The 144,179-nt window shown below is 38.2% G+C and overlaps 1 protein-coding gene and 1 long non-coding RNA gene across 4 annotated transcripts; one reads left to right on the plus strand and one right to left on the minus strand.

The window, feature by feature from the left end:
- Positions 1-7,305: 7,305 nt before the first annotated feature.
- LOC110195429 (uncharacterized) lies at positions 7,306-22,549 on the minus strand. The gene is made up of 3 exons (XR_002320898.2): positions 22,091-22,549; positions 21,835-21,904; positions 7,306-7,728 (listed from the first exon to the last, which is right to left on the minus strand). It is a non-coding gene; the product is annotated as an uncharacterized LOC110195429 (long non-coding RNA).
- A 22,365-nt stretch (positions 22,550-44,914) lies between these two features.
- Positions 44,915-109,654, plus strand: MTDH (metadherin). Of its 3 annotated transcripts, none has more exons than XM_020968932.2 (13): positions 44,915-45,630; positions 66,646-66,774; positions 81,592-81,676; positions 82,401-82,577; positions 84,313-84,378; positions 85,583-85,825; positions 87,071-87,166; positions 87,642-87,737; positions 94,162-94,283; positions 102,453-102,572; positions 104,254-104,394; positions 106,857-107,013; positions 107,888-109,654. In XM_020968932.2, the coding sequence occupies exons 1-13, from the start codon at positions 45,244-45,246 to the stop codon at positions 107,956-107,958; spliced, it is 1,890 nt and encodes a 629-aa protein (XP_020824591.1). In that variant the 5' UTR covers positions 44,915-45,243; the 3' UTR covers positions 107,959-109,654. The 3 variants fall into 3 exon arrangements, with proteins under 3 accessions (XP_020824591.1, XP_020824598.1, XP_078009797.1); XM_020968939.2 differs by having other exon boundaries at positions 85,583-85,660; XM_078153671.1 differs by lacking the exon at positions 82,401-82,577.
- The last annotated feature ends 34,525 nt before the right edge of the window (positions 109,655-144,179 follow it).

Consider the following 144,179-nt stretch of genomic DNA (forward strand, 5'->3'; position numbering starts at 1 on the left):
AGATGGAGACAATAAGCCAAGTGAGTGAGAAAAATCCCTGAGGGCCAGGGTACTCTTCATGACATGAGACTGTCTTTGATGCAAGGGGCTGTATTTTTTCTCTACAGATTATCTAGCTGCATATTAGTAATTGGAACACAAATTCTCATCTCCCCTCACCCACCCCACCCACAAAACCCATATAATTAAAATAAGAAAGGATGTAATAATATGTCTAATTGTTCCAGTGATATAAAAGGAAGTGTGTCATAGGGTCTATTCCTAACATGGAGCCTACTTAGACAAAGGCAATACCAAAAAAAAAAAATTGTTGAGTCTTTTAAGTAATGGAAGGGGGAGTATAATGTCCTCAGACAGGCAAAAAGACATTTTATTCCAAAGGGAGTATGGTTTTGAATTGGAAAAGCTGAACAATGGAAACAGTATACTATTTAGATCCCCTGGTGTATAAAGACTGGTACTTTTCAAAAATAATCAGAAGATATTGGCAATGACCCAATTGGCCCTTGTGTGAGACCATGGTGGGGGGGAGGGGGGAAGAGGAAGTATCCACTGCACAATAGCTACCAGTATCATCCGGTTTTATTCATCATTACAGTACCTGTGATGAGGACGGTTATAGTTAGTGCATGAGATTCTGAAATTATATTGCTATCAACTCTGATGCTTCCCTGAATGAGAAGAAAGGAAAATACATGATGAAGATCAAGATAAATAAGAGGAATTTTCAAAAACATAAAGAAGTAAGTTGAGAATGATTCATGACAGAGGGCTTAGAAAATAGGGTGTAGAGTCATCAGTAGGCCTATTTAAGGACAAGATTATCTTGTTGACTTTCTAAATTCTAAGAATGCTAGCTTTATCATCCTGTTTGAGTTTAATGGCTGAGCCACTAAGGGTATGACTTGGATATATAGCTGTGAGATCAAAAACAGTTCTCTTCGAGACATGTATTCAGTCTAGAGAGGGAAACAATGCCTCACTGTAGCAAGAGACTGGCCTGATTCTTTTCCCTCATCAGGCTCTAAAGAAAAAGAAACGTGTTCAGGAGTATTCCACAGAGGCTGTAGATTAAGTATTTTATTGAAGAAAGGTGGTTTTTAAATCTTAGAATCTTCCCAAGGAAGGTAAAAGCAGAGCAAATATTCAACCTCACCTCCCCCTTAGGTAAGGTTTATAAGCAGGGAGTTATCTTGTCACAAGCATTGATTGCATTTCACTTGAGTCACATAGTAATAAATGCTTCTATGAAGGTTGGAAATAAAAAGGAAGAACAGAGAAATTTCCAGAAATGAAGATTCTATTTTCATGCAAATACCCTTAGTAATAAACACACAAAGAGAGAATCTGTCATAGCAGTGCTATGTTTTTTAAATAGCACTGGAGAATTTTAAGAGAGTCTTAAATATAAAAGCTCTTTATGGTAAAGAAGTGGCACAACATTTTGAAAAAAAAATCCAATAAAAATTGTCAGATTTGGGGAAATCAGTATATAAGTTCTTCTTAATCCAAAGTGGGGACAAAACAATGAACATTGGAGAAACAAGGAGGCATGTGAAGGCAAGTAAATCAGGGACCCCAAGATCATTGTGCAATTTTCCTTTTTACCGTCAGAAGAGAGAGTAGCAAGAAAAGAGAATTAATCATTTATCAATTATTTTCTTTATTTGAAAGTAACATAGAAGCATTTTGCATGCAAGCGGAATAGTCAGTGTTGAGCTGCAAGAAGAAAGAGATGGATGATAGAGGGAGAGATAGAGAAATGGAAAGAGCTGTGTGGAGGCAGAGGAAAGAAATGAAATGGTGAAAGGGAGAGAGATGTGAGAGACACAGACAAACACAGAGACAAGACAGAGAGACAGAGAGAGAGATTATTTAGTAAGTGATTACTACACATCCGCCAGCCCTTTTTACTAAGCCCTAGGGAATTTACATTTTAATAGGGGATGGAAGACAACCAGGGGAAGCTAGAATTAGGGAAGACAACTGGAAAACTATGTGGTACAGTGGATAGAGCACCAGGGCTGGAGTCAGGAAAACATCTTCCTGAGTTCAAATGTGGCCTCAGATACTCACTAGCTGTGTGACCCTGGGCAAATCACTTAACCCTCTTTGCTTCAGTTTTCTCTTCTGTAAAATGAGCTGGAGAAGAAAATTGCAAACCACTCCAGTGTCTTTGCCAAGAAAACCCCAAATGTGGTCATGAAGAGTCGTTCACAACTAAAATAACTGAACAACAGTGGAAGATAACACATCATAAAGAAAAGTTAGAAAAGAGGGCCACATTTGTGGATTAGGAAGTAGAAACATGGAGAGTGAGCTTAGAGTGAAGTAGGAGTGAGGGTTCTCATAAAATATTAGAATGTAATTTCTATGCCTGTAGTCTTTATTTCTATCACTGACAATTATTCATTGATCATTTATTGACATGTAGTTCTATATGGGACTCTGTCCAAAGAAACTTAGATGTTGAATAGTGTATGTATGTGTGTGTGTGTACACACATACACACACATATATACATACATACTCATATATACTTATGTGTATGTATATATGTGTTTATTCTTTCAAATAACTTTTACACAAGATATATGTAAATACCAATGCTCCATTTTAGAGATGGGGAAATAGAGGTAGTGAAAAAAGTTGTTAGTTACCCACATTGGTCAGCCAGAAAGGAGGATCCATTTAGAACATTATTCCAAATAAACAGTTACATATTCTTTTCACTAGAATGCAAAATGAAATCTTTAATGAAAATCTATGAATAATAATTCTAAAAAATCTTCCAGTAACAAATTATATTGTCAAAAATTTTGTCACCAGAGGTTGAAATAATATAGGAGGCATGGAGATACATCCTAAGATATCAGATAACTAGGAGACATATAGTTTAGATAAGTTCTAATCTTTGCCCTCATGGAGGTTATACTCTATTTGGGAGATGTGACATAGAGAAAAATATCTACAATAGAAGATAATACACAGACTATATATTATCAGAAGTTTTGTTTTGGTTTTTAAGTTCTATAGAGGTCTGAGGAGAGAAGAATCATTACTGATTCTGAGTAGGATAGCAAGGGAGTCAGGTGGCTCAGCTGTGTGACCCTGGGCAGGTCACTTAACCTCTTTTTCCCTTAATTCACTGAAGAAGGAAATGGCAAACCACTTCACTCCAGTATCTTTGCCAAGAAAACCCCACGAACAGTATTGGCATGCTGTGGTCCATGTGGTCATGAAGAGATGGACACAACTGAATGAACAATAACAAGATTAGCAAGGACTTCATGGAGGAGGTGATATTCCAGTTGAATTTTAAAGAGTGAGTAAAAAAGAAGAAAACATACTGAGCATACAGAACAGGATAATCAAAAGTATGTGGGAAAGTGCAGAGAGTGTTTCATTGTTCAGTTGTGTCCAACTCTTCGTGACCCCGTTTGGGGTTTTCTTGGCAAAGATGTTGGAGTGGTTTGCCATTTCCTTCTCCAGCTCATTTTACAGATGAGGAAACTGAGGCAAACAGGGTTAAATGACTTGACCAGAGTCACACAGCCAGTAAGTGTCTTATGCCAGATTTAAACTCAGGTCTTCCTGACTCCAGGCCCAGTGTTCTATCCCCTGTGCCACCTAGCCGCTCTAGAGATGTCCCATAAGCAGGTGAAAATGTGGGCTTGAAGCCCAGAGGAGGGTCAGGAGAAATAAATTTATGGAGTCATCTTCATAGATGCAATAGGTAAGATGATAGGATTGAATGAGATTGCCAAGAAAATCTAGAGAAATAGAATGAGAGCTTAAGAAGTCTTCTAGGATATCTACCTTAATATCTTGACAGTAAGATGAGACACAAGCAAGTCAAACAGAGGAGAAATAGTGGGGGGAGAACAAGGAAAATATAACCTCTATGAATCAAGGAAAGAGAGTATCAAGGAAAGAGTGGCTAAGTGTGTTAGACATGCAAAAAGTTAAGGATGAGCTCTGTAAATAAGACCTTGGATGTGATCGTTGGTGACAATTTGAAAGAACAGTTTAAGCAGCATAGTGAGGACAAAAGTCAGACAGCAAGGAATTGAGAATAAAGTTATTAGTGATAAAGGAGAGGCAAGGAGTCTAAAGAGCTTGATGAAAGAAATGGGACAGTACCTGAATGAATATGTCAAAAGGAGACTTTTATAGGATTGAAGAGACCTAAGCATTTTTAAGGCAGATGAGTAGGAGCCTGTAGAGAAAAGATTAAAGATACAGACAGTTCTTGCTTTGCATAAATGGATCTTTCTGCAGGCCTCTGCACATATATGGACAGGAGAGGATGGGAGATACATGGCTGCCTGGGGACAGAGGGAAGGGGGTTGGACACCCCAGTGGGTGGGCAAAGTAGGGTAAAGGTATCTTCTCTCTCAGCAAGGGGAGGGGATGTCTCAAGCCAAGCCCCCAATCCCATGGAGGTGGACTTTCTGCAAGACCACTCTGCTGCTTTTACTTGGAGGGTTTTTTTTTCAGGGTGTGGGTTTTTCAGGGGGGTTTTTTTGTTATTATTATTATATTTTTGGTGAAGCAGAGGGAGGGCACAGGGCATACAGCAGAGGGGCTGGAGTGGAGAGAGAGAGAGAGAGCACAGTACTGTAAAATACAATTAACGTAGGTGTTTTTTTGGAATGTAGATTGCTTTCAGAATTTTTTACTTTTTGAGTAATGCAAATTAATGTAAAGCAAGACTGTCTGTATATGAAAGAAAGAAGATAACTGATAAAGCAAGGTCCTGTAAAAAACAGAAGTGTCTGAGATAAAAGTCATAAGTTGAATGACCAAATTTATCAAGGAAAAGAGATAAATATTTCTCTGGGATAGAAGAGGAATTAGAATGTGGGTGACAATGCTGACAAGTTTTTTGAGGAGTACAGAAGAGGCTTTTCAGAATCTCTTGTCAGGGGGCTGGACCTTGATCTTCTTAGTCAATCCAGTCTGGGCGGGTGTTTAAGGAAAGAAGAAAATGTCTGGAATTGTCAGAGGAATGAGAAAAGGAGTTAGCAAGAGTAGAACAAAAGAACTCCAGCGTCATGAGAAGGCCAGGCAGAAGTGGCTCACAATAAATTTGGAGTCAGTGAAATCACCTTAAAAATTTTGTGACCTTTCTCCAAGCCTATTGTCAGGAATGGAGAATTCAGGGTGGGGTAAACTGGAGATTAGCATGAAAGTCTGGTAAAGTCAGGGTGGAGAGGAAATCGTGGGTGGTAATTAGCATATCCTTAAAGTGACAGACCAAGAGGTCAAGGCTAGGTAAGTGAAGCCAGAGGGGGAAAGTTAAACTAGAAAAGGATTCTTAACCTGGGGCACATAAACTTGGTTTTAAAAAAATATTTTGATAACTGAATTTCAATATAATTGGTTTCCTTTGAAATCTTATCTACTATATTTTATGCATTGAAAAATGTCATTCTGAGAAGGGATCTTACCCAGTTTTCAGAGGCCCATGATACAAAAAAGGCATCTCAAACTCAAGACGTCCAACTTTGAACTCATTAAGTTTCCCAAAAGATCTACCTTTCTTCTAAACTTCCCTATTTCCATTGGAGACACTACCATTCTTCCAGTGTCTCAGGCTTATAAATAGCATTATATGTGACTCCTCACCCTATCTCACGCTGGTTGATATCCAATCAATTTCTACATTTTGTCATTTCTGTCTATTACACAGCATCATTCCCATCCAATCCCTTCTCCCTACTCATACAGCTATTTCTGTGGCTCAGGGCCTCATCACCTTTCCCTTAGACTATTTCAGTGGCTTCCAAATTGATTTCCCTTCCTGCAGTCTCTCCCACTCCAATCCACCCTCCACTTAATTTTTTTAAGTGCAGATTTGACCCATGACTCGCCTTTACTCAATAAACCCCATGGGTTGCTTGTTGCCTCTAGGATAAAATGTAAACTCCGTTGCTTGGCTTTTAAAACTCTTTACAACCTGCCTCCAACCTATCTTTCTAACTTCATTATAAATTATGCCCCTTCCTACAACCCAATCAAATTTGTCTTCTCTCTGTCTCTAAGACATGACACTCCTTTTTCTGTTTCTATGCCTGTGCGCTGTGGATCCATCCTCCATGCCTGGAATGTGCACTCGCCTTACCTTTACTTCATATAATTTCTCTGTGACACACCCTCCAGATGTAACTCAATCTGTACCTTATACTCCAAGTCTTTCTTTATGCCTCTAAGTGCTAGTGTTCCCCTTCCTATCTATATTTAACTACATTATATGTATTTTTGTATTTATTCTATCCCCGATGGGTTATTCACCCAACTACTTACTCTGCTGTAGCATATTAAGTTCCCAGAGGGCAGAATATCAATTTAGTCCTCGGATTCTAGGGATAACCCAAGTGTTTTTGTTTCTAATGCTTGTTGTCCTTCGTTCTTGAAGAGGACCAAAATAACATCACCATGTCACTCACAAGCCCCCATCCAGTGTGCCTCCCAGGATCAATCAACCTGTAGAATTCTATTAGATTCTAGAAAAGGGTATTTATTGAGAAAATGTTGAAAGAATATGAGCTTTCAAGGTTCCTTTTGGTTTTCTCAGGTCATAGATTTTAAATAGACTATTCAGTAAAAGCACAACAGATTCTTATAATCTTTCAGGAGGAAGTGAATAACGATGTAGTCTTTTATAGCAAACGGTCTGTGAAAGCCTGCTTCTTTTCTTTTCATATTTTCTTTAATGATATACTCAATGTATACATATATCATGATCATAAATAATTTCATATTTTTCCATAGATGAAATGAATCCTGTTATAATGGAAAGATCAGAGGACTTAGATCAAAGAGCTTACTGTTTTTGTTTAGTTATTTTCACTTGTATCCAACTCTGTGACGTATTTTGGGTTTTCTTGGCAAAGGCACGGAAGTGGTTTGCCATTTCCTTCTCCAGATCATTGTACAGATGAGGAAACGAGGTAAACAGGGTTGGGTGATTTGCCCAGGGTCACACAGCTAATACGTATTTGAGGCTAGATTTGAATTCTGGCCTTCCTGATACCAGGTACAGCAATGAATCTATCCACTACAATGAATCCTGGTATATAAACTTCAATTATTTTCATGGTTGTCTGTTTATTCTCCCTTTCAACACTACCCGAGGAGACACCAAAATGTCTCATAAATGATTTTTATTTTACTCATTAGGAGTAAAACAATAATAATAATAATAATAATAATAACAAATTTTTATAACACTTAGGGAAAAAAAAGGAAATGTTACAAGAACAAAACATTCCCCTGACCTAGGGGCACATTCTCCCTTTATATATATACACACATAAGGTCCCTGGGAAGGTGGGCTCAAACTTAAAACAAAATGGGAGTAAAGCCAGTTTATAGAGAACCTATGCAGCCAAAGGGGTACCCCACTGCCTCCTGACCCTAGAAGTCCTTTTCTCCTTTTGTGGAATCCTTATGAGGTTCTCTTTAGATGTAAATCTCCATTGGCCTCAGTGAATTGGTGCCTTTCTAGATTCCATAGCCAGCATTTCTCTCTGTCACAAAGGGTCACAGGCTATGAAACTAATGCTATCTTCATGGAACAGTCTTTCCCCCTCCACCTGTATGTACTTCCTCTATTGTCAGTCATTTCCACTTTAGGAAACTTCTCTGATGGCTCTGATGGACCTTTCAAACTCACCAGTTACTTGGGCACTCCCATTTCAGTATACTCAGTTCACCTAAGATCTGGAAAGAATAAAAGCAAGTGAAAAAAATGTGTGATCAGCTGGGTAGGGAAAAATAGCCGGCTCCCCCATCCTGTGACCCAAAGCCATTTTTCTCCCTCAAGAACTTCCAAAGAAGGGGCAGCTAGGTGGCGCAGTGGATAGAGCACCAGCCCTGGATTCAGGAGGACCTGAGTTCAAATCTGGCCTCAGACACATAACACTTACTAGCTGTGTGACCCTGGGCAAGTCACTTAACCCCATTGCCTAAACCCCACCCCCCCAAAAAAAAGAACTTCCAAAGAAGAGAGTGAAAGATCAGCTGGGTTCTAGCCCAGACTCTCCTGAGCCATCAGCATGTCTGGCTCCAAAGCCAATTAAAGGTTTTTCATTACTACAGGGTACCAGTCCTTAGTCATTCATGTCTGGAAAGTGGATACTCAAAGTTCCACATGCTGGATTGGAAACAAACAAGGAAAATATGACACATGATCTATATAACCAAAAATAAAAGGCAAGTACAAAGACATGACTGGGCCTTCATTGGTCCAGTCCCTCTATTATGCTTATGTATGCTCATGTTGTCTCTGCTGACAATATTTCCTAGAAAGTAGGGATTATTTTATCCTTTATATCCCCAGCACTTAGCACAGTAGCACATAGTAGGCACTTAATAAATGCTCACTGATATACTGATTGATTCTACTGAGAACTAGAGAATAAATATGACTCCTTCCTCTCCTTCACCCTACATAATCAATCAATACTATGTGTCCCAAATCCAAGCCCTCTTCTCCACTCACATCACCACTACCCAAGTTCAGGCTTTCATTATCCCTCACCTGTATATCTCAATAGCTTCCTCATTTTCCTCCTACCTCTACTGTCTCACATCTCCATTCCAAATGTGATAATATAATCTCAAGCGAGACAGTATTTGTAAAAAGTACTTAGCACAACAGCTGGCACTATATAAATGCTTATTCCCTTCCCCTTCCCTTTTCCCATCCTGCACATAGTTGCCAAGGTAATATTCAGCTAGGCAGTTAGATGGCACAGTGGATAGAGCTCTGGGCCTGGAGTCAGAAAGACGGGGATTCAAATCCAGTCTCAGACATTTCCTAACTATGTAACCTTGAGCAAGTCACTGAAGTCTCTTTGCCTTAGTTTCCTCAGCTACAAAATGAGGATAATAACAGCATCTACTTCCCAGCATTGTTGTGAGGATCAAATGAGGTAATATTTGTGAAATGCTTTGCAAATCTTAAAGTTCTAAATAAATGCTAGCTATTATTATTACTGTCAAAGAGTTTAAATTCTACTGGGGAAAGGGGGAATTGGCAATATGTACACAGATAAGTAAGCCTAAAATATATAGAAAATAAATACAAAATAAAGTCTTGGGGGAGAGGGAGGGTAAGGTGGTAAGGATGAGGAGAATAAGGAAAGGCCTTTGTAGGAGGTGGCAGTGGATTGGAGCCTTGAAGGGAAGGAAGGGTTCTAAGAGGCAAGAGCATTCCAGGCTACGGAAACACATGGAGATATAAATGGAATGATATGAATGAGGAAAAGCAAGTAGGCCAGTTTGACTGGATTGTAGAGTGTTTAGGGGAGGGGAGGAGGAATAACCATAAAAATTAGTTTAGAAAGTTAGCTTAAGGCTTTTAAATGCCAGAGGAATTTGCATTTTATCCTACAGGCAAAAAGGAGCCATGGAGGCTTATTGAGGTGGGAGGAAAGAAGATGATGACATGATCAGACCTGTGCTTTAGGAATATCACTTTGGAAGCAGCATGGAGGGTGAAAAGACCCAAGGCAAGGAGAACTAATGGGAAGCTAGTGCAATAGTCCAGGTAAAAGGTGATGGGGATCAGAACTATGGACAGAGTCCACAGATGATTTAGAGGTAGAATCTACAAGTCTTGGCAACTGATTGGCTCTGGGAGAATAAGTGAAAGTGAAGTCAAGGATGACCCTGAGGTTAGGTGCCTGGCTGACTGGAAAGATGGTGGTGTCCTTGACAGAAATCAGGAAGCTAGGTGGAATTAGGAGTTCAGAGGGAAACATTTTGAGTTCAGTTGTGGATGTGTTATATTTGAAATGCTCAATAGACATGCAGGCCGAAAGTTACAATGAGCATTTGAAGATACAATAATGGAACTTTAGGGGATGAGATAGATAATATAGATTACTCCCTTTCACACCTTCTATATTCCAACCTAACCATCCTACTTGTGGATGCTCATCTATTACATTTCATCTGTTGTCTCCATGTCTTTTTCCAGGTTATTTGGCATGCCTATAATGCACTCCCTCCTCAACTCCTCTTCTTAGTATCCCTACCTTCTGTCAACTTCAAAATATCAATAACAATACTTCTACCTCAAGACCTGGGAATTCTAAATACATAGCTACAACTTTGCAAAGATTACTGAATCTTAGTTAATGTATTTTCTGGGAAATTGGAGAGTACATTGGAATGATTTTTATCTTCTTTCATGGGAAACAAGCAAGAATATAGTCACTCAGTTGGTGCTGTGCTGAAGTGTTTACCTGGCAGTAAGGCAATTTTGTTAATGACACTGGCATGAGGAACACACGTAATAATCATTGTAAATGATCTTACTATAATTTAAGTTTTTGTGGAAAAAAAAAGGGGGGGAACAGCTAGGTGGAGCAGTGGATACAGCACCAACCCTGGAGTCAGGAAGACCTGAGTTTAAATCCGGCCTCAGACACATAAAACTCACTAGCTGTGTGACGCTGGGCAACTCACTTAACCCCATTACCCAGCCAAAAAAAAAATACTGTTCTTTTAGGAGAACTAGGGCTGTATAAGCCTTTATGTCAAAAGACAGAATTCTGGGAAAAGAGAAGTATTGATGATTGATTTGGGTTTTTTTTAACCTGATTCTATTAATAGACTCGGAGGAAAACCTCTCATACATTGAGTATACCCTCTCTGGAGCATATAAGAGAACAAAAACAAGAATCAGATGAAATGGAAAGTTATCAGTTGGTTAAGAACTGAACTAGTGGAAGGAGAAATTAGCAATCACCACTGAGATAGATCACTGGGGTGTGTGAGGTGTTCAGGGAGGAGCAGTACCTCTGGTGTGAGGGCTGCTTATCCCCCTTTGGTATCCACCTGATTCACCCAACTCTCACCAGTGGCTCCAAGAAGCTGTAAGATTCAACCACACCCCAGGAAAACTCAAGACAGATTAAAGGTAACCAATGAGCCTTACCCCTGTTGGTGAGTCAGGGGGATGTCTATCCCAAGGTTGGGAAGACTTCTCTTGGTAGAATGGGCAGATGAGAACAATTTGTTCCAACAGCCATGAAGGTGGCTGAAACAGGCACTGTGGAGTGCTTAGAGCTTGGCCAGACATCCAAGACACCAAGGTTTTCCACTGTATCTTGGACCATTGCCAGTCATCTTGACTTGTGATTTGTCACTAGGCTCAGATGACTCTGGAGGAGAGAGAGTGAGGCTGATGACCTTGTGCAGCTCTGCCTCACTTATATCTAATCCACTTGCAAGTCAAGGCATCACCCTTGTGATATCATTAGTCCTCTTCAAGAATGAAGGACAAACATTCCCCAATTGATAAATGGTCAAAAGATATGAACAGCAGTTCTCAGATGAAGAAATTAAAGCTATCTATAGTTACATTTTAAAAATGGTCTAGATCACTATTGATTAGAGAAACTCACATCTAAACAACTCTGGGGTACCACATCACACCTATCAGATTGGCCAACATGACAAAAGAGGAAAATGATAAATGCTAGAGAAGATGTGGGAAAATTGGAACATTAATGCATTGTTAATGGGGTTGTGAAATGACCCAACCATTTTGGAGAGCAACTTGGAACTATGCCCAAAGGGCTATAAAAATGTGCATACCACTTCTAGGTCTGTATCCCAAAGAGATCCCTAAAAATGGGAAAAGGACCCACATGTATAAAAATATTTGTAGCAGCTCTTTTTGTGGTACAAAGAATTGGAAATTGAGAGGGTGTCCATCAATTGGGGAATGGCTGAACAAGTTGCGGTATATGAATGTAATGGCATATAAATGTGCTATAAGAAATGATGAGCAGGCAGACTTCAGAAAAACCTAGAAAGACTTGTATGGTCTGATGCTGAGCAAAGTGAGCAGAACCAGGAGAATGTTGTACACAGTATCAGCCATGTTGACTAATATTGATAGACTTAACCCTTCTCAGCAATGCAAGGATCTAAGACATCTCCAAAGACCTCATGATGGAAAATGCTATCCACATCCAAAGAAAGACCTATGGAGTTTGAATGCAGATCGAAGCATACTAGTTGCTATTTTTTTCTTCTGTTGTGTATTGTTTCCTCTTTCTGATGGTTCCCCCTATTGGTTCTAATTCTTACTTATAACATCACTAATGTGAAACGAATGTATATGTAGAGCCTGTATCAGATTGCATGCCATCTTGGAAAGGGAGGGAGGGAGGGAGAGAAAATTTAAAACTCAAAAGCTTATTGGAAGCGATTGTTGACAAATCAAAATAAACTAATAAAGTCTTTAAAAAAAGAATGAAGGACAAAGAACAAATAGAGATGTTGAATCCATGGATGCAGATGAGGTCATCAATACAGCATAGAGAAGGAAGAGGAAAGAAAAGGACCTAGGACAGAGTCCCAGGGGTACTTCCACACAGAGGGAGTGAGACCTGGATGATGATCCCACTAAGACTGAGAAAGTAGTCAAAGTAAGAAGTAGTGTCACAAAAAGACAGGGAGGACAGCGCCCCTAAACCTCTAAACCTCAACGCTATCTGCAATAGTGTAGATAATGCATTACTTAAATTTTGTATCTTCCCCATTCCCCTTAACCATCAGCTCCAACCTCACATACAGACCTCTAACAAGGTTATCAGCTAGGCTGAACTGGCCTGTAACGTATGGATTACAGCCAGACAGAACAGGCTAGAGACAAGAGAGTCAGGAATTAAACAGAAGTTTAATTTCAAAGTGAGGGAAATGGGCTGTGTGGTTTGCTCAATTCCCACAATTAACCACTTGCTGTTTTAATCCACTCAATTCCCTCACTATCACAGTGACCTTCTTAAAAAGCTAATCTGACCATGTCACTCCCCCTTTCAATAAATTCCAGCGGCTCCCTAATTGCCTCCAAGATCAAATATAAAATCCTGTTTGGCTTTGAAAGACTATGGAACTTCTAGTCTTAGAAAGGCACCTGGAAGGTAAACTGATTCGCAGAAGGTCACTAGCCAGTGAGTGTCAAAGGTGGGACTTCAATCCCATCTTTCACTCCACGATGACTCTCAAATTTGCAGATGAGGTAAAGCAAGTAAAACTAGCTAGCAGAGTAATTCACATTACCTCCTATAATCAAAAGGCTATTTAAAAAGCCAAATTCCATTTTTTAATCTGATTAAAAGCTACCAGAAGCAAAAGTAAATCAATATCGAGTCTTGAGTTTTAAAATAACTGCCAAATCCACTATTCGAACAACTAAAGTACTTAGCTAATTCACTGTGTCTTTATGCTCTTTTGAAGACTCAGCATAATTTAATACATGTAGGGGGGAAAAAAACACCAAAAAGTTTCTACCTCATTTTTCACAAAATACAAAAGAAGGGAAAGTATATCATTCATTCCTTGGGCATACTCAAGACCAAAATATTATACATATATACATATATAGATAAATATATATATACATATATATATATATATATATATATAATAGGTTATCAAAATGTCATGAAGTAGAATCAATCCTAGATTATAAATGCCTTCATAAAACTTATTTGCTTGATTGGTTCTTCTAACATCCTTTTCTATAAAGTTCCTGTAAACCATCAGCCTCGAATTTATTTTCTCTTGCTTCTTACTGCATGATTTTCATTGTAATTTCATGGAGAAATATTAATCAATTTTAAATTACCACAAAATAAATTTTCTCTTCCTTAGAACTATCACAAAGAAAGAGCAGAAGTCTCAAAAGAACTGAACAGGCTAGACCCCTTTACCTCCTGAAGCAGTGCATTCCACTTACGGACAATTCTAAGTGTTTAGAAGTTTTTGAGATGAAATCTGCCTCTCTTGGGTTTCTACCCACTACTCTTAGTGTAGTCATCTAGGGCCAAAACAAGAAGTACAAACTCTAGCATATGACAGTCTTCCAAGCTTTAGACCTCTACTTTAAGTCAGCTGGAGCAGGAGACTGAACAATGAGGGCCAAGTCCTTAAATGGTGTCCAGATATGCCTTCTTGGGTTCTACAGAGCAAGTCAAATATTCTCTTCCTGCTGCCACTCTAACCATGAAGCTTTAGGGAGCCAGTTTGGGGCCATAAGTGATTGAGAGACTGGTTCTGTGGGATAATGAAAAGTTTTATAATTGGCTTCAGAGCTGGTAGAGGCAACAGCTTATTTGCCCACGGGGCTTTCGTGTTTCTATACCTTTTTTCTTTTGTTCTTGGTATTTATTGAAGCCTGGTTTTAGATGAATAAGTACATCAAGATAAGAGATAGAATGAAACAGTATATACCCTTGTGAGCACTGAAAGGTCACAAGAGCCACTAAAAGTGCAGTAATTGAAGTCAGTGGCAAATTTTGACAGTAGCTACAGCAGTTGAATCCAATGAAGAGCTAACCCTGAGGGGCAACCTACTTGACTCAACCCAGTGATGAACTGGTACAACATTTGAGATAAATTGTGCTGTAAACAAGTAAGCCATTCAAGCATCTGCTGTGCCACGCCCAGAAAAAAAAATTGGTTGGAACTTCATGAAGGGACAAAAGAACTATAAAATACACAAACTGGGGTGTGGGGAGAAGGCAATGTTTTCTACCAACTACTTCAAGCTTTAGACCTCTCTCTCAGGACAGCTAGGTGGCGCAGTAGATAGAGCACCAGCCCTGAAGTCAGGAGGACCCGAGTCCAAATCTGGCCTCAGACCAAACACTTGACACTTACTAGCTGTGTGACCCTGGGCAAGTCACTTAACCCCAATTGCCAAAAAAAAAAGAATCTAGACCCCTCTCTCCCCAGGAAGAGTGAGCCCCCTGATAGGGAGGGAAATTTGCATATCTGTTCTTGCTATATGTTTTCAGTTACTATCCCTTTGGTTTTTTTTAAAGGATAACTGGTATCAGCTGGATGACTAATACTAGGGAGATATGAACTGGTTAATAGATATTTGGAGGAGCCATTAGATGGGGAGTCTCATGAGCAATGGTATTGGAATACCTAACTCCTCAGGGTAACCACCAGAACTCTAAGGAGAAAAGAAGTCATTCACCCTCTGAGGCCCAACATACCAGTTTAAGTGAGATTTGGGATAATGAGCTGAGAATATGTAGGAGAGGGCAACCTAATTCCCCTATAGCCTAAAAGAGTATAATAAGTTTAGATGTCACAAAATTGTCAATATAATGATATAAATTGTTAATACCAAATGTACTATGGACTGCCACTCCCTTAAATATTCCTTGTAATGTCAGGGTTTCAGTAATGTCCTTGCATTCCTACTCTCTTTTTTTTTTTTTAGGCAATTGGGGTTAACTGACTTGTCCAGGGCCACACAGCTATTAAGTGTCAAGTGTTTGGTCTGAGACAGGATTTGAACTCAGGTCCTCCTGACTTCAGGGCAGGCGCTCGACGCTCTATCTACTGCCCCACCTAGCTGCCCCTGCGTTCCTGCTCTTAAGATATTTATTTTTGATTAGGTTGAGCTGAACCACACCCTGAGTCCCACATCCCAGATGTTGCCTTGTGGGAGATCCAAGCTGGATCTAGGACTTTGATATCCTTGCCCCTTTCCATCAGAATTCATGGCACGAAGGGCAAAACAGCCAGAATGAAGTGGCTTTCCTTGCCCAGATTGCCAGAGGCCACTGGGGTGGTGACCAGGCCTTGCTGCTTCATACTGTCTCCTCCACCTCTCCTCCTAAAACTGCAAAAACTTTTTCATGGGTCTCTTTGGTTGGGAAATCCACTGGACATCCCACAGGGTGGCAGATTTGCTACCCTGTTATCTCAATTAAATAATCTTTATTCCTGAACTCATAGTTTTGATTTATTTCAGGACTTGACAGATGATTCTTTATCTAACTCAGCATCCAGTTCCTTGCCAGACTACTGAATCCTGAACTCTGACTCTTACCTCATTAGTACCCTAACCCCCAACCTTTTGGTAATTTCTGGTTTTCACCCTGATTTTGCTCCAGACACCAACTGTGGCCTTTGACCTTTTCAGCTCCAGTATCTTTCTACTAGGTTCCTGACCTTGACTTGTTGAAACCTCAATTTCGTGGAAATGCAAACCACCCTATTCCCCAACCAAATGAGGACTCATTTAACATCATGGACTCTTCTCAGTCACAGACCTACATATATGAGGCTTGTCTTTGACTCTCACTCAGGGACAAAATGAGGGTTGGGGTAGACCATGGTATTGGGAGAGTACTAAGGTACAATATAGGTATGAAGTATGGAAATGCTTCCACACATTATTGAAAGTAAACAGGGCTAGTTATAAGTAAAAATGTGAACTTGGCAATACACCTTCAGTGTACCAAACCAGAACACTCATTCATAGTCTGATAGAATGACAATACCTTATTATGAATGAGTTTCAGTCATGGTTGCCTAGGTAGAAAGTACCACAATTTGCTTCTTAGCTCCTGGGGGGAAGCATGACAAAGGTCACAAATGCCTTACGGGGAGTGCTACCTACTCTATCCAGCTCCTGGGATGATTTTTCAGCGACTCAGACTAGCAACCAGGAAGATAATTGGAGTTAGAAGGAATTTCTCACCATACTTCAAATATGAGTTTAGACTGAGTCTAAGTGTCAGAAGAGGAGTTAAATTCAAGAGACCAATTTGCCCTAAACCTAAGGGATTCTACTGGTTGGCTAGCTATGACTCTAGGGTTAAGCCACTACAAATCTAGATAGCTCCTGAGGCTATATGCTAAAAGAACTGAAACCTCTTCCTCAAGAGAACAGAAAAGTCATTTGAAAGTTGGAATATAGCTCACTGGAGATGCCAGGAGAGGAGATACCTTTAGACTGCAGCTCAGTGGAGATGCCAGCTTGTGAAACAACAGTATCACCAGAGGCCTTTGATGGCTTTTCAGGGAAGAGAGACATTTCAGAAGCATTCTGATCCTTTTTAATTTATCTTGATATTTCATTTTTCTGATTTCCTGTAATCCTAGTAGAATTATACTAGCCAAATATTTTCCTTGTATACATTCCTCTACCACTGTTGGTATAGTAATCTGTAGGAGATTGTACTCCTGTGTGTATATGGAGGGAACTTTCTTGTCGTTTATTTTACTATACAGTTTAGCTAAATGTATTTTGTTTGAACCAATGTGTCATCTAGATAGATTAATAAAAGAGACAGATCGGGGCTTGTGAACTCTGATTTTGAATGAATATTGACACAGTGTATCTGGAAGATGTGGTGACTTTCAAATGCTGACTTGTGAGTATGTCCCAAGTGCCACACTTATGCTCATAACATTTAGAGCTAGAAGAGCCCATAGAGATCATAGAGTCTAATTCTGGAATTTTCTAGATGAGAAGCCCACAAGGACAAAATAACCTGTCAATGGTCATACAGGTAGTAAGTAAAAGAATAAATATTTGAACCCAAGTCTCTAAACCCAGGACTTCTAAATCAAGACTCTACAGTTTAAAATTTCAATTATAACTGAAGAATGAAAACCTATCAGTCTTATTTTTAATAATATTTTATTTTTTCAAATTACATGTAAAGGTAATTTTCAACATTGATTTTTTAAAAAAGTTTGAGTTCCAAATTTTCTTCTACCCTCCCTTCCTAAGATGGTAAGCAATTTGATACAGGTTATATATGAGCAATCACGTAAAACCTATTTCCTTATTAATCATATTGTGCAATAAGAAACAGACAATAAGGAAAAAAAATAATAAAGAAAGTGAAAATACTATAGTATGCTTCAATCTGCATTCAGATACCATCAGCGCTTTCCCTGGATGTGAATAGCATTTGTCCTCATGAGTCCTTCAGAATTGTCTTGGATCATTGTATTGCTGACAGTAGCTAAGTCATTCAGAGTTGATCATCATATAATGCTGCGGTTATTGTGTACAATGTTCTCTTGGTTCTTCTCACTTCACTCTGAATCAGTTCACCTAAGTCCTTCCAGGTTTCTGATATCTGCCTGCTTGTCATTTCTTATGTAGTATTCCATTACATTTATATATTGCAGCTTGTTTAGCCATTCCCCAATTGATGGGTATCCCCTCAATTTCCAATTCTTTGCCACCACGAAAAGAGCTGCTATAAATATTTTCGTAAAACTGAATCCTTTTCCCTTTTTTATTTTTTAATCTCTTTGGGATACAGACCTCCTAGTGGTATGCTGGATCAAAGGTTATGCACAGTTTGATTACCCTTTGGGCGTCAAAGGGTATCAAAGTTTGATGCAACAGTACATTAGTATCTCAATTTTCCCATATTCCCTCCAATATTTGTCATTTCCTTTTTCTGTCATATTAGCCAATCAACCTATCAGCCTTCTTAAAGGATTCAAGAGGCATCAACAAACAGAAGGCCTAACATTTTTTGAAGAGGGTAGAGGCCTTGAATCACAAATTAGATAAAGCAGTCTGAAGAAAAGCCTGATTTAGTTCTTTTGAATGACCAACCCCTCTACAAAAGTCCTTCTTTTTATGCCCCTCGGTGGAACAGAGATGACCCTACAATCTAGGGCTTAGATCTTCAAATGCCTAGAGGCTGGAAAAGATAGAAGGAAGTTTTACAATCTCTATTAAAACAAAAGAAAGGGAGGCTTCAGGTGTGTAACTTTCTGCCTATTCCTTTCTTACCCATGCTGCTTGAGTGGGTGTTGCTTGCTATATTTGAGGTAAGGACGTGTGAATAAAAGTGAATATTAATTGAAGTTGAAAAGAGAAAATGAGCTAAAACTCTGCTCCACTTTCCTACCTCCAGCTTTAACTTTCCTTTTTTTTTTTGTAAATTTGCAAGTGTGAATGATTCTTCAAGTAGCACAAAATAAGATACTTTCTTGTTCTAGAGTGACTGTTACATAACACATACAGTCAGCTCTGCTATAACAACTTATACATTCCCAAAAAGCATATCACTAAGAAAAAATCAAACTATAAAAATCACAAGGCTCATAGGAAAAATTGGTTTAGGGGAACAATGCTCAAAAATTGCATTAGTGACATTAAAAAAAAGGAACCTATTAAAGACAGCAGCACAGTTTTATAATGTTAAATGGTTAAGAAATACATGACGTTTAACTTGCACCCTGGTTCCTACTAGCTGGCCTGGAGGATAGAACTTCAAGGAGCTGAAACATGGTTGAAGGTGGTGGAAGGCGGGGAGGGCTAGATTAATCCTCATCAGCCCACAGGTCCCACTGCACCAAAAGATATGCAATACATATAGTATTTTACTGCGAAAAACATCTGAAGTTTGTTTATGGAAATAGGCATTGGAAGGGCTGCAGCTTATGTTGTTGTGAAGTAGTACAGTCTTCTATGTTCTCTCATAGTTTTTCAGAGAAGAAATCACGCATAAACAAACTCAAAATTCAAGTTATGTTCAAAATGTTCCCTAACATATCAAATTCACTTTTTTCCTTAACAAATGCACTTTTTTGAAACAAGTGTTATGGCAGAACTTATTGTACAGGAGAGGATGTTTGTAAATAGAAAGGGAAGCATAAAGGAAAAAGAGGTTTGGGATGGTAAATAGCAAGTTTCAACTCATTGAAATTGAGGCGCAGATAAGACATCCAATATGGAGAACATAGAGAAAATTTGAAAGGATCAATAGAAGTAACCAAAACTAGATTTATTAGAGCTAAAAACAAAATTATAGACAACAGAAAATATTCAGAAAATAACTCAACTACTGTGAGAACTGGAAACCATGCAAATGCGTAAGTAATAGATCTGAAGAAGAGGTCATAATATGGAAACTTCAGGGTAATGGACATCCTGGAAAAGATAGGGTTAAAAACAGCTAAATATCTTATTCTAGGAAATTATTTGAGGGAATTTTCTAGAAACACAAAAAACAAGTGACAATTTACAATTTTTAAAAAAATTCATAAGACTGATGAGGAAAATCTTAAAATTTAATTAAACATTATTGTTAACCTCCAACATTGACAACATTGACAAAGAATCTTACAGGTTTCAATCAGAAAAGTGAAATATCAAGAGAAATTGATCAGGATCACAAAAGATTTCTTCAGGTAAATTAAGAACAATTGGAGAAATTAAAATGACAGGCAAAATTAAAAAGCATGAGCAGTAAACTCAGAATTACCTATACAGAAAAACTAAATGTATTTTTTAAAGGCAAGAGATGGATACTTGCAAATAATATGTACTTTAAAAAATCTGCCGGAAGACATATGGCAAGACATCATGGCACATACCTGTAATCCCTGCTACTGGGGAGGTTTAGGCTGGTGGACCACTTGAACTTGGGAACTCTGAGCTGATGTGGGCTAGGCCAATCAGGTGTCAGCACTAAGTGCACCACCAATTTGTTGAGGTCCAGGGAGCAAAGAGTTATCGAGTTGCATAAAGAGGGGCAGATCAACCCATTATAGAAACAGAGAAGGTCAAAGCTGATCTTCCTGTGTAATTAGTAGTGGAATCTGAATTGGTGAAGGGCCACTGACCTTCTAACTTGGTCAAGATAGGGAGATCCAGACAAAAAAAGAGAAAGGAAGGAAGAAAGAAAGAAAAGACATATGACCTTCAAAGAAGCTTCTGAAAAATAGCCAGAGTGAAAAATAAAATTATAGCCTAATATCATTAATGCATATTGGACCAAAACCAAATTAAAATAAAGGCAGTAGAGCAATGAACAGATTGAAAAGATACATAAAAACCAAATATGATTTTAACTACAGTAAAAGGATAGTTCAATATTTGGAGGAAAAACTATAATAAATCCTATTAATAAAAGAAAAATTGGGGCAGCTAGGTGATCCAGTGGATACAGCACTGGCCCTGGAGTCAGGAGGACCTGAGTTCAAATCCAGCCTCAGACACATAACACTCACTAGCTGTGTGACCTTGGGCAAGTCACTTCACTGCAACTGCCTCACATTAAAAAAAAAAAAGTAATTTTAAAAAAAGAAAGGAAAAGTCTTCAGTCAGTCGCTAAGCATTTATTAAGCACCTACGACGTGGCAGGTATTGTACTAAGCACTGGTGATACAGAAAGAAGCAAAAGATAGCTTTTGTCCTCAAGGAACTCACAGTCTAACAAAGGACACAACAAGCAAATGAATATGTACAAACAAGTCATATACCGGAAAAACAGAAAATAATTTTTAAAGAGAAGGCACTAGAATAGAGGGGTTACAAAACTTCCTGTAGAAGATGGGGTTTTGGCCAGAACTAGAAGGAAGCCAGGAGGTAGAGAGTGTGGGGATGCATAGCAGGCATGAGGACAACCAGAGAAAATGCCTGGCGCAGAGATGGGATGTCTTGTTTGAAGAACAGCAAGGAGATCGATGTCACGGGATCACAGATCACATGGTGGGGAGTAAGGTGCAAGAGGATCCGAAAGGTGAAAGGGAGACACTAAGTTATCAAGGGCTTTGAATGCCAAACACGATTTTGTATTTTATCCAGGAGCCACTGGACTTTATTGCGGGGGGGATGTGACATGACAGGACCTGCACTTTAGGAAAATCACTTTGGTGGCTGAATGGAGGAAGAAAGGGAGTGGGGAGAGACTCGAGCAGAGCCACCAGGAGGGTACTGCAGTAGTCCAAACCTGAGGGGGTGAAAGCTTACACCAGAATGGTGGCAGTATCAGAGAAAAGGAGGGGGCATATTCTAAAGATGTTGCAAAGGTGAAATCAACAGACCTTGGCTACAAATTGGATTAGGGGAGGGGGGTGAGAGATAGTGAGAAGTCAAGGATAACACATAGGTTTTGAGCCTAAAGGACCAGGTGGTGTTGCCTTCATCAGCAATAAGGTAGTTAGGAGTGGGTAGGGTTTGGGGGAAAAGATGACTTCCATTTTGGACATATTGAGCTTAAGAGTTTAAGTAAAGCTTACCTGATGTGGAATAGTGGAAAGTAACCTAGTGCCATAGTCAAAGGACATGGGTTCAAGTCCTCTTAAGCATCTACGAAGAAGCACAGTATTAGAGTCTCATACTAGAAGCATACTAGAATTAAGAAAGACCTTAAATGCTTAGTTGAATCAACCAGGCTTCTATCCCAAGCTACAACAGAGATTAATAGCTTAAGAATCCTCAGCGAGGTACTAAGTGATACAACAATCTTTGAAATGTGAAAAGATACAATCATACCTTATTTTCACAAAGGCTTGTTTGAATCTCTGATTTCTAACACCTCCATTTCATCCTAGAATCAATAGTTATTTGTTATTGATACTATAATTAACACCACAAATGTATCTTTTGTTTTCCCTTTCTACTAAATACTTTCTTCTTGGTTTGTAAATTTAAGGCAAGCTTTTCAGTTTGAGATAGTTGCTTTGAGTTTTCTAGAAGCCACACAGTCAGGTACATACCTCCCCTAACCCCTTCCATAAGGGTTTTCCAAAGGGGACTTTTGGTTGGTAGGGAGCATCGATGCCAGTCAACCATCCTCTAAGCAATTACTAAATATAACTAATGAATATGGACTTCTCAAAGATCTCATAGTGATTCAGTGTATTTGCTTTGGCACTTGCTCACTGGGTGAACTTGGCACATCACTTACCCTCCAAGGACTCCGTATACAACCCTGGAGGTTGGACAAGAATGGCCTCTGATGCCCCTCCTAGCTCAAATTCTAGGATCTTATCTGTATGAATAACTATATATATCTTTGGACTAGAATACCTTCGATAAAAGACAGTGTCCATTTTTATTTTTAAAAATATAGGACAATAGAGGAATCTTTAATTTTCCTTCCATAGAAGGCCTTTCCTAATCCCCCTAAATTCTAGTGCCCTCCCTGTATTATCTCCAATTTATCCTGTTTATAGTTTGTTTGCATCTAGTTGTTTGCATGTTGTCTTCCCTATTAGGCAGTGAGCTCCTTGAGATCAGGGGAAGTCTTAAGCCTTTCTTATTCCCTTTGCTTAGCAGTGCCTGGCATATACTAAGTGTTTAATAAATGGTTACTGACTGCCTGATTTAATAAGGTAAGAAATACATATAGTTGAAGCCTCAAACTGATATTAAATAAAGCAGGAAAGCAATAATAGCATTCTCACTAAAAATAGTAGTAAAGCAAGGCTGAATGTTTTTGTCACTTAATGTTAGACACTTTCTTAGAAATGTTAGCCATTCAAGCAGGATGATTTCAGAAAAATCCGGAAAGACTTACATGAACTGATGCATAGTGAAGTAAACAGAACCAGGAGAATGATGTACACAGTAACAGTAATATCGTTCGAAGAATTGTGAATGACTTAGCTATTCTCAGTGATACAATGATCCAAGATAATCCCAAAGGACTAATGATGAAGCTTACTACTCACCTCCAGAGAAAGAACTGACATTGATTGAATACAGACTGAAGCATGCTATTTTTCACTTTCTTTCATTTTTTTCCTTTTATTCAAGTCTTCTTGTACCAAATGACTAATACGGAAATATTTTACATAATTGTACAAGTATAACCTATAGCTGATTGCTTATTATCTCAGGGAGGGGGAGGTGAAGGAGAGATAGAATGTGAAACTCAAAACTTTAAATAAAAATGTTTAAAAAAAGTTAGTCATTGCAAAAAAGGCACAGAAAAGAAATTAAAGGAATAAGAAGGTGGAGAGTATGTCTGTAAAGGAGATAGGCTAAGAGTGGTCAGAGAGACTAAGTTTCTTCTAGCTATAGATCCTAAGAACCCATCCTAACTATGATCCTATGTTACTCAATGTAGATCTTATTTCTTCAGAGAAGGAAAGAGATTTCAGGGATGCTGTTCTCCATAGCCCAGGGTCAATTTTCCCTAGGCAAGTCAAATAACTAAAAAGCCATGAATTTAATGATATAGAAGTCACTATTGACTTTCAATTTCAGTAGATTGGTGAGTTCAGAAGTTGAATTCATTATAACATGAAATAACATGAGATTATGACATCAAATGAAATATTTGTAAACTGCTTTGAAAACCTTAAAGCATGATACAGGTATTAGTTATTATTATTAGACAGCAATAAAGACAAATAAATACCATTATAGGTCTTTGCCCTTAGGAAAAACTCTTTGAAACATGAATTTCCATGGAGTTATAGGGGTTGTCTATTGCCATAAAAGAGATTTTTTCCTTTGGGCAAAGGCTTATAAAGACTAGTTGAATGCAATACCGATCCAATTCTAATACCTTATTGAATTAGATAAAGTCACAATGAAATTCACATGAAGAAACAGACAGATAAGAAAGAAGATTAGCGTCCCACCAGATTTCAAAGTGTTCTCAAACTACCTAGTATTGAAGGGGAAAAAAATAGAGCAAGAGATCAATGAAATAGAATAAACAAGTCCCCCAAAGAACACAGTGTTTTATAAGTGGTTGCTGCTTTATAAACCTATGTCTAAAAAACACTGGGGATAGAAATCATTAAATAAAAACTTTTGGGAAATATGGTTAGCAACATGGTGAAAGAAGGGTTTAGGTGGATTCCTTTTACCACCCATTACAAGGAACTCTAACTAAATCAATGATCCAAATGTTTAAAGAATTATTTTTAAACTGGAAGAAACTGGAATAACATTTATTTCAACAGGAAAAGGAAGAAAATATTAAATAAATAGAAGGAAGCACTGGAGACAAAAGCATTAGGTTTGATTATACAAAGATAAAAGGGTTTTGAATGACAAATAAATGTCTAAAGTAAAAATGAAAGAAATTTATTAGGAAAAATATTGCACTGGAACGGTAGGTTAGAAAAAGGTTGTCAATTTTAATGACAAATGTGGATTTTAATGCAAAACAGAGGAATTTGTACTTCATCCTAGAAGTAATAGGGAGCCACTGAAGTTTATTAAATAGGGAGGTGACATGGTCAGACTTCTATTTTGGAAAAATCACTTTGGTAACTATGGAGAAGATACAAAGATGGGTCAGATCAATTAGGAGTCAATTATAATAATTCAGGCGAGTGGTCAAGGGCCCTGAACTAGAGTTTTCATTGGATGAGTAGAAAAAGGGACAATGCAGCAGATATTACAGAGATAGTATCAACAAGGCTACAACTCTATTTGTTATGTAATATACAGTATATACTATGCGAATATGTACATATGTATATGTAAATATATATGTATATTTTTTGCTTTCTCAAAGTGTATGCATCGTGTGTTACTTATTATATTTTATTCCCTTTTTTGCTTATCCAAACTGTAAATAAATTTTAGTGTCTTTGTTGCTGGTTTATCTTAATTTCAATTATTAGCATTTGCTGTGAATTTTAAGTTTGTAATTTAAAAACAAAATACTAGCTTATGAAACATGCAGAGTGTTTTTGTGATGATTCCTTTTACAATGCTTGATTCTTTCACCTACAAAATTCTCCTGTAGTGACAATCCTTCCCCTGTCAATCAACTGTTCTTTTGGAAACCATCAGCATCATTACCAGACATGCCCATGCTGCTAGAACTGCTTTTGGAAATCACTTCTGCTTGCCAGAGCTACCAGGAGATCCCTTACAGGCCATCAGCTGTTTCTTTTGGCTCCATTTCAGTCTACAAGACCATACTCCATTTAGAGGATGGCAGGCAACAAGAAACAGCTGATTAGTAGCAGAAGCTCCAGCCCCTAGGCTTTTAAATAGAGTAAGGCACTGTAAGCAGGAGCAGGTTCCCTGGAATGTGCCTCTAATCGCAATAAACAAGTTTGCAAGTTCTATTTCCCAGGGATCTCTATGTGCTGGATTTAGATGTCTACCAACCACAGCACTGTGAGGAAAGAAAAGTCTAAGAGACATAATTTCTGGGTAATTAATATTAAATTTATTAACTGTAACTAGCAAACAATTGACAAATCGTAATCAGTAGCTTTCTCTAGGAAACCAAAGATGAACCTTGGGGGCTGCTGGGAGTTTAAATACCCTTGGAAGGTTCCTGAGAGGCAGAAATCAGCTGACTGGTTAACAATTAATGAGAGAATGAATATTATAATGAGAAGAGGGCTTATTTTAATGGATTGGAGAACTTGACTTTGATTATGTCACTCTTGAACAAAAAGACTCTTCTCTATCCAGACCACTCTGCCTTGGGCAATCTAGACAAAGGATCTATTCTCCACCCCAGTTCTACTGGAGTAGAACACCAAGAAACTGGGCTGGAATTCATTTAGATAAGATGGTCTCTAACCTTTAATCAGAAGTAAACTTTCCTGGTTGGGTGGGGGTGGAGTTCCACCCAAGACTGAGCCCATTCTCATCAACAGCCCTGTCCTTCAGAGGCTGCCTTGACCTGCAGGGGCTGGTTTCTGAATGAGAAAATAGGAAGGGGAAAAAAAAAACCTATATGAGTGACTGGTTGTTAATAATTATTTATCTTAGCACTAACAACAGTGACTCCAACAGCTTCCATAAGAGAGATACATCTCTGCAATTAAATATAAGTTGATAGGAAAACGTAAATTAAAAAAAAATTTGTTAGCAAATACAGTCACATATATTGCTGTTACTGTGTACAACATTCACTTCACTATGCATCAGTTCATGTAAGCCTTTCCAGGTTAGCAAATATAGTCCCATTCAAAGATAAGCTTCCTGAGGGCAGAGGACTGTCTTTTTGCTTGTTTTTATATCCCCAAGGTTTAACACAGTACCTGGTACACAGTAATAATATGCTTAATAAGTGTTTGTTGGTTAAATGCTCAAAGAACTTATGGGAATCCTTCAATTATTTTGTTGCTCAGGTTAACTAGAAACTACTCAACATTTCACCCAGTTTAAAAATACTAAGTACAGTATCTATGTATTGGATTTCTCTCCCAACCCCACCTACAGGTACCACATTTCTAGGTTGTAACTCATCTGTAAAGGGCCTGGAATCCAGGAAAGGTGTGCCTAAACACACATTTATAAAAAGCCAGTGGAGGAGAGGGGTGCAGCTAGGTGGTGCAGTGGATAGAGCACAAGTCCTGGAATCAGGAGGACCAGAGTGCAAATCTGGCCTCAAACACTTGACACTTACTAGGTGTGTGATCCTGGGCAAGTTACTTAACTCCAATTGCCTCACCAAAAAAAAAAGAAAAGAAAGCCTAGAAAGGATTTGCTGACATAGAGACTCTGTGTGTGTGTGTGTGTGTGTTATTAAGAAAGTATGTGGCTTGGGTGGGGGAAAGATAAAGACCTTGGTCTCAGAGTTTACTTTTATCTCACCACCTTCTGTCCTCCCTTTTTTATTCCCCCTCCCTCATCTGCTTGGGAGAGTAGAAAGCATTTGGAGATTTAGAAACTGGGGGACCCCAGACCTCTTCTTATCTCCCCAGTGCTTATTACAGTGCCTGGCACATAGTAGGTACTTCATGAATATTTACTGATTGACTAGTGGGGAAGACAGCTTCTATGACAGATACTAATTAGACATGATGCAGCCATTAGACAGGAAGAAATGCTCACCCTAAGCTAATGATGAGATCTTCAATGGAACACAAACCCTGTTAAACAGGAAATTAATTTCCACAGGACAAATTAGAGGCTGGAGGCACTTTTTAGGAGGAGGTATTCTACAGAATTTAGTACTTAGATTATTCAGTGCCATACCAATCAAACTACCAAAAAATTATTTTATAGAGCTAGAAAAAATAACAAAATTCATCTGGAAGAACAAAAGGTCCAGAACATCAAGGGAACTAATGAAAAGAAGTGCTAGGGAAGGTGGCCTAATCACACCAGATCTTAAACTGTATTATAAAGCAGCAATCATCAAAACTACTTGGTATTGGCTAAGAAATAGGGTGATGGATCAGTGGAATAGGTCAGGTACACAAGACACAGTAGTAAATGACTATAGTAATCTACTGTTTGATAAACCCAAAGACCCCAGCTTCTGGGATAAGAACTCATTATTTGACAAAAACTGCTGGGAAAACTGGAAAGTAGTATGGCACAAACTGGGCATAGACCAACATCTTATACCATATACCAAAATAAAGTCAAAACGGGTACATGATTTAGACATAAAGGCTGATACTATAAGCAAACTGGGAGAGCAAGGAATATTTTCTGTCATATTTATGGAGAATGGAAGAATTTATGATCAAAGAAGAGATAGAAAACATTATGAAATACAAAATGATAATTTTTATTACATTAAATTAAAAAGCTTTTGCACAAACAAAGCCAATGCAATCAAGATTAGGAGGGAAGCAGAAAAGTGGGAAAGAATTTTTACAATCCATATCTCTGATAAAGGCCTCATTTCTCAAATATATAGAAAAGTGAGTCAGATTTATAAAAATACTAGTCATTCCCCAATTGATAAATGGTTAAAAGATATGAACAGACAGTTTTCAGATGAAGAAATTAAAGCTATTTATAGTCATATGAAAAAATGCTCTAAATCACTATTGATTGGAGAAACTCACATCAAAACAACTCTGAGGTACCACATCACACCTATCAGATTGGTTAACATGACTAAACAGGACAATGATAAATGTTGGAGAAGATGTGGGAAAATTGGAATACTAATGGGTTGTTGGTGGAGTTGTAAACTGATCCAACCATTTTGGAGAGCAATTTGGAACTATACCCAAAGGGCTATAAAAATGTGCATACATACCCTTTGACCCAGCGATACCACTTCTAGGGCTGTATCCCAAAGCGATCCTAAAAATGGGAAAATCACCCACATGTACAAAAATATTTATAGCAGCTCTTTCTGTGGTGACAAAGAATTGGAAATTGAGGGGGTGCTCATCAATTAGGGAATGGCTGAACAAGTTGTGGTATATGAATGTAATGAAATATTATTGTGCTATAAGAAATGATAAGCAGGTGGACTTCAGAAAAACCTGGAAAGACTTGTATGGACTGATGCTGAGTGAAGTGAGCAGAACCAGGAGAACATTGTACACAGTAACAACCATATTATTCAATGACTAACTTAGATAGACTTAGCTCTTCTGAGCAATGCAAGGATCTAAGACATCTCCAAAAGTCTCATGACAGAAAATGCTATCCACATCCAGAGAAAGAACTATGGAGTGTGAATGCAGATTGAAGCATACTATTTGCTCTTTTTTTTCCTTCTGTTTTGTTTTGTTTCTTCTTTCTCGTGGTTCCTCTTATTGGTTCTAATTCTTTAAAACATGACTAATGTGAAAATATGTTTAATAGGAATGTATATGGAGAGCCTATATCAGATTGCATGCTGTCTTGGGGAGGGAAGTAGGGAAGGGGAGAAAAGTTAAAACTCAAAAGCTTATAGAAGTGAATGTAGAAAACTAAAAATAAATTAATTAATTAAAAAAAGGAATTTGGTACTTACAAAAAAAGAAGTCTCTCTGAGATGAAAAGCCTCTTCTAGCCAAGGCTCTGAGAAACAGACCACTTCTTGAGAAACAAAAAGTAGGGTCAAATGACTGAGCATATTAAGTATTGCTGTTTTTCTAATGGAGCTGTAGAAAGCATCCTGGTTTTCAAATAGGAGTTTGGTGAATCCCACTCTAGACAGGAGAAAGAGAGAGAATTTTAGTCAAGGACTCCACCCAAAGCCAGACAATGCAAACAGAGAAAAGATGCGTAACCACCTGTCTGACAGTGACCAGCATTGACCACAGGCCTAGCAGAGCAGGGATTGACGGAGACTATGTACTAGGCCTGAGACCACCAGAGCGGGAAGTGGCATGAGGATATCCCCAGAAGACATCAATGGCCCAGTAGCATGTAAGGTGTGAATTGTCCCTCTGAACAAATGGTAGGTCATACATTTCCTATGTGTATACCTCCACACGCATATTCTCTACACATGTCCCTTCTGCTCACTGATGGTGTATTTATTTGTGTGAAAGTGTGTGCCAAGTTTATGGGGGAAATGTTTTGTTGCTAAAAATGACAGTGTCATAGTGGATTGAAAGCTGGCCTGGAAGACTTGGGTTGAGGTCCTTTCTCTGATATTAACTCATTAACTCTCTCATATTAACTGTGTGACCCTGGGCAAATTACTTAACCTCTCAATGATCCAGATAGTTCTTGAAGAGTACAAGTTACAGAAGAGGTAACTAAAATGGTAGAGGAAGCTTCCTTACTTGGGAGTTCTCTCTACTAGTGAAATCACAAGTCCTAGGTGGCACAGTATATAGAGTTTGAGGCTTGGAATCAGGAAGACCTGAGTTCAAATCCTGTTTTAGATATTCAGTAGATTTGTGACACTGGGCAAGTGGTATAACTTCTCTGTGCCTCAGCTTCCTCATCTGTAAAAATGGGGATAATATTAGCAACTACTTCTCAGAGATGTTTTGAAAATCAAATGAGTCAACCCAGGTGAAGCACTTTGCAAATCTTAAAGCACTATCTATATAAATGCTACCTGTTATTAAACCCATTCTTACCAAGTTATTTCATTAAATGTCATCGCTTTGAACTAATTGTATCCTCTGGCTCACTCGTTAAGGCAAACACATTGATAGGCTCATGAGATGACTTTGGACGGCTGTCAACCCAGAATGCCTTGTACGCAGGGTAGTTTAGTCTTGAGAGGGTCCATTCTCCAAGCTAAGTTTTACCCCCTAGCATTCTTGTTCAGTTGTTTCACTCCAGTTGTTCAATCCAACTCTTAGTGACCTCATTTGAGATTTTCTTGGCAGACACTAGAGTAGTTTGCCATTTCTTTCTCCACCTCACCTTACAGTTGAGGAAATTGAGGCAAACAGGGTTAAGTGGGCTGCCCAAGGGTAACACAGTTAGTGTCTGAGGTCACATTTGAACTCAGGTCTTCCTGATTCCAGGACTGGAGTGCTACCCACTGTACCACCTAGTTGCTCTTAACCTCTAGTATCACATCTATGAACTGGAGAAGAAAATAGCAAATCACTCCAGTATATTTGCCAAGAAAACCCTATGGACAGTATAATCCACAGTGTTGTGAAGAGTCAGACACAACTGAACAACAACTCCTACATCTATGTACAACTTTTCTGGCAGGAATTTTTGTGAATCATATTTTGGAACTAATTTCATCCATGTAAATGCTCCTTCCAACAGTGCAGACCATGACCCCTCTACATTTTCTCATTATATAGAATTCCTCTCTATGCCTTTAAGTAAATCCTCCAGAAAGAACCTACTCATTGTGTTAGAGGTCTTCCTCTAGTTTTTTGTTTTGTTTTACTTTACATTTCATGGGAACTAACACAGCATTTTGGCTGTCTGTTTATAAAGTCTTTATAAAATCGAGCTTAGTTTATTTTCAGTTTAATAAATCCTCTCCTCCCTCTCTGTCTTCCCTCATTCCATTTCCTGTGATGTGGGTTTATTTGGCAACTGGGGTTCAGAGAAGGGGCTTCTCACTTCATTTCCACTCCTCTTTTTGCCATTCCACACTATGTAAATTGTAGTAGATACTATATATGAATATATAATACAAAGGGGGCCATCTCCAGTCATTCTGATCTATATCTTGCCATTGGACCCAGATAGCTCCAGAGGAGAAAGTGAGGCTGGTGACTTTGCACAGCCCTCTCTCATTTAAATCCAATTCACTTCCACGTCATGGCATCGCCATCCTGATGTCATAGTCTTCTCAGAGAATGAAGGACAAACAATCTCTCTTTTCCCGTACATCCAGTCCATTTCCCTTTCCAGGTCTAAATGTCTCTGATGACATCTTTGACACCACTTCTTGCACACAAGTAACATGCAACAGACTATTTTTACCCCCATGTGTCTTTCTATTTCCATTTTGACTATCCTGAGATTGTATATACTATGATTCAACACAATATAGCATTACCAGTTAAATGCTTCAAACCTTTACTAGATCTGTGATGTAAATCACCATGGACTGGTGCAGATGATGACACATTCACAACATCTCAATCTATATGATCCTTGTTTTGTTCATGTATTTCTGTAAAAACCAGCACAGAGAACCCACCAAATACACTACAGGCCTTCTACTGTCTCTTTTAATATTGTGAGCATGCCAGTGGAGCACTGGCTTTCCATCTATTATCCTTTACTCTTGCTACATAACAAAACCTCTCTTTCCAATCATGCATGCCCACAATGTGGTGGTGGTGTTTTTTTTTTAATGACATATCTTATACATAAGTAATCTTGGTAATAGTCAGTTTACACTTAGCTTGGGGTTTTCCATTACTCTTTGGGTCACTTGTAATTGTGATTCTTCTAACACAATACTATAAAATTTACAACACCACTGGAAGCTACAAGTTGGGGTTGAAAGAAACATATCCATGGCCACATGAGTCATGGAATGTTACATCATCTTACCTTGCATGTGGAAAATCTTTAAAACTGCCCTACCAAGTCACATTATTATTTTTGCAATATAACAAATGATAGCGGTATATTATACTCAATATCTCAGTAAATTGTATGCTTATATAGATGTGTTTTGCTATTGAAAATAATAAGTTGCCTGTGCCGTTTTCAATTTTAATCCGGGATACCTTTAATGAATATGTAGATTATTGTTGTAAAGATCTAACAGAGATAAAAAGGTAGGTACATGGGTTAGTAGTTGTTATATTCTTGATCACCTTTTTAAAAAATATCATTTTTGCTATCCATATTCAAAGAAAGAACTGTGGAGTTTGAATGAGATAGAAGCATACTATTTGATATTTTTTTTTCTGCTATGTTTTGTTTCCTCTTTCTGGTGGTTCCTCCTATTGGTTCTAATTCTTCCTTACAACATCACTAATGTGAAAATATGTTTAATAGGAATGTATATGTATAGCCTAGATCAGACTGCGCACTGTCTTGGGGAGGAAGGTGCAGACGGAGGGGGAGAAAAATTTAAAACTCAAAAGCTTATGGAAGTGATTGTTGATAAATCAAAATAATTAAAAAAAAATTTAACACACACACACAAAAAATATCATTTTGGTCGCTCATCCTCCTAGTTCTCCCCAGTCTGGGTACTCTCCAGTTGGTCAGTGTCCTTCCCATAACCAGTTTGTTAGAGCCTGACCTCAGACACGATGGACTATATTCAGTCTCAAGAGCTTCTTTCTAATATCTTTTTAAAAATTGTTTTTAACATTCATTTTTAAATTTTGAGTTCCAAATTATCTCTCTCTCTTCAGCCCTTTCCCCACTCATTGCGAAAGGAAGCAATGCTACCAACCAATTATACGTGTGAAGTCATGCAAAACACGTTTCTAGATTGCAAAAAAAAAAGAAAGGAAAAAGGCAAGAAAAAGAAAGTGAGAAAAAACATGCCTCAATCTGTACACGGAGTTCATCACTTCTTTCTACAGAGGTGGATAGCATTTTTTATCATGAATCCTTTGGAATTGTCATGGATCATTATATTGATCAGAGTAGCTGTCTTTCACAGTTGATATCCATTATGATACTGTTTACTGAGTACAATGTTCTCCTGGTTCTTCTCTTTTCATTTTGTATCAGTTCATCTAAGTCTTTCCAGGTTTTTCTGAAACCATCCTGCTCGTCATTTCTTACAGCACAATAGTATTCCATTACATTCATACACCACAACTTGTTCAGCCATTCCCTAATTGATGGGCATCCCCTCAATTTCCAATTCTTTGCTACCACAAAAAGAGTTGCTATAAATATTTTTGTACACATAGATCTTTTTCTTTGATCTCTTTGGGATACAGACCTAGTAGTGGTATTACTAGGTTAAAGAGTATATACAGTTTTATAGCCCTTTGAGCATAGTTCCAAATTGTTCTCTAGAATAACTAGGTCAGTTCATAACTCTACCAACAGTGCATTAGTGTGCCTATTTTCCCATATACCCAGCAGCGTTTGATATTTTCTTTTTCTGTCATGTTAGCTAATCTGATAGGTTTCTGGTGGCACCTCAGAGTTAAGTTTGTATTTCTCTAATTATTAGTGATTTAGAGCATTTTTTCATACAACTATTGATACCTTTGATTTCTTCTGAAAACTGCCAGTTCATATCCTTTGACCATTTATCAATTGGGGAATGGCTCTTTTTTTTTTAAACAAATTTGGCTACTACCTATAAATTTGAGAAACAAAGCCTTTATTAGAGAAACTTGTGGTAATTTTTTTTTGCCATTTTTCTGCTTTCCTTCTAAAATTGGTGACATTGATTTTATTTGTGCAAAACCTTTTTAATTTCATGTAATCCAAATTATCCTTTTTACCTCCCATGATCCTCTTTATCTCTTGTTTTGTCATAAAATCTTCCCTTATCCATAGATCTAACAGGTGATTTTTCCATGTTCTCCCAGTTTATTTACGATATCATCTTTTAGGTCTAAATCATTACCCGTTTTGACCTTATCTTTGTAATATGGTGTGAGATGTTGGTCTGGCATCCTGGGCCATCGCTCATCGTCTTGACTTTTGTCTTGCCACTAGACTCTGATAACTCTGGAGGAGAGAGTGAGGTTGATGACTTTGTGCAGCTCTGCTGCACTCAAATCCAAGTCAAGCATCACCCTTGTGATAACTCTGGTCCTCTCTGAGAATGAAGGATGAACAGCAACAAGAAAGGGTTGTATGTGAGGCCTCTACAAAAGAGAGAAGGACTTCCAGAGCAGATGTTGTAATCCAAACTTTTGTCACACATATTTCTTACACATGTGCTTCACTACTATTTTTTTCATTCAATTTTAAAAGTATTTATTGGGAACTTACAATATACACGTACAAGTATGTTACGATTGCTGCCTGCAAATAGGTTCTCTAAAAAGTTCACAGATCCCAGGTGAAGAACCCCTGGAAAAGAGACAGTGATGGGGTTAGAGAGAGGAGTCTTCAAAGAGAATAAATAGGTTTAGAAAATCCACTATAGAGAATGAAAGACAATATAGTAACAAGCATTTATTAATCACTTGGCTATGGGCCAGGCACTATAATAAGACCGGGGATACAACAAAAGTATAAGATACAATAGGAGTATAAGAGCAATGTTAAAAGACTTACAGTAGAGATTAACCCAATCAGGGGTATACTGCCATATTATGACTTTTCCAAAAGATTTCTCTAGGGAACTTCCTCACTCCTATTTTAATGCCTTTTTTCCCTGCTTTCAGACCAGAGATCTGAACTTCTCAAGCCTGTTTTCTTAAAAACTAAAAACAAACAAATTACAAGCAAAAAGAAACACTTCCTGCCCTCAAGGAGCTTCCATTCCAATAAGGGAACACAATTCATAAAAAAAGAGCTGACATGGGGGAAGGAGAGAAAAGTCCAGGACAGAGAAAAGTACCCACAGAGGAGCATGGTGGTAAAATAGAGAGTTAGAAGAAACATAGCAGGGAGGAAAAAGAAGCTTGATGGGCCAGGGCTGTTTACCAAAATGAAGGCCCCACATGGAGCTCACTACAGGGAGAAGAGAGGTAGTGTGGCAAAGGGTATTCCAAGTTGAGAAGGCTCCAGGTAATGAAATGAAGTTTCAGGGTGAGAAGGCAGTTGAATCATGGTAATGAAGTCCAGAGAATCAACAAGAGATTGGTGTAAATATTGCTAAGCAATAAAGTTACAATTTAGGTTAATTAATATGATTTTTTTTAATGGACCCAATCAGCAATTTTTTTTTATTGGTAACTTTCTCCAGCAGCAAATGGTGTGAAGAGAAATAGAACAGTAAGGATAACCCAAAAACAGGGGATCAGCAAGGCAAAGAGCACATTTTGGAAAGAGATGACCATGTGACTGAGACTAACTAAGGAGTGCCTCACTACAATTATGGCCTTAGTTTAAGCTTATTCCTTTCCTGGATGCTTTGTATATTTGTGGGAAGAAGTGAAACAGGTTTTTAGGAGAATGTTTTATACTGTCTTTACCACGTTATCTGTGAGTAGCAATAACTGCTCTTTGGGGATCCAACCTCCTCCTCTTCCTCTTCTTCCCTTGACATATGTACTTCTTCTCTCCATAGGAATATAATTTTTGGTTGCTTATATTTTATAAAATATTTTGGGGCTTGGGACTAGATTTTTAAAAAATTAATTAATATTGTTATTATTTTTGTTTTCAAAAAGCTGGGACAATTTTTTTTTGTCCTAAGCAGTTTTTACTTTATGATTTCTTCAAATATAGCTCTGAAAAAATAGGGCTTTTAAAAAGCCCATTGGGATTCAAATGGAGCTACCTGACTAAGCCTTTAAACCCAAATCACTCTGGCTTTCATTGAATGGACAATAATAGCCCCCAGCCTAAGCCTTGGTTGCTCATTTTTTAGGCTTTGATGCTTAGAATGAGTGTAAATAGCAATTGTTTTCTGTTGTAGGTAGAAACTCTGAGGGTCTTTTCCCCTCCCAGATTAATACTTTTGGTAAACTAGGCCATCTTTTGTCTCTGCTGCTCTGGGCTTTACCTTTATGGTGAGAATGCCAATACAGATGTGGCCCAGCTCCTTATATAATATATGAACTCATGGGCTGTTGGACAAGCTTTGCCTATTAAGACTAACAACAGTTAAATTAATGTTTGTAGACAGTCTGTAATTTTTGACCATCATGGCTTACGAAACAGAAACATATAATTTTCACAACTCAAAAGGAACTCAAAAGTCATCTATGCCAAGCCCCTTACTTTACAGATGAGGAAACAGTCCTAAGGAGGTTAAACGACTTTCCTCAGGTTACATAGCTAATTAGTGGAAAAAATCTGAAACCAAGAGCTTCTGATGCTAGACTTTTTTTTTTATTACCTCTCTGTTCTATAAGGCATATTTAATATAGGAACTTTTAGGAACTATGAGTAAGCCTATAGAAAGCCTGTGAAAAGATATACAAAGAAACCTCTGACTGGGCTTTTAAGTGCCCTTTTTTTTGGTGAGATAAAGTGGCATCATTAAAGATGAGCTTGACTTGTAAAATGTAAGTCTCCAGCATAGCTGTACCTGGTTCATTAAAGGTCTGCCATTATCTATCTGTACTACTATTACAAATTGAAACTAAATTTGAAAATCATAATGTGCCATTAAATATCACATTATTGAAAACATAATGTTACAGCAGAGTCAAGGTAAAATTTCATCATGCATACAGCAAAGTCCTTAGAAGACAAAAGAATTAATATATTAATTGGCTTCCAAAACTTTAACAAAGAGCATTGTTTTCAACCCTTAGTAAAATATGTTAAAATTATTTTTCCCACTACAAAATTTATGGGACATGACCTCAGCAAGATCTCCAAATTCTTCTATAAAATTTTATTAATGCCTTTGTTATAGGCTGAGAGGTCGAGAGGTTGTGACCCCTCAAAGACTGAAGTACATGGGTCATCTGGAATGAATTCACAGACTCAAGCATTCTTTAGGCCAAGGTGGCAAAGTTTATTGTTATGCTTTTCAGTGGGCAAGGATTCTTAAAGGATCCTGCAACCTTAGAGAGGTACAGTTAAAGTTTATATAGGATAAAATACAATAAAACATGTGCCAAATATGCTAACTAGGGGGATTCAGGGTGGGATTAGGGAGTGGTTAAGGAGTGGTCAGTTCTTAAAAGAAAATGCACTTCTTATACCTACTGCGCAGGCATTTTATCCAGAGTTCACTAGGAAAAACCCACAGGGGGGCCACGTGGAGGTGTGGCTTTAGGCCTGCTACATCACTAAGTCAACTAGAGTTCAGGGTAACTGCGAGTTGTCCAGTCTGCCACCAATCAATGCCTTGTTAGACAAGACAGATGTAGGGAGTACACAACCACCCAAATACCCCGTCACCTTGTCTTATTCTCCATAGGAAAGATTGTAAATCTATTCTCTCTTCAATCCTGAAATTATACCTAGTAATTCCAAAACCTAGAATTCTTTAAGGTAATCCCTCTACCTATGCACTTGCACTTGATTCCATTTCCTCTTACCTCCTCCAGGACCCTTTTCCAAGAATCTTTTCTCTCTCTCTTCAATTACTCCTCCATTGGTTCCTTAGTATATTTCTATACATATGTTCAGGTCTTCTCAATCCTTAAGTAAGCCTTCCTTAACCTTTCTATCCCATCCAGCTACCATTCCATCTGCTCCCTTAGAGCTAAGTTTCTTAAAAACTTCTCATCTAATGTTTTCATTTCCTTACCTCTATCTTTCCTCAACCCCTTCCACTCTGGATTCTCCTTACCACCATTCAACTGAAACTACTCATTCGAAGATCTGGTAATCAACAAATTCAATGCTCCCTTTCAGGCCACATCCTCTGGGATCTCTTTGAAGCATTTGCCACTTCATCCCTTCTTTGTGTGTCTTTTCTATCAGCTTCACCCAGAGATCATGTTATCCTGTTTCTCTGCCTACCTTCTTAACTTCCTTCTTTCTCTTTTCCAGGATCTTCATCTTAGGCATTTAATAAATAATTGTTTCCTTCCTTCTTTCTTCCCTGTTGTTTGAAATTGGTATCCCCCCAGGTTCTGCCTTTGATTCTTTTTTTCTCTCTAAGCCTTCTCTTCTAGAGGCAACCATGATATACTAGATAAAGTACTGGGCTCTCAATCAGGAACACCTGGGTTCAAATCTCGCTGCAGATATTTCACAATCTACATCAGTGGGGTGTTGTCTTTGACAAAGTCCATCTTTTCTTTATGCCAATTCTGAATGGGCTGATCCAGAGAAAGTCCCTCAAACTCACAGACAGAGATGTCTGGAGGATTAAAGGACTCAGAGCTGGAAAAAATGTTAACAATGGTTTAGTCACATAAACACAGGATTTCAGAATTGGAAAGGCCCCCTCAGTGGCCCTCTAGTCCAAACCATACACAAAAGGAATCTTCAGTATAACATACGCAACAAATGGTCATCCTGCCTCTGCTCCAGTGTTGTACCGAGAAATCAGCGAGTGAGACCCAGACGTGATTTAAGATGTGGGCTTTATTAGTGCACAGCTGCTAGGGGTATGCACATCCAAATCAAGCAGCCTCCATCAGGGGTCGAGCTAGGGTTTATATAGAAAAGAGCATGAGAAAGAAATGTGAGGAACACTGATGAAGTAATCCAAAGATGCAGGTCTCTTTGGGGGCTACGGATGGGAAAGTACACAGAGTATACCGGACAGGGAGGGGGATGGATCTTTGAAGTCTGGCAAGAGGAAGAGTTCTTGGGCTGGGAAAGGACACCCCTCTCCCTCTGTCTTGATGAGAGAATGCTCTGCAACAAGGGAAAGCTTTCTCACAACACAGGAACTTACTGAGGAATTGGGAGGCTTCCAGAGACATGATCTGAGGGCTGGGGCCTGAGCAGCCCAGCTCTGTGTAGCTGTACCAGGGAGAGAGATAAGGGTCATGCTGAGGCCCATGCATGAATAACTGCTAGGCACAGTGTCCTTGGGCTGGGGAATGGTTGTTAGAGACAGTGTTTCTGAGACTAGGGAGAAATTGGGGCACAAGTACAAGCACAAGCACCCAGGCACCCCATCATTACAGGTCAGGGATCACACAAACCAGACCAGGTGTCCTGGTCTCCGGTATAAACATAATTATCTAAAGCAATTATATTGCAAGCTTTCTTATCCATTTGCGCTGGAGCTTTGGGCTGTGCTTAAGCTATGCAAGAGTACATTTCACTATTGCTTAGATTTAGGAGGAAAGAGGTCTGGGGCAAGATTAAGCAGCAACTCCTGCTTTCCATGGCCTAAAGGGCCCTACTACTTAAACAGTAAAATAATGTTCTGCATTACATTAGGACCTCCAAGGAGGGAGAATGCAGTATTTCTCAAGGCAACACATTCCACTTTACAATAGCTCTAATTACTTGAAAGTTTTTCCTGACATCAAAAGTAAACTGTCCTCTCTGCAACTTCCACTTATTGCTCTTAGCTCAGTCCTCTGTGGCCAAGAAGAGCTCCTTCATGAAAACCCAAGTATTAGTCTACCTCACTCATTTTTCAGGTGAGGAGACAGGTCCAGTGTACGCAGTTGACAGGTCCAAAGTCACATGAGTAGACAGATAGCAGCATCCTAATTCAAACTCCCTGATCAGCACGTAGATCTTAGGCTGGCAAGTGTCAGAGACCAAGAGACCATCTAGTCAAGAGCTTCTTATACTTTTTCCATTCAAGACTCCTTCAGTGCTTCTTAAACTGTTTAAGAAGTGTTGAAAATTAAAACAGGTCCAGCCCCTTCATTTTTCAGCTGAGAAAACTCAAGCCCAGGGAGGTTAAGTGACTGGCCCAAAGTCATACAAGTAGTAAGCATAAGATTTGAACTTGGGACCTTTGACTACAGAGCCAGTATTATTTCCAGTATATCATAATGCCTACCAGTTGGGGAAAGAGATCCCAGACACTTCATGAAGGGAATTGTCTGGGGGACATAGAATTCTGGCTGTGTGTTTTTGTAAGAACCTCCCTCGGCAAGACTGACAAAACAGAACAGCATCAGAGGAGTTTCTGATGCTGGTATTTATAGGCCCAGGCTGACAGGTGTGGCAGCTAATAAGAAAATGCTCCAGCAGCCCTCTAGCTGGGCTCCCCCCGTCTCTACTCAATACCAGCAGGCTCAGATGCCTGCAACGATGTGGTGGTTAACAGACAAATGTAGCTAGGTTTCGTTATTGTGGGGCATCTGCGAGGGCAACCTCAAAGCATTTCCTTTTTTTTTTCCCAGCTGCAATAGCTCATATCCTTGACAGGGCATAGGAGTCATGAGGTTAGTGCAAGAGATATTCTGGGGCTGACAGAGCTTCAATGTGCCTCTAAAGTAACATCCCAGACACATGGCCTATTAGTCCTCTGAAGCCTAGTTGCATACTGTGTTCCAGAATCAGACTCAAATAGCAGTGGCTCTGTTTCTAATGCCAAGTAATAGCAGACAAAGGAAAACAGTAACTACTGCTCTTACCAAGAAAATTCCACCAGTGCCAAGTTGTCACTGATCTCTGGCTGGAGTCTCCTCCCTGGTGTGGACTTGGGCTGCTGTGCTGACAATCCAGCAGGGTGATAGAGAGTAAAGGGCAGGTCACTTCCAGAGCTACCTGGGTAGGTAGTTACAATGACTGAACACAAGGCAGCTTTGTAAAGTTATTCCGAGGATCTCTCCACGCAAAATATTGAAAACCAGTGATGTGGACATTAATCCATCACTCTAAGTAACCAGCTTTTGAAGTAACAAAGATTTCATGTAAAAGTGATAAAGCAAATGACAAAGGCAGAACTTCTACACAGAATTGTAGCAAATGGGAAGAGTGCCATAGGACCAGGGACAGACTAATATTATCCTGATATTCAAAAAATGGAAGAAGCTAAAGTCTTCACACTTATGATAAGCTTTGACTTCAATTCCTGGTAAACTGTAGAAGTGCTTATTTGTGAATACTTAGAAAGGGAAAAGATAAAACACCATGAACTAGGTAGGCTCTTTAAAAACAAGGCATGCCTTAATTTCCTCAACTGTAAAAATGGGGTAATAATAACACCTACCTCCTAGGGTTGTTGTAAAGCATTTAGCATGGTTCCTGACACATATTAGGCACTTTATAAATGTGTGTTCCTTTCCCTTTGATACATTCTCTCCTTTGCTAGGTAGGTAGTGTACTAAAGTGCTGAATTTAGAGTTAGGAAGACCTCAGTTCAAATTCTGCCTCAGACCCTTAACAGCTATATGGCCTTGGGCCATACGTAATTTTTCTGCGCCTTAGTTTCCTCATCTGTAAAACTGGGATAAAATAGGTGGTGCAGTGGAAAGAACACCAGGCCTGGAGTCAGGTAGATAAGTCTTCCTGAGTTCAATCAAATCTAGCCTCAGACATTTATGAACTGTGTGACCCTGGCAAATCTTTTAACCCTGGTTGCCTCAGTTTCTTCATCTGTAAAATGAGCTGGAAAAGAAAATGGCAAACCACTCTAGTATCTTTGTCAAGAAAACCCTAAATGAGGTCATGAAGAGTTGGACATGACTGAAAAACAACAAAAACAAAAAAAGCACCTACCTCACAGAGTTATCGTGAGAATCAAACATTAAACATTAAAACATTATACATTGAAGCAAAACATTAAAGCACTATATAAATGCTACTTTTTATCATTGACTTCATCAATCCCTGTGTTTAACTATCACCTCTACCCAGAGGATTCCTATAGCTATATGCCGAGTCCTAGTCTCTATCCAGAGCTCTAATTTTATATTATCAACTGCCTACTAGATGTTTTGAGCTATATGTCCTGTAAAGCATCTCAAATTCAGCATCCAAAACAAAACTCATCTTTTCTCCAAAACTCATCTCCTCTTCCCAAATTATCTATTTCTTTCCAGAGCATCACTACACTTCCAGTCATCCACATTTGTAACCTCAGGGTTATCCCACACTCCCCACTCACCCCACATTATGAAATTAGTTGCAAAATCTTATCATTGCTATTGCCATAATATCTCTGTCTCCTCTCCAATTACATAACTGCTACCCCAGTTCAGGCCCTAATCACCTCTCAGCTAAGTGGTATAGGGGATAGAATATTGGGCCTGGAGTTAGGAAAACCTGAGTTCAAATCAGTCCTCAGATACGAGATTTCGAGACCCTGGGCAAGTCACTTTACCTCTGTTTGCTTCATTTCCTTAACTGTAAACTGGGGATACTAACAGCACTTACTCCCCTAACCCCACCCAGGGTTGTTGTAACAATCAAATTTGTAAAATGCCTCAAGTAAAAGGGCCTGAGTTCAAATCTTGTCTTTGTCCCTTACTACTCATGTGGCCATGGGCAAGTGATTTTAACTTCCCTGGGTCTCAGTTTCTTTAACTGTAAAATGGGGAGATTGGACTCAACCGTCCCTCAGGTCACTTCTGGCTCTAGATCTAAAAACCTATGGCTAGTGCTTTTGGAACATTATTTTCAGAGCAGATGGATCATAACGGGGAAAAACTAGAAGCAGAAATGCTAGTTCTAGTGCCAAAATGCCCACGTAACCTCATATATTACACAAGTACAATGCTAAAGTTTATGGAGTTAATATTTTAGAATTAGAGAATTTAGAATTGGAGAAGCAATCTCCAATAACATCTAATTTTTTGCTTTGTAATTTATTGTCCTTAATTATAAGCCTAGCTAAAACTCTACTTTGTTTTTATTATTTTTCACCCTACTTCCTTCCATTTATTAATCACAAACATACATCAGAACATTTCTGTAAAGTAGGTCAATATATCCCTGAACACTTGCTACTCCATGTTCATTAATATTATCCTCATTTTTCAAGCCTAAAATGGCCCCCCTCTTAATCCATTTATGGAATGCTGTGCAAGTTAAATAGTAGATCTACCTTCAAACCTTAATAGAGCCAGTACAGGACCCTGAACCCAAGACTTCTGGGAATAGTGACATTAAAATAATAACAATAAAGAAGAGGCATTCCCATCTGCAGCATAAGTACCAGGAAACTTTTCCATCTGACTTGCAGCTAAAGCCTTCCGTATGTATCATCTCCTCCATTAGAATGGATTATCTTTTCTATTTGTATCCCCTCCCCCTCATCCCCTCCCCAGCACACTGCTTTGTACATAGCTATTATTAATGTTCATTCATTCATTCATGCTAGCTCTCATGCTGATGAGAATGGTGAAAATATTTTAGATATTTTATAGCAAGTAGGGACAGAATTGATAGGGTAACTCATTTCTATTTTAAAACCACCCTCTTAGCTACAGTAAATACATGAAAATTATTTGAAACTCACTTTATAGAAGGGGTTTTTCAGAGGGGATCTATTATTTCATTGGTGTGGGGACCTGCAACTTTCCACTTCCCCTCTCCCTCTTATATTGAGTGTCCTTTTCAAGTGTTACTTTGCTTCTTTAGAGTGTAACCTCCTTGAGTGAAGGCTTTTTTAAAAATTTGTATACACACCACTAAGCACAGAGCCTAGTACTTAGTAGGCACTTATAAATGTTTAGTTGACCTGCTGTTCCAAGTTTTCAGCTTTAAAAGTTGTCTGGATCATTAGAAAAAAGTTGCTAGTATGTCAGAGCATTTTAACCTAGGTTTTGTTGATTCTGTGAATGCTTCTCTATATTGGTTTTGTATCATAAAATCATAGATCAAATTAGAAGAGTCGTCAGAGGCCTTCTTGTCCAACTTTCTCTTGAAATGACGAAAAGATGAAAAAACTGAGTGTGGGGGAGCCCAAGTGACTTTTTTTAAGTACCTTTTTTAGTTAAGTGACTTTAGGTGATTTTTACCAAGACAATTTCTTGTGACCTTGGACAAATCACATTACTTCTATAATCTTCAGTTTCTTGGTCTGTAAAATTAGGAGGACTCCTTCATCCCTAAGGTCTCTTCTAGCCCTAAATCTTCGACGATGTTTGTTGTTGAATTGAAAGGACCATCGAAGGTCGGGATGATGTTTGAAGTCTTTTTCTTGGCACTTAATCAGCACGAATCACAGGTTTTTTCACTTCTAAATTCTAGGAAATGGCAGAATAAGGACAAAACAGTTCGATTTCAGGATAGCCTGAAGTAGTCAAGGACGGCAGTGCAGTAACTTTTTAAAAATTCGACTGAAAATGATAAGAATTGTTTCCCAATTTTCCAGTTTGTAAAACGTGGAACTCCTGACCAATGGAGGGAGGGGTTGGTGTGACAGTTTGGAGGCCGCAAGGGGATCAAAGGGCATTTTTTAACAGTACGCCTCCGGGCCCCTCGATCTTCCCCCCGCCCCAGCCCGGTCTCCCGCTTCCCTCAGTCCTTTCCCCGCCTCTCTCGCGAGCACCTCCTCCCAGGGACCTGGCGGAAGCAGTGGGACCACCCTTCACCGCACTGCGGTCACTAACTTTGAGAAATCCGCCCCGGCTCCCGAAAATCTCCCTTCACCTGCCCTCCCCCCACCCCCACCCTGGCGGGTCAAAGCCAAAGGCAAGGCCATTCTCAGCGGCCGAACGTGGGGCTCTCGCGCTGACGCTCAGCCCCGCCCACCAACCGCTCCCACGTGACTCGCGCGCCCTCCCGCTCCGTCTGCTCTTCCCCTTTCCCCTCCCCTCCCCTCCCTGCTGGTCCCGCCCCGCCCCTCGCCCTGCGCGGCGCGCCCTGCCACTCTCCCGAGCCGCCATTGTTCAGCCGCGGGAGGAGGCCTGGTCCCTGGCGCCGGCGCCGACACGCCGCTTAGCGGTGGCCCCTGGAGAGGCTGCCTCCTCTCCCCTCCGCTCCTCCTCCTTCTCCTCCTCCTCTTGGCGGCGAGTAAGTGAGGCTGCCTGGGGGACCCGGGAGCAGCCCTGTCCCCCCGGCGGCTCGGGCCGCGATGAGGTCGGCCTGAGCGGAGCGCTCGCGCGCCGCCTCTTCCTGCCTTCCTCCGTCCCTCGCTGCCCGCGGCCCCTCGGCCACCCCGCGCGTCCTCGCTCCCCGGCGCCTCCTCGTGCGGGGCCCCGGACCCCCGAGGGAAGATGGCCGCGGAAGCGGCGCGGAGCTGGCTGGACGCGCTGGCCCAGCAGGCCGAGGAAGGCTCGGCCCCGCTGCGGGAGCTGCTGTCGGCCGGCCTCTACCTGCTGCGCACCGAGCTGGGCCTCGACTTGGGGCTGGAGCTGCACAACTACCCGGCCTGGGTGATCCTGCTGGGCACGGCCGCGCTCGGGCTGCTGCTGCTGCTCCTGCTCGGGCTGGGATGGGCCGCGGCATGCGCCGGGGCCCGCCAGAGGCGGCGGAGCCCGCCCCGCCGGCGGGAGGAGGCGCCGGCCCCGGCTTCGGCCCCGGAGGACGGAGCCCTTTTGAAAAGCCTCAAGAGCGAGGATTCGAGGAAGAGGAACCGGAAGAGACTGTCCGAGAAGCCCAAGGTGAGACCCGGAGGAGGGATCCGGGGGTGGGGGGCTGGGGGCTCCGGCCCCAGCAGAGCCTGCGCCCCGGGGAGGGGGGCCGGGGGCCGGGGAGGACCTACACACCCTCCGGGCTCTGATTCAGAGCGGAGGCGCGCTGGTTTCCCATAAGGGCACTTCATGGGGATGGATTGGACATGGACGTGAACTTGGGACAGAGGGGCAGCCGGCTCTAGGACGGTGAAGTTCCGAAGGCCCGTGGCGAAGAGTGGACAAAGAGAGCCGACGAGGCACGCCAGTGACCTCCCGAGACCGAGCCGGTCTTGTGGGCCCTTGTGACCCCCAGCGTCTTCAGAGGCCTAGCTGACATGTGCAGACGCTGACACTGGATTGGGACGTCATGGTGGTGGTAGGAGGAAGTTGTGTGAAGACGAATTCTGGCTTTGGCGAGCAGAAAGCTAGAAGAGGTGCAGTTTCCACATATATATTTAGAAGGTGCCTACAGAGGAGGAAGACACGTGGAAGACGCGTTAAGCGTCTGGAGTTAGTAGCACCCACCGCACTAGCTTCCATGTTGGAAGGGAAATGGGTGTTCTCCCATAAGGAATAATCACTGGGGATAGAGCAAGTAGGGAGATACCTATATCCGTTGGGAGATATGACCTGGCCTAAAGGCCAGTGAAACAAAATGTTGAATCTAACGGACCATCGAGGGTCGGGATAATAATTTCTAATACTTTTTTCTGTACTGTATGTGCCCCCAAAGTTGAAAAGTTGTGTTGAATGAACTAGAGTAAAAGTAGTATGACTGAGCAAAACTCTGGGAGATCTAGGCATTCATTACCTGGGCCGCCAGTGGAAATGAATATAAAAACTTTTCATTTGTATTAATACAGCCATACTTTTAAGTTTTCCTATCTTCTCTTTAAAAAAAAAAGACTATTTCCCTAGCTGTGTACTTGTAACCCACTGGGAACAGATTATACACAAGTGTTAAGGAAAGAAAAAAAATTTGTAGTTCAGAAAATATTAAGGCACTGTGATGTGCCTTTGGGCTGTCAATATGAACCTAATAGTGCTTTAAATAGACTTTTTTACGTAGACAAGTAACTATTGTATGTATGCAGTAGATGTACAGAGTATGATGGGAAAGAGTACTAATTTGACCTCTAGTGAACTTGTTTTTTTGTTGTTGAAATATGTAGAGAATTTTTTCACCCTGAGTCTTATTTAAAAAGTTGCTAGTGAGAAGTGAACAAAACAGATTTTAATTTTATGATCATTGAGATGTGCATTTATTGAACCAAGTTCCTGCCTTCAGAGAGTTTATGTGGGAATTAAAGGGGAAGAATTTGTTCTTTTTCAGTGAAGCTGACTCCATTTGGGGTTTTCTTAGCAAAGATACTGGAGTAGTTTGCATTTCCTTCCTCAGTTCATTTCACAGATGAGGAAATTGAGGCAAAGAGGGGTAAATGACTTGACCAGGGTGAGAGAGAGAGAGAGAGAGACAGAGAGAATATGTGACACACACAGACCAGATTTGAAATTGGACTTTCAGGCCTGCTATTCCATCCACTGCGCCACCTAGTTGTCACCTCAGATACACTCAGTACCATGTATTAACCTTTGTACTTTGATGAATGAGTATAATATTCATAGGATGAAACTTAGATGTAGATAGAATGAAAGGGAACTTACAGTATGTGTCTAATCCCTTCGTTTTACAAATGAGGAAACAGGCTCAAAGAAGTTAAATGGTTTGCCCAAAGTATTTTCAAAATTATTTGTCTCATTTTTGTTTATGGTTCAGCACAGTGGACTACTTCAACTTTTCAAATTTGTGAAAAAAAAAGTTGATTCAAATTTGTGTACTTTATCTGGGCATGCTCCCAGAAAACTAAAAAATTGAAAATTCTTACAGTAGTGTGTTAAGATTAGGATGCTTGTTTTGTTTTTATGAAGGGAAATGAATTAATAATTTTCTAAAATGCCGAGTTGTATTCTAATTTGGAATAAAGGTCCCCAACTAGATGTCATCCCGTCACTATTTTTTAAGTAGAGCACTGCTAGAATTCATGGCCTGCAATATTCTACATTTGTATTTTATCAAATCAAGAAAGATACTGAATTTCAGGTTGTGCAGTTTTCTTGGGAAAACCTCATAGTTCAAATGAGATGAATTATTCCAAATTCTTGTGAATAAATGAATGCAAAAACATTTATTTAGTGCTTTCTGTGTGCAAAAAGCACTATGCTAAGTGCTAAACAGTTTGCTCTCAAGGAGCTTCCTTTCTGATGGAGAAACAGCACCTATAGAAGATTTCAGCTACAAGACAAAGTCCTCATGGTCCTTAGGCTGCAGCTGTAAAGCAGAAGATAATGCATCTTTAATTTTTTCCCCTTATAAACTCATTGTAATACTTATTTCTTAGGTTGAACCATTTAACAATGCCAAAGACTTTGGTGGCAAGAACTTTTTGGGTGGCCTTCAATACTCTCTCTGGCTGCAGACACAGTTGACAAGTAGCTTCTCCACAAGATATGAGTGTTGAGTCCCTACTGATTGGAAACTGGGCTGTTGCTGTAGAGGGATTTTGGATTCAGAATCCTTAGCTCTCCTTTAGGGTCTGAGAGAATGGTGTTCAAGGTGGTGGCTTTGATTTGCCTGGCACATACTACCTACTCTTTCTCCTTCAGTGTTTTTTTGCTGCTTCAGCTTAAGTTGACTTGCCTGCTATGTGGATGGCAGTTGGTTGGAAGTTGATGAGGGTAGCTGGCCTCTTCTCTGTGGTTGCTATTCTGGCTGATGGTTGTTGGGCGTGGAAGTACTAATTTGTTGATAGTTTTTACTCAATTTTGGCCATGAATATCTCTGAATTCCTGAAAAGTCAAGTCAGCAAGCATTTATCAAGCACTTACTATATGTCAAACACTTTGTAAACTCTGAGGATACAAAGAAAAGTAGAAAGACAGTCCTTGGTCTCCTTTCTTTTTCTATTCTTTTCTTTTTGGCTAGGCAGTAGAGTTAAATGACTTACCCAGGGTCATATGGCTAGTAAGTGTCAAGTGTCTGATGCTGGATTTGAACTCAGGTCCTCCTGACTCCAGGGCCTGTGCTCTATCCACTGCTTCACCTTGTTACCCCAATATTCCTTGCTCTGAAGGAACTCAACATGCAAAACAACATGCAAACAATTACGTAGCACAAGGTATATCAGAATAAATTGGCAATCATCAACTGAGAGGACTCTTAGATTAAGGGGGTTTGGGAAAGGTTTCTTATGGAAGGTTGAGAGGATTTTAGCAGGAGGTAGAAATATGAGGTGGGAGAGAATTCCAGGGATGGGGCAGGAGGGGAATAGCCAGCGAAAAGTGCCTAATATGTGATAGGCATTGTGCTAGAAAGACAAGAAGTGAAACAATCCTGTCTTCAAGGAGCTTTATCTTCAAAATACAAGGTAAAGAGATCTGAAAAGACTTCATGTAAGAAGCATTAGAGCTGAGCTTTGAAGGAAACTAGGGATTCAGAAAGGCAGGATGCATTACTGGCAAATGTGGGGCACAGGGGAAGCAACAGAATGTTGCATGTGAAGGAACAAGTAGGTCAGTTTACCAGTGAGAGTGCTTGAAGGAGAATAATGTATGCTATGGCTAGGAGGTCCACTGAAGCCAGGTTGTGAAATTCTTTAAATAAGAACCAAGAGTTTGTATTTCATCTTAGAAGTAAATAGGCACCATTGGGGTTTATTTAGCAAGAGAAGTTAGACTGAGAATATCACTTTGGCAGGTGTGTAGATGGTAAATTAGAGAGGGGTAAAGGGAAATAAGAAGACCACCTAGGAAACTATTGTCTGGAGGAGGGGGTATAAATGAAAAGAGTGGCTATCCTGTGAGTAGAGAGGAGGACAATGTGAGACATGTTGTGGAGGTAGAACTGACAGGTTTTGGTAATTGACTGATTTTGGGGTGAGGAAGAATCTGTTGTCTTAAGATCAATCAATAGTGAATCTGGATGACTAGGTTGATAATAGTGCCCCTGACAGAAATAGGAAAAATGTGGGAAATAGGTGGATCTAAGGGGGAAGATATTGAGTTCTGTTCTGGACATGTTGAGTTTGAGGTTTCCATACCATCTCCACTTTATAGTTTAGCATTTGATTAAAAAATGGATTATGTCTTATATATTTGTGTGTAAATCTTTCCAAAAAGATGGCAAGTACCTAATGGGTGTCTGCTGCTGTGTGCTGTCTCTTGCCTTACCCTCATCTCCAATGCCTGCCACAGTGCAAGGAGGGGAAACATATACATGCATGTATGTAGATAAGAGACAATATGTCGTATATATATGTATAATTTTTTTCTTTGTTCCAGACCTGTGATGTCTAGTAAAATCAAGAAGCATTTATTAAGGACTTACTTTGTGCCAGACGCTGTGCTAAAATACTTGAATATAAATATAAGCAAAAAGAAAGACAGCCCCTACCCTCAGGGAGCTCACATTTTAAATATGAAAGATAACATATGAAAGAGTTGTAAAGTGTGGAGGGCCTACTAAGGGGCATGGTGGAGAAGTCCAGATAGAGGATAGCTGGTCTGGGCCTATCCTCAAAATGAAGGTTCTAGGAAGAACAAACCAGTGGAAGGAAGGGGGCAACAAGGTTGAGAAAGAAGGCAGCTAAAGGATGGTGGTAGAGGCTGTAGAACGAAATGTAGCTGGTATGAGGAAGGCTAGGCCCTTCCTCAAAATGGAGGTTCTGGGATTAACTCATCATTGGGAGGAGGCTGCAGGAGTGATTTGTATGAGGGACTCCAAGTGATGAAATTTCCTCTACTAGTGCAGATGTGTAGGCATCTGTTCTGCAACTTAAAAGTCCTAGAAATTTGCCAGGGTGCCATGAGAGATTGTGTCAATGATATTTCTCTCTCTCTCTCTCTCTCTCTCTCTCTCTCTCTCTCTCTCTCTCTCTCTCTCTCTCTCTCTCTCTCTCGCACTTGGGGCTAAGTGGCTTACCCAGGGTCACACAGCTAGTAAGTATCAAGTGTTTGGTCTGAGGCTGGATTTGAGCTCAGGTCCTCCTGACTTCAGGGCCTGTGCTCTATCTGCTGCACCATCTAGCTGCCCTGCCCCCCAATAATATTTCTTAAGTGTAACTTTAATCCTGGTCTTCCTGACTTACTAAATAATTGTTTCTTGATTTAATTTTAGAGAGGTTTTTTGTTTTGGGTTTTATTTGGTTTGCATTTTTGCATGCCAAATCCAAATACGTTCAACTCTTCTGTAGTTCAGCATTTCAAATTTCATATGAAAGCAGATAATCACAATGAACTTAGAATAAAATTTATTACGATCAGCAAGTATTTATTAGGTATTATCTGTGTGCAAGAAATTATACTACATGCTTTGCCAAAGTCCTACAATCTGCACTTAGTGACTTTGGTTGTATTTCATAACTTCTTCCTCATCTCATTTACAAGAGGATATTGTAATTGTTTCACTCTTTTTATATGACAACAGTTTTGTAAGTACATCTTCTAATGCCTCTTATCTAAACATTAGGAGTATGCTTCTTGACAGCAGTTGATGTCTTGAAAATGTGTTTTCCAAGAGAGAGAGCCTGGTTGTTGAAAAATCACTGGAAGTAGGGTCAGGCTGTGAGTCCATATCTTCTGACATCTATGTTACCATAGTGTCACTTAACCCTCCCTGAGCCAATTTTCTCATCTCTAGAGTGGGTGATACTCAGTCCACATTATAGGGTTCTTAGGAGGAAAGTACTTGGTAAACCTCACAAGTGCTATGTAAATATGAGTATTACTTGGCATTTATCAACTTGTTGGAAGCCATGTGGCTTAGTGGATGGAGTTGTACTTTCAGATAGGAAGACCTGAATTAATATTCTGCCTCAGAGACTAACTAGTTCTGTGTCATTGGGCAAGTCATTTAACTTTTTTCAGCCTCCATTTCCCAATCTGTAAAATGAAGATAAGTAGCCTAGAAGATTGCTTGCTTTATACCTTTCAGGATTGTGTTGTGAGGATCAAATAGGATATGGTAAGTAGTAGTTGTTGTTCCTTCTCGGAGAGGACCAAAATGACATCACTATGTTAGAGTCAAGTTACAGTGCGTCCGACTGTGGCTGATCAGATAATACAAGCTCAGAATGCCTTGTCACAGGTTGAGCACAAACAAATAAGTCATGTGAACATTTGGGATGGATTCTCTAAATTTGTGCATCTTGCGTTTCTTTTGAGCACTTCAAATCTGGTTTTGCTTATAGAGCACAGCTCTTCTCTTATGAGAGCACAAAGTGCTGGGCAGTCTTGTGCCAGTATCTCCCATGTCATGCAATCATTTACAGAGTTTTTAAGAGAAACCTTGAGAGTGTCCTTGTATTGCTTTTTCTGACCACTTTGTGAGCGCTTGCCGTGTGAGTTCTCCATAGTCTTTTATAGGCAAGCTTATGTTTGGCATTCAAACAACATGGCCAACCCATCAGAGTTGCGATGTCTGCAGTAGAGTTTGAATGCTTGGCAGTTTAGCTTGAGAAAGGACCTCAGTGTCTGGTACCTTATCTTGCCAGGTGATCTTCAGAATCTTCCTAAGACATTTCAAATGGAAGCAATTCATTTTCCTGGCATGGTGCTGATATACTCTCCAGGTTTCACAGGCATACAGCAATGAGGTCAGCACAGTGGTTCTGTAGACTTTCAGTTTGGTAGTCAGCCTAATGACTCTTTTCTTCCACATTTTCCTTCGGAGCCTCCCAAACACTGACCTTGCTCTAGCAGTGTATTCGTCGGCGTCATTTTCAATGTTTACATCCCTGGAAAGCATACTGACAAGGTAAATGAACTTATCCACAAAACACATTCCATGTATGGATGGTGTGATGCTGTCTGGTGGAGCACCTGTATTTTCTTGGTGTTAATTGTTAGGCCAAAATTATCATAGTCAGCAGAGAATCATCCATACTTTGTTTCATCTCAGCTTTAGAGGTTGCATTGCATGCACAGTCATTGTGAGGATCAAATGAAATATGGTAAGGCAATTTGCAAACCTTAAAAAGAATTATAAATGTGTGTAATTTTTACTATTATGTCTTCTACTAAAATTTATGGAATAATCAAAAGTGATAATTTAAGACTAAAATTTAAGTGAACCCAGATTTCTAAAGTAAGTTGTTTCTATAGCAAAAATTCCAAACTTTTCTACAGAATCTCAGTTTTCCATTTAAATTCCTTGAAAGGAAGGATGGTCATAATGGATGTGTTTCATACATCACTTGGGCCTGCATCTTAGTACCTTTCTGATCACTCAGGGCATGGGATGTTCCTAGGGATTCTTTTTTTTTTTTTTTTACATTTTTCTTCTCCTATTTATTAAAAACATAAACTTCTATTTTTTTTTGAGTGAATAAAGGAAAACCTTTATTATGCTTCTCTCTCGAGAAGTGGGCACAACTCACTTTAGTAGCATGTGCGCACTGCTTCAATGGTAGAATCAACTTTTAAATATTAAGATCCATACCCCACCCACCAGGGCTAGGATTGGTCTAGTTCATCAAAGTTATACTCTTCCTGAACTGCCCATGCCACGTTCATCCATGTTTTGTTAACTCCTTCAACTTCATAGGTCCCATGTTCAAAAATGGCGGCTATCCCCCCCCATGATGTGTCAGTTAATATTTAATAAGTTTATTAAGCAAGCGCAGTAGAGAAAAGCCTTTGCCCTGTCGAGGCCCTGTCCTTGACCCCGACGGGTTGCAACTGGTTTAGCCACCAGGGTTCTTTCTTTTTTTTTTCTTTTTTAATATAAATTTATCTATTTTTAATTTTCAACATTCCCCTCCACAAGTTTCCGAGTTCCAAATTTTCACCCCGTCTCCCTCTCCCCCCACCCCAAGACATCATGCACCCTGAACATCCCTTCCCCTACTCTGTCCTCTCCCCCATCTCCCCCCCTTCTCCTATCTCCCTTCCCCCTCAACTTTCCTGTAGGGCAGGACAGACCTCTGTACCCCACTTCCTACATTTATTTCCCAGTAGCATGTGAAAACATCCCTTTTCCAAACATATGTTTTTAAAACTTTAGGTTTCAAATTTTCTCTCTTACTCCCTCCCCACCCACACTCATTGAAAAGGCAAGCAACTCAATATAAGTTGTACATGTACAGTTATGCAGAACACGTCCACAGTAGACATGTTGTGAAAAACTAACTCTATTTCCCTTAATCCTATCCTGCCCTCCCATTTATTCTATTCTTTCTTTTGACCCTGTCTCTCCTCAGAAGTATTTACTTCTGATTAACCGCTTACCCAGTCTGCCCTCCTCTCTATCATCCCCCTGCTCTCTTGTCCCCTTTCCCCCCTATTTTCCTGTAGGGTAAGATGGATTTCCATACCCAATTGAATGTGTATGTTATTCCCTCCTTAAGCCAAATCCTATGAGAATAAGATTCACTCATTCCCTCTCACCTTCCCCTGTTTCCCCTTCCACTGTAAGAGACTTTTCTGGGTTTTTTTTTTGAGATAATTTACCCCATTCTACCTCTCCCTTTCTTCTTCTCCGAGTATAATCCTCTCTCATCCCTTAATTTTATTCTCCAGATATGACCCCTTAATCTTCAGCTCACCCTGTGCCCTCTATCTATCTATCTACATAAACATACATATAATTTTTTTCCTCCAACTACCCTGATACTGACAAAGGTCTCATGAGTTATAAATATCATCTTTCCATGCAGGAATGTAAACAGTTCAATCTTAATAAGTCTCTTATGATTTCTCTTTCCTGTTTACCTCTTCATGTTCCACTTGAGTCCTGTATTTGAAAGTCAAATTTTCTCTTCAGCTCTGGTCTTTTCATCAAGAATGCTTGAAAGTCCTGTATTTCACTTATGCTTGAAAGTCCTGTATTTCACTGAATGACCATTTTTTCCCCTGAAGGATTATACTCAGTTTTGCTGGGTAGGTGATTCTTGGTTGTAATCCTATCTCCTTTGCCCTCCGGAATATTATATTCCATGCCCTGTGGTCCTTTAATGTAGAAGCTGCTAAATCTTGTGTTATCCTGATTGTGTTCCCACAGTACTTGAACTGTTTCCTTCTGGCAGCTTGTAATATTTTCTCCTTGACCTGGGAACTCTGGAATTTGGCTATTATATTCCTAGGAGTTTTCCTTTGGGGATCTCTTTCAGGAGGAGATCTGTGGATTCTTTCAATTTCTATTTTGCCCTCTGGTTCTGATATATCAGGGGAGTTTTCCTTGATAATTTCTTGAAAGATGATGTCTAGGCTTTTTTGATCATGGCTTTCAGATAGTCCAATAATTTTTAAGTTCTCTCTCCTGGATCTATTTTCCAGGTCAGTTGTTTTTCCAATGAGATATTTCACATTGTTTTCTAATTTTTCATTCTTTTGGATTTGTTCTACTGTGTCGTGATTTCTCATAAAGTCACTATCTTCCAATTGCTCTATTCTAATTTTTAAGGAAGTATTTTCTTCAGTAATCTTTTGGACTTCCTTTTCCATTTGGCCAATTTTTCTTTTTAGGGCATTTTTCTCCTCATTGGCTTTTTGGACCTCTTTTGCCATTTGGGTTAGGCTGTTTTTTAAGGTGTTATTTTCTTCAGTATTTTTTTGGGTCTCCTTTAGCATCACTCTCAGTTTTTCCTCTACTTCTCTAACTTGCTTCTTAAAATCGCTTTTGAGCTCTTCCATGGCCTGGGACCAATTCATATTTTTCTTGGAGGATTTGGATGTAGGGGCTTTGACTTTGTTGTCTTCTTCTGGTTGTATATTTTGGTCTTTTTCACCAAAGTAAGATAATATAGTCTGACTCTTTTTGCGCTGCTTGCTCACGATCCCGGCCAATTACTTGAGTTTTAAACTCTTTGTTAAGGTACGAATCTGCTTCCAATGTGGAGAATGTACTGTCCCAAGCTTCAGGGGTTTGTACAGCTGTTTTCAGAGATACTTGTAGGGACCTGTAAATTTTCAGTTCTTCCAAGGTGGTATGATAAGGGGCAAGGTGTTTACTCCTTTCCTGGCCTGCGACTACAAGTATTCCTTTCTGTCCTGTAACTGTGATGAAGTGTTCCTCTCCACAACCACTACAAGCTCCACCAAGCCAGCGCTTCTCCTCACCCCGGCACCGCTGTCCAGAACTGTGACCCAGATCCACACATGGGCAAAGCAAGAGATTCCTGCCTCAGCACTGGCAAAGAGATCCCTGCAGTCCCTCTCTGATCAGCCACTGGATTCCCCCTCAGTCTTTGGGCGGGAAGCTTGGAAAGCAGCTGCCCCCCCACAGGGCCACGTTCTTGGGGAATGGAGCTGAAACCCCGCCTTCCTTTCTCAGGCACCGACAGAAACACACTTTTCCCACTGACCTTCAAATTTGTCTTTGGCATTGGTGGATTGAGGAGTCTGGAAACCTCCACAGCTTCCCGAGATTCAGTCCTCTGAGGCCTGCTCCAGGTTTGCTGCAGCCTGTGCACCCATGCCGCTCTGCGCTGTGCTCCCAGCCCTGCACGATACACCTTTCTGATCAGTCATCCACGTTGTCTTGGGCTGGAAATTTGTTTCACTCTGTCTTTTTGTGGGTTCTGCTGCTTCAGAATTTGTTTAGAGCCATTTTTTATGAGTATTTGGAGGGGTTTGGAGGAGAGCTCAAGCAAGTCACTGCTTTCACTCTGCGATCTTGGCTCTGCCTCCCCCTAGGGATTCTACAGCTTGAAAATCAGTGCTCTAAAATGTAGGAAGAGTTGTACAAAGTCATGCAGAATGAAATAAGCAAAACCAAAAAACTACGAACACACTTACCATAATGTAAATGAAAAGATAACCAAAGGGGGAGGAAAGCATTTATTAAGTGCCTAGTGTATTCCAGGAACTGTACTAATTAAGTGCTTTACAAATAACTCATTTGATCCTCAAAACAACTCAGGAAGTCGATGCTATTATTATCTCCATTTTACAGTTGAGGAAACTGAGGCAGGCAGTGATTAGATGACTTGCCTGGAGTCATACAGCTGGAAGTATCTAAGGCTAGATTTGAACTCAGGTCTTCCCTACTCCAGGTCCCGCCATCCCTCTAACCAAGGAGCTACCTAGCTGCCTCAGTGTAAATTTAAAAGATTGCTAAAAGGAAACTGAATTTGAGTAATGGTCCTGGAGAATAGAAATTGAAGCTCCCTCCTTCCTTTCACCAGAAAGACTGGGGACTTGGAGGATTACAGTATGTATACTGTATACAGTCAAAGTTGAGGTCACTGTGCTGAGTTTTTTCTTAGCTCCTTTTCTTTTTTATAGGATAGTTAGAAATAATGGGAAGAGTATTTCAGAAATTGCTGAATAAAAAACAAGATACAGCAAAATTAATTTCAAAATAGTAATGCTAGTGTAAACAATATATTTGAGCAGAAATCAGCTATTTGAATCATTTGGCCATAAGGTGATACTTTTATTATTAACTTCTCTTTTATGTAGAATGTCTCAGAGATGGAGAGAAGTGAAGTGACTACTGCCTTTAGTCCTACAGCTAGGTATTATTTAAATGTAAGCCTCTTTAAGGCCGATGCTTTTCCCACACTGTATCAGCCATGTGTAACGATGTAAAAGCTGATGGATATTGATCCATCTTGATTCCCAACTCCCATGAGTTCAGTTCACCCAGTATTTATTCCTTGCTTGCTATGTGAAAGAGATTGTCCTTTCTTATGCTCTAAAATGACCAAAGAAGCTAGTTCCACAACCCTCTAAAGGAATTTAAAGCTCCCATGAACTTCTCTGGGCCTCAGTTTCCTATATATAAAATGAAGAAATTTGATTTGTTGTTCTGGTTCTAAGCCTTGGATATATGATCTAGGCCAGCTCTTTAGGTATAAGAAGGTACTGTTGATAATCAAGATCTTGATGAGAGATTCCATTTTGAATGAATTTGAACTAAAGTAAAATTTTGAATAACTTTTCTAATTTTTTCTAGTTCTTTGTAAGCATAAATCATGAGTCGTAGTGTTTTATATAATTAGCCACAGTGCTTTGAATGGTTTGAAATATTGGTTGAGATGAGAAATTTCTAAGTAAAATTTTAGATTATAATGTTAGTGCTGTAAGCTACTGCTTCAGAGATTGTAGCATGCATACTTGTTTGGAGAGTAAAAACACAAGGTATGTGGCAGGAGCCTGTTGACTAAAAAATTATTCTGTGAACATAGCATTCAACAAGAACTTAATAGTCTACTTTGTCTGACATTATCTTGGGCAAGTACTCATCACATTTTAAACCAGTGCCTTGTTCAGGACTAGGTTTCCCCTCTCCTATCTATATTCCTTTTCTGGCCTTTCATAGCACTTTTCTTATACCTCTTTTTAGCATTTATCACATTCTTCCTTGTGTTATAGGATAGTACAGCAGGAATGTGCACTGAGCCTCTTCTCCATCTCTGAGCTGTAGCTCAAAGTAATAGAGATTTATATGTTATTAGAGGAAAAGGATGATAAATTTAGAACCTAGGACACCCAGGTCTCTTTTTAAAGGTGAGGAAACTGTGGTCTATGCTGGTTCTGGGTTTAAACTCTGGCCTCTTGCCTGCAAATCCAGTACTCTTTCCAACTGTGTCAGGCTGCCAGCTAACCTGATAGACAATGGTAGGGCTTATGTCATTTTAGTAGAAAGTTGGATTTCCTAATTTCTGTACTTGATACATTTTGACATAATTGGAGTTCAAGATTTTTCTACTTCTTGTTAATAATAAACTTCAGGAGTCCTGAACTACTCTAGAAGCAAAATGTTAAACCCTATGTATGCTTAATATTGTATACATTGTATATTGCTAGATTATATCATAGCATGAATATTATGGCTTAGATTGCCCAAATATAATGGAATTTCATTTCAAGCACGGTTTATTTTGCTCATTTGAATAAAACAAGTAGTATCAAAACTGCTAGGTCTAAGGTTATAAGATACAGTATTCATGAAACAATAATGATGCTCTCTTCTATCATTTATCCAACTATCAACTAAGTTTTTTGCTCCTTGGCTTCTAGCTAATTGCTACTGCTACCAGACACAACAGGAATGAACTACTGCAGCTGTCACCATGATTTGTTTACTTTCTCTTGATTTCCATGAATGTGTTATAACCACCTGGAATATCCTTGTAAAAAGTACATTGCTGTAGTCTCTGGGGCGACTGTGGATATTGAGGGAGGAGAGTATTGATGACTCAGGGAAGTCAGTAGTGGTTGGTAGATGTAGAATCTCTCCAGTGTATATGACTTGAAGTTTTAATTAAAATTTGGGGTTGAGATAAGGGAAACTCAAGGAGTTTGCAGGTTGAAGTTAGAGTGATTGAAGTGGACTTAAAAGACTGATCAATTTTAGCTTGGGAATACATATTCAGTGAAATTTTAGTTCCCTATGTTTCCCCACAAATATGAGGAATGGTTTTGATAATCCACAAGACAAGCTTCAGGTTGTGTTCCTGGATCCAGGAAATAATCAGAAGGAAAAAATTATTTCATCATTTAGCTAATTTGGCTATTCCACAAGTACTTAGAGTGGTTACAAACTGCATGTTGTTAAACTAGGTTGCTTATGTGGATATTAAAGAGTAGAAATACTCCCTTAGGAAAGTGTATTCTGATCAACATTAATTCATTGTTTTTAAATTTTTTTATTTTTAATACTCTGAACTTGCCATATACATGGAAGAGTTTTAGAAAAAGGAATGAATGTGCATGAACCTGCAAATCTCTTTTTAGGTAGACTTTTTTTTTTTCTGACCTTTTATCAGTGTTAATTCTGAAGTCAGCGCTTAAGGATCTGGGATTTCATATAAATTACAGTCCTTCTCTGCATTAGCAAACAATGTCATAAATTGGTTTTCTTCATCAGGTTGCCATCCTGGGGATGATCTTTAAACTGAGCTAAGTTATGCCTCCCTAAGTCCTAGACCATCTGTATTGTGAAGATGAAGGTTCCGGCAGTGAGAGAGGTTAAATGACTAGGAGCCGTGTTAGCTGAGCAATATCTGCTGAAACTTGCATTTCTGATGTAATATCCAAGAACTCAAGGTTCTTAAAAACCTGAAATCATGATGAGGCAGCAGTCATATTTTATGAGAGAAATCCACAAAAAGGCCCACAGAATCACAGAACAGGAAAGACCCAGTGTAGGGAGGGACTTGGAAGAGCCTTGGAGTTTAAACATTCCTAAACCAGAGTCCTTTCTATAGTAATAGTAACTAAAAGTGCTTTTAAGAGTTTTACAGGGTCTTTTCTACATTATTGCATTTGATCGTCCCAGAACTCTGTAAGGTAGATGGTGTTGTTACTCCCATTTTGCAGATGGGGACACTAAAACTGAGATTTGCACCATGGTCTTCAGACTATAACTCTTTGCTATCCACTAAGTCACTTCACTGCCCATATGGAGAATGGCATGTAGAGAGGAAAGACTTGACACAGGGAGACTGATTAGCAGGGTATTGCAGTAGTTCAGGGGAAAAGTTATGAGGGACTGAACTAAGGTGTTGGTGGGTGGGTTGGAACTGTTATGGAGATAGAAATGATAAGATATGTGATCTTACTGGATGTGTGGGATTGAGTGAGAGTGAAACTCTGAGAATAATACTAAAGTTGTGAAACTGAGGTACTAGAAGGATGGGTGGCTTTTGGGAGGGAAATGTTTTCTTTTGGACTTTTTGAGATGCCTCCAAGATATGTAGTTTAAAATGCCCAGTAGTCAGTTGGTGATATGAGACTAGAGCCCTAGAAAGACTAAGGTTGGATATAGAGATCTAGGAGTAATCTAGATGGAGATGAAAAACCCATGGGAGCTGGGAGGTTAAGTAAGAGAATATAGTAAGAGAACAAAAGGGAGCCCAAGGGCCTTAGGATGCATAATGACCAGGAGATTGATTGCATCTGGATGATGAGCCAGTCTAGTGAAATAGAAAAGTCAGACCAGGAGGAAGGAACATCCAGAGAAAGCAGTGTTAGAAAAGCTCAGCAGAGAAACCTTGAGGAAGGGAGTAGTCAACTTTGTCAGGCTCCTGAGGTATAGTAATTTAAGGAAGATGAAAGGCAATTGTGATTTGTACTTTTAAGAAAACTTTTAATTATGTGGGCCTTAAACTGCCATTTTTGCTTGAAGCTGAGGAAGCTGCCTTGTAGATTTGTTATCTTGGGCTAAAAACTTGGAAATAAGGAGGAAAATTGAGATTGAGTTAGATGTCAGCTTTAAATGTAACTTCAGGTTGTGTGGTCAATGAATTTTTAAAAAATATTTTAATAACTATTTCATTATAATTGGTTATTGAAAACTTTATTTTTAGAAAGGGTCCACAGGTTCACCAGACTGCCAGAAAATTTTATTACACAAGAAAAGGATTAAGAACTTTTGGACTAGATAATCTTAAAGGTTATCTCCAGGTCTCACTCCTGACCTTTTTTAGCCTTAAGTATGAATTTTTTTCATATCATTGTTTTTGATATCATCCTCATTTCAGAATATCTCCTCCCTTCCCTACCCAGGGAGTGATCCACTGAAAAACAAAAGATTTAAAAGGCAATTCAACAAAACCAACTGACATATTGCCAATAATAATAAAGTTACTCCACTAAAGTTCTTCTCTGATGCCTCCTCATGGCATAGAGGTGAGTTTGTGTTCTCAAAGGCTTTGCCATCTGAACACAAGATCTGGCAGGTCCTCGCAAGCTAGAAAGTCTTTAAGGATGGAGCTAGTGATATATAGTCTGTATGCCTGTTTTCTGAGGTCTGATTTAGCATATGGTTTAGAAAGACTCATTACAGAGTTGGCCACAGGCAGTGATGAATTTTTGACCTCAGCATCTCACAGACTGTTAAGTGCAATCTCTGGCAGGTACCACCAATCTGAAAAGGCTTTCAGTACCAGCTCTCTGACAGACTGCCACAAGGACCAGCCAATTCTGAGGCTCCTGTGGCCAAAAGTTATTCCTAAAATGGTATGTCTGCTACGGTGTGGAGGGGTTGTGATCTCTCTTCAGTGTTTGCTGCAGTAGTCATTCCCTATAACAGTAGCGCCCAGAGTGAAGTCCAGGAGGAAGAAAACACTGAACTGTCCTTCAGCACTTCACAGCTCTTCTGGTTCTGCTACTGGGCAGCACTCTCACCCATCAGCCCCCTGTTTTACTTCCTTCTCCTTGCCCCCCCCCCCAATATCAACAGAAAAGTCTACTTAGGTACTACTCACCAGAACAAAATGTTACAAAGAAATAGCCAGAACTTGTAGAGGCTGCAATCTCTGTTGGTGGAGGGGTCTATTCATTGGCATAATTAGAGATCTCTGAAGTCCTTAAGTAACAAGTATTCAATTAAGTAATACATAAAATTTACACATTTTTATATTTAAGAAATTAACGGTTTTGTTCTTATGACTTGTTACCTTTATTATAGATAAATCCTGCATTGAAAAATTAGGCAAGTTCATAATTACCTGTGAGGTATAGGTATGAGTGATTTTATTTTTTATATGTGTATATATGTGTGTGTGTGTGTGTGTGTATGCATATATATATATATATATATATATAAAAAACCCCATGAGCGATAATATAAATAAAATTCCTTGCTATTAGTGACTTTTTAATGTTTGCATATGTCCTCATTGGCTACTAATTTGATCTTATCAAATTGTATGTATGAATTTTTCAAAAGTCAAGGTGTTGGAGAGTTTGGAGGGAATATGTGTGGAGAAAGTTAGCATTCTGGGGGTATTAGATGAATCTGGAAGATGTTTTTCTGAAATTCTCAAGCTGTTTTAAAATTGTACTTAACCTGATAGTCAGTTGCAGCTTTTGAGAGGGAGAGGAGGCCCTCTCTGAATGGCATAATCTTTGGAGAGTTGGCAAATTGAATTTTACAGCACCAATTCTTATTTTCCCACCTATCTTTCCTAATAGTTTTTACCACTGCAGGTGAAGTCCTGTAGTTTGCAGCTATTAAATATATAGATTTTTATTGTGGGAATTAAAAAAATTTATGAACTAGAAAAGCATCAACAAAAATGAGTATTTCCATATATATATGGAAGGCCAGAAAATAAGAATTATGTGAAAACACAAATCTCATAATTTGTTCCTTTTAATAACATTAAATTTGATGCTCAGATTGCCCTGCTTGTGGAGGGGGACATGGTGTAGTGTAGATACAGTGCTAACCTTAAAGTCAGAAAGACCTGGATTCAAATTTTGACCTGGGCAGTTTTTAGCTCTGTGATACTTAACACTTAACAGATGCCTTCCTTTCCTCATCTGTTAAAGAGGTTGGACTTGAGAAGTAAGGTCTCTTCCAGCTCTTTGTCCCCTTCTTGACCTCACTTTGGGCTCCTTTGTGTATTTTATATAAAACACGTCATTGGAGGCTCTTTTCTTCTTTTTTTTTCTTTAATTGTTGCCGGTACTATCCAATTACCTCCTTCCCTAAGTAAAAACCTATTTTATAACAAAAGTATAGTTAAGCAAAACAGATTCGTGTTCTAATGGTCATGTCTGGGAATGCATTGTGTATCTGCATCCCTCACTTTTCCAACAAAGTGTAGGAGGAATGCTTCATCAGTCTTCTGGAGTCATTATTGTTCCTGCATTTATCAGAGAGATTTAAATCTTTTGAAATTGTTTTCCTTTATAATATTGAGGTTTTGTATAAGATAATTCTCCTTGTTCTACTTCACACTGAATTGGTTTAGCCAGGTCTTCCCGAGTTTCTTTGAATCCACTAACTTTCTTATGTCTTACAATGCAAGAAATTAATATTCTTTTTCTTATTTGAAAATTATTTTTTTCACTTTTTTATTATTTTATTTTGCTTTATCAACAATAACTTGCACAAGTTTTTGAGTTTTAAATTTTTCTCTCCTTCCTCACCTCCCTCCCCAAGACGGCACGCAATCTGATATAGGCTTTACGTATACATTCCTATTAAACATATTTTCACATTAGTGATGTTGTAAGTAAGAATTAGAGCCAATAGGAGGTACCACCAGAAAGAGGAAACAAAACAAAATAGAAGAAAAAGTAGCAAATAATAGGTTTTGATCTCTTTCAAACTCCATAGTTCTTTCATTGGATGTAGATAGCATTCTCCATCTTGAGGCCTTTGGAGATGTCTTAGGTCCTTGTATTGCTGAGAAGGGTTAAGTCTATCAAAGTTAGTCATTGAATAACGTGAGAGGTACTGTGAACAACGTTCGCCTGGTTTCTGCTCACTTCGCTCAGCATCAGATCGTAAAAGTCTTTCCAGGTTTTTGTAAAGTTAACCTGCTCATCAAGGAAATTAATATTCTTATATTCATAATACCATAATTTGTTAAAAATTTCCCCAATTGAGGAGTACTCACTGTTTCTAGGTCTTTACTCCAAAAAAAAGTGCTTTATAAATATTTTTGTATATCCTGGTCCTTTCCCTCTCTTTTGTCTTTATCAGAGGTTCTTAACCTGATTTCATGAGCTTGTTTTTTAACAGTCTTTTATTTCGGTATCATTGGTTTCCTTTGTAATCTTTTGGATTTTATTAATTTAAAAATAATGATCAGCCAGTCATGTGCATTTAGTGATACAATAAAGGTTAAGAACTCCTGATCTACATGTATTTTGTCATAAATTTTCTAATTTTAGAAAGCAATCCTTTGGTAGTATAACATTACACTGAATCTATAAATTAATTTTGGTAGTATTCTATTATGTTAGCATGGTCCATTTATTTCTGTAAAAGACTATAGTAGTATATATTCATAGTTCTTTTTGTAGCTTAGTAATTCGATTGCCAGATAGTTTATATATTCTGTAGTTATTTTGAATGAAATTTCTTTCTTTTAGGTTTTATTGTCAATGTTCAGAAAGGCTTTTGATTTTTGTGGCATTATTTTATATCCTGCTATTTTATTGAAGTGAATTATTTCTATTTTGAATTGAATCTCAAATGTCTTCTAAGTAAACCAACATTTGCAAAATGTGATGATTTTGTGTATTTTCTTTTCCTATGCTTATTGTCTTTTATCTTATCTTTTTGCCATGGCAAGTATTTCTGTATCATCAAGGCAACAGTGGACAGATATTCTTGTTTACCCCCTGATCTTATTAGAAAGGCCTCTGATGTTTATCTGTTTACAGAATATGCCTGCTCTTGGTTTTCTATAGATACTGTTCACTATATTAGGGGAAAATCCATTTATTTCTGTTTTCTACTTTTTTTTTAAAACATAAAATGGGGTTGTATTTTGTTTGTTTTTTTGACTAGGCGGTGGGGTTAAGTAACTTTACCAGGGTCACAAGCTAGTGTTATGTGTCTGAGGCTGGGTTTGAACTCAGGTCCTCCTGAATCCAGGGCCAGTGCCCTATCCACTGTACCACCTAGCTGCCCCTGTTTTTTTTTGGGGGGGGGTTGTATTTTGTCAAGCTTTATGCATTGTTACAGTCAATATTTTTTCCCTTGTTTTTCTTATGCATGTGATTGTTATCTTACCTCATTGCACCAATCCTATTTTTCTGGTCAAAATACTATATAATGTGTAATTTCTAAAATATAGCCTTTGTAGTTCTTAAGAGACCACAGCCTTGTTGCTGATATTTTATTAAACATTTTCACATTGATGTTCATTATCACACCAACAGCTACCCTCAGAAAGGGCAAGCCAGTCTAGCTGAAGCAGCAGCACAGTCTAGGGGAGAAGTTGGAGGTTTCGTATACCAGGCAAGTCAGGCTGCCACTGTCATGTTGACCACCCTCTCCCCTCACGTGGACAGTCTAGGACAGTGAATCCAATAAGCTGGAGAATAGCACTGTTCTCCAAACTATCAGATCTGCTTCCAGTACAGCCCCCGCATCTGTCGTTGAGAAGAGAGGTCATTATGAAGAAGCCCATCTTTATCACCGCCAAATAACAGCTGTTAACCAGCTACTAACAAGCAACATCCCTGAGACCATCGGTCCTGCTTCCCGCCCAGCCGTCCTGACTGTTTCTACCAGCTCCCAGCCAGAGAGCAGGCAAGTCAGACTGGACAGAAACATTGAGGCGCCTTGAAGGAGAGAAAGGAGGTAGCATGTGCCAGACAAATCAAACCACTACCATCTCCCTTCAGACCATGATGGAGTCAGCCCAGGATCCTGAACTCAAGAGCCTTGGGTATAGCGATGCTTCCAGCCCATGTGTTCAGCCATCACATCATCTGGGAAGCAGCCCCCTGTAAGCTGCAGCTTAGCAACTGCTTCTGCAAGTGCTACAGCCACAGCTACTAAAGCTCCAAATCAGAAAGTTCTTGCCACTAAGGCCCTTGGTATTATGAAATGGGTCAACATCAGAAACTGACGTTACGTTAAAGAAGAGGCATCTGCTTTGGGTTCTGCACCCCAGTGACTGTGGGACCTTTCCAACTATTTTTATGTGTTGTCTCCTCCATTAGAATTTTAGCTCCTTGAGAGTAGAGACTGTCTAATTTTTGTCTTTGTGTTCTAACCCCTTAGCTTGGTGTCTGACACATAATAAGTACCTAGTAGATATTTAATGCATTGTTGATTGATTCTGCTAGTTGGCAGTAGAATCAGCAAGTAGTGCAGCTAGATGGCACAGTAGATAGAGTGCTGGGCCTGGAGTAAGGAAGACTCCTCTTTCTGAATTCAAATCTGGCCTCAGACACTTAACTAGCTGTGTGACCCTGGGCAAGTCACTTAACCCTGTTTACCTCACTTTCCTCATTTGTAAAAATCTAGTTTCATCATCTTTAAACTATGGGATTGGACTAGATTATCTCTGAAGTGCCTTCCAGTTCTAAACCTATGATCCTTTTTTTAATCCTACACTAATTTATTTTGGAATATTTGTACCGTTATAAATAAAACTTGGTGGGCACCTGTTCCTATGTAAGTTTGGTACATAAAACTTTTTAACATTCTGTTATAATTTGTACCACTTGCTGTATTTTATGCCTTAATATAACTTATCTTAGCCATTTTATAACTTTATAAACTTTTTTTCATTGTATTTGCAGCCAAATGGACGGACTGTGCTTGAAGTGCCAGAGGAGGAAGTGATCACACCTCCTCGAAGAGAAGCAGCAAAGCAGCAGCAACAGCAGCAGCAGCAGCAGCAGCTAGATGCAGAAAAGAAAAATGAAAAGGTTAGTTGAAGTTACAGAATGTTCTCCTCTCCAGTTAGTAACTTACACCTTCATAAGTAAACATTGGAATCTATCCTGGGGAGCATCCTAGTGTCCAGTATAAAATGTGAGCATCCCAGGCAACAAAGTAACTGCATCTTAGAGCTTCTATAACCTTCCTCAGTTATGTCATTTTTAAAATTAGGGGTCTGGACTAGATAATCTCTAAGGTCCTTTAGAGCTTTAATTTTATGATCTATGACTCATTGAATCAGTATTCTGTTGTAATTAAGGCATAACCATCTATTTGGTGAACAAAGTTTACTTTCAGTAAACAACTTACTTCCCTTTTGGTATTCCAGAATGAACTTTTATAAGATTTGTAGCTGGAACAATTTGGTAAATAGTCAACTTTTGATTGTTTATCTCCAGAAATGGCAATAAATGTCAAAAAGCAGTTGCCACAGCTTAAATTTCTTATCATTTCTTGTATTTTGTTACAGTGTAAGGCACCAGCCAAAGCACTTACTTAGTACAATCCTGATATCTGCTATATCCTGGTAAACCTGACTTTTTGTGAAGGGGCCACATCCTGTCTCACACTGTCAGTTGTATTCTGGGCACACATCTGACTTGACTATTAGTTAATGACACTTGCAACTACTTATGATTACATTGGTCACCCTGCATCCTGATTTGTGCTTTATACCTTAGATGGAACAAAACCTCATTTTAGCTCAGCATTTTTTCCTCTATTTTTTAACAGCGTGGCATTGGTATCATTGCTTTGGATTTAGTAATTGCAAAAAGTCTTGTATAATTACATTTATCTTTAAAATATAATTGACTGTTTTTGTGCTTGATTTTTGGACTTGTCACCTACTAAAGGAGGACAGGTCTATTAGAGTTAACATTTGAATTGTTTATTTTCATAGTGTTATTAAACTGCAAAGTATCTTAGAGATTTAATCCAGCCCCTTCATTTTCACTGTGGGAGTTTTGAGAAGCATACCATACAGTTGTTACTCGAGTCATTTGATACAAACCTTACATTATACACTTCATAGAAAAAGTTGTCTAGACAGAGGTGGGGAACCTGTGGCCTTCTAGGTCCTTGGGTGGAGCCTTCTGACTGAGTCCTAGTTTTATAGAACAGATCCTTTTAGTAAGGGGATTTGTTCTGTTAAGTTTGGATTCAGTCAGAGGGTCATACTTGAGGACCTAGAGGGCCACAGGTTCCCTAGACCTGATCTAGAATCTGTGTATGATATGAGTAGTAGCTCTTGGGACTATTAAATGGAATATATGGAGCTGCTGTTTTTATTTTCATCTTTATGTAGACAAAAAAACCGTAATGCGTTGTCAGTACTAAACTGTCTGGTAGAGTGCCAGTAGCTCCATTTACTTGACTGATAAGTTTTTCTGATTTCTTAATCTGTTAAAAATATTTATTGAGCACCTGTTATGTATGAGAGACTTTGCTCAACATGAAAAGGGATTCCAAAGGTATAAGACAAGACTCTCCCATATGTGAGCTTTTCTCATGACTACAATACTTGAAGTATTTCATTGACTCTTCACAGATTGTTTTCATACACTCTTTACAAATATTGGTAATTGACTTGGCAAGATTGTACTGATGAAAAAATTACTTCAGTGGAAGTATAGTTATTGTGTTTCAGAAACTCATTGGATCTGGAATCAGGAAGACCTGAGTTCAAATACAGCCTCAGACACTTACTAGCTATGTGACTGTGGGCAAGTCATTTTTTAAAATAAGTTTTTGTTTTTGTTCTTTATATTTATTTTATTCTTTAAGCATCTCTCCCCCTACCTCTTCCAGAGAGCCATCTCATATGACAAACAGTCTGGTTTTTTTTGAAAGGGAAGAATCAGCACAACTGATCAATACATTAAAAACATCTGAAAATGTGCAATGTGTAACACCTGTGAACCCTCTTCACAGAAAGTGTTGTCTCATCTCTCCATTCGAGTCCAGCCTGATCTTTATACTTTTGTTGCATTTACTTTTTATTTTTGGTATGTTCTTTCCATTTACATTGTTGTAGTTACTGTGCTTGTTTTCTTGGTTCTGTTTCTTTGCTCAGCGTCGCTTTGAGTGCATCTTTCTTGCTTCTGTATTCATCATACAAAACATTTCTTACAGTTTGTTACATTTCTGTACCGCAGTTTGTTTATCTATTCCTCAATTCATGGGCATCTACTTTGTTTCCTGTTCTTACCGATCATAAAAAAGTATCACCTTAAATAGTTTGGAGTATGTGGGGGCTTTCTCCTTATCAGTGGCTTCCATGGAGTATAAGCCCAGTATTGGAGTCTCAGGTTCAAAGGATTTGGACATTTTAGTCATTTTATTTGCATAACTTCAAATTGCTTTCCAAAATGGTCATACCATTTCCATAGCTCCATCTACAATATAGCTGTGCTGAACAGCCTGGCTTATCTACCTTTGATGTCCATTTGTGATCCAACTCTAACCTGTTGCTGTAAGAAGCTGTAGCATGCATCGTGGCCACACCATGGTAAAACCATCTGGGCAGATGGACTAGACCAGGTTGAGGGTACTTCAGACCTGTTAGTGAGTTGAGGGATATCTACTCTAAGCATATGAAGACTTCCCCCCAGCAGAATGGATGGGTAAAAATATTTGTTCCAGTGGCCGTGAAGGTGGCTGAAACAGATGCTGTGGAGTGTTTAGGGCTTGCTCAGATATAGAAAATGCCAAGTTCATCCACTGCTTGCCAGGTTATCACCAATCTTCTTGACTTTTGTCCTGCCATTGGACTTCGATGATCCTGGAAGAGATAGTAAGGCGGACTACTTTGTGAGGCTTTGTCTCACTTAAATCCAATTCACTCACAAGTCATCAGCCATCACATTGTGATATCATTGGTCCTCTTTGAAAATGAAGGACGAGCAGCATCATTAATATGCTAATATTCCACAACTTCTCTAGCATTGGTTCCATTTTGGGGGGGGGAGGTCATTTTTGCCGATTTGCAGGGTGTAAGGTTAAACCTCAGTGTTGTTTTGATTTCTGGGCAAGTCACTTTATAAAATACTTTAAAAATCTTAGAATACTAATGCTTTTACATGTTATATAATACTATTATAATTATTCTTGCCATAAGAAATTGGTCAAAGACATAGAAGCAGAAGATCTCTGGGGCAGATTTACTTCAATTTAGCTGGATTATAGAGGGTTTGGAGAAGATATAAGATAAAGCTAGAAAAGTAAATCAAAAGTGTGGATGACCAAATGCCAGTGTAAGCAGGGGAATGACATGATAAGTGCTGTGTTTTAGGCGGGGAGGGGAATCAGTAATAAAGTGCAGGATTATTCGAAGGGAAATATGTTGGGCCTTCACATTCAAAGTTTTAATTATTAGTTGTGCATTTCCTTTCATCCTTTTTTTTTCTCAGCATTTATCCTTCCGGCTCTGTTTACCCTATCCCTCCTAACAAGTCTAATTTACTTGTAACCACTACCTTACCCTCCTATTCCTTAATCTACCTTCCCCTCTAAGAGTCCCTCCCTTATCCTCTTTCCCGACCCTCTTAATTCTTAATCTATATACACCTTTCTTTTTTTCTTTCCTTTCTCTCTCTCTCTCTCTCTCTCTCTCTCTCTCTCTCTCTCTCTGTCTCTTTTTTGGTGAGGCAATTGGGGTTAAGTTATTTGCCCAGAGTCACACAGTATATACCTTTTATGCACTTTTAGAAAGTCCCTCCCTGGTCCTGTCCTCTCTCCCTCTTATTTCTTTATAAATTTACAACTTATAAACCCCTTCTAGGGGTTTGTATTGTCCTTTCTTTAACCCAGTTCTGATGAGAGTAAGGTTCCAGCACAACCAGCCCTCCACCCCCACTTTCTTCTTCTATATCAGTTCTTTTCACCCCTCATTTGTATGAGAGAATTGCTCCTTTTTGCCTCTCCCTACCTAGTTTTATTTTTTAGAATCAACCTATTTCGCTCAGCTCAGCCCAGACCTCTTTCAAACTACCCAAGTAATGACAGTCTTAAGTGTACTGATAATTTTTACATATAAGAAATAAACAGTTTAGCCTTAAGTCCTTTACAGTTGGTTTTTAATGTTACCTTATATTTCTCTTGAATCTTACATTTTTCTTTTTGTCACAGACATTTGAAAGTCTTTCAGTTCATTGAATATTCCCCTTTTTAATTTTTTCATTCAGGGTTATATTCAGTTTTCCTGGGTAGGTTATTTTTGGTCACAAACCCAGCTCTTTTGCTCTTCAAAATATTGTGTTCCAATACCTACGGTCTTTTAACATAGAAGCTGCTAAGTCTTGTGTGATCTTGATTGTAGTTCCATGTTATTTATTTATTGATTTTTTTTCTCATTGCTCATATTTCCTACTTAACCTGGGAGCTTTCAAATTTGGCTTATGATGATGGCTGTAGGTTTTCATCCTGGGATCTCTTTCAGGTGGTGGTGGATGGATTTTTTCTATTTCTACTTTATACATTGTTCTAAAACTTCAGGGCAATATTCCTTAATAATTCCTTGTAATATTGTATCAAGACTTTTTGTTTGTCATAACTTTCAGGTAGTCCAGCAATTCTTAAATTGTCTTTCCTCAGTCTGTTCTCCAGATCAGTTGTTTTTGTAATAAGATGTTTCACATTATCCTATTTTTCCATTCTTTTTGTCTTACTAGCTTCTCCTTGCTCAGTTATAGTTTTCAAGGAGTTATTTTCTTCCTTTAGGTTTTTTCATCTTTTTCCAATTAGCTGACTTCACATAATTTTCTTGATTTTTCTTGGATTGCCCTTTTTTTTTTAAAGTTCTTTCAAGAACTCTTTGGGCTTTTGAATATTTGACATTTCTCTTTCAGTTAGAAATGAGTAGCTTTTTTAACTTTACTACATTCTTTTGAATGTGAACCCAGATCTTCTCTATCCCCATAGTAGCTGTCTGTGGTCAAATCCTTTCTCCTTTACTTACTCATTTTTATTTTTATTTTATTTTAGCAGCTTATTATTACAATAAGCTGTAGTCCCAGGGTTTGGGGAATGATGTCCCAGGACTCAGATCCTTCTTACTGTTATTTTCTGAGCTTTGTCGGGGGGCCCAACTTGGGCACTCCTCTCTACCCCCAAGCCACAGCTTGGGCCCTTGCTGCTGTCTGGTGGTCTTGCTTGGTTTCCCCTTTGCCCTGGAACTGAAACAGGGGTTTCTATTCTCCAGCAAGTGCCTGCGGCCAACAGGGCACTCACCAGGTGTGTGCCAGGACCAAGTCTGATCAGCATAGCTGGGCCTGGCATCCCCAGAAAGGGGAGGTCCTTCAGTCTTCCTCTGCTCCTCTGTCAAGGCACCACCTGCCCTGAATTCCCCCCTCCCATCCTCCACTGTCCCTGAGGTGAAAGTTCCTGAGGCTGATCTGCCTCCCCCACCCAGCTGCCCCCAGGGTTTGTTGTTTTTGATTTGGGGCAGTCTGCCTGGAGGTGTTTGCTCTTCACCAGGGTACAACCTCCACCCCTGGAAGCAGGATCTTTCTTGAGGTCCTCTCAAGTTGTCTTAAGAGGACAACTGCTTAACCGCATTCATTTCTGCTGCTCTAAGTTCGCTTTGAGGCTTTGTTCTGTATTTTTAGTGGGGGGAATTTGGAGAGCCTGGAATTTTCTGACCTACTCTGCCATTCTCTCATTTTTCCTATGTCTTTCCATTTTTACCCAAGTATGGCATGAGAGATCACCTTTTTTGCTGAATTCTAAGTAATGCTGTATTCTTCTGACATAGTCTAGTTACTCTGACCAATTAAAAAAAAGAGTTTAGTCTCTATAGTTTAGCTTTGATGAATCTTTGCAAACTTTTAGTGATCACAGTTTCTCTAATTGCTTACTAATCTTTCTTTTAATGAATTGTTCTAGATTTTATTACAAAAGGAAGAAACCTAATAGTCCTTGTTTGTAGGCTTTTCCTCACTCCTTTTTTGGTCATTTAGACATCAGCCCTCCTTTGCCTCTACAGAGCTCATTCTCATTTGCTTCTCATTCTCCAAGTTTTTCATTGAGACTACCCTAGGATTTAGTTCTCCTTTGAAGAAGTGATTTGAATTCATTAAAGCCAACTAGATGGCTGTCTAACAGTCTCAGTTATCTTTAGGACTTATAGCCAGGATGGCTGCCTGAATGGAGGCAGACCACTTAGCTGTGACAGGATTGTTCCAGCAAAAACCCAGAATTCACACTAGACCAAATAATGATTAAGAAATCCAGGAGGAAGCTACAATAAGTGACTTCTTCCATTTCAGAGCTGCACAAAAAGTCAGAAACCAACATGAAATAGGAACAGAGGCCACCAATAAAACCAACACTGGAAAGGCAAACAAACCTATAGCCTACACAGGTCTTCTGTGTCCTGAAGTTAACGAGATTGGAGATCTTCCTAGAGTAAGCCCCAGGTTCAGGACCTTGGGCAACCGAAGGATCTATAGACCAACAAAATAAATTAAAATAAAATAGGTATTTCATTTTAAAACAATTACTATGCAACCTGCAGGATTTTTTTAAGTGCTAATTAGTATCTTCAGTTTCTGTTTGAGTTTGACACCGCTGCCATAAAGGACCTTGAAGATCCAGTGATCTGAACATCAAAGATCCAAGGGGGCCTGACCTTCAGAGGCAGAAGTCTGCATAGGAACCTGGATTGAGACCAAGTAGGGCCAACCACCAAACCCGACATCATCAGCAGGGGTAGAGCCTAGCTGTCAAATCCCAATTCAGGAACTAAAGCTGGAGTAAATCAAAGAAAACACCAACCAGTATAAAAAATTATTGTACACCTAGAGATTTCCTTAGGTGAAGACTGACTCCAGAACCACTGTAATTAGAGGCTCAGAGGAAAAAATGGATTTTCCACAAGTACTACATAGTGACCTACAAGGAATGTGGCAAGATCTTTTTTAATTGAAATTAGAAACTGAGTAAAAGAATAGAAAGAATAAATAGCTTAGAAGAGAAGTGGTAAACCCCCTGAAAACTAGAATAGAGCAAACAAATGATTCCATGAGACAGTAAGAAATAGTAAAACAAAAATCAAAACATTAAAAAAAGAAAAGAAAATGTAAGATACCTGATATAAAAAATAGCTGACTTAGAAAATAGATCAAGGAGAGATTTTAGGAATCACAGACTTCTTAAAGCATTACATTTCCAAAAATCAAAACTGCCCATATCTATTAGAAATTGAAGTGAAGTTAGAAAGAATCCACCATTCATCTCAGAGTCACTCCAAAAAGCTTAATTAACCCAAAGATAATGCATTTTGTTTTATTCTTCCCAATACAAGGGTCATTCTCTTTGGAATGGAAACAGAAGCAAAATCTTCTGCTAACCCCAATATAGACTAAAGAAAAAAAAACTTTTTCATTTGTCCTATTTGTTGCCACCTTCAGCTCATTCTGGGTTTCATATTCCTGACACTTTTTCTTATAATTTTATCTTATTTTTAACTAACATTTTTTTATCAATACATCACATTTATTATTGAATATATCTCCTCAGCAAGCCATTCCTTGTAACAAAGATTAAATAATAATAGTAATATCATTTATGTAATACTTTTAAGGTTTGCCAATCATTTTACACATTTTATCTGTACAACAACCCTGTGACATAGGTGCTATTATTATTCCAGTCTTATAGATTAGGCCTGCACAAGTTACAGCCACTTGCAGAGCACCAAAGAGTTTCCTCTACATACAAAGAATGTTTTCCTCTACATTTTTCAAGAGCCACCTAAAATCCTTTGGCATGCTACAAGTGGCCCATAAGTGGCCTGTGGGCAAGTTGTGTAGGCCTGTTACAGAAGAAGAAATTGAAACTGGTAGATAATTTGACTTGCCCAGTGTCATACAGCAGTAAGTGACTTGAGACAGGATTCACATTCAGGTAGTCCTGCTTTTAGGTACGGTGCCCTATCCATTACACCACTAGCTGTCTCACATTAAAAAATAAAGAGAGGAAAAAAAGCAGCTCAGCAAAAACTAACTAACTGATCATGTCTGACTATGTGAGTAATGATTGTTTCATTCTTTGTATTTGTGTCCCCAGTGGCTCTCACAGCCCCCTGGCACAGAGTAGGTGCTTAACTAGTGGTTATTGATTGATTGATATGTACAGTATTCCACATCTCTAGTCCCCTAACTTCTGCAGTAAGTGTGGGGAAAGGTGCATTTTCTTGGCCCCTCTCCATGGCCAAGCTGGTTATTATAATTACATAGAATTCATTTTAATTTTATTGATCTTTCTCAGCATGTCATTTCCTTATTCTGCTTACTCACTGTACATAAATTCATATACATACATGTATCCTCGCTTCTCTGAGTTCTTCATATTTGTTATTTCTTAAAACTTGGTAATGTTATGTTACGTTCTTACATCACAATTTGTTTAGCCATTCCTCAATTGGTGGACACTCAGTTTCCAATTCTTTGTTTTCACGAAAAGTACCATTGTGAATGTTTTAGTGAATATGGCAATGAATGCTTTAGTATATGTGGAACCTTTCTGTCTTTGACATTCTTTGGTAATATAAGTAGCAATAGAATCTAAAGAGTAGGGACATTTTAGTCACTGTTTTAAAAAGCATAATTTTAAATCGTTTTACAGAATGATGATATTGATTCACAGCTCCACCAATAATGCATTATTGTGCTCATCTTTTCCCACACCCTACACAAACATTGACTATTCCATTCATCTTTTGTCATCTTTGCCACTTTACTGGATATGAGGTAAAACCTCAGTTATCTCTTTGATTTTCATATCTTATTGCTAGCGAATTTGAGTAGTCTTACATATCACTATGAGTTTGCATTTTTTGAGAGCTGTTCATATCCATTGACCACTTATCTATTAGCAAATGGTCTTTGTCTTATATTAGTTTCTCTTATATCTTGGATATTTGGATATCTCTTTATCATGAATATTTGACATACAGATTTTTTTCCTAGTCAGCCATGCTTTATTTGCGGTCCATTGATGTACAAAAGCCTTTCAGTTTCATATATACATATGCATATATATACATATATACACATACATACATACCTACATACATACATACATACATGCGTACACACACACACAGACACGCACGCCTGTTTGAAATTATTTTGTTTTGTGATTGCTTCTATTCCTTGTTTGGTTAAAATCTTTCCCTGTAGCCATAGTTGTGAAGAATACCTCATCTGGTTCTCTTATTTGTATTTAAATAGTTTTTTAAAAATAATTCAGATTGTATATCTATTTTGATGTTATTGTGGTATATGATAATAAAATGTTGGGCCAAACCTAATTTCATCCAAACAACTTTCCAATTTTCTCATCATCTTTGCGAGTCAAATAGTTCTCTCAAGTAATTTATATCTCCAGTTTTATGGAACATTGGGTTATTTTTAAGCAGTGATAAAAGTTTTTGATGATTGCTGCTTTATAATGCAGTGTGTCCCAAAAAGTCTCAGTGCATTTTCAAGCTCAAATAGCTAACTACCTATGTAATTTGAGTTCTGGAAGTGCTGTTCCCCTTTTTGTTTCTACATTTTTCCCTCCATTAAATTCTTTATTGACTTGACTTGAGATTCTAGACCTTTTATTTCTCCAGATGAGTTTTTTATATATTATGTAGGTATATAAAGGAAGTATTCCCTTCGTGTAGGGTGTTTTCTAATTTTATTTATGTAAATCTCTAAGGTACTTTGGAAGTTGTATTTTGTTCTTTAAATTAAACTTGATCTTTACTATTTGCTCCTGGATTTTGTTATTGATGTATAGGAATGCTAATTGATTTTATGGTTTTATGTTGTATCCTGCTACTTTAGTGAAACTCTTCATTGTTTTCATTAGTTTCTTTTGTTCTGTTTTCTGTGCTATCATGTCACAAGCAGATAAGGATAATTTTGTCTCCTTTACCTTTGCTTGTGCATTTGATTTCTTTATTTTTTCTTTTTTGTTTATGCAAGGTTTTGTTTATGCAGAGTTTTCTATTGTGAGATTTCATGACAAAATTGCATTTCATGTATGGTATATAAGATAATACTTTTTGAAGAACCTCACTAGATGAGAGAAAGCAGTGATCAAGAGACCAGTCAATGGTGTGCTTATGGTCAAGTGCCATTGTGACATCTTCCCTTGGCCTCAGAATGTTTTTTTATGTTAAAAGTACCAACCATTAATTATTGGTTGACAGATATTTGGCAGGTTTCAGCCAGTTTGAAATGACATTTTTCATGGTCATGCAAACAGTGCCCTTTATTTGTGGTCTGTTTGAAATAACATTCAAGTTATATATTAATACAGTCTTTTAAATGTATTCCTAGAGATTGAATCTCAAATCCGTTCTGCTTCAAAACCTGACTATGACTACAGATAGTTAATATATATAGTATTTTCTTTGTCTATTGAGACATTGATAGAAATTCTCAAATGAGCAGATGTTGGCAATAAGCAATATTTAGGCAGTTATTTAACAGGGAGTCAAACTATGAAAAGGGAGAACTCCCTGAACTTGGTTGCCTGGGAAGGACAGGAGTCACAGTGGTCATTCATGATACTAAACAGTATCCTTTCAGCCACCTCTTAACTTGTATTCCTGATGTCCCTATTTGGTATGGTCCCTATTTGTCTTTGAGGCCATAAATACTGAAGATTTTAGCCTACTAACATTTTTAGGGGCCAGTTGTTTTTTTTGTTTGTTTGTTTGTTTTTGAGGGGAAAGCCTTTGCTAGTAAAATTTTTGTATTCTCATTGAGAGGTTCACAGGATAACCTACTGATACTTTGCCTGGCAGTAAGTTGCTAACTGCAAAGCCAAGTTCTGCTCTAATTCATTTTTTAGTTGTCTGTAGTATTTTTCTTACAAACAGCTCACCAACTTTTACCAGTAATAAATGATTACCAATCCCTCACTCTTTTAATCCCCCAGCCCTCACATTTTGCCTAAAATAATTTTAATCATTTGGTAGCTGCGTAATATTGAGGGTGCTGGTATTTTATGTATGAATTAGGCAGTTATCAGAGTTAGAGATCCTCTATAGAGTCTTTTTCTTTCACATTGAGAGCCATTAGTTGACAGGTTTAAAGCATGCTTTCCAAGTCTGAGGTGGTCTTTCAGCTGATGTCAAAGGTAAGATCTGCCAAGAACTTCTGTGGTTTGAACAGCAGTCATTTAGAATGAATAGGGTCTTTTGTTAAGGCCGAGAGCTTCTATTTACACTGTCAGCTTGTACCTCCTGCCACTCTAATCAGTGATGTCACTGATTGTTGTGATACAGACTTTTGTTAGCCATACTTAGCTCATAAATGAGAGAAGAAAGAGGAAATATTAAATATATCATTACAACCAACTCCTGATAATCTGGATATTTTCTGTTTTGGGGGAAGAGGACAATTTGCTTCTGGCCTTAGAGGTAGAATCTTGGGCATACTTATTAAGAATAGATATGTAATTTTAAGTAAATACTAAACTTGATTCTCTGGTGTGCTTGGGAAACAATTTTGCAATGAGTTGTGTATTCTGTAAAGGAATTGCCAACCATCTATGACAGCCATTTTCCTTACCTTGCTCACTGTTCATTTCATAATTCTGGGCTTATGTAGTCAGTCTCACTTTGTATTTACTGGAAAGTTTAGCATTTACTCATTTGATAAAATATGATAGTGCATATTTGTATGACCCTTGCCAAGGTATTTTCCTCATGAACAGTGCTAAAAAGGTAGCACAGCATAATTTCCATTTTGCAGATTGACAAAAGAGATAAAAGAGAGGTAGAGTGACTTTCTAACAGTTAACATGTAGCTGATCCATGGTGAGACTAGTCCTTGGACCCAGCTCTCTTGCTTCCAGAAAATACAAGGGTTGATCCACTATGGTTTTTTGGATGAGTTATATCACATTGGAAATATATTGCTGGCCTGCTAAAGAATCAGAGGATTTCTGATGTTGAAGTTAATAAACAGGGATATCCTTAGTTTTTATTGTAAATCATTGCTTTTTGCATTGATCCAGTTGTCTGACAAGCCGCTTCTTTGTAACTTCAGTCAGTGAGCTTTGCTAAACATTGAAAGAAGTGCTTTAACATAAATAGCTGCTTAAACATTTCCGGTCCAAGGAGTTACTAAGAATTTGTAAATGTCTCCACTTAACTGTGCTGAAATTGCGTGGGAGGATAATGCATTTAGACTGACCACTGACAAAATACTTTGAAAAGTGAGGGTTAGATTTTTTTTTTTAAAGGGCAGGTGAGATTTAGCAAGTTTTTAAGTTAAGAGGAAGACTTAGCTTAATACAGAACTCAGGTTGTGATTTATCCCCTGCACAATCCAGGTAGGTGCTCTTGCATCTTTGACATGTATAAGAATCTGGCTTTAGGGTTTAGTATAACCTTGTAAATGGGTTGACAAAAAACATGTTTATGGTGAATATCAGTTTGTTATTGGGTTGTAGAATATTAATAGGTATGATGGGGGATTGTTTTCATCTACAAGTAACTTGGAACATAGAGGTGCTTGTGGTAAATGTTTATTGCTTATAATGAATTATACAAATGTTATTGTAGTTTGCCATTCTTGTGCTAATTGTGAAGTCATTTTCTCAGTCATGTCTGACCCTTTGTGACCTTATTTGGGGTTTTCTTGGCAAAGATACTGGAGTGGTTTACCATTTCCTTCTCCAGCTCATTTTGCAGATGAGGAAACTGAGGCAAAGGGTTAAGTAACTTACCTAGGGTCACACAGCCTAGTAGTAAGTGTCTGAGGCTAAACTTGAAATAAGATCCTCCTCACTCCCAGGGTACTCTATCCAGTGTACCACCTAGCTGCCATTCTTATGAGAAGATAGATACTTGGTTATTTATATAGCACTTTGGTTAAGTAAGCTACCTCTTCAGTCTCTGCTTGATCCTCTTCCTTTACTTACCACCTCTTCATCCCAGAATTTTACTTTTTTCTTTCCTTAACTACCCTCTTATCATTGATATTTTAACATGGGGTGTAAACTAGATCTTTTAGAGGTTCTCACGTCATGGTTAGGAGGCTAGTTTTCTGACTTCATAGTTTTTTCAGGGATAAATGCAGTTTTGAAAATTTTTTTAGTTCCTTGAAAAATAGATAATTTGTAATACTATTATAGGTAGGATGTCATTTTTATAAATGACATTTCCATTTCTCAACTAAGATCTTGATCATGTGAGTCCTTGATAGATACTGGACCTGTGATTTCATTGAAAAACTTCCTGTACCAGTGGAGGTTGGCACCTTCTTTGCAATTCATAGTTTTAGAAAGTTGCCTAGGTTGCTGAGGGCAAGTTGACCAGGGTCACGCAGCTAATATGTGTCAGAACCAAAACTTGAATCCTGGGCTTCCTGGCTCCTTAGACTAGCTTTCTTTCCACTATGCCTTTGCTGCCTTTTTTTAATTTGTATTTTTTTTTTGCAGTGTATTTATCTACTACTATTTTACAGTCTTTGTTTACTTGATAATTAGTGTCTCATTTTTGGTACTGATGGCTTTTCTGAGAAATCAAATTTCCATGGTAGAGTATAAGACTGAGTTCGATAATTTTACTGCCAAGTCATAATACGGTAGCATGAAGTGAGAAGGTAGGAGGAGGGACTACAAGGTGGTTGAAAGCTGACAAGCAAGTTTAGGGTAGAGATCTCAAGTCTTGAAAGGGGAGTAATTGGGAAAGTATTAAAGGCTGATTTGTACATTAGGGCAAGAGCTATTTGGGTCCAACAGAATGGACATGAGGGGTGGGTTAGAAACTTAGAAGATCCCAACTTGGAGAGGGGGAAAGGGGAACAAGAATGTATTAAGCACTGTGCTAATTGCCTTACACATATCTCATTTGTCTCAACAACAACCTTGGGAGGTAGGTTCTAGTATTTATTATCCCCATTTTATAGTTTAGGAAACTGAGGCAGACAGAGGCTCACTGACTTGTTCATAAGCACACAGCTTTTAAATGTTTGAGGGTGGATTTGAACTTGAGTCTTCTTGACTCCAGGCCCAGCACTCTTCATTGCATGACCTGACTGCAAAGAGAGGCATTTCTTTGCAGCACAGTTTGGACTTCATGGGCTGGAAAATAAGGAGTCTTTTTCCTAAGATTAGTGTCTTGCAGGGACAGACTGCAGACAAAACTGCCAAAGCATCCCAAAAGGTACTATGAATTACTTGGTGGATGTATTGCCATCTTATCTATGATAGGGGAATTCATAACTCAAAGAACTTTGAGGTATTACATTGGTAGAGGATTTCATGGCAGTGAAATCACAGTTACCACCCTAATAAATGTTAGCTGATTAGTAGTAACAATTCAGGTCTCTGCATCTACCTCAGGCGCAAGCAGTCTGTCACTTGGATCTGGTCTAAGTCAGGAATGCTAAGAAATCCAAACCAATTTCTAAGGTGTCATATTTTATTAACAGTAGTTTAAAGTTTAAATATAAGAGAAGAAACAAATGGAAGCCAACAAAGTATTCCCCTGCTCTAGCAGTTTATAATTTGTTGATGCAGTGTATTACAAATATTCGCCTTACCTGAACCAAAAAAGAGATAAGGAAACTGTCATCTTCTTGTTGATGTGTTCAACAAAAAGATTTTGATGTAGTCAAGTTTGTTAACAATAGTCTCTCTTTCTCTCTCTAGATATATATCATATTACATATTTTCTACCTTTTTTAAAGCTATTAAAAAACCCAGTGAAATAGTCTTAATATGCCTAGAGATCATATCTCTACCCAGTTTCAGTGTCCTAGGAATAAGTTAACACTTTATTTTCCTTTCAGTTAAAGAAAAATAAGAAGAAATCAAAGTCAGAGGTTAAAGCAGTGCAGAACAGTTCACGCCATGATGGAAAGGAAGTTGATGAAGGTACCTGAGCAGGGAAGGGAACACAGTCATCTATTTTTCTGAGTTGCATTTGTTTAATGATGTATCGTCTAACTCCTCTTTTCATAACTTTGTATCTTATTATACAAATCTGTGACTTTACTAATACACACTTTTATTTAATTGGAATTTGTGAAACATTGAAGTCTTGCCAGTGATTTCTCTTACTGAAAAAACCTGTCGTGCTTCTGGTGGGGGGGAGCATTCTGAGGTTTAACTGACTACATTAAACAGTTAGATTTACCTACTTAGTCTTTGATTCTTAAAGATCAGTGTTTTTCCCTAAACACCTCCCACCTTGTTAGAGGACTTGGAGTGTCCTTATTTAGGAGCCCCCTTTATTATCATCTAAAAAACATACTCCAGTATGTTTTTATATGACACTGTTAGGCTCTGTCCCCAACAAGGTAAAGACACAAGATATTTTCTCTCATCCCTCAGCTTTTATGAGACATCGGTGATAAGTTTGACAAAGTATCTAGAGGAAAGCATGAGGATAGTTGGTGTCACCTGTGTAGTTCATTGCCAGAGAAAATGTTAGATCAGACTCTTATTTCATGTAACCAGCATTGTTCTGATTTTTATTCTACAACCTAAATTTGTCATGATGCCCTGTTCCATTTGTTTTGTTTCTGTTTTTTTCAACGCCACCCTTTTGGTTTGTCCTTACTAAATACCTTTTTTTTTCTCCCTGGGGCTATGTCAGGAGCCTGGGAAACTAAAGTCAGTAACAGAGAGAAACGGCAGCAGCGTAAGCGCGACAAGGTGCAGCCTGATACTGGTCCCTTGGATCCAGCTGTCTCGGGGATAGAAAGTGCCTATACAGTAACCACTGAGCAGCTTATTACAGCTTCGTTTCCCGTTGGTTCCAGGAAGAATAAAGGTACTTAGTGGAGCATAAGAGGGACACATCAAAGATGAACTCCTATTCTGAGCTACGACATAGCATCATGAGTTCAGAACCCGACAATCGCGGCATTTGTATAATGAACCATGATTTAGCTAATACTAGCAACATTGCTTGTTATATACAATACCTTTAAAAATAAGGCCCAGCAAAGCAAAAACTGCATAGCCTTAACTAAAAACTCATAGCCTAAGAGGAGAAAAAGAAACAGCCTGCTTCCCTCATCTGTATTTCCTTTGCCCCTAAAATAAAGTATACTTTCTGTCATCCTCATTTGTCATCATGATGTAGACATTTAGTACATTGAAGCATTTTGTCAGCAGCTTGCATGTTTAGTGTCTTCCTTGAACATTCTGAAGCAAGCATTTCTGGAGAAGTGTAGATCCTGAGGTCCTTGAATCCTCCGTTAAAAGAATGTTTACAACATCAGCTGTTAGGTCATTTGAGTATTTTGCAGATGTTAAAGTGATAGAACTAAAAGGAACCTTGAGAGATCATTTGGACTAGTTTTGTGCCACTGAGTATGCTCAAATTATCAAGTTATCTGGAAGCTCTACATATATTGCCATCATTTTCATCCAGGACAGGCTCAGAGTGATCATGTTGAGTTTGCTTTAGTCTTTGAGTTGTCTTTTCCTTGGCCTCATCGTTGTCTTCACCTGCTTCCTTCTCTTTCCCTTTGCTGCCTGTATGCTTAGTGGAATTTATCAGCATAATGCAGCAGTGACTCATTTTTGTTGAATTTCCCCAGTTTCACTCCTTAGTAATTTTTAGTTCATATCCCTTTTTCACTGTCATATGCATGCCTTTTTGTCAGCCTCTTCAGTTATGATCCTGTAAATGCTGTTTTGGGAAGAGAAGAAAGTACATTGTGATTTATGTTCTTAGGTATCAAAGAACAAATGTCTAGGAACTCCAAATTGTCTTCTCCCCCAACCCCCCAAGTTTCCTGGTCCCAAATGTAGTACAGCCGTTTCCAAAGTCACAATGTTGCTTCTGCTGGGATGATTGAAAAGGTATCTGAAATAGCTCAAAATACAACTGAATTTTTAAACTTCGAGATCTTAGACCTTAGAGATTATGTAATCCATTTTACAGTTGAGAAAACTAAAACTAAGCTGTTACCACCTAAGATCACATAGCTAATTAGCAGCAGAGCCAGATCTCCAGACTACCAGTCTCATTAATACTTTTCAGACTCCCAGTACATCAGTACTTTTCGTTTACTTCTGTCATCATCTTATTATTTAGCAAGGATTAGCACTCATGTTCTCAGTAATAGAAAAAAGAGGGGAGAGAGTCAAAAAGAAAGGAATCAGTATAAATTTCTAATTTTAGAAAATTTTGCTTATAAAATGGCAATGTTGAATACAGTTCTAGTGAACCAGTTCTATAGTTTCACAAATCTTTAGTCACATTATAGAATTTACTTTCAAAGCATAATCTGAGTTTAGGCATTTAAGTACTTCTCAAACCTTTTATTGATTCTTTATTAGTTGATGGTGTAATTAAGATAGCTCAGTTCCCTAAAAGTAGATATGAAATATCTTTGGTGTACACCTGACTTTCCATTCTGATATCAAACCTAAACAAAAGAAGAGTAACTCAATATAGCTGTTCAGTAGAATTGAAATCATGTTGTTTCTAAGTGAATTTGACCTATATAGTTCCCTGCTTAATGTTATGTGAAATTTATTTCTGTTTCAACCAGGTGATTCTCTTCTCAATGTTCAAGGTAGCAACTTTAAATCTGGAAAAGGAGATCTCACCCTTCAGGGTAAGGAGTTAGGCAATCAAGCATTTTTAATGAGTCCCAAAAGCATTTTGGGTTAATACTTGCAAATAGGTATTAAAAGGCTTCTCTCCTTCCCTCTCTCCACCCCACAATATTGATAAAAAGTAAATAATACTAGTACTCTTTAACTTTAGGAACAAGTATTACTTTCAGGTTTGCACAACTGACATTTGTGCTTTAAGGTTTGCAGTACCCTTTGCGTACATTCTCGCTTCAGCCTTGTGAGATAGCAGCTAAAGCTATTGTCCACATTTTGCAGAGGAGGAAACCAAAGAAGGCCCAGAGAAATTGGACTTGCCAGTGGTCATAGAGCTAAATATCAGCGTTAGGATTTTGAACCTAGGTCTTCTTGACCCCGAATCTGATGCTCTTATATACTATACTACTCTATCTCCAAAAAAATTGAATTTATTGCAGTCTGTAAAACTTTTGAGACAGCATTTTCAGGTGTCATCTTCATATCTAACTACCATTATCATCTGACATTCATATGCATGAATATATCATCAGAGGAGAGAAATACAATACTGCTGTAGAATGTAAGTTTCTCAAGGGCAGGATTTGTGTGTATATCCCTAGCACCTGGCACAATAACAACAAAAACAATGATAGTTTTAAAGTTTGTACTTTATATCTCTTATCTCATTTGGTCTGCACAACAACTCTGTGAGGTAGATGCTATTATCTCTAATTTACAGATGAGCAAACTAAGGCTGAAAGGTTAAATGACTTGCCCAGGGTCATGCAACTAGTTTATATGTAAGGTAGGAACTTGGGTTTTTGGAAATCCAAGTCCAACACTCTGTCCACTATGCAGCTTTGCTGCCAAAATAATTGTCAGTTAATAAATGCTTATAGATTTAGCCACTAATTGATTGTAAGAACCCTCATGTTCTCATTCAGGTTTATCATATCTAAATATGTCAGTGTATATGGTATATACTTCCTTTCATGTCATAATGCTACTGAAGAATTAGATTGCATTAATTTGACAAAGTATTTCAAATTCCATACCAGAATCCATAGAATCTCAAAGCCAAAGGGAGCTCAGATCCTATCTAGTTCAACTTGTACTTAAACATCCCCTTCAGGCAGCTTTTTCCACTTTTGGATAGATCTAATTGTTAGAAAATGTTGCCTTAAATTTGTTTCTCCGTAACTTTCACCCATTGCTCTGTTTCTTCAGGATTGAATGAAAACCCTACTGTAAATGGAGGCAGCTGGAATGAAAAGTCAATAAAAATCCCTTCACAGATCAGTGCAGGTGAGGAGAAATGGACATCTGTGTCATCTGCTTCAGCTGGAAAGAGGAAGATTGAGCCATCTATTTGGGGTCAGGATACTGGAGATACTAGTGCAAATGGAAAAGACTGGGGTGTGTCCCTGGTGGGAAGGACCTGGGGTGAACGTTCATTATTCCCTGGCATTGGTAAGAGCTACTAAATCATGTTAATTCAATTTACTAACCTTGTATAACTGGAAAATTTGGGGTTTTCCAGCCTTTAAAAAATCCTCAGGTAGTAAAATAGTATTTGTATAACAATAAAATCTCACCCAAGGAATTGTGTGCAAATATTTTCAAGAAATTCCTATAGTTTAATTAACAGCATAAGATAGAAATTCTGTATATGTAATATAGAAAGAAATTATAGTCTTATGTGTCAGAATTTAGTAGCCTCAGTAAACCACCATTTACAACACATTTTGCCATTCTTAATTTTTTAAAGATAATGAGGAGCTTTTTGTCTGAGTTCCACTACAAAAAAACCCTTCATTTTGTGGCCCTAAAAGAAATTTGGGGGATTCACTTAGAAGTTTATTTGTTTACTTTTTAGAAAGCATAAAATGTGCTTTTAAAGTTAAAAACAAAAATGAGGAGTATAAAGCTTCATTAAATCCAGTACTCATAGGATTCATTATTTCAGTATGGGTGCTTCCTTTAGAACCTAGATTAATACTCCTGGTGAAGAACTGTCTGGTTATGGAATTCCCTAGACTTATTTATGTTGGTCTGGAATAACTAGTCCTCTGCTTTTTGAGCTTTTTTAGGGTTATGATACACAGTATGGCTTTAAGATTGAGGATCAAAAATAAGGGACGAGGACAGGGAAATTATCTTGTCTGATGAAGGCACCTAGAGGAAAAGATCTCATTCATTTGCCAAAATGGCAGAGAAGTGGGGAGTTGGTGCAGAATAAAGAGCCTTTAGATTTTTTTTAATGATACTTGAAATGGTATTCTATTATTAGAATTTCCTATAAAATTTTAATTTTCACTTAGTATTAGGGAACATGAGTGTTCTTAAAATCCCACATGGGTGTTTTTGGCATCCCACTTTTTCATTTTCTTCATTCCTCATAGAAGAATCATAGCTGCTTGCTCTGCAAAGTGGCATGGGGATCATCAATAAACAATTAATATCTATTAAGTACCTACTTCATGCCAGGTGCTGTGCTAAGATGAGGGAGCAGAGGATACGCAGAACATAGTGCATTTTAATTTTAAAATGTTCCTTAAAATCATTAGATATAAAATAGGATTTTTCTCAAAATGTTGAAGTACATGTTTATGGCTTGAAATTATCTTGTAAAAAAATATTGTCATTTCAAATCTGTGCACATATTAACATTGCCACCATAAATTGAAAAGTTCTAAGTAACCTTTGTTTTGACAGCTTCTTGGTCTGGTAACGTGGATAGGAGGGTAAATAATTCGACTGAGCAGAACTCTGCTCCCTTTCCATCTCTGGCACTCACCACTTCAGTTTCTGGTATGTAAAATCAATTTAAACTGTGTTTGAAACAAAAATTAAATTTTACCTTTTTTTGTAAATACATTTCATTTTAAATTGTTTTTTAAATTTCTTGGAATTTTTGGAAGCAAAAATTTCCAAGTACTCTCATCAACATTGTTACTCTGTAAGGTAATAGTAATATGTTTCAGAACAGTGAGACTTGGCCCTTTTATTCTCCTCTATGAGAGAGACACTTCCTGTCTATAGTTAGGAACCAAGGCAGATATTTTCATCTTATGTGAGCCCAAAAGTGTTAGTGGTTGCCTTTCTCTTTTCCCATCCCCCACTGCCACCAGGAATTAAAAACCTTTTTCTTTCTTTGAAAGAAACCACACTAATTAAGTCTCAAGCCCCTCCCCACTAAAAACCAAAAGAAAGGAAGAAATTATTGTGAAAAAACTTCATTATAAAATTGTTGTTTAATTTTTTTGCGTTCATTTTCTCACTTAAGGGTCTACCACTGAGGTTTCTCAGTCTACTGCTTCTGATTTTCAGTGGGATGTAAGCCGTAATCAACCCCATATCGATGATGAATGGTCTGGGTTAAGTATGTCCTTTTAAAAATTACAACAAAGCTTTTTCTCAGCAGGTTGCTTTTAAATAACCTTACTATTTTGTGTCTTTGCCTCTAATTTTACACCTTTTCAACTTTAGTTCAAAAGAGTTTAATGTCAAATGCCCTACTTGAAAACTGATTAATATAATGCCATATTTAAACTAACTCCATACTTGAAATAATATTTAAACACAAATTGCTTTTTCTATTCTAAAGCTACCTTGGGAAATCAAGGGCAAAATGATTGCTTTAAGTTTCTGCTGTTAAATCTCAATGTAGCACATAGTGTAGATCAAGGACACAATGAAAAAAATTGTTACATAGCACTTTGTTTTACAAAGCATTTTACTTGCAAACAGCCCTTTTGAAGGTGAGGATTCAGTCTTGCAACTGCTTAAGTAACTTGAACAAACTCACGTTCGATGGTGGGGCCAGGTCTGAAATGGACTTTTCCACTAAGCCTCTACTTTCAATGATATTATAGAAAGCCTTATAGAAAGGCCACATTAAAAGGCAAGAGTGTCAGAAAAGGCCAAAGGAAAGTGAAGAATACTGCTGCTTTTTTCTTCATATTGGCAATTATCTCCTAACTCATTTATAAATCCTAAGCTCGCTTTGATTTCTGTGGTCCCTGCCTGGTATGTAGCAGATATGTGAGAGTCATTCATGGTTTATTTGGGAGACTTCATAAATTAGTTAACCAAATGATCCAACAATATGACACACAATAGCAGAAGCAAACCTGACCACATTAACAGAAGCCTAGCATCCAGAACCCTGACTTCAGATATTGCCCATCCCAGTACAGGGAGCCAGGGCAACTCCTCAGGTTCAGAATCTGCCCAAATCTTGATTATTTGTGTCCCTTAGCCAACAACCATCACTGCCTCTAACTCCTGCTTCCTCCTTTCCTTTATGGGTGGGTACAATTTTTCTAGGGTTAATTTGCAGGGCTAAAGGTAAGCATACTGGGTGATAGTCTTAATTATCTGTCCTCTTATTTCACAAGGTTCATGATTTCATCATTGTGAATTGTCACTACGTTCGGTGTAGATCTCAACATTTCTAGACCTTAATACTAAACAAATTATTTGCTTATAGCCAAAACTTAGATCCTTTGATGGCTATCTTCCTTTTGATGAGCCTTACTGAACTGAGCTGGATGACAGGCTATGCAATGTGCTAGGTCCTTACTCACAGCCTTTCCATGTTTATAGAAACTGTCAGAGTCTGAGATACATCGTCTCAACTGTATAGACTACCAAAATAAAAGTCCGAAGGGTACATCTCACCTGTGATTCCCCAGATCCACAAAGCCCTACAAGGAGCTCCATCTTTATTAAATTTGATTATTGATATATTGATATTTAAAAACCTTCAGATGTTCATTGTTATTTATTGTAAGTCCATGCCATTCTTAGCTCCTTTTTCAACTGAGAAGAGCCCATTAAGTTGTTAATTTTTCTTTTCTCCATTTAATTTTGGGTTTTCAAACACTTCCTTTAGATCATCCCAACCCCTAAGAATGAATTACTCTCCTAATCCCTAAAGTTGCAAGAATGAAACTTTATCAGTAAATAGCTCTCATAACCCCTGAATATAGACATTTTTAAAAAGAATGAAAAGTTCCTCATTTCTTTTATGATCCAGGGTCACATGCATAGTGCTTAAAGCCAAGAAGTTTGCCTTACACAAAAGATCAAGTTAAATAGAACCCCTTTTCCAGGATCCTCTGGGCGTTTCATGTTAGCATTCCCTACCTTATGGTGCAGTAGAGACTGTGAGCTTTGTGAGAATCATGCTGTAATCCCCTAGGGTTGTGTTTCCCACTAACCAAGTCATTCAACAGACCAGAACTATGGGCCCCAATAGAGAAGTAGTTAAAAAAGCAAGTAGGTGATTGAGTGTTGAATTCCATGTATGTCTCATGATCCATCTTTCAGTGTAATTTTATAGTATAAAATTATGTGTAATTGTGTTCGATAGTCACATTAAGAACAATGTTTTAGATACTTTTTCTGTAGTAATTTAGTCATGTTGAATGTCCTTTTTAAAATTTGCATAGGAAGAAACTGAGGACCAGAAACTTTTAAGAATGTTACTTTAATTTTTATGACATATAATTTTAATATGTCCATGTTAGGGTCTATAAAGAAAGTGAATTGTAGGAGAGTAATTATACTTGGTTATTTTTGTATCTCAGATGGATAAAATAAAATTGTTGAATGAGGCTTTTATTTTTTGTAAAATAGAATGTCTTTGAAAGGCATTATAATATATTTGACTTTTAGATGATGAGGGAGGATTGGAGTAAATGACCTGAGATACCTTCCATTTCTAGATCTATGATATTAGATTTTTAGATGAATAAGGATTTTTTCCATTTTTTAATGGAAACTATGAGAAGTTTGAAATTCATAAGTGTTTATTTGAAATGTGTTGTGTACATTTATTTGTGTATCTGTCACTTGAAGGCCCCTCCCAATTCACAGGTTTCCTAGAGACAGCTACTCCAAGTTCAAGGTCCTCTGGGTCTGCTAGCTAGTGAACCCCTAGTGATGTATTTGTCTTTACTAGCCGGTCAGAAGAAGCAGTTAGTTCAAAGCCACATCATTTAATGGAGTGATATAATAAGAAAAGTAACAGTAAAACATTTCTACCATAAACTTGGAAGTTTTCCTACAAATGCACATGCCAATGAGAAAAAATAGTACCTGTAAGAAACATGTATGGAAGGGTACATGTAGGAGATTCATGTGGCCCGGGATATATTAATGGTCACAAACCCACAGGGATGTAGGTGATGAAGCAATAAAATCAAAAGATCGAATCATACTTAAGCTGTAAGGCTGTCTAATTGATTCTGCTAGGGAGGTCATTGTGCTTCTTTGCATTGGTGCTATCCCTGCCAAATTCTGTTCCACTAAATCCATGGTCTACAACTGAACATTGATTTGCTGCTTTTGGCCTCAGTTACAAATGTTTACCTAGCTTTTCATCCTGAATATGTTCTTTAGTGGAAAAGCCAAAGGAAAAAAGAAAAGCAGCTACCCTAGTCATGGACCACCAACAACACTAGTAGAGGCAGGGAACTTTTTGACTTTTATGGAGTGACTTGTCTTGTTACGTCACTAGTCTCCAATAAGGGTCGGCCAGGTAGTGAAGTGGATAGAGCACTGGGCTTGAGAGTTAGGAAGACTCATATTCCTGAGTTCAAGTCTGGCCTTTGACACTTACTAGCTGTGTGACCCTGGGCAAGTCACTTAACCCTGTTTGCCTCACTTTCCTCATCTGTAAAATGAGCTGGAGAAAGAAATTCCAAACCACTCCAATATCTCTGCCAAGAAAACCCCCAATGAGGTCAGACAAAATTGACTGAACAATTTCAGTAAGAGATTCTTAGGCTCTAACCAGGGGTGAGAAACCTTCACGCTTGAGGCTACATGTGGCCCTTTAGGTCCTCAAGTGCCCTCATTGACTGAATCTAAACTTCACAGAACAAATAGGATTTGTTCTATAAAACTTGGGACTTGAGGCTACAGGTTCCTCATTAAGGAACTGGAGCTCTTTAAAACATGGAACAGAGACACTCCTAGTTAAGTAACTGGCTATTTACCTAGGGCTTAAGTCTTGTTTTCTTTGGACTAAACTTGTCATTTTGCCTGGACAGGGATTGGGGTGGGGGGTGGGGCAGGGAATGGATTAAGGTTCAACCCTGGTGGCAACCTCGCTGGTACTTAGGATGAGAATTACCTCCTGATCTTAATCTCAGAAGACTGGACTATATTTTTTCATTACACATAACTGAAAATTATTACTCTTAGACTTCAGGGTTTTCCCCAGTTTTTTCAATTTTTAGCCTCTGAAGTTCTTACTTTTGGATTTATTGGGAAGTAGGGAGGAACATAGAGATAGATAAAGCTAAGAAACAAAGTTATTGTCAGCTTCTGTCTTTTCGTGTCTAGATATGGATAGCAAAGCATTTAATTTTTTTTATAGGAGAACTTATTTTAAGGTCCCCGAGGTAAGGCCATTTGCCTCTCTCTTTTCCTAAAACTCTCATTTTCCTCCATTGACTTATTCCTGGTCATCATTTGTTCTGGTTAACATTATAGAAACCTGGTATTTTAGTGCTATAAAGGAAACTAGAAATATGTTTTCCTGATGACATTTGTAACCCCACAACTGTGTAGATTGTTAATTTAGTTGGGGAGATAGTACTAAGTTGATTTCTTCTCTCTTTATTCTTCATTAACTTTTCAGTTTCAGACTTAAGTGACAAATTATTTTATATCTCAGTTGTGATACTAGAGCACTGGATTTAGTTAAAAGATTATTGGTCAAGTCTTTACTAGCTGTACGGGCTTGTACAAAATCACTTAAATTCTCTAAACTTTGGTTTCTTGTCTGTAAAATAGGTATAATAACTGGATTATGTGACCCATAAAGTAAGGGTTGTTTGTTCTATAATAACTTTCAAAAGAGTTGACTTAGACTAAAAATGATATATTACTAATGGGAATCAAGATACACCTGAAATTTGAGGGTGGGGGAGATCAGTCTGCCATCTTGAAACTAAATGGTCGTCGTTCAAAATGTTCTCAGGTTAATATCTATAATTTTAAAGACATCTTAATAAAATATGATTGGTAGACCGAACATAGAGAACAGGGAATATTCTGAATAAGTTCTCCAGAACCCCTAGTTCGTGAGCAAAGAATTATGTCTGCCTTAGGTCTCTCCCAACTCCACATCAGACACCAAAGCAATTTTCCTAAAGTGTGTCTACTCAACAAAAGTCCTTATTTGGCATTTAAAATAACCCTTTATATTCCGGCCCCTTCTTACTTTTCTAGTTTTTGAGTACTGTTTTTTTTGTTGTTTCTTGTTTTTTACGTTTTACTGCATCTGCCCCATACATAGTTTGATACAGCTATTGACCTACTTGCTGTTCCTCACACATAACACTTCATCTACCGTCTCTGTGCCTTTGAACCAGCATATTCCTTAGCCTGAAATGCTCTGCTTCTTAAACTTCCTGACTTCCTTCAAAATTCAGCTTGAAAGTTACCTTCTTTTAAAAGTCTTTATCTATATCCCTAGCTGCTATAGTCTTTCCATGAGATTTCCTTCCATCTATTCTATATGACTGTTGTACTTACCTACTTATATTCTTGCTGTTTCCCATATTACATTGTTAAATTCCTTCAGGAATTATTTTTTCCTTCTTTGTGTCTTCAACATTTAGCAAACAGTGAGCACTTCGTAATTGCTTGTCTTTTGTAGTGTTGTTTGAAGGGAATTGCTTATTTGGATTGGGTGAAATAGCTTTAAGTGAAGGAAGGTAGGAATAGTGAAATTAATTCTAGACACGAGGCAAAGGAATTTCTGGAGGTGGCACACAAATGATTGTAGAATTTCACAATAGGACTTCTTCCATACTGCAGGGATCTCTGATTCTGTTAATATTTGTTAACTGGTCCTCTCGGCACAGATTATTACATTCCTTGATAGATAGCCTTCAAGAGTCATTTTATCCAGAAAATTATTCATCTGCCCTGTGGTCAGTCTATTGAACAAACAGGTCGAAGGGAACCTTTAGTGGAGAAAGATGAGAGTGGGTGAGAGGTATTAGAAGAAATTAAAACAGACTGGAAAGAAGTTATGTTTACTTGATAGAAAACTATTCTAAGTGAAGCTTTTAGAAGGAAGATGAGGTAGTTAAAAAGACAGTTCTATTAGGGAATCCATGGACCACTGACTCATAAAAAGGAACTTAGCAGGAAAAAGTTGGTTGAAGTAATTAAGGCCAGAAATCACCAAGTTCTAGAACATACCTCGGTAGATATTGTAATAATAGGAAGAGGGAAATTCAGGAAATAAAAAGGGAAATGGGAATACTGAATGACTAAGTAGTAGAATAACTTGTCTAAAGTTATATACCTAGAAAGCCAGTTCAGTGGATTATGTGAGAGTAAAAAAATAAGGTTTTGCTAGCATGCTGTTTTGAAAGGTACCATGGTATATAGAATTGGCCTTGGAATCAGGAAAAACTGAATTTCTCAGTTCCATCTCTGATGCATGCAGGCTGTGTAGCCCTGACTGCTTTAGGCTTTCAGTGTCCCAAGAAATAAGTTACAAACTGTTGCTCATCTGCTTTAGTAACAGGAGTTTTCTCATTGAGAGTCACGTGTCCCAGTGAAATGACAGGTTCAACTAATTCCTTCTGTCCTTTTACAGAAGTAAGGGATGTGTATGGGACCAGGGTGGGTGGGACCTTTTTACCCCATTGTGAAGTTATTGCTAAACAAGTCATTGTAACTCATGAGACAGAAGCCCTGTGAAAGCTGGTGTATTTTGCTATTATTTTTTAAATAGGGAGATTAGACATTTATATGGTGCTTTCAATTTATAGATGGACTTTCTTCTGCTGATCCCAGCTCTGATTGGAATGCTCCTGCTGAAGAGTGGGGCAATTGGGTAGATGAAGAGAAGGCTTCACTTCTGAAATCCCAAGAGTTAGTCCATGATGAGAAAGTAAGTAAACAATTTATTAATTTATTTGTTTTTGTTCCTTTAGTTAAGCTTCATATTTACCAAGAAAAGGGGTTTGCTGTTGTGTTTTTTATCATTTCATAATCCAGTAGGAGGAGATTATTGCATTAATCCACATTTTCAGTGCTTTCTGTCCATAACTTTTGAAGCATAGGGAGGGACACATGCCATAGTGGAAGACTTTACTTCCATATGCTAACTGAGGTACCTGAGTTACATTACAGCTTTTTAATAAATATAGGAAGTGAACCAGAAGATTGCTGTAATATTCTATGATTCATTGAGGAGTGTATGCTTTATCTGATGGTAGAGACTGTAGATTATACACACTTGGTCATTCTGTCTAGTACTTGTTCATATCTACCAGAATATTGATCCATCACTATAAGCTTTTCTTTAGGTCTTTTAACATTCCATGGGTCTGAGCATTACATATCCAGGTGGTCCATAAATTATCCTTTGCTCCTGCTACATGCAGGCTACACATCCATTTCTGGTCAGACATTTCCTGGATGATACCTTTTATGCCACTTCCTCAGCACATCTTCATTGACAATGTGCTATGCTGTACTGTACCAGCCATACATCTTTACATTGCCTTGTCCTACACATTTTTTTCTATAGATATTATGGAGATATTCCATTTCCTGACTGTAGGCATTTTCACCAGCTATCCACCCATGTCTGAAATTCTCTTCCTCTTCACCCTCACTTCCTGGCTTTCTTGGTTTCCTTTAGGTTGCGGCTTCAATTCCTCCTCTACAAGAAGCTTTTCCCAGTCCTCCTCAATACTAGTATCTTTTGTCTGAAATATAGCCTCTCTATACATGGTTTGCATATTTTCTCCTCCATTACACTGTGAGCTCCTTGAGAATAGGGGCTGTTTTTTGCCTTTCTTTCCTTCTCCAGTATGTATAGCCCTGTGCCTAGAATGTGTGCCTCATCAGATAGCATGCATGTGTGTTTAAAAAGATGAATTTTGTTTCAGGATTGTGGAAAAGAAAGGTTATACAATTTCCATAGTGCATTCCAATTTGTACTTTGCTTCTTCTTAAATATTGGGCCCATACGGAGTCCATCTGTATGCCTCTCTAAGATAGACTCACTCATCAAACTACATATCTATTCATACCTTATAGTCTGAACATAGGCAGTATTCATCCATTTGGCTTTTCTTATGTAGGTTGTTAGAATGATTTCTTTTGTGTGACTGTGATCTCATTTTGGAGGCTCTCTAGTATCTTGAGGTTTGATGTAGTCAGTACAGTGTCATCCATCAAACAGCATCTGGAGGCCCTCACCATCTGTACCTAATCTCTCTTTCAATTAGTTTTTGCATAGGACACATAGGGAACCCAAGGGAGTTAAATCTAAGATAGTGAGATAGGAGCACTAGCAGTTGGGAAGATTAGGTAAGGTTTCCTGTATCAATGAGTGAATAAAATATGTCAAAGCACTGGGGGTACAAACAGAAAAATAAGACCGTCCTTGCTCTCAAGGAGCTCATCTTCTAATGAGTGGCATGACACATATGCAAGGTTTCAGCTGCAAGTCAGATGGAAAAGCCCGTGGGCCTTAGTATACAGCAGCAAATCAATGGTGATTTCCACTGATAAAATGATACCATTTTCTGTTGTTGAATCATTTAACAAGGTGAAGGACTTTTGTGGCAAAAACTTTTTTTCTGGTTCTTCAGTAGCTGTAGTACCTGTAGGAGTAGTTGCCCAGCCACATCTCCACAGGGATTGCTTCCCAGGGTGATGGCTGAGGAAGTTGGGCTGCAAGCATTTACTGTTCCCTGTGTTTTTGTTCAAGCTATCTTCATCAGGGTCAAACTGGTAGTAGTGGTTTAACTTAACTTGGCACATATGCTGCCTCCTGTCTTTCCCTTGGGGTGCTTTGCTGCTTCAGCTAGGCTGGCTAACCTGAAAATATAGAAGGCGGTCTTTGAGTTGCATCTTGAAGAGCTAAGGAGGGAATGTATTCCACAATTAAGGGAAGTCCACTGCAAAGGCATGGAGACCCAAGATAGAGTGCTTTGTGAGGAATGGAGAAGGCTTGTTTGACTGAACTGTGGAGTAGAGGAAAGGGAGTAAGACAGGGGAAAGATAGATTGGGATCAGGTGTTGAGGGACTTTAGAGTTTATATTTTATCACAGATAAAATAGGGAGCTGCTGGAGTTTGTGGCCAGATCTGTACCTAGGAGAAATTACTTAGGTACCTGGTGGGCAAATTGGAGAGCAGAGGAACTTGAGTCAGGGAAACCTGTTGTAAAGCCATTGGTTCTGTTGTTGTTTTGTTTTTAAATACTTAGTTGACTGCACATGGAGGTGGGGAGAGGCTTGGCATGTGCACCTCTGTGCCGCCCCCAACCTCTATCTCCCCCCCCCATTTAATTGGTCTTTATTTTTTGGCAGTAAAGTTACTAGCTCCCCTCTTCTCTGCCATATTCCTTAAATGAAAAGAGAAAAGGAATTCTTGTGATTAACAATCAAAACAAATTCAAACATTTGCTGTATTTAAAAACATCTTATTCTGTACCTTGAGTCCATCATACTACTGTCAGAAGGTAGCAGTAGCATGCATCATCACTAGCACTTTGGAATTGGACTTTGTCACTGTATTGATTATTTCTTCGTTCTTTCAGAGTTGTTTCCTTTACAATGTTTTTATGTTATACATTTTTCTTGTGATTCTGTTCACTTCACTATGCATCAGTTCCTATCAGTTTTCCCTGTTATCTCTAAAACTCGCTTTTTTCTTATGGGAAAATGATATTGTGTTATGTTAATATATCATTGATTCAACTATTATTCAATTATTGTTCCTCCTCCCCCATAATTCCCATTATATGCTACTGCAAAAAGGACTCCTGTATATTTTTATACCTGGAGTTTTTTTTTTATCTTTCTTTGATATCTTTAGAATATAGGCTTAGTAATTTAGTGATTTTGGGGGCATAGTTCTAGGCTGTTTTTCAGAATGTGCTACCTGTGCATCGGTGTGCCTTTTTAAATTGTAGCCCCTCCAACAATGAGCCTGTTTTTGAATAAAGTTATGCACCTCCTGTGCTACACTGTTTCTTCTCCTTGCAATTCTTTCCTCTAGACCTCTCAAATTCCTTTCCCATTATATTTCATTTATAGCATTTTAAAATTTTAGCATTTTTAATTCCATGAAATCCAGTAAATCTTGGAACAATTCTGTAATTTTCCTGGGGCATTCATTCACTTGCAGATGATGTGAAGTTATTTTCTTTTGAGTTTCTGTCTTGAGCGTTTTCTTGCTTTTACTCATTTTTCCAGCTTTACTTTTTAAACCTGTATTCAGGGTCAGAAGGGCATAGCTACCAGCTCCGGGTGTCCTACCTTAGATTCTGGTCTGTGCTCCAATCTCCCTGGTCCCTGAGCTGAAAGGCCTCTGTGAGCTGTGCTCCTAGGCTAGGCTCCTTTGTACGGACTCCTTCCCTACTTCTCATAGGCTTTTGGTTATCTCTTTGTGTGGACCTGGGTTGGCAAAATGCACTTACCATTGTTTCTCCTTCATTTTCTAATAGTTATGTATGCCATGGTTTTTTAATGTCTTTTCTGGAGTAGTTGTGAGAGAGTTGAGCTGACCTGTGGCTTACTATGCCATCTTGAGGGAGAGTCTCTTAAAGGCCACTGTAATAATCTAGGTGAAACCTGACAAAAACCTGAACTAAGTTGGATGCCTGTGGGTACATAGAGAGTCAGATGGGGGAAATATGGCCATAGAATTGGCATGATTTGTCAATTGATGTTCATCTACCAAGGATCTCATTTCTAAAACAAATGCTGAAAAAGTATAATCACCATTTCTCAGACTTCTTTAAGGTTAAAATTATTTTTAATTTATGGAATAAAACAAGCATTTCTATAATATAGTATAAAAAAAGATGATTGTACATGAAACTGCAAATCTCTTATGTATAACTTGCTATTCCTTTTAAATATGTAATAAAGTTATGCAATTTCCTTTTTTTCTTTTTTTCCCTCCCTACCACTTCTCCCTTGCCCTAGAGATGGCTACTATTAGATACAAATAGCTCTGTGTGTGTGTGTGTGTGTGTGTGTGTGTGTGTGTGTAAAATTATTCTATACATCTATTTATCAGTTCTTTCTCTGGATGTAGATAGTGTTTTTATTCATATGTCCTTTGTGGTTAATTTGGGTATTTATAACAGTCACTGATTATTGTTGTTAAAACAGTATTGCTGTTACTGTATACGGTGTTGTTCTCTTGGTTCTACTCATTTTGCTCTTCACTATTTTGTGCAAGTCTTTCTTTTTGTTAAGATCATTGAGTGTATCATTTCTTATAGCACAATAGTGTTCCATCACAATCATATACTGCAACTTGTTCAGCCATTCCCCAGCTGATGGGCATCCCTGCAGTTTTCATTTCTTTGCCACCACAAAGAGAGCTGCTATTAACATTATAGAATTTATAGCTTCTTTCCTCTTCTTCTAATCATGTTTTTAAATTTTAAACAAACCACTACATAACAAGACTTACTTTATTTGTATTCTGCCTCTCCATTTATTACCTGTATTTTACAACATGGGTTATTTGTACAATTAGTTATTTTTCTTTGGGGAGTTTATTTTGTACTTTTTAGATTGCTCACGGTTTTTGCTTTTTCTTGGCTGCCTTTTGACCTTTGTACAACTCAACTTAATTACAGGTAGAAAACTAAATGATCAAATTTAAATCAAAGTATGGACATTTTATTTGCACAATTACACATTTTCCAAAATAGTTTGACCATTTTACTAGTTTCACCAACAGTAAATTAGTGTGCTTAACCATTCCACCATCCCTACATCATTGACTATTGCCATTTTTTGTCGCCTTTGCCAGTTTTCAGGGTGTAAGGTGAAACGTCAGTGTTGTTTTGTTCTGCATTTCTCTCATTATTAGTAATTTGGAACGTTCTTCATATGGTTGTGGATACTTTGCAGTTCTTTTGCAAATTGTTCGTATTCTTTGACCACTTCTGTTTTGGGAAATGGTTGGTGGTCTTAGGTATATTTATTAATTCCTTCTACACTTGGAATACCCTTCTCAGAGAAATTTGATACACATGTTCTCCCCGCCTCCACCTACTTCCTTTCTTATCACCTAGGTGCATTAATTTTGTTTTTGCAGATTTTCAGTTTCATATTTTCTATTTTATCTTTTGTATTTGCCTCTGTCTTTTTAGTTAAGAATGTATCTCCTACCCCAAATTGTGAGAGGTATACATTTTGTTTCTCTTCTAAGTTTTTTATAATATTATCTTTAATGTGTCGTATTTATTTAGAATACATTATAGAATGAAGTGTAATTTGTTTGTCTAATCCTAATTTCTGCCAAACTGCTTTCCAGTTTTCCCAAACAATTTTTGTCTGTGTGTGGGGGGGGGGACGACCCATTGGGGTTAAGTGACATATCCAAAGTCACACAGCTAGTGAGTGAGTGTTATGTGTCTGAGACTGGGTTTGAACTATGGTCCTCCTGACTCCAGGGCTGGTGTTCTATCCACTGTGCCACCTAGCTGCCCCATCAAATATTTTCTTAGGCAATTTATGTTTTCCATTTTATCAAACACTAGGTTATGAAATCCATGTTGTTTCAGAGTCTCCCTTATCTAGTCTGTCCCAGATGGTTTTGAGAACTGTTGCTGAGATCAGGAAGTGCTATTCTCTTTTTAGTTGTTTTCCCCTGATATTCTATGTCTTTGTTTTTCCAAATGACTCTTATTTTATCAAGTTGTATAAAGTATCCTTCTGGTAATTTGATTAGCATAATGTTGTCATTTTAATTATATTGGCATGGCCTAGTCATGAGAACTGAATGTTTTTCAAAGTTGTACTTTATTTTTTTAAGGAATAATTAAATCTTTTAAATCTTGTGTGTTTTGGTAGGTCAGTCCTTAGATATTTTACACTTTTTGTAGTTGTTTGGAATGGGCTTTTCCTTTCTATTAATGCTTCTTCTGTGTTTTGTTATTATGTAGAAATGCTGTTAATTTTTGAGAGATTTTTTTGGCAAGGCAGTAGGGGTTAAGTGACCTGCTTAGGGTCATACAGCTAGTAAATGTCAAGTGTCTGAGGTCGGATTTGAATTCAGGTCCTCCTGACTCCAGAACCAGCGCTCTATCCATTGCGCCACCTACCTGCCCTGAGGACTTCATTGTTGAAGCTAATTGTCTCAGTATCTTTTCTGTTTCTCTAAGATTTTTCCAAGTAAACTGTTATATCAGCAACAAATAGCAATAGTTCTTTTTTTTACATTCCTAACATATTTTTTACATTTTTTTACATTCCTAACATTTTTACATTACAAACATATTTTCATATTAGTGATGTTGTAAGAATTAGAACCAATAGGAGGAATCACCAGAAAGAGGAAACAAAACACAACAGAAGAAAAAAAATTAGCAAATAGTATGCTTCAACCTGCATTCAAACTCCATAGTTCTTTCTTTGAATGTGGATAGCATTTTCTATCATGAGGCCTTTGGAGATGTCTTAGATCCTTGTATGGCTGAGAAGGGTTAAGTCTATCAACATTAGTCATCGCACAACATGGCTGTTACTGTGTAAGGTGTTCTCCTGGTTCCGCTCATTTCACTCAGCATCAAACCATACAAGTCTTTCCAGGTTTTTCTGAAGTTAGCCCGTTCATTTTTTTTTTTAAAATAGGAGTTTTCTTTAATTGCAATTTATTTTCCAGTTTTCTTTTTTTTTTTTTTTGGGGGGGGGTGGTGAGGCAGTCAGGGTTAAGTGACGTGCCCAGGGTCACACAGCTAGTGTCAAGTATCTCCTGAGTTCAGGGTCCATGCTCTATCCACTGTACCACCTAACTGCTCCCTGTCAAAGACTTTCTGCATCAGTTGAGATGATCATGTGGTTTCTGATTTTGGGTTTTTAACATGATTAATTATGGTGATTGCTTTCCTAATGTTGAATCATTTTTGCACTCCTGGTATAGATCCTACTTGGTCATCATAAATGATTTCTTTGATTTCTTCCCTGTAATCAGGATTTTGCTTAAAACTTTTAAGTCAGTGTTCATTAATGATAATTTTTCTTTCTGTGTTTTATCTTTCCCTGGTTTTTAGGACTAAATCTCAAAAAGAGTTCTGTGAGGTTATTTTTTTTTTAGAATAATTTATGAACTATGGGTACTAACTGCTTAAAGTTTGATAGAAGTCTTCAATAAATCATAAAGACCAGGAGATTTTTTTTTCCCCAGTAGTTCCTTTTGAATTCTGGGTTCCCTAGACATGGAGATAGCTGAAGTAGCTTTTATCTGTGGCACATAATTTCTGTTTTGGAGAAGCTTGAGAGGTTGTAGGGATCAGAGAAGATGTTTAGTCTTCTTGGTGCTAACATTACTCAGAAGTCCCATTACTAGTTCTTATAAAAAGATAGTGAAGAAATGCTTAATGTGAAGGATAAGATTATTCCTTTTTTTAAAAAATTTTATTAATTTATTTTGATTTATCAACAATCACTTCCATATGCTTTTGAGTTGAAAATTTTTCTCCCCCTTCCTCCCCCCCACCCTCCCCAAGATGGCGCACAATCTGATATAGGCTTTACATTTACGTTCCCATTAAACGTATTTTCACATTAGTGAAGTTGTAAGTAAAAATTAAAACCAATAGGAGGAACCATGAGAAATATGAAACAAAACTCAACAGAAGGTAAAAATAAGTGATAGCGATTCGACTTCCAATAGTTCTTTCTTTGGATGTGGATAGCATTTTCCATCCCGAGGCTTCTGGAGATGTCATAGATCCTTGTAATGCTGAGAAGGATTCAGTTTAACAATATTAGTCATCACATAACGTGGCTGTTATTGTGTACAAAGTCCTCTTGGTTCTGCTCACTTCACTCAGCATCAGACCATATAAGTCTTTCCAGGTTTTTCTGAAGTCAGCCTGTTCAGCATTTCTTATAGCACAGTAGTATTACATTACTTTCATATACCACAACTTGCTCAGCCATTCCCCAGTTGATGGGCATCCTCTCAATTTCCAATTCTAGGATAAGATTATACCTACTCTGGTTTATTGAATATTTAAGTATCATGGTTTAATCTCATTGGTTCCCTTTAATGTTTTATATTTTTAACATTAGTTTTCAGATGATGATAAAGAAAAGGAAGATGTGCCTCTTCAGAGTTCTGCATCTGGCAAATCTAAAAAGAAGAAAAAGAAAAAGAAGAAGCAAGGTGAAGAGACTAACTCTCCAGCACAGGTAACCAGAGTGTGGTATTTCCTATTTAGTCTCGATTCCTTCTAATATGAAGTGATAGCTAAAAGGTGACTAGAATAGAGAGGCAAGTAGCACAGCAGGGCAGAAGCTATAGAGGATTGTCCATCAGTTAAGGAAGACCTGGATGACTTTGGGCAAGTCACTAAGAAAAGATAACGTTGCAGAAGTATTGGAAAGGGTTGATGACGTTTGGGCATTTGCTTTATTAAAGTCGTTCTATTTGTTGACATCTGATCTGCTAGAGGTCATAAAATCAAGGAGCTGAACTAAGGGTGGAAAAAGCAAAGGCCTTAAGTTGCCATGTCATGTTCTCAGACCTTAGAAAGTAGTCAGCTACCCTCAACCATTGGACATTACTTTCTAATCCAGCTAGTTTTCTGTTTTAGATAATATGACTTCACAAGGCAAAAATAACACTGTATCATCTACCTTTGTCCTTTAGTCTTTTTGCTTTATAGCTACCACTGACCTGAACAGTTATTTTCTTTATTAAAAAAAAAGTTAACTCCCCAAAACATGGTTAGTATGGTACTTTAAAATACTTTGAATGTTTTTTTTTACTAATAAAAATAGCATTATGAAGTTACTATTTCTTTTATGTACAGAGAAACAGAATGGCATACTGTATTGCCCTCTTTGTGTTTTGTTTTCTTGGGGTTTTTTGTCCATATCTACACTTACATATTTGTAACTGCAGTTTATTGTCAGAGTATCAGAGCTGATATCTGTTGTTTGCAAATATATTGTATTTGCTTTTATTAAGTAAATAAGTAAATAAATAGACAAGCAATTAAATGTATGAATGCACTGGAAAAACAGCATGGGGTAGTGGATAAGGAACTGCCCTTGGAGTCAGAAAGAACTGGGTATTCATGATGTTAGTCTGTATGGTCCTGACCTTCTCACCTACATCAGTAAATAATGGTTCTGATTTTCTTTTATGAACCTCCTCCCTTCCTCTCACCTGTCCTGTACCTCAGGCACTCTCTATGAACTGGAGCAATTTAGTATGGTTTGATTACAATGGAAATTTTATGCGACTTGAAAGTAGTCATAAAATATGATTTTGTCAGTAATAGTGAAGCAAAAGATAGTACTTATGATAGTATAATGGATCAGGGACTTGACTGCATGAAATATCAAATGTGAAACTGGGTATTTCAGTTTTATTTCAATTTAATTGTTTTGAAAAGCAGTATTTTTAGGTCAGACCTCTTAACAACCTTAATTGTCTAGAACAGGTAAAACCCAGTGGAGAAAGGGAAAAAGGACTAGCTTATAGATTTATGCTTTTCTAAAGCAGCAGCTATCAATTAACCTGTGAACTGTAGACCCCAGGCAGCTAAGTGTCACAGTAGTTAGTACACTGGACCTGAGGAAGACCTGAGTTCAAATTCACCATCAAACACTTGCTAAGTATATGACTCTAGGCAAGTCATTTACCTCTGCCTTAGTTTCCTTATCTGTAAAGGAGGGCACTAATAGTATCTATGTCCTGGGGCAGTTATGAGGACAAAATATGTAAAACACTTGTCAAACCTTAAAGTGCTATATAGAAATCCAATCATTATTATTACCATCATTGTTGTTGTTATTAGTCTTATTAATTTCATTATTACAATCAACATTCTATTTAAACTATTTGGACATTTTTCCTCTGCAGGATACAGAAGAGTTAGAGAAAGAGTTTAGAGAAGATTTTGCAATGGAGACCTCTAAAGTCCATCCAAAACAGAAAAAAGATCCTTCTTCGAAGACCATGAGCACTAGTGATCCACCTGAAGTACTCATCAAAAGTAGCCAGGTAATTTTTTGCACAGCCTTGCAGACTCAACGGTTGAAGTGAGAGATGAGCTATGCTGGCTCAGAGGAAACCTCTGTAAGGATTCAGATGTTTGGTTAGCGTGGCCATTGTTCAAAAAATATCAAGTTCTATCCACCTGGCAATTCTTTTTTTAGGAAATGTAATAATTATATTTTAAATTGGGCTTTAGAAGGCATATATTTTGTGGAAGCTCCTGATAATGTAGCTAGTGGTTTTGTGGGAAGGCAGGAGCAAGAGAGGGACATTTCATTAGAGGAGAAAAGAATGGTCCAGTCACACTGAGACAATGGTACTTGGGTCACGCGGCCCTTTACATACATCAGTGAGTCTTTCTGAGACTTCTGATTTCTATCAGGGCCCAATACTTGTCTAAGGAATGAGTTTTTAAATTATATTAGACAAAGCCTTTTTTTTTTAAAAAATGATTGAAAATGTCATTCTCCTTCCATAACTGAGGGAGTACCTTAGAGGGACAGTGCTCCTCTAAGAGTAAAGATTTCTAAAGACTGATTTGAAACTAATAAAAACAGTAAATTCTTGGTGATTGGGGAGGAGGGGTTGTTTGTTTTCTTTCTGAATTCTGCATATATGTTTTAAATTACAAGAAAGTAATCCCAACATTTCTAGGTTTAGCAGCATCATTAAATAAGGTTATTTATCATTTGTCAACTGAGATACGCCAGTGTTTTTATTAAGTGACTCACTGTCAAAGACAGTACTGTTATTTTTTAAAATATATAGTGATGTAGCCCATCCTTGATCATTTAATATCACTTCAGTTATTTAAATTCCTTATTTCTTTATAGAGTGTTTTGCATTGTTTTTATGCAAGTCTCAAGTAGATTGACTCCCAAATATTTTGTGCATTTTGTAGTTATTTTGCATGGATTTCCCTTTTTATTTGTTCTTCCTTGATTTCGGTGTTTATGTATAGAAATACTACAGATTTCACGGGTTTATTTTCTCTCCTACTTGATTGAGGCTGTTAATTGCCTCAAATAGTTGATTTCTTGTTTTCTCTGCAAACACCATGCTGTGAACAAATAGGGATAGTTGTTTTTCTCCACTTTGCTTATGTTTATGTCTTTCAGTTCTTTCTTGTAGAAACATGTCACGTGATAGCAGGGAAAGGTTACAAATGCTTCTACTCCTCTGTCTTGACCCCTAGGTGACATCTCCATGGACAGCTAACCAAATCAAGTTCCTTATTGCTAACCAGGCCCCCACGTGTGAAGGGAGGACAGTAGAGCTTATAGTCTATTTGCTCTGCCTGCTTAGCACACAGTCAGACTGTATATGCAGTCCAGAGTCAGGACTTTCTCTAATTGAGTTTTGCTTGTTGTTGTAAACTTGCTAAAGAGCTAGAGCCACAACAGTGTTTACTTTGTATGTAAAACTACAAGAATTGCTGGTGCTCCTTGAGAGAATTGCTCCATATTCATCACTGCTTCTTAGGAGTGGTTAGCATTAAAGCAAAGGATAACAATACTTGGCAGTGTTGTCTTTCACTGACCAGACAGGTATCTCTTCCCCCTCCATCCAGGAGACATGCTTAGAGGTAAAAAACTGAAAAGGGGAATGGAAGGAGTCAAAGACAGAATGTGCTTATAGCAGTACTTACTGTGGTTGAAAAAAACCAAGAAATAAGGCTGTTCATTGATTGGGAATTGAGTAGTATTCTACCTTAAGAAATGTCAGAAGGGAAGAATTTAGAGAAAGGGGAAGACTTCTATGAACATATGCAGATTGAAGTAAACAGAACCAGGAGACATTATACACCGTTAACATAAATAAAAACTCCACTAAAACCAAATTGAACTCTCAACTACACCGGAGAACAAGACATTGAAAAACATCTTTCTCCTTTCACTGGAGACGTGGGAGATATAAATACAGTGTGCCATGCTGAGGGGACTTTCTGACTCAAACACAATCAGCTGGTTTTGATTAACTACTTTACTTTGTTATAATTGGGGGGCAGGAGTGGGGCGTGTTATAAATCTGGAAATAACTGTGATATCAAAATCAGGTGTATTAATGGAGCTGCAGTTTAATTGCCAGCTTGTACCCACACAACAGCATGCTGGGGGGGCGGGGGGAACAACGACAAAGAACTCCAATATAAATTAACCAAAATTTAAAAATAATGAAAATGAAGGAAAATTTCTGTTTTTTGTTAAACTCATCATATCTGTATGTTATACAAAGACCTTCCTTAAATTTAAATTTCAGTCAGTTGGATCTTTGAATAAGAACTAATTTTTGTTTGTCACTTAAAAGACAAGAATAAGTTTGCTTTGTGCTTCTGTTGATCACTAATCATTGCCTCTTTCTTAAGATCAGTCACCAGTATGCATTAATAAGAAAGTCATCTGAATTAAATTGTGTTTAATATTATATTATGTAAGAAATCTCTTTTAAAACTTTGTGTTTCAAAATAGCCTGTTAAGACTCTTCCACTTGCTGTTTCTACCGAGCCATCTGTAATTTTATCACAAAATGAATCTGACAAGATCCCTTCCCAAGTGCCCCAGACGCTACAAGAGACAGCTGTTTCCAAGCCTAATCTTAAGCAGAATAGTGTGCCTCCTTCCCAGAGTGAGTAAACCCTTATTAAAGGTGGGGGGGGGTGAGGGAGGGAACTGGGACAGGCAGTTGGAGGGGTCAAGGGTTCAAATTATATAGCTCCTTTCTACTTCCAGGATTTCAGCAATATTTTCAAGTGTTCATTGTTTTGGGAACTAGGTAGGAAGGGTTAGATTGTCAATCAAATTTAAAACACATCAGCACTAGCTTTCCTTGTTCTTAATTTTTGTAGACAGCAGTCGACCAGGTTTATGGGATTCTTACTGGGAACCCTGGTGCTATTTGGCTCTGTAAATTGCATCTCATTTTAATGTCCCTCCTAGCTCTAAAATTGTTAAGAGGCTAAGAAGCCTCTTAAAGATCCAAAGAACTTAGTATTAAAAGATTTTTCTTGAGTAAATGCCCAGTAGTCTCAAAAGATTGATAATTTGGGGCAGTTCTTGGTTATGACAGATGTCAGAGTAAGACTATTAAAGTAACCTTCATAGAGATGAACACTTCACTTAATCTTGCTTTTTCATATGCACAGTATGTTACAAGCAGAAGTACAGGTTTTCTTAGTCCAGCAAATAATGAATTCCTTGAAATGATTTAAATATTATAATTTGCATTGCTCATTTGTATTGGACTTCAACCAATTGCTATACTTTTTCTTTTAAAAGGACAATTAGAAAAAATCTTTCTAATAAGCAAAAACATAGTAGGGAAAATGGAACCTTTTCTGAAAACATAGCACCTAAAAATATTGAACATAGATTTAGTAAGATTTTCACAAAAGAGAATTCTTAAAAGAGGATTTTATTGTATTTTATATTGTTGTAACCCTTATGAAGCCTGGAGAGGTAGTTTATCTAAGTTTTTTCCTTTATGTTTTGCTACTCTTTAGCCAAGTCTGAAGCTAGCTGGGAATCTCCCAAACAAGTAAAAAAGAAGAAAAAAGCTAGACGAGAAACGTGAATGTTTTATCCTGAATTGGACATGTGTTATGCTGACACTGTCTTGAAGATTATGCTGTTTATGCAATAATTTGTGAACATGTACAGAATTTTATATAAATTTCAACTGATTTTTAAAGACAAAACTGCTGTGAATGCAACCATCATTAAAGTGGAAATCAAAGGAAAGTTAATTTGCAAAATTAACAGCTCAGCAGAACATGCTACATTGCTGGAAGACGCTTAGGAGTCTCTTTCAATTTTATGAACTATCTTAATTTAAGAATATAGATCTCCTGGTTTTACAACAGTGCCCTGTTTACAACAGATTGTGTTCTGTCTCATCTGCAGCTGAGGACTAGAGGAATGTTTAGAGAAAGGGTTGGCTATAAAATAGTGGGTATTTCTTGCATCTTTGATTCACAGATTGTCTACCATTTGAATTTGCTTCACATGTAAGTCAAAGTGCTTTGATTAATTGCATAATCTTCCACATTTTATTTTTTGGTAGCAGTGTGTATTAAAGGAGTCACAAGTGCAAATATTTTTATTTCACTTTTTGTCATTTGTTTAGCTGAGCCTTTATGGTTTAGTTGACAGAGAAAAATGCTTTCAATTAAAAGATCAGAAATGCAATTGACACTTGAGTATGGTTCATGAAGTTATTTTTGATAGTCTTAAATTACTTGAATTCTTCAAAGTGCAGTATATTTTTAATTATATTACAAAAACTCAACTGTGTATATGGTCTTGTTTCTGTTGTTTCTTTTTAAAAGTTCATGCTCATGTTTAATTGCTCATTTTTAATGATGTGAACTCTTAGTCAAACTCCAAGTCACCTTTTCCCTTTCCCAAGCAATTATTTTTACCAGCTTCAACTCTGTTCTCTTTGTTGCTAAAATGTCTTTTGACTTTAAAATTGAAATCATTCACACACTAGTTACACAAGACATCAAAGTGTTGATGGAGAATGGAGGACTAAAATCAGACAGCTTTAATTGACATTGTCAAGAACTCCAGTTATCAGGAATACATTTTTTTACTGCCTTAACCTGTAGTGTGTAGAATATGCATCTAAATTTCTTGAGGGGGGATTAGTGTTTTTATAAGAATTTTCATGTAAGTATTGCAGTTGTAGTTAAATAAGGAACATTTCTCACTTGAAACTGTATTGATTAAAATGATGTGTGAAATGTTCCATTTTCAGGCACTGTGTAATTATATTGTAATGAACTGGCAAGTATCTTTGTATCTATAAATAGTGCATGCTCAGCCATGTACACTGTAAATAGCCTTTACCAAATGTGTTTGACAAGGACCATAATTAACATCCTTTAGTGAATTGTGATCAAGAAAAAAAAAGCCATGAATTATTTGATGCGATTGGCTTAGTTGTTTTTATGTGCTCAGAGAAATTGTTTGTAACAGCTGTAACCAATGGTACTGATCCAACCATCCAATATTGTCTTATTTTACTTGACTGCAGTTTGGTAGTATTGACTTACAAATGCTAGAAAGGGTAGAGAAACAAAATGACTTTAGTTTTGCTGAAAATTGGGCCTTTATCAATGAACCGCTTTCCTAATAGTGATTGCTAATTTTTATACAGGTGTTAACATCTGTTTCAGGAACATGGCAGTATGTTTACATGTTCAGAGTTTTGTTTAATTCAGTGACATTTCTAAGTTGATTTGTTTAAATAAATTGAGCAAATGATAGCTTTGTTTTGTTTTATTTTGCTTTATGGGTGTAAATAATTCCTAATGTGATGCTGGATTTTTTAAAAATTGTGTTCTTTGGTTAACTTAAAATTTAATATTTCCTCAAATACTCAAGGACCCTGGTTTATCTGCCAGAACTTCTTATAGTTCTTCTCCAGGGAGAAGAAGGGAAAGAAAAAGAGCCTGCATAATTAAGAAATGTGCCAAAAGTGCTTCATTTAAAAGAGTTATCTTGGGTGTCAGTTATTGAAATGTAAACTTATCATTTCTGGTAATAATATGTTTCATTCTTTTAGGCACTCATATCTAATGGATTTTACTTCATAGTCTAGTTCTGTGTTTGTATGTAGATACTCAGAGCAGTATTTAAATCCACATTGTTTATTTTCTTAATTAAAAAATGTTAATACAGTGTGAAATGTTTGGTAAAAATCTAAGTTTTTTACTCAGTACTTCCATTTGGTTTCGTTATAGTTTGATGGTTTTGAAGTGTATGTCTAAATTCAGTGTATACATAGAACTACTTTTCAAAGAGACTTAAAAGAATGCTGTGTCGTGTAAGATGTTTTGCTTGTTATCAATAAAACATCCTCCTTTTCCCCTTTTCCTTTTTAAGAAAAAAATTTCTCAAAGAAGAAATTCTCCCCACCTAGAAAAATTCTCCTTGACATTATGATTGTTAGAATATGATCTGAATGACATTTGTTGCATCTTCTGCCAGAGTTCTGCTTGCTTTTATTGATGAGGGTAGAAGTTATTACATCTGCGCTTTCTCTTCTGGCCATTTTTTCTTTCAGGATCATTTCAGTATTAAAATTAAAAGTTTGCTTAAGTACAACATCTTAGTCAAACTCTAAATTCTTGAATAGGGAATGACTGATGGCATTTAGGAATATTCATCTGGCAGTAATATATTCAATCAAATCACTCTTGAATTATCTACACAGGCTTACTTGCCAGTCAAGGAAGAAAATGGCTGTGAGACCATAAATGTAAACAGAACCAGAATTCATAAACTTGTGATCAGACTTCAGGCCTAACATATATATATATATATATATATATATATATATAACATATTTGCGTCATTTTGTGAATTGCTGGCACTTCTGTATAAGGCTCCACCCTAAAAGGTAGGATATGGAATTTTCCTAAAATGTGCTTTTATGAGACAGGTTACCCTCTCTTGGGAAACCTCACCTTATCACCACAACAGCATGCCTAGATGATGCCAAGTACCATAGAGCACACATATAAGTTGACCTTTTAAGGTTAAGAAAATCTTCAAAATAGGAATTAACTTACAGAGTGGGTACACTGGCAGCTGACAGGTGCCAGAAATCCCCCATCTCCTGCTCACACCAGCTACTGCTGACCAGCAGAGATCTCCTCAGCCCCCATTCCTGCCTGTTGACTGCTGTTCAGAGTAGCAGGTGATGGGCAGCAGAAATGCCCCAGCTCCCAGTGGTAATAGACAGGCGCTGGGGAATTTCTGCCACCTGTCAGCTCTGCTTTCAGCGGCAGAAACTAGGAGAGCTAAGGGAAGCCTTGATGTCTTGTCAGCTTTTGTTGAGAGCAGCAATGGGGTGTGGACTTCATCCTTTGTGGTAAGTATAGATTGGAACCTCAAATTTAAATTAGCCTATGCACCAGATTAATTTGTGCCCCAACTGGGAGTATTAACCTTAAGTAAGTGCTCTTACTGTTGATTCTTAATCAGTACTCTAGAAAGTCAGTATAGTAAGTTATACATAGTATCTTTTCCTTCTGTCTCTTTCCTCCTTCCTAAAATATCAACAGAAAGGACTTTCTGAAGAATATTTAATTTTAAATGAATTTACATATTGAGTACTTTTAAAAAGAAAAGTAAATACTTATTTTAATCTAAATTTTAAGATTTTTTTTTTGGCCTCAACATAAACTGAAGGAAAAGGGACTGTAACTCCTGATGGACCCGAGTTTTAGTTCAGAATACAATAAAATGTATAGTTCCCTTTTAGAAAGTCAGAGGGCAACTATTTTAACATGTTAATTGGCCCTTTTAATTGACCTTAATACTAAGTTTTTAAAAATATATCTACTCCTACAGACTTTCTTCTCTACCTGTTACTGTTACATCTTTTGATTTATGTTGCTGTGGTTTGAACTTTCCCACTGTTCAGAGCAAGGTAGTTGACTTTCAAAATGTTGGATGTTGGCTTCATAAAACACTGTTATCCTGAACTGACTGAGGTGCCAGGGATGTGCAATATTCAACTATGGATTAGTCTCAACCTTCTTTTTTTTTTTTTAACTTACTTAGATTGAACACGGTATATTTGTTAAATTTATCAGAGATAAAACAAATGTTTTCAGTAAAATAATGTTAATCATTTCTTGTATTTTCCCCAATCAGAAGTTTCAAGGACTTAAAAATCTTATTTTCAAAGACTAGATAAAAAGAAGATAAAAAAGCATGTCTTGGGAGCACTTGAAAGTCTGAAGCACCAGACTTCACCCAAGACAGCATAGCGTCCTGCATCATTAGAGAAAAAGGAAGGGGGCTTCTCTTCTTCCAAAATTGATTACCATGAAAAAGAGGAACTTTCTTTAGGCTTTTTAAATTTTCTTTTCCCTTTTTCAATTATGCAGTTATTCCTGTCAAATAACAAGGGTAGAAGAAAAATACAGGTTTTAAGAGCCATCTAGAAAGCTACTCAAAAGAAGTTCCTAGAGTATAACTTCAATTAAGTGAATTCCAGCGAATGTATACAATCAGAACTTCTTTCAACTTTCAAAGTAATTTACAAATAACAGACAGGCTGTCTAGGTTTGAATTTATTTAGATTTTTTAAAAAACAGAAGTGGTTCAGTGAAGTTTAGCCTAATTTGCATAGCCTGTATCTGCAGTCATAAATAGTTCTGTATCTTCATAGTGATAATTAGGAAGGACTGTCATGTTTTAAACATAAAGAGTTGAAAGTTTTCTGCTTAAGTTAACCACAAAATTCACTTCATCAGATTTCCTCTAGCATTCTGATTAATCTTTTTTTTTTTTTGGTACTTGTTTCTCTTAATATTTGGGTAGATTTTCATCTGAGTAATGTCTGTCTTTGTCCTTTTTATCATTCTTAGCTTCAGGTGAACTACTGTCTCCTAATGTCTTCCCTCATCTTGTGGAATTGATTTTTTTGGGGGGGTGAGGTAGTTGGGATTAAGTGACTTGGCCAAGGTCACACATTTAGTAAGTGTCAAGTGTCTGCTCTGAGACCGAATTTGAACTCAGGGCCCTACTGACTCCGGGGCTGGTGGTCTATCTACCTAGCTACCCTGAAGCTGGTTTTTTTAAACCCAAGTATAAGACTTTTATGTTACTACAAAATTAACTCAATTTTCTACTTTATTGAAATCTTTTAAATTCTGACTGCCATCCAGTAAGTTAGCTATTTCTCTCACCTTTATGTTACCAGAAACATTGAAAAGTATGTCTTATTGGCTTTTATACAAATTATTGTTTTAAAGGTTAAACTGCATGAGACAAAGTACAAATCTCCTGGGCTACTATGGCCCTTCAACATTGAAATCAAACTGCTAATGCCTTTTTCAGTTTGGCCTTTCGAAGTTTACAAATTTACCTGTCACCTATCCCACACCTTTCCATCTTGTCCACAAGAATAACATGATAGAATGTCAAATTATCTGATAAACTATGTAAACCTTGCATCATTCTACTAATCTTCCAGTTGAATAAACCTATGAAAAGGAAATTAGTCTGAATGTGTTTTCATAATCATTGCTTCCCTTTGTAGATATTTGTTAACCATCCCTTTAATAATATGTTGTGGGAATTTTTCCAGGGATTGAAGTCAAGTGTATTGGCCTATACTTTGCAAAATCATTCACTTTTGTTTTTTTTTTTTTTAAGAAAATTGGAACATATGCTTTTCTGTACTCTTCCATTATCATTTAAAAATCACCAATCCAGTGGCTCACCTGCCAGCTTTTTACATATTTTCAAGCTTATTTGGTCCTAATGACTTGAACTCAAGGGCAGCTGTTTAATTACCAAAGCTATTTTGAGTATCAACTCATTGGACACTTTTATTTCATCCTCTCAAGTATGAAGACCATTATCTTTGATAGAAAAAAGATAGGCATTGGACTTCTGGTTTCTTTGATTTGGGAAACTCTACCAAATGCAGATCAGCATCTTCTCTGAAATGTGTAGTCTGTAATTTGCCCAGGGTCTAACAGCCAGAAGGTGTTAAGAGGCCAGGGTTGAACCCAAGTTTTCCTGGCTTCCTGGCCAGCACTTTCCACTTTACTACTGCTCTCCCTCTCTTTAACAGAAAAAACAGAAGCAAACTAAGTTCTACCTGGTGTTATCAGTTGTTAATATCGCTTCCACCTTGTGACCTACCTTCTGTAGAAAGAAGACTAGCATGCACTTTGAACATAGAAAATATTCACCTGACTATTGTAAAAATACATCTCATATTCTATTCAGGTCCTTACAACATTTTCAGTTCTCCTATACGTGCTAAAGGTGAAATTCTCAATCTTGCTAGTAGCTCCCCTAGAAAACTGAAAAAATTGCTACATCTCTTCCTTGGACTTTGAAAGCCACACCTATCTACCTACGTTTCTCTTTTCTTACCCCTTATTTACCGTGTCTGGCCAACTTGTCTTACAAACTTCACTCAAGTCCTTTGTGCTCTTTTTGGGTCCTCTTACCCATCAGGTTCTCCAAGTTAACAGTAAGAGCTCTTAAAGAGTATTAACTCCTTTCCAAATCAATCTCTGGCCTTTTATTAAAATCTTCCAAATCTTTGCAGTTCTCCTGTTTCACTTCTCATCAAACCCAGTAGAACTCAACATGGTCAATAAATTAAAACTGAAAGGTCACTTGGTTTCAAAAATATTATTCAGAATTCACTTTCCTCATTTACAGATGCAGAAACTAAAGCCCAGTTTCTACCCCCAGTGGTTTGCCTTCAAAGATTCCCTGGAGTCTTAGTCTGGGGTCACAGTTGGCCATAATAAAGTTAAAATGAGTAGCATCTAGGTTTTGATTTTTCTTCTTGTATCCCTAGAACTTAGCATAGTGCTTGGCACATAGTACTTAAATGCTTTTTCATTGATTTTATTCAGCCATTCAGCTCAATTTTCTCACCTGAATTGATCTTTTGGGATCCCATTTTGTTAGCTTCCTCCCCATCCTCCACTCCCCCAACCCCCCGCTTTGTGTCATTCTGTTAAAATGTTCAACAGCACAGAGATAACCTGAGACACTCTGCTAGAAACCTCCTTCCAAATTGACTTAGAACCAATAATGACTACATTTTGAACACAGCCATTCTACCGGCTCAGAATGCGTCTGATAGTATTGTCATCTAGCTCAACGCTTCTCTTTCTGCAGAAGTCTTTAAGGAAGTATTTTGCTCTGCTGGATTTTTTTTTTAAATAGTCAACAGGCAAAAAGTGCACTTGAATCTTGCCCCTCTCTGTATTTACAGTTAGTTGTGTGATGGGAAAAACGTTCACTTTGGAGTGGCACTGGCCAAAGCCAGTTGTGTATTCGTATGAAAGGTGCTGCCAATGTACATATAGATTACTCTTTTTTTCAAAGGAACTTTACTTTTTTCTTGGTAAATAGTATTTTATTTTTTTCTAATTACATGTAAAGATAGTTTTCAACATTCATTTCTGTAAGGTTTTGAGTTCCAAATTTTTCTCCCTCCTCTCCCTGAGACAGTAAGCAATCTGATTTAGGTGATAGCTGTGCGGTCATGTTAAATGGATTTCCACATTTCATCAAGTTGTGAAAGAAGAAACAGAACAAAAGGGGAAAACCACCCAAAAAAGTGAAAGTAATATGCTTCAATTTGCAACCAGACTCCACAGTTTTTTCTCTGGAAGTGGATAGCATTTTCCATCATGAGTCTTTTGGAATTGTCTTGGATCGTTGTACTGCTGAGAATGGCTGAGTATCATAGTTGACCATGGCACAGTGTTGCTGTTACTGTGTACAATGTTTTGGTTCTGCTCATTGCATTCAGCATTAGTTAACGTAAGTGCAGGTGTTTCTGAAGTCCACTTGCTCATCATTTCTTACAGCACAGTAGCATTCCATTACATTCATGTGCCACAACTTGTTCTGCCGTTCCCCAATTGATGGGCATTCCCTCAATTTCCAATTCTTTGCCACCACAAAAGAGCTGTTATAAATGTTTTGTACATGTAGAACTTTTTTCCCTTTTTTATGATCTTCTTGGGATACAGACCCAGTAGAAGTATTGCTGGATAAAAGGGTGTACACGGTTTTGTAGCCCTTTGGGCATAACTGTAAATTGCTCTCCAGAATGGTTGGATCAGTTCATAACTCCACCACTGATGTAGTAGTGTTGCAATTTTCCCCATCTCCCAGTATTCATCATTTTCCTTTTCTGTCGTATTAGCCAATCTGACAGATATGAAGTGGGAAATTGTTTCAATTTGCATTTCTCTAATAATGATTTATTTTTTCATATGACTATAGATAGCTTTAATTTCTTCATCTGAAAATTTCCTATTCATGTTCTTTGATCATTTATCAATTGGAAAATGACGTGTTCTTTATAAATTTGATTCGGTTCTCTATGGTTAGATTACTTTCATAAAATTTGTATATAGATGAAAAAGTATGTATACAATTTGGAAGCGTTGATCTCTCCCCATTTTTAGCATTTTGTTCAGTCATTTCAGTCATGTCTGAGTCTTCGTGAACTCATTTGGGGTTTTCCTGGCAAAGATACTAGAGTGGTTTGCCATTTCCTTCTCAGGATCATTTTACAGATGAGAAACTGAGGCAAGCTGGGTTAAGTGATTTCTTCAGGATCACACAGCTACTAAGTGTCTGAGTCTGTGTTTAAACTCCTCAAGTGGAGTCTTCCTGACTCCAGGTCCAGCACTCTCTCCACTGCACCACCTGGCTGCCCTTATTTTCAGTATTAGGTCCATAATTATTTTCACATCTTAATGTCTTAAACCTTTTCAGATCTATCTTGTGAATTGATTCACAATTCCCTCGCAGTTGCAATTTGTGCCCAGCACATGTCTGTATGTGCACCAGGTCTAATACAGCTGGTCATTGTCTTCCATGCAATTTCTAACTCGTGTGGAAGGGCATCTGGGAATCTGATGTCAGAGCCTAAGTGTGATGGCTCTGTTGTCTTTGGTGATAGAAAAAAATTTTTTGTAGGCTTTCTTTCAAAATAGCGTCTCCAATAATGCCTCAAAAATTATTCAGGATTTCATGAAAAGTTGTAACGAGAGATCCTTAATTGACCTTCTAATGATTAATCATGGGAAAAGGAAGAGACCAGGGGGACACATGCATATTAAGATTGTTTGCCTTAAAATCATGGAGGAAATCCAGTGTAAGGTCCATGTTCAAGAGGGAGCCTATTGTGGATGATGAAATCTTCCCAGTACTGCTATGGTAGGGGCTAGCCTTGAAAATTGCAAAGCATCCTGGGTGAGATTCATAATAACTCCAGAGTTTAGCTTAACCATCCACAGGGGAAAAACCGAGTGGGTAAAGAAAATCTATTGTTCAGATTATAATAGGCACTTTGGTGAATAACACAGTGTTCATCCTTACATATTTATAAGGATAGATACTGGATCTGCAATTTCATTGACACAGGAAACTCCCCTATGAGGAAAAACTACCAGTGCAGATCGCTACCTTCTCTACGTCCTCTAGAAAGTTGCCCACAGTTTTGAGAAGTTAGGCTGAAATTCAGGTCTGGGCAGCTCTCTATCCGCTATTAAATAGATAATTCTCCCTGCCTTTCACTCTCATTCTGGACATTCATTGCAGTAGACAGTGCATGGGGCCCTGAGTGAAAAAGGAAGGAGATATTGGCATAGATTGTCCTTAAGACATTGTAATGCCCTTTTTATGTCCCCAGACTTCTCAGAAACAAGCCCATATTTTGAATATTAGTAGACAGCCAATATTATACGGTTGTAAAATGAGTATCACTTGAAGGGTCTTGGAGTGAATGTGGTGGGTGTTAGCCAGCTGCCACACATAACAAATAAGGAAGTATGAAGATTTAGAGTAATGGATATCATCAAGGAAAGTATGCTTAAAAAGTTGGGACAGTCACGTAACTGCCGGTGAGCAGCCTATGCATTCCAGTGGTGTTACCTGGTGTGAATGTTAGGCCTAAGCTTCATGGGGCTAGTAAAGCTGTTTTCTTGTTTAGTCATTTCAGTCGTGTCCAACTCTTCATGACTCCTTTTTGGGGAGTTCTCTGCACAGAAATAAGTCAAGGCTATGCCTATGCACATGTGCTCATTCATCTGGTTTCTGACAGAAGCTTGCTGTCAATCCATTAATTAGGAAACTTAAGATATATTTTGCTGGGCAGCTAAGTGGGGCAGTGAATAGAGCACTGGGCTGGGAACCAGGAAGATTGATCTTTGTGAATTGAAATCCAGCCTCAAATACACTTATTAAGCTGTGTGACCCTGGACAAGTCGCTTAACCCTGGTTACCTCAGTTCCTCATCTGTAAATTGAGCTGGAGAAGGAAATAACAAACCACTCTTTACCAAGATAACCCCAGATGGGATGATGGAGAGTCAGACACAACCAAACAACATTCCATTCATATGTTTTGCTCACCAGGTGGTGCCATCCTCAGGCCACCTATCTACGTATGTTAATGTGCAAGGATATCCCAATGCTGCAGTCTTGCCACTACTCACCAGGGGGCGCTCAGATTACACAAAAATAAACTTCCCTCCTCCCACCTGCTTAAACTCTCATTGTGGACAATGGTATACACCCAGGAGAATTCCTATGTAACTTGCACTTAGGTCGTGTAGGTTTCTAGTTCACACTTAAATTTCTGCAGAAAAAAAATCTGTGTTGAATTTTTTTTAGCATCTGTATTGTTTGTCCATTCTTGAAGAGGACCATGACATCCAGAAGGTGATGCCATGACTTGTAAGTGAATTGGATTTAAGTGAGGGAGGGCTGTGCAAGGTCACCAGCCTCACTTTCTCCTCTGAAGCCATCTGGGTCCAATGGCCAGATACAGATCAGTATGACTAGTGATTCCACCCCCACCCCCAGCATCTTTATACAATATATGGGAGGCAGCTTTTTGGAAGCAAGCTTCCAAAACAGGCTGTCTTGATTTTTCTGTTTGTATCCCCAGCGCTTAGCTGGGGATAGTGCCTGGTACAAAGTACTTAATAAAAGCTTAGGTGAAGGTCATTCTACATGTAGGTAGCATGGCCATTGGGACATGCTCAGAATTTACCAAAATACAAAAATCTCCCAGCTCTGAGCCGAGTCCCCTCCCCAACTCTAGTAAAGGCCTCCCCTTCTCATTCACAGCCAACTGAGCAGTCACAGGATTTAGATGATTATTTGTGATTGCCGTGTGATTAATGGAGACATGGATAATTAGGAATGACAGACCTGCAGCTGGGCTCTCAGCCTCTCAGAGGCCTCTGCTTTGCCTTCTGGGCCTGTTCCCACTTCCAAACTGGGGGCCTTAGGGTAGGTCCCCTTCTTTCCTCCCTCTCACTTTCCAGTTCTCCTGTGTGTTTTGTCTTCCTCTGTTAGAAATAAGCTTCTTGAGAGTCAGGGCTGTCTTGTTTTTCTGTCCCTGGTGCTTGTCACATAGTAAGTGCTTAATCAAGGGGCAGCTAGCTGGAGCAGTGGATAGAGCCCTGGGCTTAGAATCAGGAAGACACATCTTCATTGGTTCAAATCTGGCCTCAGACACTTACTAGCTGTGTGACCCTAGACAGGTCACTTAGCCCTGTTTGCCTCAGTTCCTCATCTGTAAAATGAGCTGGAGAAAAAAATGGCAAACTATTCCAGTATTTTTTGCTGAGAAAACCCCAAATAGGATCACAAAGATTTGGACATGATTGAACAACAACAAACAGTACATAATCAATATCCGTCCATCTATCTGACATTTACGTATGTATGTATTCATATCATCTGTCCATCTGTGTATGCATGCATGCAACTATCATCTTTGTCCATCTGTCATTTGTGTATGTAAGTATACATATATGTATCTATCCAGGTATCTATATCTATGTATTCACCTATCCATTTATGCATGCATGCATGAACCTATCTATCAAATAAGTACATACCAGATACAGAGTAGAAAGAAAGCAGAGCAGAGGGGAAGGCTGAGAGGTGGGGGTTGGGGTGGAGAGGAAAACAGGAAAGTCTCCTACAAAAGGTGACATGTGAGCTGAGTCTTGAAAGAAACCAGGGTCAAATTTATGGAGAACAGAAGAATTTATGACCAAACAAGAGACAGAGAACATTATGAAATGCAAAATGGATAATTTTGATTACACTAAATTGAAGTTTTTGCACAAAGAAAGCCAATACAACCATGATTAGGAGGGAAACAAACCTGGGAAAATTTTTACAACCAGTGTCTCTGAAAAGGGCCTCATTTCTAAAATATATTGAGAATTGAGTCAAATTTACAGGACTACAAGTCATTCTCCAATTGATTAATGGTGCAAGAATTTGAACAGGCAGTTTTCAAATGAAGAAATTAAAGCTATCTATACTCTTTTGAAAAAATGTTCTAAATCGCTATTGATTAGAGAAATGCAAATCAAAGCAACTCACATATCAGATTGGCCAACATGACAAAACAGGAAAATGATAAATATTGGAGAAGATGTAGAAAAATTGGAACACTAATGCGTTGTTAATGGGGTTGTGAAATGACCCAGCCATTTTGGAGAGCAATTTGGAATTGTGCCAAAAGGGGTGTAAAAATGTGCATACCCTTTGACCCAGCTATACCACTTATAGGACTGTATCCCAAAGAGATTATAAAAATGGGAAAAGGACCCACATGTACAAAAATATTTATAGCAACTCTTTCTGTGGTGGCAAAGAATTGGAAATTGAGGGAATGTCCATCAATTGAGGAATGGCTGAACAAGTTGTGGTATATGAATGTAATGGAATACTATTGTGCTATAAGAAATAATAAGCAGGCAGACTTCAGAAAAACCTGGAAAGACTTATATGGACTGATGCTGAGTGAAGTGAGCAGAACCAGGAGAACATTGTACACAGTAACAGCCGTATTATTCAATGACTAACTTTGATAGACTTAACTCTTCTCAGCAATGCAAGGATCTAAGACATTTCCAAAAGTCTTGTGATGGAAAATGCTATCTACATCCAGATAAAAAACTATGGAGTCTGAATGCAGATTGAAGCATACTGTTTGCTCTTTTTTTTCCTCTTCTGCTTTGTTTCTTCTTTCTTGTGGTTCCTCCTACTGGTTCTAATTTTTCTTTACTATATGACTAATGTGAAAATTTAAAAAAAAAGGAACAAAGAATATTGGGAAGCACAAACAAGGAGAAAGAGCATTCCAGGTATAGGGAACAGCCAATAAAAAAGCATGGAGAAGGGAGAGGGAGTGTTAAATTTGAGGAGCAGCCAATAGATCCATTTGTGGAGGGGACTGAATGAAGCATGAGACGACTGGAAAGGAAAAGAGGGGCAAGGTTGTGAAGAGCTTTGGATGCCAAAAAGAGAACTTTACACATGATCCTGAGGCAAAAGGGAACATAGAAGAGGTGTTATAGTAAGTCTCTTGTGTTTAGGCATTTTTTTTCCCGTGGTAAAAGAAATCAATAATTGTCCTCCATCTGATATCTATTTTGTCCACTGAGAACTTTTTCTAGAAGAAACTCTATTAATGCTATTTAGGGAGACCCTAGACATAAATCATACTTAAACTTTGCTTTAGATTCCTGCCCCCCCCAAAAAAAAAGCACTTCAAGGTGGGAGCATAATTCATCAAAGGACTGGGAAAGACCTTAGAGGTCATCTCGTTCAACTCCCTCATTTTACAGAGGAGGAACTTGAGGTCTAGGGAGTAATTTGCCCAAGGTCAAACAAGTATCAAAAGTGGTATTTGAATCCCTGTCTTCTGACACCAGAGCCTGTGTTCCTTTCATACTACCATGCCCAGAGGGTTAGAGAAAATCCTAATTCCTCCTTGATTCTTTGGAGTCAGGCTCTCCCAGGACTGAACCAGGTCCGCAAGAGTGTAGAACTGGAGCCCCTTTTCTGGGAAGGACTCTCTCCCTTTGGAGGGGGTGGGGGAAGAAGTGAAGAAGCAAAACTGGCATAATGAGAAAGATGGAAGACTTGCCTCTGCTGGGCATCTGCACCTTCCCCTCCTGAAATCGATGTTGGTAGCAACAGCTGGGGAAGCAAGGTTACTCTTTGGTCCACCTTGCAGATTCTGTTGTGAGCTCCCTGCCCTTTGGATCATGGTAGTAATTCATAGGCTATCTCTGCAGCCCAAGAGGGATGACATAATGGACTTGCCCTATGCTGCAGCTAGAGACATTCTCAAATGTCTTGACACATTTGAGCTATTCTCGAATAGCATACATATAATGAGAAGGGATTGGTCAGTAAGAACCCTATCTTGAGAACATGAGCCCATCCCATTACAACAGTATTTAATTTTATTATTTTCTGACATTCTTTTTTTTATTGTGAGTTCTAAATAGTCTCCCTCCCTCTAGCCCTTCCCCACTCATTGATAAAGCAAGCAATGTGATAACCATACAATAGTATTGTTTTTAAAAGTGGTCAATATGATATAATTTTCTCAATTAGAAATCTGAATGCTAACTAGCTTCCTACATTTCTGCTAAGGGCAAACAAAAAAAATGAGCTTTAACTGGCAGGAGAAAGGAATTAGGTTAGGAGGAACTTCCCAGCAGACTGACAAGTATAGGTTGCCAACTAATTCATCAGATTTTTGGATCACTCCCATTCATTCCCTTAAAGATACATATTAGAATGCTGGCTTAGATCCTCTCTGCAGACAATGCATCAGGGAGTAGAAGATTAAGCTGCTCTATCCAGTGACTGAGATTTTACATGCACTGTAGCCACTGGCATACATCACAAAGTAATGTCAGAGCTAAGAAGACCCTTTGACCCAGAGATCCCACTATTGGATATATACCCCAAAGAAAGGAAAGTTCCTTATGCATCAAAATACTCATAGCAGCCCTTTTTGTAGAAGCCAAGAAGAGGAAACAAGGTAGGTATTTATCTACTGAAGAATGACTAACCAAATTTATGATACCTAAAAGTGATAGAATGTTACTGCATCATAAGGAATGATAAAAAGGTAGAATTTGGAGAAGCATGAGAAGCCTTATATGGACTGATACAGAATAAAATAATCAGAATCAGGAAAATAATATATACGTTGACTACAATGAGGTAAATGGAAACAACAGATCCCTGAATGCTGTGTAATTATAGTGACCAAGGTTGACCCCAATGATGAAAAATGCACCTTTCTTGATTCTTTGCAGAGGCAAAGGGTTATGGGAATGGCAGGAATGGAATAAGCATTACATGTATTGTCTGACTGAGCCCATGAGTTGGTTAGTTGAGAAGAGATCCTTTTTTTCTTTTTCTTATTCTTTGTAACAAAGGATTTTTCTTGGGTGGGGGAGGTAAAGGATTTATTTGTAAATTAGGCAAAGTAAAAACAGACGAGATAGAAAAAAATTTAAAGCTTTTAAGGAACAATTTAGCAGACAAGAATAATAGAATAGTACTAGAATCCAGTCAGCTAGGTATTTGAGAGCAGTGGACAGGTAGTCTGATACATAGAGCATGCTTGGTTTAAGGGTTTTATAGGTTTTATAGGAACATAAAGGCAGAGAGAGAGAGAGACAGTGCTAAGAGTTGAATGTTGATTATCTGGACTTTTTGTAAAGGTCTTTGTAGTGAGGAGAGGACAACCAAAAATATAAGACACAACAGTTAATAGCATGACATGAGTCACCAGCACCTTCAGATTGTTATGAAGAGCAAAAGATCACCAGTGTTAAATATGTGCTCATTTATGCCAACACTGAATTGTGGGTTTCAATAGGTAAAGGAAATAGATGGTATCACTAAAGGCTTACTACCAAAGACAGACAATTTCAACACAAACCAATTTCAAAGAGCATAAACACAAACTAAAAATGCTTATCAAAATATCACTGAATCACATCAATCCAAGGTATTTACATTATTGCCAAGCAATAATCTAAGTCAATTTTTTTTTTATGAAGGGTGCGAAGTGTCCTACAAATTGCATGTTGAAACAGTGAAACTGGGGGAATTACTTTGGCTATCAGAGAATATTCTTATAGAATAATAACAATTTCTTTTTTTAAAATAAGTTTTAAATTACATCTTCTGTTTTTACATCACCCAGTTTTCTATCAGTACCTCCTCCATCTCTCTTCCAGACAGCCATTGCATATAGCAAAGAATATTATAAAAAGAGGGGGTGGGGTGGGGAAAGAAAAACATCAGTACACTGAAAAAGTCTTGCCAGGAGCTGGCGTGGTGCAGGACAGAGTGGTGAGGAAAAACGAAGAATGAAAAGTCTGGCTAGGCGAGTCTTAGAGGTTAATGCTCAAGACTAGTTTATTTCAGGTGTTTTCTGATTATATACACATAGAAAAACAGCTTTGTACCATGAGAAATGGTCTACAAGCGCTAATTAATAACATACACAAACTAAGCAGCTAAAGATCCTCTTTTTCTCATGACAAAGTAGTTTTCATGCCAAAATTCATATCTATTGTTTTCTCTGCCCAGTTCTTAGTATTATCTGCCCTGAGTCAGCCACCTGGCCTCAAGGCTGGGCATGAGTGAGAACTCGGAATCAACAAACTTTAATAAATGGAATTAGGGCAAGAGTCAAGGGAGTGTTTATCCCGAGGCAAGCCTCTAGGTACTGACCCCTTAAGTCTATAAGGACTTAGAGATTTTCCATAAGGACTCAGCCCCCTACAAAGTCTAAAAGTCTATACGTTGTTCCATAACCGTGGACATCATACCTCTGCAAAGGGGTAAGGTAAGGTGTCTTTTCATGGCTCTCCCTGAAGGCTATGCTTGTTCTTAGCTATTTTGGAACATTCAACTCTTTTATGGTTATTATTCTTTCCATTTATATTGTTGTAGTCTTTGCGCATATTTTTTTCTTGGCTCTGCTTTCTGTATCAGGCATGTAAGCTTTCCCATGTTTCTCTGTATTCATCATATTCGTAATTTCTTGTAGCAATAATATTCATCATATTCACACACCATACTTTTTAGCCATTTCCCAATCAGTGGGCATCTACTTTGTTTACAGATGTTTGCTACCACAAAAAAAATGCTGTTGTAACTATTTTGGTGTAGACTTCTAATCAATTACCTCCCTAAGGTATATGCCTAGGGGTGGAGTCTCTGAATTAAAAAATACAGCTTTTTAGTAATTTTATTTGCTTAATTCCAAAATGCCTTCCATTTCACAGTTCCACCAACAATGCACCAGTATGACTGTCTTTCTGCAACTTCTCCAACATTGTACTACCTTTTGTCATCTTTGCCATTTTGCTAGGTATGAGGTAAAACCTCAGGGTTTTGATTTGCATTTCTCTTATTATTAGTGATTTGGAGTGTCTCTCACAGCCACTGTCTTGCGAGGTAACTCTTGTGAACAAGAGGCTAGGCATTTCTACCAACAGGGAAGGCTAGCCAACTTAACTGAAATAGGAAGTTACCCTATAGGAAAGAAAGGTAGCATGTGCCAGGAATGTCAAACCACCATCACCTTGACAACCATCTTCCCTCAGACCCTAATGGAGACAGCTCAGGACCCTGAGCCTTTGAAATAGCAGTAGTGTCAAATGGTACAACATCAGAAATGGATCTGATTTTATCAGTGGAAATGACATTAAAGAGGAAGCATTGCCATCTGCTTTGCTGCTCTGCCTAAGGACCATGGGACTTTTCCATCTGATTTGAAGCTGAGACCTTCCATATGTGTTACCTCCTTCATTAGAAGGTAAGCTCCTTGAAAGCAGGAGCTGTCTTAGTTTTGTGTTTGTATTTCCAGTGCTTCACACATAGTAAGTGCTTAATAAATGCTTCATTCATTAATTTCTTTTGTTAGTGGAACAGTTCTTGAGAACTGTTTATTTATATCCTTTGATGACTTATTTTGGGGAATGATTTTAGTTATATTTTGTATACATACACACATACAATGACTACAGCAATGTACATGAAAAGAGTAACAATCATGAAAAAATCAAAAGTGATGTTGCAAAATCGCAAAGAATAAGCATAGTGCCAAGGAAAAAATGGGAGAAGATACCTCTGCTTACTCCTTGGCAGAGATGTGAGGTCTGTGAGTATGGAATATATTGCATTTATTTTTGGAGTTTTTCAGTGTATTAATTTTTCTCTGCTACACACACACACACACACACACACACACACACACACACACGCACATGCACACACACACATTCCAAATACCATTCCCAAATAGATAAGTGGGCAAAGGATATGTATGTATGTTAGTCCTTCATATATGTCAGATACCAAACCCTTATCTGAGAAATTTGACATAAAGATATGTTTTCCCTCTTGACTGCTTCCCTTCTTATCCTAGATGGATTCTGTTTCAGTAGAAGCTTTTTAAATTTTATGTAATCAAAATGATATGTTTTGTCTTTTGGAATCATCCCTCTACCTTGTTTGGTTAATAATATATCTCTTACCCATAGCTATGAAAGATATAGGATCTGCTCCCTTCCAATGTTTTTTGTGTTATGATCTTCAATATTAAAGTCATATCCATTATGAATTTATTGTGAAATGTGTAAGATGTTCTAAACCTAATTTCTGTTAGATTGCTTACTAGTTTTCACAGCAGTTTTTTTTAATCAATTATAGGGTTTTTTCCTAAGTGATTAATGGATAATACACATCCCTACACCATTTTAAATTCTAGAAAGTATTTTCCTCACAACATCCTTGTGAGGTTGGTAGTTGAAGTATTATTTATTTCTCGTTTTACAGATGACATAACTGAGGCTTAGAGAGGTTGTGATTTGCCTGTGATCACACATCTAAAAAGTATCAGAGGTAGGATTTGAATCTGTATCCTTTCACTTCAATTCCCATTTTCTTTCCACTGCACCAAACTGAGATTCTACATGTTCATAGAAGGAGACTCTTACCATTGACCTCGGCCACTGTCTCCTCTGGACTGGAGAAGTTGAATTGGAGAGTATCTTTTTGGCAGAAGGCAAAGGAGCCAGATGATGGGAGTAATCCAAGGCTGGAATTTGATTGGGGAAAGGATAAGAGAGCAAGGGATTTAAGTGTAGAGAATAGTGTAAAGCTGAACTGATTCACCAAGGAGTAGATATAGGGAAAGGAAGAGAATATTGCCAGTGTAGGGGTGATGGCCTGGAATGCAACAAAAGGATGGAGTGATTGGAGGTCATGGTGAGTATGAAAAGCCAAGTTAGAGGTTATAAAGCAAAAAGGGAAATGGAATGATAGAAGATTATGATAAGGTAAAGGAATTTAGGAGTTCATCCACTTGGAAGTAGAAATTAATAGGTGATAGCAAGATCAAGGGTTTGTGTAACTGGGATTGAGTGGAGGATAGGTCACAGGAATTGAGTAAATTAGGGAACCATGAAGCAAGTGCATTTGAAGTAAGGATATCAATACATATGTTTAAGTGTGATCATATGAGGATAGGAGCTGTGCAGTTCAAGACTATAAGCCAGACACTAAATTCATTGAAGAAGGGAGGAGAATGTCCTAGGCATTGATAAACAATGGCCACCAGGATCTGAATTTGGTGATAAATATGGATAGTGTGAACCTCAAAGGAGGAAAGGTTGCTGAGCGATGGTGGTAGAAGAAGATGCTGAAAGTGGCAAAGAGGAGCAGGAAGGATTCTGAGTCCTCCACCATAACCAGTGAGTATGGGTTATGAGTGACAGTGCAATCAGCTCTGGAAAGGGTGTCCAGAGATACAGGGAAGAGTCATCATATATTTGTGAGTCCCAGACGAGGGAAGGAGTGAGAAAACAAAAAAGTTTAAGATGAAAACAAATGTTAATTATTTAGCAGGCAGCGAAGCTAGACGGCAGAGCACGAAGAAGTACAGTGAACTCCCTCCCTTCAAACTCTTCCAAAACAGATCTAGAAAATCAACCAGACCAAATCCTGATCTGGAAATCCATGAAAAAAATCACAAAAATCACTTTTCTGGTCCACATCAACATAGGAAGATGTGGACCCTGGGGATTGGTTCTGATAAGGAACATGCCCTGCTGAGCACTCCAGGGCAAGATGGGGTCCCAGACCCAGACTGGGGCACCACAACCATGTTCAGGGTATAGCAACAGGTGCCAATTGGCAGTTTTGTTGCCCAATACCCAGGTAACAGACCCAAGGTGGGCTGAGGAAAGGACTTGTGCCCAAGGGTGGCGTTCCAGGGAGGAGCTGTCCCAGGTCCTAATCTGTGTACCAAGCAAGGAGGAAGTTCAGAAGCAAGCGGCAGCTCCTACTCAGATGTAAAGTGTGGTCTCAATTTCAGTTTTAGCCCAATTTGAAGTCTGCAGAAGAGTAACTAGGGCAAGAATCCCAGATCAAAGGGGACCCTACAGTTCTGTCACTCTGAGCCAGCAAAGCTTTCCAGCTTGCTGATGGTGGCTTAGTTCAGCAGCAGTCTACTGTTGCTCAGACTCAAACCTGGGTTAAGAAGGAACTTGCACAGGTCGGACCAGAGGAACACAGACCAGAATGATCAAACTTTGCCCTGTATCAGACCACTTCAGGAGCACTAAAAGTTTTCAGGTTCCCAACTTGGAAGCCTGAATAACATGACAATCAATAGCCAAGAAAGCAGCAGCAGTACCAGATTAGACCTTCCATCCAGAACAATGCAAATCCTAGCCCTAAAATCAAGTCTGAAGTCAAAACTTGAGCTAGCAAAAAAGCCCCAAAATCCTATCACAAAAAGCAATTATGGTAATAGGGATGTTCACGGCACAAATTCAGAAGAAGAAAATTAATCTGAAAACTTCTATAAACAAAGCCTTAAAATAAAACATGGCATAGTAACAAACTCACTAAGAATTCTTGGAAGAGAAAAATCAAGAGCTTAAAAAAAATTGAAAAATGTTTATAAATGAAATGGGAGTGCTGGAGGAAAATATTGGAAAATAAGTGAGAGCTATGGAAGAAAGAATTGGAAAGGGAATTCACTGCTTGGTAAAAGAAATACAAAACTTTGCCCACCCAATAAATTCCCTGAAAACTGAAAAAGGACCAGACAGAAGCCAATGACTCCATGAGACAACAAGAAATATTAAAACAAAGTCAAAAGCCTAAACCCCCCCCCCAAATGTAAGGATAGTTAAAAAAAAACTTGTGTGGAAAACAGGTCAAGGAGAAAAAAATTGAGAATCTTTGGATTACCTGAAAGCCATGACCCAAAAAACAGCCTTGTTGCTCAGTTGAGTCCCAAGTTTTCTTGCCAAAGATGCTGAGTGGTTTGCCCTGTCCTTCTTCAGCCCATTTTACAGATGAGGAAACAGAGACAGGGTTAAGTGACTTGCCCAGGGTCACAGGGCTAGTAAGTGTCTAAGGCTAGATTTGAACTCAAGTCTTCTTGCCTTCAGGACCAGTGTGTAGCTACTGCACCACCTACCTGCCCTCCCTCAAAAGAGGCTAGATATATTTCAATAAAGCTTTAAAAATGATAGAAGATTATGATAAGGTACAGGAATTTAGGAGTTCATCCCTGTGGAAATAACAAGATCAAGGGTTTATATAACTGGGGTTGGTTTTTTTAGAACCAGAGAGCAAAATGGAAATACAATTATCCTTTCGCAGGGGTTAGGGATGTGGTGCCCCCATAATTTGGAAAATTTTGTTTAAAATTTTTTGGCCTTCCCTTCATACCAGCGAAGAAGTCTGAATTATTATGATATTAAAAGATAAAATGTGTTCATATTATACAATACTATACATATATTTTATGCATTTCTGAGTTTCTAAACTTTTTCTGTATTGTCTGCCAGCCTTCATGTGTCATCTGTGGCTTCCACAAAATTCCTGTTTAATTTTTTATGCCAGCCCATGATATCTCAAAACCACTATGGGGAAAGTCATGATGTGGAAGGAATAACTGTATAATGTATTGGTCACTTCCTGGAAGAAGTCCCCAAATGAAAACTTCCACGAACATTATGACCACAATCCAGAGCATCCAGATTAAAGGAAAATGCTGCAAGTAGTTAAAAATAAAGAACTCAGGAACTGAGGAGCCACGTCAGGTTCACACACAATTTAGCAAGCACCACAATGAAGTAGAGAGTTTGGAATAGAATGTTACAGAAGTCAAAGGAGATAAGTTTATAGACAAGAATAACTTTCCGTACAAAGCTGGGCATATACAGAGGGGAAAATGGATCTTTAATGAAGTAGAGAACTTCCATACTTATTTTATGAAAAGACCAGAGATGTATAGAAACTTTGAAGTACAGAGGACTTGAGAGAAATACAAAAAGGTAAACATGAACAGATAATCATGAGGGATTAAACAAGGATAAACTGGTTACATTCTAAAGTGGGGAGATGATAATATGTCCTCTCTGAACAGTATCATTATCAGGGATAATAGAGGGAAATTAATTAGGAAGCTTGGGAGTGGTTCTGTTGTCTTGATGATCTTAGATTGGAAAAAGAGGAGAAAAAGGAATACATTATAGAGGAAGGGAAAGGGAGTTAAGGAGAAATGATCTCACCTGATGAGTATAAAAGTCTATACAAACAAGGAGAAAGGGGTGGGAGGAACAGTTGAAACTTGAACCTCACTGTCATCTGCACTGGTCAAAAGGAAGATTACACACACACACACACACACACACACACACACACACACACACACATACACACACACACAGAGTTGGGTAAAGAAATATATTTCACTCAATAGGTAAATAGGAGGGAAAGGGGATAGGGGAGAATGGGGAATTAGAGGGTAGATTAAGGGTTAGTCCTAAGCAAAACACACTCTAAGAATGTGCAGAAATACAGCTCTTTTTGAGGTGTAAAAGAATTGGAATCTGAGCCGGTTCAATGACTGAACAAGTTATGATATATAAATGTTATGGGATATTATTTTGCTGTAAGAAATGATGAAGGAAATGATTTCAGAGAAACCTGGGAAGATTTGCATAAACCGATACTGAGTAAAATCAACAGAACCAGGAGAACAATTTATACAATGACAACAGTATTGCTAAGACAAACAACTCTGAAAGACTTAAGAACTGATCTGCATAATTATGAACTACAATCCCAAAGGACTAATGACAAAACATGCTACCTACCATCCGACAGAGATACAGAATGAGACATATGTGTGTATTCATATGTATATCTGGACATGGCCAATATGGAAATTTGTTTTGCTTAACTATGAATGTTTGTCTTTCATTCTCAATGGGGTAGGAGGTAAGAAGAGAGAGTAGATTTTTGCTGATTGAAAAAAAATTAATTTAAAAATTATGGCGTAGGCATTTGGGAGAGCAGTGTGAAAAGGATAGATAGCTCTGGAGTAGGGCATCAGTGAGGAGTGGAAGTTGAGGGTGGGGGTAGGCGTTTGCATTGGCAGCCCAGGGTTCATGATCATTGGATGATTAGTGTATAAAAGTGTGGAAGTATGCTAGCCATTGAGGAATGGATCCAGCAGAGTATCAGTGATTGGAGACAGATCTGCTGAGAGAATCAGGTGATTATACTGTTCAAGGTTGTCCCTTGAGGTCCAACCTGTGTCAGTTAATGATAGTGGGAGGCCCTAGGAGACCTATCACACAGCAGAGTTATTGGCCCCAGTGGTGGGAGTTCAAGGCTGAAGACATTGGGGCAGGGTAGGGTGGGGTAGGGAGGGGCAGAATGGATTTGGTGCTTGGGAGGGCCTCTGGAATGCTGGAGCAAAGACAAAGACCTGGCTGGTGCAGGGTACTGAGAAGGGGGAGAAAGAAGATAATAGCCTAGCCTGTGCATGATGATTCGAAGGACCTGGGAGGAAGGTGGCAAAAAGCAGCAGTCTGGGATCTGGAGGCATTAGGGGGCACTGGAGAAGGCCTGGGGTGAAGACTAAGGCCTGCGCTGATTGATATACAGTGGAGAGCACAGTGGATGGAAGCTCATGAGCAATAGTACTAGAAACCACTCCTAATTCTGAGGAGTTATCTCTATAATCTTGAGGAAATTAGAGGCTCCCTAGGGACCCAACCTGTTTATGAATGAGGGTTGGAAGAATGAGATGAAGTAGGCAGAGTAGACTATGAAGGCCTCATCTGAGATTAATATTAGTCCCTTTCTATTTGTAGGGTCCCCCTGGAGAGATCCTTCACTTGGAATTCTTATTGAATACTCTAATTTTCAGGATCTGAGAAAAAACAATTTCTCTTTTGTTTTGTACTATAATTGGACAGTCTATTTTACAGTTTTTTTTCTTTACAAGAAAAAATCACAATCTCTATGGTTCCTTTTTCTTGTTTGAATGCCCAAGTATTTATATTTGTTGTACTGAAGCTCATATGAGAAGCATAGATCTTCTGAAATACTATTATTACTAGGTTGCCAATGACCCACTATGATAGCAATAAACATTCACTTTCTTGCTTACTCTTTCTCTCTTCCTTCTTTTCTTCCTTCCTTCCAACCTTCTTTCCTTCCTTAATTTCTTCCTAGAGAAATTTTTGGGCAGCCAATGTGGGAAGAAAAATCTAGAGATTTTGTCCGGACTACAGTTAGCACTGAGGGAATTATGGGACATTTTTACCAAGAATGATTTGGTTTCTTACTTAAAGGTAAGGAGATGATTTCCAGTCAATTCCAGATCCAAATCTGGTGAGATCCCCATATATTCTGGGAAGTTATATAGGGAAAAGGATTTTCCTATGAGAATGGAGGCTTCACTATTTTTTTCTTTTAAGTTAAGGCAGAATTAAACTTCATGTATGGATCCAGAGTTGAAGGCCCCTTAGTGGGAAAGGGAGAGGATGAGTACCCCAGTCCCCTTTGGACAAAGTTCTAATTTGTTGTAGCACTAACCTCAGATTAGAGGTACCCTTCAGTGCAAGGGGAAGAGAGCAAGGGCTCTAGCCCCCCTGGTATCAGTGGATCAATATTGCTGCACAGGCATCAAGTCTAATCAGTTTGATTTCAAATCTGAAGTGTGAAGGGTGATTTTAGACTCTTTGGTCTAAACCCTCCCAATACCCTAGGGAGCTATCCATGATTTGATACTATGGACTTTACCAAGTATAGTCCAGTAGATTTGCTGAGGACTGCAAATACTAAACGGGGGGGGGGGGAAGCATTAAGAGAAATGTGCCATATGCCAACCTCTACTATAATAAAGATGTCTCTATGCCTTGACACCTTTATCAGGTGAGAAGACTCCTTTGATTGAATTGCAGAATCATGTTCAGTCAAATAAATACACTAGGTGCAAACAACCTGGTTAATCAAATTGGGAAGGAATAGAATGCTTCAAGTCATTGGGTGAAATCCAATTGCAAAATGGATTGGGATTGATGGAAAGAATTAGACATATCTCTGTGCCTTTTGAATATCAGGGAAGGAGATTCCAGAAGGAGCATTCCAGCAATGACTTGGAGACTTAAGTTTGGGGAGTGTTTGAGAAGTCAGACTCTTCACCTGTAACCAGAGGACATCGAGGTTGGAAGGCAGGAGGTGAGAAGGGGACAGTTAGCCCAGAAAGAGTGTTACACTCACTTCTCCCATTGACTATATCATCATAGAGACTGAACTAGCAACAATGCATCCACCTAGGCTCTGAGAAAGGACAAACTAGATACACTGAAGAGAGACATAAAGCTTCTGGACCATTGAAGGGCACTGACTCTTGGGGCCCAGCAGAGAGCCACACACACCTCTAGGAAATTTCAGGAGGACTATAGAAAGGGAGAAAAGACTTCCTTCCAGTCGGGAATTGTGAATTACTCTTTTACCACATCCTTTAAATGTAAGCCCACTTTACCCTAAACCATATATGTATTTTTGGGAGAGTATGTCTCAGACTTTTGGGGGAGATGTTTTTATACCAACCTTTCCATTTCAGTAAATACCTTTTTTAAAAAGTAAGTTAAGTCAGCTGGTTAATTGATAATCCATATTGGGGAAGAACATTAGAAGGGTTTTGTAGCAATTGTAATGCAGAACATTATTTTATCATTTTAGGTAGTAGGGCCCATTAAGCCATGGAAAGCAGAAATTACTGCTTAATCTTGCCCCAGACCTCTTTCCTCCTAAATCTAAACGATAGTGAAATGTACTCTTGCATAGCTCAGCACAGCCCATACCTCCAACGCAAATGGATAAGAAAGCTTGCAATATAATTGCTTTAGATAATTATGTTTGTACCAGAGACCAGGACACCTGGTCTGGTTTGTGTGATCTCTGATCCGTAATAATGGGGTGCTTAGGTGCTTGTGCTTGTACTTGTGCCCCAATTTCTCCCTAGTCTCAGAAACACTGTCTCTAACAACCATTCCCCAGCCCAAGGACACTGTGCCTAGCAGTTATTCATGCATGGGCCTCAGCATGACCCTTATCTCTCTCCCTGGTACAGCTACACAGAGCTGGGCTGCTCAGGTCCCAGCCCTCAGATCATGTCTCTGGAAGCCTCCCAATTCCTCAGTAAGTTCCTGTGTTGTGAGAAAGCTTTCCCTTGTTGCAGAGCATTCTCTCATCAAGACAGAGGGAGAGGGGTGTCCTTTCCCAGCCCAAGAACTCTTCCTCTTGCCAGACTTCAAAGATCCATCCCCCTCCTGTCCGATATGCTCCCTGTACTTTCCCATCCGTAGCCCCCAAAGAGACAGGCACCTTTGGATTACCTCATCAGTGTTCCTGGCATTTCTTTCCCATGCTCTTTTCCATATAAACCCTAGCTCAACCCCTGATTGGGGATGCTTGATTTAGGTGTGCATACCCCTTGCAGCCACGTGCTAATAAATCCACATTTTAAATTATGTCTGGGTCTCGCTGATTTCTCGGTACAACCCAATCATACTACAAACACTTCCCCCAACCCCTTGGGGTTACCTCCTTAGATATCTTGAGAAGAGAAATAATCAGCCACAACCTGGTGACCTAATCTGCCAGTACAGTGTGGGTTGGGAGAGGAGAGATACTTGATATCTGTCTGATTTTTGTTACCTTAGGTATAAAGGTAGCATGGTATTCAGAGCTGACCATATTATCAGAAAGACCTGGGCTCATCTCTGCCACATGCTGACCCTGGACAAGTGCATCCTTCCTGCCCCAGGTACATTGTGAGAAGACACTAATCAGCATTCAGGAGACAAGTGCCTTACTGGTTGTTCCCTATGCTAATGAATCAAAAGAAAAAAATAATTAATTTCACTATAAAATTTGACTTGTAGTGAAAACTAGTAGCAGAATCCTCTCTTTAAGGTGTAAGATATATCTTATATCACTTTTTGTTCTTGAGTAAATCATAACCTTTCTTTAGGCCTAGAGCTAAAACTTTTCTTGTGGATTTTTCTCAGTAAGCCAAGTGAAATCTTTTCACTAGCCAATAGCAGAATCTGATATTAGAGCAGAACTGCTTAACCTGCTTTTGATGTCTCTAAATAAAAGCAAAAGATTGAAAACAAGGGCCAAGAAATAAATAATGCTTCTTGAATAAAGCAGCTTACCCTTTCATCTCTCCTACCAAAAGTGATAAGTTACTGAGATCAACTGCCTTTATAAACTAGAGAAGACTCCAACATTCACATGAGATTCCCTAGCTGATATGTAATAGCACCAATATGCAATCTATAGGACCATAGAAATTAGAACTAGAAGGGAACTTGGAGATCATCTAATCCAAGGGCTCTTAGCTTCAGGTCCATGGGCCCCTATAGGGTCTATTGGTAGACTTCAGAAGGTCTATGAACTTGGATGGGGAAAAAAATTACATCTTTTTTTTCCCCTTTAATCTCTAACTGAAATTTAGCATTTTCTTCAATCATGAATTTAAAAAAAAAAAAGAAAGAAAAACAAAACTGTTTTGAGAAGGGGTCTACAGGCTTTACCAATCTGCCAAAGGGGTCTATGACCAAAAAAAGGTTAAGAACCCTGGACCTGGTCCAATGCCTTCATTTTGCAGATGAGGAAAATTAGGCCCAGGAAAATTAAGTGACTTGTCCATGATCATGAAAGTAGTAAGTCCAAGCCAGATCCCCTGACTCCAAATCCAGTGTTTTCCTCACTGTACTTCATGTCCCCTGCTCTATCGATTTAACTGTTAGCATCTACAGTTTAATTATTTTTTAAGATAACTGAAACTGAACCAGAACATCCATTATATAATGTGTTCTCTGTGCAGACAATAAACAGTTGTCAATGATGGTGAATCATCTGCTGATGAAATCATGGTCAAAAGATATTTATGGAAAGTCATTAAGAAAAGGTCTGTTAGGTATTATTGATATCACATTGAAAAGCCATCAGTGAGTTCTTGATTGTTAGGTCAGTCCACGAATTTCCTAACCTGAACATAATGTGCCTGCTTTTCCTACAGGGTTATATTTACCTTCTCTGTGAAGTCTTCCCTGATTAATTGGTAAAAGAAGACCTCAACCACACCCTTTAGGGAAAAAAAACCACAATGTCTCTGATTTTCATTTCCTATGAAAATGTAAAGAATGTACAAGCTTTTCTTCTTTGGGCTCTGGAATGGGAACCAGTTCTACAAACAAAGCTCTATACAGTAGTCCCAGCCAGAACAAAGGGATCAACACTGGAGTTGGAAGGCAGCCTAATTTGGGTTAGACCTTGGTTTTTGCAAGGATCTTTTTTTGAATTAAAGTTTTATTTTATTTTCAAATGAAGATCCACCTTTTCTTTCTGAGAAAAGCAAGAAAAACAAAATTCTCGAGGCAAGTAAAGCAAATTCCTGCATTGGCCACTTCCAGATAACTATATCCCATTCTACACTGAGTCTATCACTTCTTTATTAGGAGGCAGGCAGCATGTTTCTTTCTAAGTCTTCTGGAATTGTAGTCAGTCATTGTGCTGATTAGAGTTCCCAAGTCTTTAAAAGTTGTCACCTTATAAAATGTTCTCCTGGTTCTGCTCACCTCACTCTGAGTCAGTTCATACAACTCTCTCCTGGTCTCTGAAACTGTCTCCAGATGCAAAGATTTTATTTTGTTTTGTTTTGTTTTTTTCTTGTTGTTTTTAACCATTTGACTTCTTCTTTTCTTACCCTAGTTACATTAATTTGTTTTTCAGTTTTATGTGATCGAAGTTACCTATTTTATTTTTTGTTATTACCACTATCCCTTGTTTGGTTAAAAAAATAATTTTATATACATAGTTTTGAGATTATGGGTATGAGATTATCTCTTTCTCTCCTAATTTTTTATAGTATGATTTTTAATTTAGAATGTATTGTGAAACACAGTGTAAGCTGTTGGTCTAATCATAATTTTTGCCAAACTGCTTTCTAATTTTCCCAGCAGTTTTTATCAAATAGAGAATTCTTCCCTAAGTAATTTATGTTTTCTAGTTTATTGAGCACTAGATTATTGAGTTGTTTTTTTTCTGATTCTCCATTGTCTAAGGCTATTCCATTAATCTACCTTTTTATTTTTTAAACAATACTAAATAGTTCTGATGGCTGTTGCTTTATAATGTAATTTGGGATCTGGAAATGCTAATCCCCTTTCATCTCTTCCTCTTTTTATCATTTCCCTTGATATTATAGATTTTCTTTCCCAGAGAGACTTTGTTATTATTTTATTGAGCTCTGTAAAGTAACCTTCTGATCATTTGATATAGCGTTAAAACAATAAATTAACTTTCGTAGTACAGTCATTTTTGTTATATTGGGACAACTAAGTCATAAGCACTGAATATTCCTCCAGCTATTTAAATTGGTTTTTTTTAAGGATCACTTTGTAATTGAAAGTATAGAAAATACAAGTATTTTGCACACTTTGATAGATTGATGCCCAGATATCTTATGCATTTTATAGTTATTTGGACTATAACTTCCCTTTACATTATGACCTCTTGGGTTTTGTTGTTATGTAGAAATTCTCTTGATTTGAGAAGATTTACTTTGTAGATTGTAACTTTGCTAAAGCAATCGATTTTCTCAACTGTTTTCTTTGCTGATTTCCTAGAATCTAAGTAAAAGATCACATCATCAGCAAATAAAGATAAGTTTATCTCCTCCTTTACCTATCTTTATGCCATTATTTTTTCCCCTCTTGTCCTAATGTTATTGCTAGCATTTGCAGAATCATTTCAAAAATAGTGGAAAGAGTGGGTATCCTTGTTTTACTGTTGTATTTATTAAGAAAGGTGTCAAGTGTCTGAGGCCAGCTTTAAACTCAGGTCCTCCTGACTCCAAGGCCAGAGCTCTATCCACTGCACCACCTAGCTGCCCTTCCTGTATACTTTTAGAAAAAAAAGTCTCTTACTGGTTTCTTTTTTGTTATTTTCATTGATCACTGTGTTTATTGATGTTTCCTGATTTGTGTTGTCTTGAATGTTTGAAAAGCAAATAATTTGGTCAGGTCTGCTTTTCTTTTTTCTAGGAATGCTTTGAATGCCTCTTCTTAATTGAACACCCATCTTTTTTTTTTCTCACTCATGGTTAGACTCAGATTGGCAGACTATATCACCTTGGGTTGTATCTTGAAATCTTTTACTCATTCTTCCACTTCCTCCTGGTAGGTACAAAATAGTCTTGCTTTAGTCAAATTTCTTTTCCTTTGTATCTGAAGATCTTTCTTCTGATTATTGGCAGGATTTGTTGTTTGTCATTGATCTTATTAAATCTGACCAATATGTGTCTTAGAGTTTACAACATAGTTTTATTTTTCATTTTCTTGGAGTGATCTGTAGATTCAGTTCGTACTTTGTTTTCTGTGTCCATGAAGTTCTGGGCAATTTTCTTGTATTATTTTTTGCACTGTGGTATTCAAGTTTTTTATTTGTCATGTTCTTTTAGGACATCTATAATCCTTAAGTTGTGTCTATATATCCTGTCTTCAAGATCAATTTGTCTTGCTTATATGAGGATCATACTTTTTAAAAAGTCATTGCTTTTTGATTCTCTTCTTCCAGATTGTCCTTCACTTCTGTGTCTTTAGATTCTCAATCAGTTATCCACTCTTTTGTTTCTTTTCTGAGATTTGCCACTGTGTATTTTAGTTTCCCTGTTTTGTCAATTACTTCTGCTGTGCGGGCCATACATTCTGCTTTCACAATTCTTATTTCCCTTTTAAGCCATTCAGGGGCATCCTGCTGTGGTTTCATGACCTTTTGGGAACCCACAGGCTCCCTTGCCTCCATTCAATGTTGATTCATTTTCCTTTTGTCTTCCAATATTTGTTCCTAGATGTCAGAAATAGTTGAATTGATCTGGAGGCCATATTCCCTTCTATTGTTGCCTTTCCAGTTGGTTTATCTGCTTTTGCTCAAGGTCTTTAATAGAGTTTTCTTGCTCCTAAAATCTTTGATAATTTCAGACTTCCTCTCAAATTCCCCCATTGCTTACTTTCTGACTCCTTCCCCTTTGAGTATGGTTTCCACACTGACTAGGCTTCACAACTCTCTCAACCTTTTCTCATGATGGACAATTCAAATTTCACTAGCTTTAATCTCTTTCTCCAAGTGACTTCTGAGGGGACAGAACTGGTCCTAGCTGGATACTCAACCTTTGCTTCAGGAAGACCTGGAGGATCCACATATACTCTTCAATCCTGCCCTAGTTTCCTTTTTTTCTCTTAGTTCTCTGGCTGACCTCTGTTGCAGCACATGCTATTGATTTGTGTACCCAGGCAAAAGCTCTGCATTGGGAGGGAGCTGGGTAGAGTCAAATTCTGTTGTAAGCCAGAACTGCAAGGTTGCTTTGTGTCAGAATATGCTAGGTGGTTGGGGAGGGGGTGCTGAGTGAGCATATTAAGAATTAGAGACTAGACTTCTCTACTGCTGATTTATTAGGATTCTTTGTTTCACTGATTTTTAAAATTAGGATTTGTTTGATTTACTTTTTTTTTAAACCTTGTTAGGGTACTTGATGTTGTCAATCATGAAGAGAGCTGTAATTCTTCTATCTCTTTGGCATAATTCCTATTTTGGGAAAGTTTGAGAGTTTGTAAGAATCAGAGAAAGTGTCTAACCCTCCAACTTTTTGGTCACGTGAACCTCTATGATTTCTTAAAATAATGGTAACCAGATTTTTTTTTTATTTCATTGTGGTTTTAAGGGAAACCAATGATTTTTAAATTACTTCTCCTCATCATATTTTCCAGGTCAGTTGTTTTTGAAAGCAGATTATCTCTCATGTTCTTCCAATTTTTCAGTCTTTCGACTTAAAAAAACTTTGTTTAACATTGAATTTTTTGGTTTGGTTTCCTCTATTCCATTTTTTAGGGTGTCTACTGCTTCAGTACTTTTTTCCAGCTTCTGTACATAGCGGCTTGTTATCCTTCTAAATTTTTCCTCAGGACTCTAATTTCATTCTTTATCATGACAGGCAGCATGGCATAGTGGAGAAAGTGTTGGGCTTCAGGTCAGGAAGACCTGGTTTTATATCATCTGTTAATTTCATAAGGATACCATCTATGTCTTTTTCCAAGGCATTAACAAAATTGATAAATACCTCCAGGCCAAGAATAGATCCATGGGACACTTCAATAGAGAGACTGCTTTCTGTTTGACATCGAAGCTTTAATAAAACCTTTTTTGGTCTAGCCATTTAGTCAATCAGCTCTGAATCCACTTTTAACTATTATTGTATATCCCACATCTTTCTCCATTTATTTTTTTCCACAAGCATAATAGGAAAGACTTATCAAATGCCTTGCGAAAATCTGGGTAAACTACTCCCCTGATCTAGTTGCTCAATCCAATTTCTCTTCAACAAATATGTATTCATTGCCTACTGTATGTAAAACTCTGTACTGGGGGCTTGGCTTATAAAGACTAAAACCATAAGGACCCTGTCCTCGAAGAGAATACATTTTATAGAGAGAATATAACGTAAGTAATTATAAAGTATATGCAAATGTCCAAAAATAATTTTACGAAAGAGAGAGTATTAACAATTGGAGAATCCAGGAGAGACTTCATATAGGAGAGGGCACCTAAGCCAACCAATTCATCTGGGAGACAGATGAATATTAAATATTATTTATTACAAGTTATTAAATATATGAATGATATACGTCCCCTACCAAGTGCCAAGAGGCAGTCCCCAAACCAATTAATTCATTCTGTGGCAGGTGCAGTCACTGATACTTGATCAGGTAATATCTTTTTTTGTCCCCTTAACAAGATGGAAATGAGAATGTCCACATTCTATTGGAAGAAACAGAAAGTCTGCCTGGTGATGATTTTCAGGGGTAACCATTGTTAACAGCAAAGGAGGAACTATGGGAGAGGCTGCTTCAAAAAAGAACAACAGCAGGAAAGCTTCTATCAGAAAGCAAGAAACCATGGCAGGCATGCAATGAGATCCTTTGCAAACCATCTGGAATGATTTTCAACCTCACTGTATGATTTAAAGCAACCAGGGACCCAGAGTCATACAGGACCTTTACCACTTCCCAAGTGATTTTTTGAAATCATGCTTTCCTTTTGAAATTGATGACTACATTTCCCTGCTTCATAATCTGTCCTAAAAAGCAAATATATGACCCCATTCCTTGAAAAATCTGAAACTAATAAGGAACAAAGAATTCCCAGTGCTGCACCATGGGAAGAAGAAGGAAAATGAAGGAACTAATTGGAAATGAATTCACTTTTATGGCTCTCAAGTCTGGAAAGCCAAGTCTTTGAGGTATCTACCAGCAAAATCATAGCAGCTGATGTATTTCAGGCAACACAAGATTTTTTATTGTTCAGAATCTGAAACTAGTGGAGATAACATTCTATAATGATATATGGCTTGCCAAGGCCCTCTTCAGCAGAATTTTCAGAATATTCTATGGCAATCAGACCTCAAAGGAATACTTTATGAAGTGGTTTGGACAGATAAATTTCATAAAAGAGAATTTGAATTTATGTCTATTTCTTGCTAACCAAATGTCAACATCTTTGGGGCTATAAAACTTACGAGAAGACCTTTAAAAAAAAAAGGAGGAAGAATTAGGAAAATCATGATGAAATCTAAAAACTTATTTTTTCCTGATTTCAGCCAGTTGGCCAACATGAATGTAAACATGAATCTATCTTCAGGGCACCATTGTGAATGCTTGATAAGGAAATAAGAAGGCTGGCCCAACACAACATAGTCTTGGCTGTCTAGGCTGAAAGCTGAACAAAAAAATAATACAGTCATATGTGTTGACTGTTGTTAACAGACTAGTTCTAGAGGACTTGAGTCTTTCCTTTTACTGGACAACATCTCCCAGAAGATGTTGGTAGAGAAATTCTACAGGTTTTTCCAGCAAAATATGCATTATACACAAGGCTTTTAAGGTGAAGTTTGGGATGTAGAGACACAGAAATGGCAACTACAAGAAGATTTACTTCTTACAAGAATTCATAACTGTGGCAGAGCCAAGATGGCAGAGAAAAGGCAGGAAATTGCCTGAACTCTCTCCAATTTCCCTCAAAACAACTTTAAATCATGTCTCAAAATGAATTCTGGAGTGACAGAACCCATCAAAGAATGGGACGAAATAATTTTCCAGCCCCAGATAACTTAGAAGGACTGCAGGAAAAGTGTGTCTCACTTGGGTAAAAGGGGAATGCAGCCCAGTACAGATGGTCTCCAGGCAAGCCAGTGGGAAGCCCTTAGCCCCAGCACAGCTCAGCAACTAAGGCCCTGCTGTCCCAGCTCAACAGGCCCCAGTGAGTCCTCCAGCCCCAAAGCAGCAAGCTAGTAATCAGGCCTGGCAGGCTCTGAGGCCCTGGTGCAGCTGGCTAGACTAGCCCAGGTGACCACCTGGAGCAGCTATGAGCCATCAGCCCTTTCACAGAAAGCCAGTGACCAGACCTCCGATCCTCCCTCCCCCCAAGCAAAAAATTTGGGACAGTGTCTCTATACCCCAGAAGTATACCTCAACTTTAAAAGTCATGAAATAGGCTAGAAGATAAGCAAAAAACAAATAAACAAACAAACAAAGCTGTGACCATAGAAAGCTACTATGGAGACAGGGAAGATCAAAACACAAATTCAGAAGAGAACAACAATGTCAAAATTCCTATGTGGAAAGCCTCAAAGAGAAATATGAATTTGTCTCAGGCCCAAAAAGTCCTCCTAGAAGAGCTCAAAAAGGATTTTAAAAATCAAATAAGAGAGATGGAAGAAAAATTAGGAAAAGAAATGAGAGTTATGCAAGAGAATTATGAAAAAAAAGAGTCAACAGTTTGGAAAAGGAAGCACAAAAAATGGAAAAAGTAAACAACTCCTTAAAAATAGAATAAACCAAATGGAAATGGAGATACAAAAGCTAACTGAAGAAAATAATTCCTTAAAAATTAGAATTAGAGAAGTAGAAGTTAATGACTCTATAAGACATCAAGAATCAATCAAACAAAATCAAAAGAATAAGAAAATTGAAGAAAATGTAAAATGCCTCATTGGAAAAAACAACTGATCTGGAAAATAGATTCAGGAGAGATAATTTAAGAATTTTTGGATTACCTGAAAGATATCATCATCAAATTAAAAAAAAAGGCCTGGATAACATCTTTAAAGAAATTATCAAGGAAAACTGCCCCGATATTCTACAAACCAGAGGGTAAAATAATAGTTGAAAGAATCCACCAATCACCTCCTGAAAGAGATCCCAAAATGAAAATTCCCAGCAATATTATAGCCAAATTCCAGAACTCTCAAATCAAGGAAAACACACTGTAAGTGACCAAAAAGAAGCAATTCAAATATTGAGTAGTCACGATTATACAGAATTTAACAGTTTCTACATTAAAGGACTGGAGGGCTTCGAATATGATATTCCAGAAGGCAAAAGAACTTGGATTATAACCAAGAATCACATACCCAGCAAAACTGAGTATAATCTTTTTTGGAGGAAAATGGACATTCAATGAAATAGGGGACTTTCAAACATTCCTGATGAAAAGACCAGAGCTAAACAGAAATGTCAATTTTCAAATACAAGACTCAAGAGAAGCATAAAAAAGTAAACAGGAAAGAAAAAACACAAGTTATTCAATAAGGTTAAACTGTTTACATCCCTACATGGGAAGATGATATTTGTAACTCTTAAGAACTGTAGCTTTATTAGGGCAGTTAAAAAGAGTATACATAGACAGAAGATGTGGGTATAAATTGACTTTGATGGGATGATGTAAAAAATAATTAAAAAGTGGGAGAAAAGGGAAGAGAGAGGTAGAATGGGGTAAATTACATCATATGAAAAGGCAGGCACAAAAGACCTATTACAGTGGAGGGTAAGAAGTGGGGTGGTGAGCATTGCTTGAGCCTTACTGTCATTGGATTTGGCTCAGAGAGGGAATAACATATACACTTAGGTGGGTATAGAAATCTATCTTACCCTCTGGGAAAGTAGCATGGGAGGGGGACAAGAAAAGGGGGGAGAGC

Source organism: Phascolarctos cinereus, unplaced genomic scaffold, assembly GCF_003287225.1.
Source record: "Phascolarctos cinereus isolate Bilbo 61053 unplaced genomic scaffold, phaCin_HiC Scaffold_4;HRSCAF=312, whole genome shotgun sequence".
Classification (NCBI taxonomy): domain Eukaryota; kingdom Metazoa; phylum Chordata; class Mammalia; order Diprotodontia; family Phascolarctidae; genus Phascolarctos; species Phascolarctos cinereus.

Excerpts from the sequence above, each read along its gene's own strand:
- MTDH (XM_020968932.2), top strand. The coding sequence starts at position 45,244 with ATGGCCGCGGAAGCGGCGCGGAGCTGGCTGGACGCGCTGGCCCAGCAG. Across the intron at positions 87,738-94,161 it reads TGATGAATGGTCTGGGTTAA|ATGGACTTTCTTCTGCTGAT; the intron begins GTATGTCCTTTT and ends TTCAATTTATAG. Across the intron at positions 104,395-106,856 it reads TACTCATCAAAAGTAGCCAG|CCTGTTAAGACTCTTCCACT; the intron begins GTAATTTTTTGC and ends GTTTCAAAATAG.